Source organism: Oryx dammah, unplaced genomic scaffold (genome assembly GCF_014754425.2).
Source record: "Oryx dammah isolate SB20612 unplaced genomic scaffold, SCBI_Odam_1.1 HiC_scaffold_22, whole genome shotgun sequence".
Lineage (NCBI taxonomy): Eukaryota > Metazoa > Chordata > Mammalia > Artiodactyla > Bovidae > Oryx > Oryx dammah.
Window position 1 is genome coordinate 51,372,679 of NW_024070206.1, and position 144,179 is coordinate 51,516,857.

At 36.3% G+C, this 144,179-nt stretch overlaps 1 protein-coding gene across 1 annotated transcript; it reads right to left on the bottom strand.

The window, feature by feature from the left end:
* Window positions 1-12,189: 12,189 nt before the first annotated feature.
* On the bottom strand, window positions 12,190-90,278 carry CDH19 (cadherin 19). The gene is made up of 12 exons (XM_040264336.1): window positions 90,055-90,278; window positions 61,372-61,672; window positions 57,590-57,884; window positions 50,385-50,504; window positions 47,473-47,637; window positions 45,220-45,401; window positions 44,226-44,479; window positions 39,418-39,539; window positions 26,562-26,683; window positions 21,194-21,308; window positions 16,988-17,239; window positions 12,190-13,816 (listed from the first exon to the last, which is right to left on the bottom strand). Exons 2-12 carry the CDS (start codon window positions 61,564-61,566, stop codon window positions 13,323-13,325), a joined length of 2,316 nt encoding a protein of 771 aa, XP_040120270.1. The 5' UTR covers window positions 61,567-61,672; window positions 90,055-90,278; the 3' UTR covers window positions 12,190-13,322.
* Window positions 90,279-144,179: the final 53,901 nt, after the last annotated feature.

Here is a 144,179-nt window from a genome sequence, read left to right on the forward strand (position 1 = left end):
TAGCACATCCCATGGACAGAGGAGCCTGGTGGGCTACAGAAGAGTCGCAAAAGAGTTGGACCTGACTTAGTGACTAAAAACAACAACAATTTTTCACTGCATGACACCAAGTAAAATAGAACCAAATCATCCTAAAAAAAAGTAATAGGGATCGTGTAGCTATCACATTTAATAGTATTATTCAAATGGATCTTTTGAAGAAAATAACTACTAAGTAACAAAATCTTTTAACATATGCATTTTCACATTTTCCTCCTACGTTTAGTAGTGAATGACATTTTTGGGACTTAAGTGTCATTGTATCTTACAAGTAGTTTAATAGTGGTTTAACTGTATGAGATTTAACTTTCGAAAAGATTAACAATGTTAATGACATAGTACCTTTTCCCAAAGAATACCTACTAAATACCTGCTTATTCCAAACCAGTATCGCTTGACTCTTTTATTACTAATGCAAAGCAGTACAGGTATGTCATTTTAAAATTCATTGTCATACTGATCCTCTTTTACTTGTTCAGATCCTCTCTCACCTGGGGTAATGTCTTAAGTCAAAAGCTAATTGTAAAAGCCACAACTCAGATCAGTTTTGCTTGAATAAAAAGACAGTCTGGAAGAAGAGAGGCACCTTGGGTTGCTTTATAAAGGTTTGATGTTGCTGAGATTCCCAGTCTCTCAGTGGGACTGATGCCATGTTTAACATATTTGATACATTTAAGTATCCTACCTTTCAGAAATGCAATTAGAGGTCATGATGGAATACTCTGATTAACTTAACGTTGTAGACAGTATGAAAGTCAATGGAAGTGATTAGGGAAGGGAAACTATGAGCTGCAACCTGCCTCAGGGATTAGCATACATGCCACAAAACGTAACATTTGGCTTTTAGAAGTGCAAGGCATGTGGCAAAAGAAGACTCAGCATGGAAATGAATTGCTCTTCCCCTGCAAGGCTTTTTTGAGTTCAAATCCCAAGGTTCCACAAGCTTTGTGCAATCAATTTAATTAGGAAAAAAGAATACATTATAAGGCAGCAAATGATTTACAAGGGCAGAAACCCTTCTGCCACCCGAATGTTAAGTACACTAAGTTGGTTCACTCATAGAAACCTAAGAAATGACTTCTAGCTCTAGTTATCTATGCGTTTTAATAGCTCTGATAGTTTTTATTAATGTTGCAAACCAAACATTTTAAAGCTGAAAATCACAAGAAAAATTTAGGATTTTAACGTAATATAAAATTCCGTGTGGGTTGATGCTACTTCCTCATACATATTCAATTATATTCTTTTCCTCTGAGCCAATAATGATAATCTTTGCTTTGGCACAAAAATACAGAGGGGCCCACAGTCTTTATTGAATTCTACCCATCCAACCTAAAAAGTGGGTAGAATGCACCCCCTCCCGGGGCAGATTTTATGGATGTCATATCTACTTTGCCTTTGCCAGATCAGTCAAGCTTTATTTCATCAATAGAAACAGGCATTTTAACTGCTTGGCAACGATTCAGTAATGATTCAATGTTAATAACTGCCCACCACGCTTTAATATTTACTCTAAAAATGTTAAGAAGAAGGATTTTAGGTTACTTTCTTTCCATAAGGAGAGTAGAAAGAGAACACAGAAAATAGTCACTGTAGATAAAATGGAAACTTCTATTTTGTTTTTATCCTGAGTGAAGTGGGTGTGTGCTAGAGAAATCAGTAGATGACCTGGTGCTCAGTAGTGACGGTGGCTATTATCTCGGTATTTCAGGTCACCCTTTGGTCAGTTGCTGTCTCCTTTAATCAAGGAGAACTACATTCTTTGATATAATACAGACCATGAACTCTGATATCAGAAGAGGAGAATTAAAAGAACATGTCAGGCTTATTATCTTTCTTTTGTTCCTAGGGCAGAGATCATTTTGCTGAAAAATGCATCAGGGAACCATGTGTGTTTATGAAAGCTTTCTTTGTGCTACCCAAACACATCAGAATAATTCAACAATCCTGTGAGACTTGGGTTCAGTTCTCTGTCTCTGTGAATCTCAAAAGTCATTGCTTAAAAATAGCTAATCCCTCTCTCTGGCTGAGGATTAAATTATGAAAAAAATCAAACTCATTCTATTCTAAGTTTTAAAAGATACAGAAAATACTCACATAGGAAAACAAACAAACAAAGGAAAAAAACAGCCAAGAAAGGAGCAAGGGGATGTGACAACAAGCAATGCAGATGAAGAGTTGTTTCTCTGAATTCCCCAAAGTGAATTTAGTGCTTTTTCATATTCTTGCCTAATTTCTTTTCTTTCTTTTGCTCATTACATACTTGCTATTCATGACAACATATACACAATTATTTATTTGTATGCCCTTTGTGGATGATCATTAATATGCAGAGGGAAAATATGTCATATTAAGTAAATTAATATACTGCATTTTTATGCCAGTTTAATATAACAATAATTTAAGAATGCATATCCTTAAATAATCAAGGTTCTTTCTGTTCCCGCATATAGTTTGAATGTGTCATTTCTATGGTTGATTAGTAGCAATAAGGAATGATATGTAATAATAATAGGAAAAGAAGAGTGTTTGCCGTTTAATTTTGATAGAAACTCAGTTTCAGTAATAATAACATAAAAATGACTAAGGATGTTTTGAAAAAAGAATACTAATCAGCTCTTTATTCTATCCGTGTGTACTTATAAATATTACCATATCATCTAAAGTAACAAATCATCAGAAACCAAATGAAAAAGCCCCAGATTAATAACCTAAGGAAGTAACACAGATTTAGGAGCTAATATGGTATGATGGATTAAACCTTGGAATCTAGAACTAACTTGATCTTGTGTATGACTTTAGGCAAATCAGTTTTTATTTGTCCCAGTTTCCTTATTAGTATGCTAGGAATAATATCAGTACCTTACTTTGCTAATAGAGATTTAAAAGAGATAACACTTAAAGCAACACTTAGAATAACACCTGGAAATGCAACTGCAATTAAAAAACAAAAAAAAAAAGAGTGAGTGAGATTTAAAGGAACGGCTTTGTTCGTCATATCCGGAAACATTTGAAATACAAATCTCATCATGAATACTTTCTTGGTTTTGGGCAGAAGTGTAACTGAATGAAGATCGGTAAGAGGCAGTGGCTCCTTTTCGAAGCATCGAGGAAACTGACTCAGCACCTTGTCTCACCTGGGTGCCAGCCTGACACCCAGGTCACAGTCAACTCAACCTCGACTCAACCTCAACGTGTTGCTCATCATTATTTTTCAGGCGAGGACACACATATAGCATTTGTTAGGATTCCAATCAGGATTCATTGCTCAGCACTCAACGTGGTGGTGTTCAGTAGATGATACTAGTGGATAAAGTCTTTGATGTTTGCTATTTATTTACAGAAGGTGAGAGAACACAAGAGTGAGAAATACATAGGATTTGCACAGTTAACACATTTCCCCAGCATGTTCTTCAGTACCGATTTCAATTTCAAGTACTTACTTAAAAAGATAAAGTAACATGACTGTAGAATACTTTACAAAGGGGGAGAAATGTTTGTTCTTAAACACTGTGCTGTTTGGACAAATTATTTTAATGATATATGGTGATGGGTGAGTATGAATAAATATATTATAAGGTTTATAAACTTCTAATTTTATTTATAGAGTCCCTGAAACTTGACATTCTCAAGTGATCAGATGAAATTCTATGGAAATTGAATTTGTCAACTGCAGGTATGTGTTAAATTTTCAAGAGCGTTAAACTTAGATAATTAGCTCTGCAAAGGAAGCTTCCAGAATAATGCAGAGGTCTTCTGGGATGAGAAAGAAGTTTCTGAAAACTGAGGTGTCAGTATGAGCTGGATAATTGCCTAGAACTTGCCTGAGCCCTAAGAATAGATAGAAGAGAAAAAGATGACAAAAACGTTCTCATCAGAGAATATATGGCAACATGTCATTATTTTATTTTATTTTTTAATGAGAAAGGACAGTGGAATATAGAGAGAAGCCAAGGTGCAGCTTTTCATTTTGTATCTTCAGAGGTGATGAAAACAATCTGCTTTGTACTTTAAATTCTTAGGATAAAATTAGAACTCTGGGTGTCAGACTTTAGATATTACAAAAGGTATGAAAGCTTTTTCTTGGAGCCCTTAGCCCATTTACTTTGTTTTCCATGTATTTCCAATATTAACATAACATAGAAATAATTTCACTTTTCCATCAGTTACAAAAGTGAGCAAAATCAACCTTTTCTTTGTTCATAGTTTTTTTTTTTTTTTCCTTAAAACAAACCTAGAAAAAGTTGCCACCAAGTGCGGTTACTACTTAATTTAGCAGATCTTTTTCCAAGTAAATGTCACAGAGGAAGGATGTTCAATCAGAACACCTCATACATAATGTATAACTCAAGCAATTAATTTTTCCTTTGGTAGTAACAGCATATTACCATGGAAGGGTCAAAGTAGGCAGGCAGGAAGTAACAGCAAGCTAATTATTGTCCTAAATTAATTCATATTCTTCTCACCTTTTTTTGTATTATTAACTATAGTTAACATACTATGCATTTCATTCTCAGGACTTATTTTATAAATGGAAGTTTGTAGATAGCTTTCAGCCATCTTCACTCATTTGTGCTTCATTTTCTTTTGCCCATAATATTTCTAGAGTAAGATGAGTCTATGAGCATTCCAAAAGATTAACTTCATATAATTATAATAATTATTATTTTTAACAATCACAACAAGTTATAATGTTATGTTTCCTATACATTAAGCTCAGTTAATTCTTTACATGTATTATTTCAGTTACTTCTTCTAATAATATGATAGGGTATATATCCTTAATATTACCACTGTATAGATGGAGCTACCAAAAGACAATGTTTTAAGAAACATCCAAAGTTTACACAAGAAAGAAACATTAGTTCAGTTCAGTCGCTCAGTCGTGTCTGACTCTTTGCGACCCCATGAATAGCAGCACGCCAGGCCTCCCTGTCCATCACCATCTCCCGGAGTTCACTCAGACTCATGTCCATCGAGTCAGTGATGCCATCCAGCCATCTCATCCTCTGTCGTCCCCTTCTCCTCCTGCCCCCAATCTCTCCCAGCATTAGAGTCTTTTCCAGTGAGTCAACTCTTTGCATGAGGTGGCCAAAGTACTGGAGTTTCAGCTTTAGCATCATTCCTTCCAAAGAAATCCCAGGGTTGATCTTGAGAATGGACTTGTTGTATCTCCTTGCAGTCCAAGGGACTCTCAAGAGTCTTCTCCAACACCACAGTTCAAAAGCATCAATTCTTTGGCACTCAGCTTTTGTCACAGTCCAACTCTCACATCCAAACATGACCACAGGAAAAACCATAGCCTTGACTAGATGGACCTTAGTTGGCAAAGTAATGTCTCTGCTTTTGAATATGCTATCTAGGTTGGTCATAACTTTTTTCCCAAGGAGTAAGCGTCTTTTAATTTCATGGCTGCAGTCACCATCTGCAGTGATTTTGGAGCTCCCCAAAATAAAGTCTGACACTGTTTCCCTTGTTTCCCATATATTTCCCATGAAGTGATGGGACTGGATGCCATGATCTTCATTTTCTGAATGTTGAGCATTAAGCCAACTATTTCATTCTCCTCTTTCACTTTCATCAAGAGGCCTTTTAGTTCCTCTTCACTTTCTGCCATAAGGGTGGTGTCATCTGCATATCTGAGTTTATTGATATTTCGCCCGGCAATCTTGATTCCAGCTTGTGTTTCTTTCAATCCAGCGTTTCTCATGATGTACTCTGCATAGAAGTTCAATAAGCAGGGTGACAATATACAGCCTTGACATATTCCTTTTCCTATTTGGAACCAGTCTGTTGTTCCATGTCCAGTTCTAACTGTTGCTTCCTGACCTGCATACAGATTTCTCAAGAGGCAGGTCAGGTGGTCTGGTATTCCCATCTCTTTCAGAATTTTCCACAGTTTATTGTGATGCACACAGTCAAAGGCTTTGGCATAGTCAATAAAGCAGAAATAGATGTTTTTCTGGAACTCTCTTGCTTCTTCCATGATCCAGCAGATGTTGGCAATTTGATCTCTGGTTCCTCTGCCTTTTTGAAAACCAGCTTGTACATCAGGGAGTTCACAGTTCACATATTGCTGAAGCCTGGCTTGGAGAATTTTGAGAATTATTTTACTAGCAGGTGAGATGAGTGCAATTGTGTGGTAGTTTGAGCATTCTTTGGCATTGCCTTTCTTTGGGATTGGAATGAAAACTGACCTTTTCCAGTCCTGTAGCCGCTGCTGACTTTTCCAAACTTGCTGGCATACTGAGTGCAGCACCTTCACAGCATCATCTTTCAGGATTTGAAACAGCTCAACTGGAATTCCATCACCTCCACTAGCTTTGTTCGTAGTGATGCTTTCTAAGGCCCACTTGACTTCACATTCCAAGATGTCTGGCTCTAGATTAGTGATCACATCATCATGATTATCTGGGTCGTGAAGATCTTTTTTGTACAATTCTTCTGTGTATTCTTGCCACCTCTTCTTAATATCTTCTGCTTCTGTTAGGTCTAGACCATTTCTGTCCTTTATCGAGCCCATCTTTACATGAAATTTTCCGTTGGTATCTCTAATTTTCTTAAAGAGATCTTTAGTCTTTCCCATCTGTTGTTTTCCTCTATTTCTTTGCATTGATCACTGAAGAAGGCTTTCTTATCTCTTCTTGCTATTCTTTGGAACTCTGCATTGAGATGCTTATATCTTTCCTTTTCTCCTTTGCTTTTCACCTCTCTTCTTTTCACAGCTATTTGTAAGCCCTCCCCAGACAGCCATTTTGCTTTTTTGCATTTCTTTTCCATGAGGATGGTCTTGATCCCTGTCTCCTGTACAATGTCACGAACTTCATTCCATAGTTCATCAGGCACTCTATCTATCAGATCTAGGCCCTTAAATCTATTTTCTCACTTCCACTGTATAATCATAAGGGATTTGATTTAGGTCATACCTGAATGGTCTAGCGGTTTTCCCTACTTTCTTCAATTTAAGTCTGAATTTAGCAATAAGGAGTTCATGATCTGAGCCACAGTCAGCTCCTGGTCTTGTTTTTGTTGACTGTATAGAGCTTCTCCATCTTTGGCTGCAAAGAATATAATCAATCTGATTTCAGTGTTGACCATCTGGTGATGTCCATGTGTAGAGTCTTCTCTTGTGTTGTTGGAAGAGGGTGTTTGCTCTGATCAGTGCATTTTCTTGGCAAAACTCTATTAGTCTTTGCCCTGCTTCATTCTGCATTCCAAGACCAAATTTTCCTGTTACTCCAGGTGTTTCTTCACTTCCTACTTTTGCATTCCAGTCCCCTATAATGAAAAGGACATCTTTTTTGGGTGTTAGTTCTATAAGATCTTGTAGGTCTTCATAAAAACATTCACCTTCAGTTTCTTCAGCATTACTGGTTGGAGCATAGACTTGGATAACTGTAATATTGAATGGTTTGCCTTGGAAACGAACAGAGATCATTCTGTCATTTTTGAGATTGCATCCAAGTACTGCATTTCGGACTCTTTTGTTGACCATGATGGCTACTCCATTTCTTCTGAGGGATTCCTGCCTGCAGTAGTAGATATAATGGTCATCTGAGTTAAATTCACCCATTCCAGTCCATTTTAGTTTGCTGATACCTCGAATGTCGACGTTCACCCTTGCCATCTCTTGTTTGACCACTTCCAATTTGCCTTGATTCGTGGACCTGACATTCCAGGTTCCTATGCAATATTACTCTTTACAGCATCGGATCTTGCTTCTATCACCAGTCACATCCACAGCTGGGTATTGTTTTTGCTTTGGCTCCATCCCTTCTTTCTTTCTGGAATTATTTCTCCACTGATCTCCAGTAGCATATGGGGCACCTAATGACCTGGGGAGTTCCTCTTTTGGTATCCTATCATTTTGCCTTTTCCTACTGTTCATGGGGTTCTCAAGGCAAGAATACTGAAGTGGCTTGCCATTCCCTTCTCCAGTGGACCACATTCTGTCAGGCTCTCCACCATGACCCGTCCATCTTGGGTTGCCCCGCGGGCATGGCTTGGTTTCATTGAGTTAGACAAGGCTGTGGTCCTAGTGTGATTAGATTGACTAGTTTTCTGTGAGTATGGTTTCAGTGTATCTGCCCTCTGATGCCCTCTGGCAACACTTACTGGAAAACAATGTGAAATGTACTTCATACACCACTTACTCTCTTTACCATGTAAATGAAGCAATATTACAGAAACATGTGATTTCCATATATCATCTCTACCCCCTTTTTTAGTGCAAAACATTCTACAGAGTTGTACCTCTGTGTCATTGTGACTCTATGGTCATTTCCATGTCCAGCCTTATTTCTGGCTGAGATAAATGACTTAACACTGCAAAACCCAAAGAACAGATCAAAATTTAAATATTAAAATCAATAAGCACAAAAAATAGCATAAAATAAAGTTGTGCAAACTATTTTAATATGCTTTCAAGTGGCCTAAGAAAACTATCAATTATATTTACTTTTTTGTATTTTGCTAATGCTTCACTCTAGCAAGGTGAATTTCAAATTATTCAAACTACATGAAATGCCAAATGGATTTGATACTTTAATGTGTCCACTTTATTGATTAGTTTGCAACGTGAAAGAAACATCATGAACTTGCTTTATTTTATTCAGTTTTTAAGAGACATCTCCATTGATCTTTGTTATGCCCACCTTGGCCAAGATGGCTCTATATCTCCTCCTCTTCCGCTTACTCTGTGCGTCAGGACCTCTGGTTTCTGGGTGGGAATGGAAAGCTGAAAGACAAAGGACTGGCACTATCGTAATTTCACAGCCAGAGTCCTGAGTGATGACAGGCCTCTCATGGCTGCCCCTCTGTTCTGGATTTCATGCAGGGGGGATTCGGAGACGTTTTAAGGACCAGCGGTCTCTGTTTTTCCTTAGCTGTGTCACACAGTCTTTGAATGACTGATTTCAGCTCCCGAAGCTTCTCCCTTCTGTGCCAAATACCTACAGGTGCAATGACTTAATCTCAGGGAAATTACGCAGTTTTGTCTTGTCAAAGGGTAGGAACTGCATTTGGCCCAGTTCTTGCCCTCTCTCCCTGCCATTTCATACCAGGCAGCTTCCCATCCTCAGAGCTCTCTAGGAAAAGAAGACAACAACAAGTGCTAACAGGTCTGAAGGATCTAACCTGCGATTGAGATGCTAATCTCTAGTGTAATTGTGAAATTACAATTTCCTGGAGGAGGAGATAGATAATAGTCAGGTGATAGATGATAGATAGATATGTGGATGGAACGATGGTTGGATGGGTATGCAGATATAGAAGACAGACATAATTAGATATATAAAAAACCACATATGGGACTGGCCTGGCAGTACAGTGGTTAGGACTCTGGGCTTCCACTGCAAGGGGTGTGGGTTCAATCCTGGTCAGGTTGCTAAGATCCCACATGCTGCTCAGTGTGGCCAAAAAAAAAAAGAAAAAAGAACAAAAAGCTGCATAATCCTTTCCTACATTTCTCTCCCTAATGTGTCTCCCAACGTTTAGTGTCTTTGATACGTAATGCCTATTTATATCATAAAAAAGAACATGAAGCTACCTTGAAGGTTCTGTGTAGCCCTGAGAACTTAACAATACATTTGTTCCCAGATTGTTTTCTAACATGTGAAGCAGAATTGCCATGCATCACAAATGTTTTCCTGCACATCACACTTCATGGGAACTTATTCATATGATAATTTATACAGCAATCATCAAAGGATGTGTTTCGACCAAACAGGGTAACTGCCATTACCCCTCCCCACAACAGGAAGTGATATAATTAAGTACAAACAAGTTAAAATAACAAACTCATAATTTACAGAAAGATTTTGAAAATCTGGGATATTTTCAAAGTTCTGGGATATTATTTGTATCCCAGAACTACCCAGTGCCAATCTCATTTGACAAATACTTTAATTCCATATTAATATTCAACAAAATTAAGGCTGCTTCTATAATACATGACCAAGAAAAATAGATTGGAATTCATTACTGCGTTCATTCAAGAAATATTTATTGGTCACATACTGTGTTCCAGAAGCTATTTCAGACAAGAACAAGTGAAAAAGTCAGACAATTTTTTGCCCAATTAAGCTTTACATTGTAACAAAAGGATAAAGACAATAGCAAGTACCATATATACAATGAAATACCAAGTAACTGAGTGATCTGATGGAAAGAAAACAAAGCAAGGGACCCACATTTGGGGGAGAGTGGCCCAGTACGTCTTTCTGGGGACATCAGAATTGATCGTGGACTTGAATGAAGTGAGGGAATGAAAAATAGAAATGTTTGGAGAAAGGTTGCTTCAGGCCTTGAGTATGACATTGGTAGAGTGGAGAGCACACAGAAATAAGCAGAACACCAGATGATACACGACCTTGTATGTCAGGTCAGAAAGTTGACTTATATTTCAAATATGCTGTGAAGCCCTTGGGATTGTTCAGTGTTTGAAAAGAAAGGGATCTGTGCGTTCCAGCAGAGCCGTGTCAGCCTTGTGATGATGGGCTGTCATTTACTGAGCTCTTGCGTTTTGTCTGGTCCTGCACACTCTTCCTGTTTTGCTTATTCTTCATAACAATTGTGTGAAATAGGTAGATTGAACCTCACTTTAGCGATCACAACCTCAGACATGGAAAGATTATTCAGTTCGACAAAGTTCACACAGTTACCTAAATGAAAGTGAAATAATGCAAACTCAGATCTGACAGGCTCAAGCCATGGGCTTAGTGAACAAATATGCCTAATATTTTCTGATCCCTATAAAGGCTTTTAACATCTTCGTGTATCAACCACCAGTAGTTTAAGACTTAGGCATCAACCTCTAAGTTAATGAAGAGTGACATTTAAGTCTGTGTGTGTTAGTTGCTTAGTGGTGTCTAACTCTTTGCAACCCCATAGACTGTAGCCTATAAGGCCCTTCCATCCATGGGATTCTCCAGGCAAGAACACCGTAGTGCAGGTAATAATGTGAAGCTGTGCTATTTCATAAATAGCCACACTGATTTACCTTTATTAAAATTTACAAAAATGAGATCTTAATGTTATGTCTTTCGCTTGGGATACAGCTGTATTCTTGCAACACCTGTGTGACTAGAAAAAAAACTTAAATAGTTTTTGAAATATTACTGAGTATAATTTCTAGAAAATTGCAACTTATCTATTAAAATCTGATTGTATTTTTTATATATAATTTTAAAAGAACACTTTTTAGACTAACATATAGGTATCCATCCCTGAATCTCTTTTTCTATGTATGCTATGATTGACAATCTTATCATTAATTAAACCAGAATTTATGTTAACACATCTGCTTAATGCCACTGGACTCAAACATTAAACCTTATTGATGCAGATATTGCATCAATGTGCATTTTTCTAAGGTGTTCTTCCAAGTTGATAAGCTGTTTATAAGGCTTCCATCCATGACAGAACTAACTGTGAGCCCCAAAGAGTCTATTTTTTTTTCTAATCTATTTTCCATGGATTGCTTCACCTGCTATTTATCACACTTTCAATTTCTTTAACCAAGATTATATACACTATTTTCTAAATACAGGGAGCAGCCATTCATGGAATGATTCATGAAAATTTCCCTAACTATACTTTTTCAATTTTTATGTCAATATGATAGGAATGTAAATGTTCTCTCAACCCACACAGTTTCTTTTTTACTTGCAAGTTTTTGCTCTTCTGGAAGTTTCTTTTATTTACTGTTCTTACTTTTCCCTAGGTAAATAATGATATGCATGTACAAGGATTTACTACAGTTTATGTCCTCTCCAACTGCTTTTAATATCTTCCAAAATTGTTGTATTTCAAGTCTGATTTTCTCAGGCTTTTGTAAAATTATATGTGTTGCTGACACAAAATGATATGAATGATACCTGATTGATATTGATGAAAAAATTATCTTCTATTACATGGTTTGGATGTTTATATCTCAAAATACAGAGAGAGAGATTGTAGGTATTCAACTGTTCCAACTTCAGGTCAAAATTATTTGAAATATTTGATTTGAACATATATGATCAATTTGGTTCAGGTCAGTTTCAGGAACACATAGCAATTTTGAGCACACAGTATTCTCTACTTTCTGTTCAACCTGTGAATTTCTAATTTCACTTTGATTTGGATAGAACAAGAATCATTCTTACAAGGTTGATTAAAATCAGTGTTTTATTATCTTACTATCTAATGTTACCTTTAAGCTTTATGTCCAGCAGCTTAGCATATTTCCTCCATAATGTTACAATAAAAGTAACTATTGCACCTAATTTTATACTGAATAATAAAAAAATGACATAGAAGAATCAGTTACACTCTAAGCATCGATAAAAAAGGAAATGCTGAGAATTTTATCATTTTTATTTTATGCACAGTAAGAGCAGCACAGTTGATCATAATATTTAGGATAAATACTAATTCCAGTTTGAACCCAGTACTCCTTTCACTTACTTCTATCATTTTGGTAGCAATAAAATTAAAAATTAAAATGAAAAAATTTCACACAATTATTTTTAAAAAGTTTTAATTTAATCTTGAGGAAACATTGATATGTACTTTGTGATTGCATTGTGACATGATAAAGAAGTATTATGTATTTTGAATACATAAGAAAATAACTTATGAAAATCTCCTAAACATAGTCTATGCCTTTTTTCTATAAAGCTGTAATATCAAAAAGAATATAAATTTACACTATATCTTTGATTCATAAACAAATACCAAGCATCTGTCTAAATTTGAAAACAGTTTTAAAATGTGGTGTTGAAAACAATTTTAAAATATCAAACTGGAATGAATCATAGACTCAGTCATAAGCTTGCATATTCATAGAAAAGAGTTTTTCAAAGTTGTATATAACCACCCAGATTCTCCTATATGTTTTTCTCTGTAGAGTAGCAGGAAGTTAACACACAGAAACACTTTACTCTTACTTTGCAAGATTTACAATGTGAATAAATGAAATAAAATTAAGACGATTTAGTTCATTGCCCTTTTCACATTAAACAGTCAAAAATTTTTAGAATTTGTATTTGACATTAAAAAAAAAAAAAAGTCTGAAAGAGTATTTCAGGGGCCTGCTAGAGGGAGTCTGCAGTTAGCTTCACTTCCCTTATCTGCAGTCAGGGACGATATGGGATATTTACTCCAAGAAAATCAGAGAATAGTATAAGTTGCATCTCTTTCTTTTCCCAGGGATCTGAAGTAAACAACTTTTCACCAAGCGACTACCAGTTTGCCCAAACATACATTAGCATTTTTTAAAAAATATATTAATGAAAAAAGCCCTAATTCTTTGACTGCATAGAGGAACCAAACATGCACGCTAATCTTTTAAAGCGAGGTCCCAGTTCGGTAAGATAATCATAATTTTCATCGTGATCAGAGGCTGAGGAGTCTAAGGAGCTCAGAGATCCAGCTAAGGACCCTGTTCCCTCAAAAGCATAGGTCTGGAGGGAGTCGAAAGGTGGGGCACAGGGGTCAGTGTCAGCCTCTTCCAGCTTTTCTAGAATGAACTTCCTGAACACCGCACTGTCCGGGCCGACCTGCAGAGACTGCCTGTACAGGCTACGCATCTCCGCCCTGGCATGTCTGCGGGGGGGCTTGCGGCCCCGCATTACCGCGCTGCCTCGTAGCTGCGCAATGTCAAAGGCCTCCGTGTCCGCCTCTCCGCCACCTTCATCATCGTATCTGAATATATTCTCCCTGAATTCTTCACTTTTCTCAGGAAACAGCGTTTGTTTCCTCCGTTGTTTCAGACCGAGGTTCAGAAAAATAAACCCTATGAAACAAAGCGTATCAGAACATTAACGCAAATACAATATTATATATTATAAATATTAAGGCTTCATATTACGTCCATTATAAATATAATGCATGTTTATATTTGTATTACTATATTATAAATAAACAATAATGCCTAATAATATTATACTATATATTCATTCTATTTCTATTGAAACACATTATCAAATATTATTACATATATAATATTAATGCATACTATGATTATATATGTTATCTATTTACATTATAAAATATTGTTAAATATATGTTATTTATAATATTGCAAAGAGAGACATGACTTAGTGACTAAACAACAACAACAATTACTTATGTATTGTTAAACAATAAAAAAGCTTCCCCCCCAAAAAAAAAATAAGCTATAAATTCGTGCTTTTGTTACAAGCTCAAGACAAAAGCTTCAGTTTTCTGATTATAAAGCAAAGATATATTTGTCATTGAAAATTTACCAAAGGAACTTGCAGAAAGATAAGGCAGTATAGCAGTCTTAACTGGTTGATGATTTAGAGTGGAAAAACATCAGAGAAATATAGTGAACTTTATATGATGATCAATTTATGACAAAATTTTATTTTTTTTTCTTTATTGAAAATGGAACAAAGATGAGAAATAAGATTTTCCAATCTACGTGCCTCTGTCAATCTCAGGAGCCAGTGATCCGTGTTAGAGGAAGTTAAGCACACTGAGACAGTTTGATTTTTACCACTGAGACACATTCTGTGGCATAATTTCTTTCTAAGTTAGTATTTATTGACTACAAAGTCTGTACTAGTCATTTTTCTAAAAGTTCTACATATATTCATTGATTTGCTGTGATACCCATATTTTATTATAGTGCTCTAGTAAAGATGGTAAAAATGAAGTGCAGAGAGATTAAATCACATGCCTAGGGAAAAAAAAGCTGGCATTCAAAACCAGAAAGTTGGTTCACAATCTGTGCTTTGCTATACCATATTAATTTCAGAAATTCCAAACGTATCAGGCTTTTGAGTCATAACACTAGTATGTTCATATCAATCAATTGTATCAATATAAAATATTTTAAAAATTGTGTAGAAATAGAACAATTTCAGAATGCTTTTTAAAAAATTTTTGGAGAAAAGTGTGTGTGTGTTTCATGCATAATCAACCTTTACACAATTTCAGATCTTATGTATCTGTTCAGAATTTCATCTACAGGAACTGAAACAAACAGGAAGTAATGTTATTAATATTATCAAAAGAGAAATACATTAGGCAGTGTTTTAGGTAAATCTTACATTTAAATAAGTTGAAATAGTGTTCCTGAAATAAGCTCACTGTGCCTGAATCCAGGTACAGTAATTTAATAAAGCTGAGATATATGGTTGAAATAGAAAGGGAGCTAATAAATAATTTTTCAATCTATGAATTGAAGCACATATTCATGAAACTTTCACAGGAAACTTCTGACTATTGTTGAACCTGACATTCCACCTTTTCAATATGACTCATGCCCTTGACTGTGAGGTTGCCCTTGGTTTACTTGCAGGGTCTCGGGACTAGGTTTGGGTCTGTACCAGTGAGCAATTGTGTATTTGCAACCTGCAAACATCATACTGTTTCTACTGCTTCTTGCTTCTGATATCTAGTTATATAGCTCTAAATTCAGTTTTATGATAAAAGATCATCAAAAATAATCTGAAAAACTGAAGCTAGGTAGAAAAGAAGGGTAACTTTGGTAAAAGAGAAATGCATGGTTTTTAAAGCTTTGAGAAAGATGAGAAGAGTGAAAGCAAAGCAAATCCTGAAACATTTTGTATGTCAGTTTTAGTAGTGAGTTCGGGATTTCATAACCCATGGCTCATACAGTTGCTGTCAACATTCAATACAGTTGTGTTGGCTTTGATGTGAAGTTATGAGGGAAGCAACAGAAAGGTTTAGACTATATAGACTGGTATGTTAAGAAAAGGTAAAAGTTGTGCTTGATGCATAATGTGTAGTTTTGAAAGCCTAGCTAAAACATTTGGAGCCTCATTTGCCTCATCTATAAAATGACTATAACTTATTTCCTTGTAAAAACAACAGCAACCACAATAGCAAACAGACGAAAACAAGTGGAGCTATTTTACTGAGATTTCTTTCCTGTTTAACACTTTAAATAAGACTCTCTCTTTTACATGTTTAGAATGAAAACTATGTTTATTTTTAACTACAAAGCTAGCTTAAGCATAATTACCCATCACAAACAAGTGTTGTTGTTGTTGTTGTTGTTGTTGTTTTTAAAGCAGGAAACTTCCTGTTAGTTCCTCATGTTATATGCTGGAAAGTTGGAAACCCTGAGATATATGTGACCGACAGAACTATGTGTGTCCTGATCAGTTGGAATTTCCTTTTTTTTTTCTTTTTTGGAGTAGAGTTGATTTACAATATTGTGTTAGTTTTAAGAGTACAGCAATCAATTATGCATATGTACATATTTACTCTTTTTTAGACTTTTTCCCACATAGGCCAGTACAGAGTATTGACAAGTCCCCTGGACTCTACAGTAGATCCTTGTTACTTCTCGTTTACATTTTTTTTCATCCTAACATTTACTCCCCAATGCTCCTAGGCTTCAGTGTGCTGCAGTAAAGGGTTGGATGGAGGTGTGTTGTGGTTATGGAACCTCAGCACTTCATTTACTAGCTACATGACCCTTTGTAAATTAGGTAACTCTTTGACTTTCACTTTCTTCATCCGTACAATACAGGCGATAACAGTTGCTACTTCTTGAGGTTATCTTGAGGAGTAAACTGCAAAATTTCTGCAAATCACTTAAGACAGTCTCCTGGAATATAATAAGTGCATAACAGAAGTTGGCCATTATTATTACTAATTTTTATATTACTACATATGTTGCAGTGTGTGTGTCAAAACCACTCCTAAAAAGCCGTGCACATATGTACTCATATACTCATCAAATTCAAGAGTCATCGATTTTCAACTTGAAGTGCATATTCACTCTATTTTTCATTTACTCCACTTGACTTAAGAATTGTAACACATTCATAAGGGCAATTAAACACACACAAACAGGCACACACACATACACAAGTCCACATTATATCATTATAATGGGGTTAACTCTTTTTTATATGTATCATATTGTTGTCAATAAATGAATATAAGCTCAGTTCACATGACTTACCAAATATTATCATAATGCATATCAGCACAGCAGTTATGACTTCTGCCCTGAATCCCATGGAAAGCATAAAATCCTTATGACTGCAGGTCTGTGTGCTGTCAGCATCACCACAGTCACACACATGTATGGTAAGGGTGTTTGTACTTGTAAGCGATGGGATTCCATTGTCAGCAATTAGGATGAATATGTAGAAAACAGGCTCTTCTTGAAGGCTAAAACCAGTTCTATTGGTCACAACTACAGCTGTGTTATCTAAAACAAAAATCCACAGGCATAATTTTTTTTAATAATGCAAAAGAAATTCATAGCCACTAAGTGTAGAAGAGGCAGAAATGTAGAGACTAAATAATCTCAAATAAGAAAGAGTACATTTCTGATGAAAAAGAAAATTAAAAGATCAATTCAAAAAGTCATTACTGAGTTCGACTTTGCCTAAATCCCAATTACAAAATTAGATGAATTATATGAATCACTTCTATTTTTTTTTCTTTTGGTAAAGATAGGAAACATACATATGGAACACAGAAAAGAAATTGCTTTTTAATTAGCCATTGACAGTATATGGGGATACTAGCATTAAATGCATAAAGACACATCAGTTTCATTTGAATTAAATACTCATGACTCATTTTTCTAATAGAAACTCATTACTTTCACAAATAATATAAATACATGAGATTTTCAAAGTCACCTCTGTGTCACAGTAAGTAATCTCAAATAATGTATTTATTAATAAGGCAAAATAATTAATTTTACTTGGAGTTAAAATTTCTTTTAGAACATTTCATTTCACCTTGACATTATTAACCTATTTTCTACTTATATTTCAGAGAATCATTAAACCTTAATAATACTGATTAGTTCACTTAGCTAGAACGCTCAAATAGTTAACAAAAATAAATCATATGTACTTCAACATATTTAATTTTTTTTCTTGACTCCTCAAATATGCTAAATGGTCTTCTCCAGTGCAGTTTATTGTGTATCAGTCTATGATACACAATATGTTTCCCCCAGACACATTTTTTTCTTGTACTGGCATTCCTTGAAACATATTCTGTAGCAATCAAACAAATTTTAGAAGACACAAACAAATAAGAGGAGATAGATAAATGGAAGTCTTTGAAATAGATAAATGAAAATAAATAAAAGTCTTTTGAAATGTATGCCTACTTATCACTTTTCCCAAATCTCCTTTTAAAAACAAACTCTCCATCATGCTCTTGAAGTCTATAAACCTGTGATTTTATTCACTAGACAGATCAAACAGGTGAGAAAGTTTGTACTTTTTGGTATGTATTTTCTTAAATTACTTATAACCACAAATATTAAACCAATATTAAATTGTTCCCTTTATGTTTCAATATATTTATTTTGTCCCACTAATTTATTTTATATTAATATAAACAAATCTATATCTTATTTCTTATTTTGATGTGGCTTTTATTTTTTAATCTTAAATCTATTTGAGGGAATTTGACAAAGGCAAAGGGGAAAGAATGTGTCTGCATTTATCCTTCCATAAAAGATCTCCCCTTGACGGGAGCTTAAACTCAGGTGTAAGGAAGAACAGCTGCAGGTGTTTGATTATAGATGCCGAATAATGACTCCTACAGTGCTGCATATCTTTGTGACATGAAGCAAAATTAGAATAGAAACATATATGATGACAAAAAATATTTTACTGAAGGAAAAAAGAACACTGCAGCTTTGTACAAAGTTGATCTACTTCTGTATGGAAGGAAAAGGAACTCCGTCTCTCCATACGAAAACCTTTAGAAGATTTTGTTCTTAGGCGGATACAACCATTTTGTTTAGAAAGGAAAAGAACAGACTTTTCATATATTTATAGCTTCTAATTAATAATTCCAAATATCTTTCAATTAATCAAGTGACTATGAAAAGTGAAAGTTTAGTTGCTCAGTTCAGTTCAGTTCAGTCACTCAGTCGTGTCCGACTCTTGGCGACCCCATGAATCGCAGCACGCCAGGCCTCCCTGTCCATCACCAACTCCCAGAGTTCACTCAGATTCACGCCCATCAAGTCAGTGATGCCATCCAGCCATCTCATCCTCTGTCGTCCCCTTCTCCTCCTGCCCTCAATCCCTCCCAGCATCAGAGTCTTTTCCAATGAGTCAACTCTTCGCATGAGATGGCCAAAGTACTGGAGCTTCAGCTTTAGCATCATTCCTTCCAAAGAAATCCCAGGGCTGATCTCCTTCAGAATGGACTGGTTGGATCTCCTTGCAGTCCAAGGGACTGTCAAGAATCTTCTCCAACACCACAGTTCAAAAGCATCAATTCTTCAGCGCTCAGCCTTCTTCACAGTCCAACTCTCACATCCATACATGACGACAGGAAAAACCATAGCCTTGACTAGACGGACCTTAGTTGGCAAAGTAATGTCTCTGCTTTTGAATATGCTATCTAGGTTGGTCATAACTTTTCTTCCAAGGAGTAAGCATCTTTTAATTTCATGGCTGCAACCACCATCTGCAGTGATTTTGGAGCCCCCAAAAATAAAGCCTGACACTGTTTCCACTGTTTCCCCACTGATTTCCCATGAAGGGATGGGACTGGATGCCATGATCTTCATTTTCTGAATGTTGAGCTTTAAGCCAAGTTTTTCACTCTCCTCTTTCACTTTTATCAAGAGGCTTTTTAGCTCCTCTTCACTTTCTGCCATAAGGGTGGCGTCATCTGCATATCTGAGGTTATTGATATTTCTCCTGGCAATCTTGATTCCAGCTTGTGTTTCTTCCAGTCCAGAGTTTCTCATAATGTACTCTGCATAGCAGTTAAATAAGCAGGGTGACAATATACAGCCTTGACGTACTCCTTTTCCTATTTGGAACCAGTCTGTTGTTCCATGTCCAGTTCTAACTGTTGCTTCCTGACCTGCATACAGATTTCTCAAGAGACAGGTCAGGTGGTCTGGTATTCCCAACTCTCAGGATCTTCCACAGTTTATTGTGATGCACACAGTCAAAGGCTTTGGCATAGTCAATAAAGCAGAAATAGATGTTTTTCTGGAACTCTCTTGCTTTTTCCATGATCCAGCGGATGTTGGAAATTTGATCTCTGGTTCCTCTGCCTTTTCTAAATCCAGCTTGAACATCAGGAAATTCACGGTTCACGTGTTGCTTAAGCCTGGCTTGGAGAATTTTGAGCATTACTTTACTAGCATGTGAGATGAGTGCAATTGTGCAGTAGTTTCAGCATTTTTTGGCATTGCCTTTCTTGGAAATTGAATGAAAACTGACCTTTTCCAGTCCTGTGGCCACTGCTGACTTTTCCAAATTTGCTGGCATATTGAGTGTAGCACTTTCACAGATCATCTTGCAGGATTTGAAACAGCTCAACTGGAATTCCATCACCTCCACTAGCTTTGTTCGTAGTGATGCTTTCTAAGGCCCACTTGACTTCACATTGCAGGATGTCTGGCTCTAGATGAGTGATCACACCATTGTGATTATCTGGGTCATGAAGATCTTTTTTGTACAGTTCTTCTGTGTATTCTTGCCACCTCTTCTTAATATCTTCTGCTTCTGTTAGGTCCAGACCATTTCTGTCCTTTATTGAGCCCATCTTTGCATGAAATGTTCCCCTTGTATCTCTAATTTTCTTGACGATATCTCTAGTCTTTCCCATTCTGTTGTTTTCCTCTATTTCTTTGCATTGATCATTAGTTGCTCAGGTGTGTCCAGTTCTTTGGGACCCCAAGGACTATAGTCCTACAGGCTCCTCTGTCCATGAAATTCTCCAGACAAGAATACTGGAGTGAGTTGCCATTCACTTTTTCAGAGGATCTTCCCAACCCAGGACTGAACTCAAGTCACCCTCTTTGCAGGCAGATTCTTTACTGTCGGAGCTACCAGGGAAGTATATATAATTTTCTTTTCCAGATATGAAGACATGAGAGGAACTGCAATTATATTTTCAAGGTCATTCAGACTTTGCAAGGGCTTATAACCAATAATTACTTGAAGAAGTGCTTCCAATTTAAAGAAATCCAGTGGTAAATGAAGCTATTATTCCCAGAACGCTACTTTGGGTTTTGTTTCCCATTTCCATTGCCACTCCTTGAATAATTTCTCAACACTATCATATTGCAGGAACAGTATAAAAAGTAATGCTATGAATTTTCTTAAAATTAAACAAGATCTCAAAGAATGAACAGAAAGCTATTATAAATGAATGGCATTACCTTGATTATCTATGATTGCAAAACTCGAGTTATTTTCTTCCACAGATAGATTGAAATAAAAATGGTGATGTTCTATGGATTCATCTCTATCCACTGCACTGATGGTCTGAATCACCTAGGAAAAAAAATAGGGATAAGTTTTGATCATTCTCTTTATAATATTCTAATTATTATTTTAAATTATTATTAGCTTCTATTAAAATTGCTTTACCAAAATCATTATGGATATTCCAGAGGATATCTCAAAATTGGTGGAAAATATGAAAATATTTTCTGAGGTTAAAAACATGTTTACTTGCTCCTTTCAGAGGAAGTAAATGTTTTGATATTACATAGAAAGTAAATTCTTATTAATGGATGAGATGATTTCCATAAGCTAAGTTTGTCAGAAAACATCCTCCAATCCTTCCTGCCTGGATTTCTCCTTTCTGTCCTTTTCTCCTTCTCTCTCTTATCTGAATACTAACCATTACGATTTGCTGAAGTTAAATAGTTCCTGCACATATTGGAGACATAACTGTAATAAACATTATTGTCTTACTTGAGTATTTGTTAAACTAATGAGTTTATAAATTGATTTTAGGAATAGTGTATTTAAAGCTTAGGTGTGATGTACATGATTTCATTTCACCCAGAAGATTAGAGCAAAAGTATTCCATGTCAAGTAAATTCCTCTCTCTATCTCAGATTATAAAAAAGTGAAATAATGCAACTAGGAACAAATCAGTTCACAATTAGTCCTTTGCTTTCAATATGTGAAAGTGTCAGTCAAGTAGTTAATTATTGTCAAAAAAGAGATGTGCTGTCAAGATCAAATAGTGAGACTGTGATTAATTCTGGAAATTAAAGTAAATTGACTAGAGAAGTTATTGTTTTGAATTTTCTAGAATTAAATTGCTTTTAACAATGTGTCAAACAAAAATATCCTTAGTTGCAAGATGACAGATATGATTTAAATCTTATATTTCAAAGTATATCTCTACACATGCATGAAGAACCTTGTGAAACTAATGCAGTTTGTACATTATTTCTCTACATTGATTTATCTTTTGCCTTACAACACTTTCCTAATTAAATCACAATCATGGAGTGTTAATTAAATAATCTAGTAAAATAAAACATTTTTATTCAATCCATGCCTACATAATAAATGTGCATTGTATCAGGATAATGCTTTTGAGTTATTACAAGATTTTGTATAGCCAAGATGAAGGTTATGGGCTTGGAAGTCTAATATTCTGAATTCTGTCTTTCCCACTTAATGTTCTAAGTTTAAAATTTGGAGAAATATTTATTTATTTATTGGCCACACTGCACAGCAAGTGGGTCTTGGTTCCCGGGATGGTGGCACTAACAGTAAAGAATCCACCTGTCATTGCAGAAGATGTAAGAAACACGGGTTTGATCCCTGAGTTGGGATGATCCCCTGGAGGAGAGCGTGGCAACCCACTCCAGTATTCTTGCCTAGAGAATCCCATGGACAGAGGAGCCTGGTAGGCTATAGTCCATAGGATCAAAAAGAGTAGGACATGACTGAAGCGACTTAGCATGCATGCACGCCATGGATCAGATCTGTGCCCTCGGCAATGGAAGCCCAAATTCTTAACCACTGGAGCGCCAACTGGTTCACTTTGCTGTATATCTGAAACTAACACAACACTGTAAATCAACTATACTCAATATTTTTTTTAATATGGAGATATAAATTTTTAGGATTACTTTTATTTATTTTTAGGATACACATTTAGTATTCAAAAAGGTTGTGAACATCTGTTCTAAAGGTCAAAGTGCTAATCAAATAATAGAGCTACAAGAAAATTGAGTCTGCAGTCTGTTTTCTTTCTTTGTTTAGAATGTTTTTAAGGAAAAAATACTGAGAAGCTCATGATATCTTAACATTTTGATAGTAGACAAAGGCAGAACTACTGTTTCAAAAAAAAGTTTTCACAAAATTTATTAGATGTATTTAAATTACATTAAATGTTATGTTTTGCCATTAACTTGTATAGATGTACACTTATCCTGTTAAAAATGAAATAGTTTTGATTTTATCTCAATATATATTTTCTCATTTTCCTTTGATAAATTACTTTTGTAATTTTTAATAAAACTCTTTATAAAAGTTCACAGAAAATCATCACATGTAAATTTAAACTATGAATGTATATAATGAATATCCCAAAGGTATCCATTTAACAAATGTTTCATTGGCATTTGGAACATGCCAAGTCATCTCAGGTCTGGGTGTCCCATGGTGGCTGGGGCCAAGAGTGTCTCTATCACCACTGTTTACATTCCAGTAGAATAGATGTAGAAATTTTCTCTGATTATTTGGACTTACAGCCATTAACTATAAGAGAAAGAACTGGCATAAAGATCTAGAAGTCATTTGCATACGAACTGTAACTGAGACATTTTGTGGATTAACAGAAAGAGTGAGTCTGAAAAAAAATAAAAGGTAAGGCACAGGAGAAAGAAAGGAAGATGAAGAGAAAACCAGGGGTTACACTGTGGGGTCATAGAAATTTAGGCAAGAGAAAATTTTTACATGGAGACAATGTAACTGTCTTTACGTTAGACTGTGTATTGGTATGAAGGAATCTAAAAATTACTGCTATTCTACTTTACTTCTGGAAAAGGTATTTGGTATCAGTCAAGATAATCGGAATCGTTGTTTTGAAAAATGATAACTATTTACACCAAACAGAAAAGGCAAATTGCCCTAATGTCAGCTCATTTATTATATTCATATTTTGCAACCCCCTGAAAAGTTTTATTCTTCTTCTCCACCCCATCCTGGCCATTTGCACATAAGGAACAGAAATAAAACTTCTGCTTAGCCACATAGGTCATTAAGGGAGTGTCTGATTTCCTTTAGAAGAGAGTGCACTGTTCTGGCATTTTGGTTTCCTACAGTGATTGTATTATCTACCCAAAGCAGATAGATACAGGAGACCTTTTAACACAACATTTTGTCCAGCTGTCTGAGCCTGTGGGAAATGAAACAAGAGTGATTTTCATAGTATGAGAAAATACATAAAATATTTCCCTATATTTTTATTACATGCGAAAATCATCATATTCTGTCAAATAAACGTTAAAATTAATTTTACCTCTTTCTCTTCTACATTTTAAAAACTTTGTGGCGAAAGCACTTAAAATGAGATCCACCCTCTTAACACATTTTTAACCATAGTGACAATGTCACAGGCTTATTCACCCAGCTTAATGGAAATATTACACATGTTGAAGAGCACCCTCCTCTTCCTCTCTTTTTTTTAATGCTTTCAGAAAAATTAAACTTCTATCTTATTTGTCAGCACTTTACTCACTTTACTAGATAATCTTATGTTCTCAAATATATTTTCTTTGTTTTGGTAACTCTGTTTTGTATGAATTATATGTATTATTGTATGGACCTAAGCTTCAGAACACTATGAATTAATAGTATGGGAAGCAGAGATTTTATTCTCATTATTATTTTAAAAAATACTACCAAATGTATTTCAGTATTAAGGGAGATTTTGACTATTAGACTGAGTACCAGTTATATCATTTCATTCTTACTTTCAAATATTTTCTGCCACTCTGTAGGTTGTCTTTTTAATTCTTTTAACAGGGATTTTCACTGGCTTAATTTTGATTACATTAAATTAATACATGTTTTCTCTTATGGATTGGTATTTTGGTATTATATTTAAGAACACTTTGCCTAGCCATAACATAATGTTTTCTCCTCTGCTTGTCTCTAGTTCTAGGTTTATGTTTAAATCTATGACACATTATAAAATAATCTTTGTATAAAGTATGAGGTTTAGATGGAGTTTTCCATTTCCTCCCTGTTTTGTTCTTATCCATTTGTTACAGCAAAATTTGTTGAAAAGACTGGAGAATTTTAATATATTTATGTATCATCTTCCCAATACTGTTTATATCATTCAGATTTTCAAATTATTAGATCACACAAATATCATATTACAAAACAGAGATTTAATTTTTATAATTTACCCAATTTTTCTTTCTTTTTCTTGATATGCATACTGAAAGGTATCATTTCATTCTCTTTCAAACAATAATTTCAAAATAAAATAATCTGATAAATTAAAAAGTATTAACTTACTTTAAGAAAGGAAAATGAAATTTATTGAGTTATTGCTTCTGAGATATTTTATAAAAACAACATAATATATTTCAAACCAACCAGAATATATCAAGAATCTAAGTAAAAAAACCTCCAATAAAAACAAAACTAATACCAGTAATACATTTATATTGGTTTTTGTAACCTTCAATTTTTGTTTTATAGTTTTGTCAGTACTTGATTCTTTTTTTTTTTTTTTTGATGCTTTCGAATTGTGTTGTTAGAGAAGACTCTTGAGAGTTCTTTGAACAGTCAGGAGATCAGACTTGTCAATCCTAAAGGAAATCAACCCTGAATATTCATTGGAAGAACTGATGCTGAAACTGAAGCTCCAATATTTTGGCCACCTGATATGAAGAGCTGATTCATGAGAAAAGAACCGGATGCTAGGAAAGATTGAGGGCAAGAAGAGAAGGGGAAAGCAGGATGAAATGGTTGGATGGCATCACTGACATAGTGGACAGGAGTTGGAGCAAACTCAGGGAGACAGTGAAAGACAAGGAAGCCTGGCGTGCTGCAGTTCATGGAGTGGCAGAGAGGCTGACACGACTTAGAGACTAAACAACTGCAATACTTATTCAGTATTTTAAAAAGTAGGTTTTTCTTTTTTTAATGTTTTATGAGATTTAATAGGATAACTAAAAAATGTAAAGTTATTGTGTATTGGAACCGAGATACTCAAAGGAGAATCTAATTTAAACTCTACATTTTACAAATGTAAAAAGGTAAGCCCCATATAAGAAAATGTGTGAAAAAATTGTGAAGTAATGATAATGTATTTCAAAATGAGTATGCTTTCTTGTCTTTATATATTTAATAATTCATTTCAAATTGAATTTCATCTGTTGATGTCTGATGTATTTTATATATCATTTTATCTTTATTTGCATGATGGATGGAATAATAAAAATTAATTAAAATTATTTACAGAATCACAAAAAATAATTTCTTTATTGTCAAAGTACAAATGATTTGCTATTAAATTCTAAGGGTTAGGAGATCTTTCAAACGTGAAGAATTTGGAAATAGAAAATTTGAAGTTTACATATTTTTTGAAAGAAAGAAATTTAAATCATACATAACTTACATTAAAGCCTATAATTAATATAGCTAAATAAAGGTTATTTTTATTAATATCATTTCAAAGATGGAGGAATACATAGAAAATGCTATTCTGTATAATACAAAGTACTGTTTAGACATTGACGATTTATGATGGATTCTTACCTGACCAGCGACTGCATTTTCACAAACGTAAGTCTCATAGTATTCGGAAAACTCAGGAGCATGATCATTGATATTGAGAACTTGTACATAGACAGAGACTGAAGAAATCTGTGCTATATTGTCTGCAAATTGAGTAAACAGAATGAAAATAAAGAATAATGCAGTTGTTAGAGGTAACATGGTCATGAAAATTGCATTAGAGTCTATGTGGTATATTTTTATTTCACATGAATAAAAGCCAAAGACAGGATCATTATATATTTCCTATACAACAATATAGCTTACAAAAAATGTTCTCAGAACATTCAGCTCAATCAGTGTTTACCGGGTGCCTTGTACCTGCCGTGGACTGTAGGAAGCTGATGAGGAAAGGAAGTAAAAGTAAAGAAGATAGTCAGGTATATGAACATTTTTTTTTTAATCCAGGAACTGTCAAACATATTTGTATTATCCCTGGCCTCTGCTAACTAAATGCCAGTAGCATTGTCCACTCTAGTTGTGAATATCTAAATTGTCTTCAGAGGTGGTCTGAAAGAAAGTGCTAGTCACACAGTCGTGTCTGACTTTTTGTGACCCCATGGACTGTAGCCTGCCAGGGTCCTCTGTCCATGGGATTCTCCAGGCAAGAATACTGAAGTGGGTTGCCATTCCTTTCTCCAGGGGATCTTCCTGACCTATGGATGGAACCCGGGTCTCCTGCATTACAGGCAGATTTTTTACCAACTGAGCCATCAGGCAATGGTATTGCATATTTGTATATCATTATCTTAAATCTTTCTTTGTTCATTTAAAAAGCCACTGGAAGGTACATACATTGAAGAGTGGGGAGGAGTTTCTTTTGTCTCAGTGTCTTTATATTTGAAGTTGTAACATGTAAAGGCAAAGAACAATTTAAAAAAAGAGAGAGAATTAGTTCTGTTGAAAATTAAGGGAAAAGTCTTTCCTTCCTTCCCCTTCATAGAGTATTTACTTTAGAAAAGCTTATAAATTATTTTTCTATCTATCTCTTTGAAATGTATGTTAACCTTTTAAAACTGAGACAAATCTCTTGCCAACTTTACAACCCAAGCTTGTCTTTTTTCGGTGGTGGGAGCCAATTCTTTGGAATGTAATTTATCATCAAGGAAGATATTAATAGCATATTTTCTCCCATTTTCTATGGGAGGGTAGGCACCTAACTTCAGCAAAAACCTTGACCAAGATACAAAAGTATTTCTTGTCATAAACGTATAAAAAGTTTAGTTTTCATATGAATAAAGCAAACAGAAATGGTCACTCCAACTACTTAGTGGACTTAGGATAAACTGTGTGACACGTGTGGTGCTAAGTGCTCCTACTTTAATACCAGTAATTGTTCATCTGGGCTTCCTGGTGGCTCAGTGGTAAAGAATCTGCCTGCAAGGCAGGACACCCAAGCTCGATCCCTGGGTCTGAAGGTCACCTCGAGAAGGGAATGGCTACCCACTCCATTATCTTGAGATGTGCCTGCAGCAGATCCTGTTTGGTTGACTATGTTAAAGGCCTGAGGTTTCTTTCTGACTTGGCAGTTTCTTTCCAACTATGATGCACATCAAATTCTGGTTTAATGCTTTTTAATTATAAAACTGTTCATATCTGTTTCACCTTGGGAAGAGATTTTCCAGGTTGGGATGAGACTTTTAATTATTTTAACCAATACATAATCAATTAGTTAAAATTAAAACTTGTGGAGTGTTTATTGCATATAAAAGAAACCCATGACCTTTAGGAAATACATAAACCACTAAGAATTACTATTTGGTGACTCTATTGTACTATTTTCAGGATCAAATAGATTAAAAACATTAAAATATGAAAAGATATTTCTGGAAATTTCAAGATGAAATTATTCAAAACTTAAAATTCATATTTTACGGTTTAACTATACATCGCTGTAGAACAACTTCCTGCCTAAGTAAAATGAAAAAAGTATATGTTACAAAAAAATTTAAGAAAATTAGTTTAAAAAATCATTTAAAATCTTTATCATTTTTTTTTCCTGAAAAAGCTATTTAAAATTAAGTTCAGGAATCAGAGAGGATGGAGGAAGAGTAAGATGGGGAGATCACCAGCCTCCCCCCAAATACATCAAAAACTCATCAAGATATGGAACAACTCCTACAAAGCAACCTCTAGGTGACAGTAGAAGACCCCAGGCCTCCCGGAGACAGGCTAAGCTCTCTGAAATGAGGTCGGAGAAAAGAGGGAGACTTAAAAAGGGGAATTTCTGGGCAGGAACTTGTGCCCCAGGGGAAGGAGGGAGACCTGAAACAGGAGTTCCCATGCACTGGGAATCTCCCTCCTGGGCGGGCCCAAGGGGGAGCTGCGGAGTCTTGGAAAGTCAGGCAAAGCAGGGACTTGGAGGGCAGTAGACATAGTAAGCTGTACTTCTCAGCCCATTAACAGGTCATGGGCTGTGACCCCAAACAGACGGGTGGGCTCAGGGGAACCGAGAGTGGTGCAGCAGACAAACCCAGCCAGCGCACACAACCCTTGCAGTACAGAGGGCGGGCCAGGTAGCAGGTGCACAAACACGAGGTGCCGACAGAGGGGAGGCAGGGCACACAACCTCCCAGCACAGCCTTAAGAAGAACAAATAACCCCCCGCGACAAAAAGTGCAGGCAGTGAGAGGAAACAAGTGCACATAAACCCCGCGTCGTAGAGGGTGGGCGCAGGGAGCCGAAACAAGTCCACACTAACCCAGTGACGCAGAGTGGACGCCCAGGGATCTGAGGCAAGTCTACACAAGCCCCGTGACGCAGAGTGCAAGCCCAGGGAGCTGAGACAAGGGCACACAATGCCCGCGATGCAGAAGGTGGACCTCGGAAACTGAGAGTCAAGTGCACACAGCCCTGCGACACAGCGGGGTGAGGTCAGGAAGGTGAGGGAAGCCCACACAAATCGCCAGGACGCAGAAGGACCCACACAAACACCTACCTAGCAAGCTTCGGCCAAAAGCGCAGGGAGGTACAGGGGAACAGAAGCACCGGCAATGATCCCAGGTATAAGTAGGGGACTGGTGGCTCTGCAGTTATGCTGAGGGCCACTTTCAAGCAGCTACGGAAATAGACGCGCCTAACCTAGATAGCATATTGAAGAGCAGAGACATTACTTTGCCAACAGAGGTCCGTCTAGTCAAGGCTATGGTTTTTCCTGTCGTCATGTATGGATGTGAGAGCTGGCCTGTGAAGAAGGCTGAGTGCCGAAGAACTGATGCATTTGAAGTGTGGTGTTGGAGAAGACACTTGAGAGTCCCTTGGACTGCAAGGAGATCCAACCAGTCCATTCTGAAGGAGATCAGCCCTGGGATTTCTTTGGAAGGAATGATGCTAAAGCTGAAGCTCCAATACCTTGGCCACCTCATGCTAAGAGTTGACTCATTGGAAAAGCCTCTGATGCTGGGAGGGATTGGGGGCAGGAGGAAAAGGGGACAACCGAGGATGAGATGGCTGGATGGCATCACTGACTCGATGGACATGAGTCTGAGTGAACTCCAGGAGTTGGTGATGGACAGGGAGGCCTGGCGTGCTGCGATTCATGGGGTCACAAAGAGTAGGACACGACTGAGCGACTGAACTGAACTGAACACCTTGAAAGGTACAACTGCCCAAAGGCATACTGAACCCACAGACACTCGGAAACCTACTCCTGGACACTGCACTGCCCTTTAGAGAGGTGAGATCCAGTTCCGTCCACCAGAACACAGACACAAGCTCCGCCCACCAGGAAAAGATGACAGAACACTATCCCAGCCCCATCCACAGGGGCAGACTCCACAGCCAAGAGCTACGATCCTGAAAATCCTTTATTTATTTTTTCCTGTTTCATGTTTTTTCTTTCTTTTTCTTTCTTTCTCTTATAAATCACAGTTTATTCCACCAACATAGCTCCATCTTCACACTAGCATTTAGTGATGCTGTGGAGTTTTCCTCTTTGTTTTTCTTGTTATATAAAAAAATAATCATTATAAGTTTCTTTCTTCTTATAAATCACACTACTTATTGCCCAACATATTTCCACCATAACATTAGCTTTCTGTGGTGCTACGGAGTTTTCTTCTTTCTCTTGTTAAAAAAAATCATTTTAAGTTTTTTTTCTCTTTTTTTCTTATAAATCACACGGTTTATTCCCCCTACATAGTTCCACCTCAATATTAGCCTTTTGCAGTGCTGTGGAGTTTTCTTCTTTGTGTTTCTTGTCAAAAAAAATGCAAGGAAAGCATTCATTTTAGGTTGTTTCTTTTTTCTCCTTCTCACTTTTTTTTCCCCTTGATGAATATTTTTGGATTTTGTTTTGGATATATTCAACTGCTTTTCCTACTGTGCTTTACCAGCTGTAGCTATTTGTAAATATATATAAATCTTTTCCACACACATCTATTAATTTTTGTTTTTCTATTTTTTCTCCCTCTTTTAAAAAAAATTTTTAATCCTCTTCTCCACCCCTTTCTTTTCTTTTTTCCCTCCCTTCTCCTCTTTCTTTTCTCTCTTTTTATTCTCCCTTTTTTCCATCACTCTTTCTTTGACCACATAAGTTAAACTGTTGAGTTCTCTATGCTATATTCCCCAGTTGGCCTTCTGCTCATACTCAGATTTCCAGATTGAGCATTAGCTAACTCTTCTTTCAATTGGTTGATATCACCACTGGTTTCCCTTGCTCACCAAGTCAATCTCCCTCTTTTCTTTAGAATGCTTTGATTATAACTGTATGTGTGGAAGTGTGTGTGTATATGTCCCAATGTTTCTGTAATTACTTACTTGACCTTCTCCCACTAGAACACAGCCACAAGTCACCCCCAACAAGAAATCAACACAAACCATGCAGCCAACATTTCCTTCCAAGGGCAAAAATCAAAAGGAAGAAGTAATATAATCCTCTAAAGGCTGGGAAAAGGAGACCTCAAGTGGAGCAATTAAAAAAAGAAAAAGAAGATAAAGAGGCAGAGAAATACAACACAAAGGAAAGAGTAAGGTTGAAACTCACAAGACCAAATAAACAAAGAGGAAACAAATCTCCCTGAAAGAGAATTCATAATAATGATAGTAAAGATGCTCTTAAGACTTGAAAATAGAATGGAGAAAATGCAAGAAGCATTTAACACAGTTAACACAATCACCAAGGACACAGAAGAAATAAAGAATAAGAAAACAGAGATAAATAACACAGTTATTGAAATTAAAAATATTCTAGTAGTTAGTAGTTTGTCACTCAGTCGTGGACTGTAGCCTACCAGGCTCTCTGTGACCCCATGGACTGCAACCTACCAGGCTCCTCCCTCCATGGGATTCTCCAGGCAAGAGTACTGGAGTGGGTTGCCATTTCCAGAATAACTGAGGAAGAGGAATGGATAAGCGCACTGGAGAATAGAATGGCAGAAATAATTGCTGAAGAGCAGAATAAAGGGAAAGGAATGAAAAGAATTGAGAAAAGCCTCAGAGACCTTTGGGACAATATTAAATGTGCCAATATTTGAATTATAGGTGTCCTAGAGGAAGAAGAAAAAAAGAAAGGCATTGAGAAAAGTTTTGAAGAAATTATAGTTGAAAACTTCCCCAACACAGGAAAGGAAATAGTCAATCAAATCCAAAAAGCACAGAGAGTCTCCTACAGGTTAAACCCAAGGAGAAACTCATCAAGACACATATTCATCAAGCTAACAGAGATTAAGCAGACTGAATATTAAAAGCAGCAAGGGAAAACCCATATGATTAACAGAAGATCTTTCAGCAGAAACTCAACAGGCCAGATGGGATTTGCAGGATATATTTAAAGTACTTAAAGAGAAAAACCTACAACCATAATTACTATACCCAGCAAAGGTCTCATTCAAAATTTATGGAGAAATCAAAAGCTTTATGGACAAGCAGAAATTAAGAGAATTCAGCACCACCAAATCAGCCTTACAACAAATACTAAAGGGATTTACATAGCCAGTAAACAAAAGAGAAAGGAAAAACCTACAAAAACAAACCCAAAACAATCAAAAAATACCAATAGGCACATATGTATCAATAATTACATTAAATGTAAATGGATCAAATGCACCAAAGAAAAGATACAGACTAACTGAATGGATACAAAAACAAGACCCATACATATGCTGCCTACAGGAGACCCACTTCAGACCTAGAGACACATACAGATTGAAAGTCAAAGAATGAGAAAAGATATTCCATGAGAATGGAAACCAAAAGAAAGCTGGAGTGACAATCCATATTTCAGACAAAACAGACTTTATAGCATAAGAGACAAAGAAGGACACTACATAATGATCAAGGGATTACTCCAAGAAGAAGACATAACAATTGTAAATGTCTTTGCAACCAACTTAGGAGCACCTCAATACATAAAGTAAACAGTAACAGGCATAAGAGAAACTGACAGCAACACAATAATAGTGAGGGAACTTAAACACTCCACTGTCGTCAATGGACAGATCATCAAAACGTAGAATCAATGACGAAACACAAGCCTTAAATGAAACATTAGACCAAATGGACCTAATTGATAGCTTCAAGACTTTCCATCTAAATGCAGAATAATACACTTTCTTCTCAAGTGCACATGGAACATTCTCCAGGATAGGCCACATCTTGGGCCACAAATCAAGCCTTGGTAAATTTAAGAAAATTGAAATTGTGTCAAGTATCTTTTCAGACTACAACACTATGAGACTAGATATCAACTACAGGAATGAAACAGCAAAAAATACAAACTCATGGAGATTAAATAATACATTACTAAATAACAAAGAAGTTACTGAAGAAATAAAAAAAAGTAATCAAAAGATTCCTAGAAACAAATGACAAAGAAAATACGATGACCCAAAACCTAAGGGACTCACCAAAGCAGTTCTAAGAGCAAGGTTTATAGCGATACAATCATATCTCAAGAATCAGGAAAAGCATTGAATAGACAGCATACTCTACATCTAAACCAGCTGGAAAACGAAGAACACAAAACCCCCCAAGTCAGCAGAATGAAGGAGATCATAAAAATCAGAGCATAAATAAATGAAAGAGAAATGAAGGAAACAATGGAAAAGATTAATAAAACTAAAAGCTGGTTCTTTGAGAAGATTAATAAAATTGACAAAGCACTAGCCAGATTCATCAAGAAAAAAAGGGAGAAAAATTAAATCAATAAAATGAAAAAGGAGAGGTTACAACAGACAACACAGAAATATAAAGTATCAGAAGAGAATATTATGAATAACTATATGCTAACAAAATGGACAACCTAGAGGAAATCTACAGATACTTAGAAAAAAATCAGCCTCCCAAGACTGAGCCAGGAAGAAATAGAAATTTTGAACAGCCTAATTACAAACATTGAACTTGAAACAGTGATAAAAAATCTCCCCTAAAACAAAAGCGCAGAGCCAGTTTGCTTCACAGGGGAATTCTATCAAACATTCAGAGAAGAGCTAGTGCCTATTTTTCTGAAACTCTTCCAAAAAATTGCAGAGGAAGGAACACTTCCAAACTCATTCTACGAGGCCATAATCCCTGATACCAAAACCAGGAAAAGACAACAATGAAAAAGAAAATTACAGACCACTATCTCTCATGAACATAGATGCAAAAATCCTTAGCAAAATTCTAGCAAACAGAATCCAACAACACATCAAAAAGTTCATGTGCTGTTTTCAAGTTGGGTTTATTCCAGGGAGGCAGGGATTCTTCAGTATACACAAATCAATCAACGTGATACAACATAACATGAAGTTGAAAGATTAAAAACCATATGATCATCTCGATAGCTGAAGAAAGGCCTTCAACAAAATCCAGCATCGATTTATAATAAAAACACTTCAAAAATGGGCACAGAAGGAACGTACTTCAACATAGTAAATGCCATAAATGCAAAGCCCACAGCAAACATTCTCAACGGTGAAAACTAAGAGCTTTCCCTCTAAGATCAGGAACAAGACACTGTCACCACCATCATTCAACATAGTTTTGGAAGTCCTAGCTACAGCAATTAGGGAAGAAAAAGAAATGAAAGGAATCCAGATCAGAAAAGAAGTAAAACTCTATTTGCAGATGACAAGATACTAAACATAGAAAACCCAAAAGAAAGTATCAGAAAATTAATAGAGCTAATCAGTGAATTCAGTAAAGTTGTGGATTACAAGGTCAATACACATAAATCACTTACACTCCTATATACTAACAGTGAAAATTTATAAAGAGAAATTAAGTAATCAATACTATTCACCATTGCAACAAAAAGAATAAAATATCTAGGAATAAACCTATCTAAGGAAACAAAAGACCTGTATACGGAAAACTGCAAGAGACTGATGAAAGAAATAAAAGACAACATAAACAGATGAAAAGATATTCCATGTTTCTAGGTGGGAAGAATCAATATTGTGAAAATGACTATACTACCAAATGCAATCTACAGGTTCAATGCAATGCCTATCAAATTACCAAAGGCTTTTTTCACAGAACTAGAACAAAAAATTTCACAATTCATATGGAAACAAAAAAGACCCCAGATAACCAAAGCAGTCTTGAGAAAGAAGAATGGAGCTGGAGGAATCAAACTTCCTGACTTCAGACTACTACAAAGCTGCAGTCATCAAGACAATATGGTACTGGCACAAAAGCAGAAATATAGACCAATGGAACAAGATAGAGAACCCAGAGATAAACCCACTCATCTATGGGTACATTATTTTTGACAAGGAGGAAAGACAATGGGGCAAAGACAGCCTCTCCAATAAGTGGTGCTGGGAAAACTGGACAACTACATGCAAAAGAATGAAATTAGTTCACTACCTAAGGCCATGCACAAAGATAAACTCAAAATGAATTAAAGACCTAAATGTAAGACCAGAAACTATGAAACCCTTAAAGAAGAACAGAGAACTCTTAGAGCAGAACAGTGACATAAATCAAAGCAAGATCTTCTATGATCTACCTCTTAGAGTAATGTAAACAAAAACAAAAATAAACAAGTGGGACCTAATTAAATTTAAAAGCTTTTGCACAACAAAGGACACTACAAAGAAAGTGAAAGACAACCCTCAGAATGGGAGATAATAATACCAAAAGAAACAACCAATAAAGAGTTAATTTCCAAATTATACAAGCAACTTATACAATCAGTCCCAGAAAAAATAAACAACCCAATCAAAAAGTGGGAAAAAGACCTAAAGAGACATTTCTGCAAAGAGGACATACAGATGGCTAACAAACTCATGAAAAGATGATTGATATCACTCATTATCAGAGAAACGCAAATCAAAACTACAATGAAATACCCCCTCACACCAGTCAGAATGGCCATCATCAAAAAGTCTACATGCAATAAATGCTGGAGAGGGTGTGGAGAAAAGGGAACATTCTTGCATTGCTGGTGGGAATGTAAACTGATAAAGTCACTATGGAAGACTTTATGGAGACTCCTTAAAAAGCTAGAAATAAAACCACCATATGACCCAGCAATCCCACTCCTAGGCACATACCCGGAGGAAATCAAAACTGAAAAAAAACACGTGTACCCCAATGTTTACTGCAGCTCTATTTACAATAGGTAGAACATGGAAGCAACCTAGATGTCCATCGACAGATGAATGGATAAAGAAGCTGTGGTACATATATATACATATATATATATATATATATATATATAATTGAATACTACTCATCCATAAAAAGATCACATTTGAATCTATTTTAATGAGGTGGATAAAACTATAATCCATTATATAGAGTGATATAAGTCAGAAAGAGAAATATAAATATCATATACCAACACATATATATGGAATCTGAAGAGGTGGAACTGATTAATTTATTTTCAAGGCGGCAATGGAGAAGCAGACATAGAGAACAGACCTATTGTTAAGGTGGGAGGAGAGGAGGGAGAAAGGGAGATGTATGGAGAGAGTAACATAGAAATTTACAATACCATGTGTAAAACAGATAGCCAATGGGAATTTGCTGTAAGACTCAGGGAACTCAAACAGGAGCTCTGCAACAGGCTGAAGGGTGGGGTGGAAAGGGAGGTGGGAAGGAGGTCTTGGAGGGAGGGGACATGGGTATACCCATGGCTGATTCTTGTTGATGTATGACAGAAAACCACATTTTTCTGTAAAGCAATTATTCAACAATTAGAAAATTAAAAATAAATTAAAATTTTTTTTTAATTAAGTTCAAATTAAACCTTTGACATGGCTATACAAAGCATACCCATATCTTTGCAGCTTCAATTTAAAGTAGTTAGTTGTTTTATTCTGTTATGTAGTTAGATTAGGAAAAAGAAGTCCAGAATGGTGGTGGCTAAAAAACAAAGAAAGGAAAAAACCCATGAAAATAGAACAAAAGGAGGTCCAAAGTCCAAAGTGAGAACCTCAGGTAAAACAAACAGCCCTCTTGCCTAGCCCAATTTACATAGGACAGGTTCATTGGGAGGAGAAAAACATACAAAAAGAGGAGCCAAAATTGAGGTGGGGGGGGGGCCTCTTTTCTCTTCATGAATTTTAGGTGGCCCACTCTTACTCCTGTAGGATGTGTTTTCCTTTGCTTGCCAAAATATACTGAGCTATAACAATAGTCTGTTCACTGCTTCAAATTTCTGCTGCAGCGAGACAGAACTGAGGAAATTACAAACTCCCCTGACAATTCACTTAGCTGTCATGTTGATAAATAGCTTGATGCTTAATTTGGGAAACTTTCCATGAAAAAGACTAAGCACACAGTGAACTCCATTCGCTGGGAAAACACATGTTAATTTGGAGCATGTCTTTCCTATAATCAACATAACTGATATGTCACAACCTTCCAGATAGTTAACACATGCAGCAAGTGCTTTATGTAACAATTTTATATGAAGCCCTGTTTTCCACCATCTGGGTGTTTTTGTTTATATTAATATGTCTTAAGTGACTGAAATGGGTCAAAAATTATTTTTGATATCAATATTACCATAATAAAAAAATTGGCACTTGCAATTATTTTTTTCCAAAATTGTTCTAAAGTGAGCTTAATAATGTGGATTAAAAATGAATCAAGAGATAGAGGGAAAATGCATGAAAATTGGATGCTTGGTGTAATATAAGTTCTTTCTAAGCAATTTCCCTTAAAATGAAACAGATATTTTACAAAATATATCTTCAAAGATGAGTTTAAATGAGTTTTTTTTTTTTTTTACTCTCAGAAATGAATTTTATAGCACAAGAAGCAGATCAGCAAGAAATGTATAATTTCTAAACTTTATAACATTTCTAATCACTTATTTCTGGAACAATGATTAACTTCTCAGTAATAAATTTCATGTAATATAAATATATTGTTTATTTTCAATTTGCCTTTCACAGGCATTTTTTCATTAACCATATTTTTAATCTTCTTTTATTTATAAAGTGTTTTATAATTTTTACAATATTTGTGTCTTAGAATATACATAATCCATTTTAAAGACACTGCTTTATAATAACTTAAATTATAATTTAAGAATGCTTCTAACTTAACAGAAGTTAATGAAATATTCTTAGTTAAGTTCTCCTTATATATAAAATAAAATTACAATGGATAATTACTTACATAAATTTCATTAAAACATGCTCTTTTAACGGTTGAAAACTACTTCTTGGAGAAACACATTTTTCAAAGATGTTCACTCATCCTTTGAACTGATTTGAATTCTTTCTTCAATAGCCTTGTAGATAGCAATAAATTTTTTTCTCACAAATATCCAGTGAATAAAATCTTGCTTTTAGGCTAAATATCCTTGTGTTTTCTGACACCAAAAGCTTTGGCATTTCTTCTGTGCAGCAGACATTTATTCCCTTGAAACATTTGCACCCCATCCATTTAGTGTTTAAATAGAAAATTCAAGACTCAGCCCCAATCTTCCTGGGTGCCAAAGAGCCACTCAGTGTATAACAAAAAATATGTAAGTGATGCTTTCTACTCCAGCATCTCATCAGCAAACTGCTCAATAAGGTGAGGAGTAAGATGTGTGTTTAAAGACTTTTAAAGAACAAGCCAAGTAGGTAAACATGATTATTAAAATTTTATGCAAAATCAGTTTGGAAAGGATGCATTCTGATACATTTGAAATTCACAAACTGAATCCTTTACTGTATTATATGAAATCCATTGACTATAATAGTGATAATTTTGATAGTTTTTTCCATTCTGTTCTCTCTATTATTTTGAGCTTGATTGATTTAATAACTGATTAACTGAAATTTTAAAGACACAAACTAACTGGTAAACTGGATAATTTTATCTGTTTTGAAACCTGAAAATGGAAAAATACCTGGTTACTATTAATTATTGAAGATGTGACCATTCGCACAGCTGACATGAGTTTTATTTGAGCAGATTTCACTGGGCAATATTTACATGTCCAATTTGAAAAAGAAACTTGCAAAATTTATTTTCATTGTTTAAAAATTGATTTAAAATGTATTCATGAACAATATTGTAAGAGCATATAATAAATAAAGTTTTCAAATTTCAAGTAATGTGGGTTTATTTCTTATGTTTTTCTGAATTTTCCATGATTCATTTCTTATATTAAACATTATATATTGCCATAATAAAATAGAGATATTTTGTGGTAAGTATATAAATAAACTGTAGTAAGAATGAACAGACTAACTTTTAAATAATAAATGATATACACTGTATATATAAACACCTGATATATAAATGATATACATGATAAATGAATGATACATACTTGATATATAAAATATTATTTAATTCTAATTTCAGCAACACTTTAAGCTACCCATTGTCCCTATGTTTAGAGATTGTTGAGTGGGTTAAAAAACATGGTGAACCAATATATGGTTCTCAAATGAATACTTACATTTTTCCATGGCTGTAACACTTAGGTTGTACCAAGCACTAGTCTCTCGATCAAGTGGGTTAGTTGTGAAGATTGTGCCGTTGTCATCAACACTGAACACTTCACTTCTGGTGATAGAATATCTGCACACACAGACACAAATAATTTCTTTAAAGTATTATTTTCTCTGTACAACGTTAAAGTGTATACATTGTTCTTTTTAAGCAAAAAGATATCAAATCCACATTCTACAGAGCTAGTATGATGCTGAAAAATTTCAGAAAGATAATTTCTACATTTACGATTCAACTTGATGGAAACAGAGGAGTAAAACCTGAAACAAACTCTAGTTTTCAAATAATGTGTGCTAAATCTGGCCATGCCACTCATTCTCACTTGCAAGAGAGAATTTTAACAGTCTCTAAAAAATATCACACTAATTTGTTGGTTGGTGTTGGGGAAAATGAAAATAGAAACTACAGAGAACTAAGCTTTAAGGAAATTCCGTTTTAGCTCTGCTGCTCCTGCTAAGTCGCTTCAGTCGTGTCTGACTCTGTGCGACCCCATAGACCGCAGCCCACCAGGCTCCCTGGTCCCTGGGATTCTCCAGGGAAGAACAATGGAGTGGGTTGCCATTTCCTTCTCCAATGCATGAAAGTGAAAAGTGAAAGTGAAGTCACTCAGTCGTGTCCAACTCTGAGTGACCCCACGGACCACAGCCTACCAGGCACCTCCATCCATGGGATTTTCCCGGCAAGAGTAGTGGAGTGGGGTGCCATTGCCTTCTCCAAGTTTTAGCTCTGCTCATTGTTAAATCTTTATAAGCAATTTGCTTACAGATCAACAAGTGGTCACATTTCCTAGTTAGATATTTTTGACAAAATGGAACAGTTGTTGTTAAGTTGCTTAGTTGTGTTTGACTCTTTGTAACCCCATGGACTGCAGCATGCCAGGCTTCCCTGTCCTTCACCACTTCCCAGAGCTTGCTCAAACTCATGTTCACTAAACTGGTGATGCCATCCAACCATCTTATCCTCTGTCATCCCCTTTTCCTCCTGCCTTCAATCTTTCCCAGCATCAGGATCTTTTCTAATGAGTCAGCTCTTTGCATCAGGTAGCCAAAGTACTGGAGCCTCAGTTTCAGCATCAGTCCTTCCAATGAATATTCAGGGTTGATTTCCTTTAGGATTAACTGGTTGGATTTCCTTGCAGTCCAAGGGACTCTCAACAGTCTTCTCCAACACCACAAAGAGTTGGACACAACTGAGCGACTTTCACTTAACTTCACCATTTAAGACATAAGTGTGTAATATATATTAGAAAGAGTATGGACTAAAAAGCCTAAAACGGAAAGTTTAGATGTTCAGATTAATCTTTCATTTGCTTTGCAATTCCTTTTTAAAGAGTCTTCATTCTGCTAAAAGTGCTGAGGGAATAGAATGTGGTTGTGTGGTGTTTTCTCACTGCAAAGGGTTCCTGACAGAATGATATAAACAAATGATTTCTCCATGCATATAAGGATGCCTTTATAGTCTGTTCTTAATCTTCATACACCTCTACAAAAGTACTATTCCCGTCTCCCAGAAGAAGAACTGAGACACGTAAAAGCCAAGCCCGTAACAAAGGCTAAATCTTCCCAAGGAGGTGCAACTCCACCAGATCTTTCAGGGATGCTTTTATGCACAAGTAATAGAGGATTTGTGTTTTTTTTTTTTTAACTTTTAAGTTTGTATTGGGGTATAGCCAATTAACAAAGAATGCTGTGATCATTTCAGGTGAAGAGGGAAATGACTCAGCCATATATATACATGTACCTTTGTTCCCCCAAACTCCCCTCCCATACAGGCTGTAACATAAATTTGAGCAGTGTTCCCTCTGCTATGGGGCTTTCTTGGTGGCTCTGTCAGTAAAGAGTCTGCCTCCAATGCAGGAGACCTGGGTTCAGTCCCTGGGTTGGGAAGATTCCCTGGGGAAGGAAATGGCAACCCAGTATTCTTGCCTGGAGAATCCCATGGACAGCAGTGCTATACAGTAGCTCCTTGTTGGTTATCCACTTTAAATATAGCAGTGTGTACATGGCCATCTCAAACTCCCTAACTGTCCCTTTCCTCCAGCTTTCCCCCTGGGAACTACAAGTCTGTTCTCTAAGTCTGTGATTTGGTGAAAGGTGTTTAAAGACAGCTTCTTCCACTGGTGAAAGAAATCCTTGTCATTCTTGAAAGAAACACAAACCTGCTTCCAGCTAGTGAGCTAGATTCTTTCCCACAAGCCTGATTACTCAGATTATTTATCTTTTGCTGTGAATGCAGGCAGTTTTTCTCTTTCAAGGAATTGGTCTGAATTCATAGACATAGATAGAGTTGTTCTTAGTATCTCCTTATAATACTGTTTAATGTCTACAGGTTCAATAATTGCATTCCCTCCTTCATTTCTGATAATGGTAATTTTTGCCTCTTCTTTTTTCCCCTTGGTAGTCTGATTAGATGGATAACTTCTACCGGTGTTTTGGAAGAACCAGCTATCATTCCATTGTATATCTCTATTTTCAATTTCACTGCTTCTAAAGTTTTTAATTTTCTTTCTTTTTTTTAATAACAGAAAAGATTTTAGTGCCATTCCCATATTTATAAAAATTATAAAATTTGACTCTAGGTTTAGTTAGAAAGGAAATTATATCAATGCCCAAGGAATAAATCATCCACAGCAGTGGCAAAAGAATTTATTCCCTCTATCTGTCATCTAAACAATGAAGTAATATAGAGAATAGGGATAAGATGAAAAACTTTGGGAAGATTTCTTGTGCAGTTTCTTATAACTTTGTGATGAAGTTTTTATTACAGATAATTTTGAGGTTCTAATTCCTAGCACACTAGACTCCTAAAAACAACTGTTAATACATGTTTTCCTCCACCACCTTCCCTTATTCATCTATTTTCCATATTTATAGTCCAGAGAATTACACAGGCTTCCAAGATGCTGGGTATTGCTTTGCTCTTTGGAAGGGCTACTGATACAAAGAAGAAGCTTCTTTAAATTTTTAAGACAAATGATGCTCCAGTTTCCCACTGTAATTCCTAATCACAAAATGCTGCCTTCTAACATGAAGATACAGTTCCTATTTATTAGCAGTAAGCTTAGTAATGAATATAAGTATATGTGTAGTATACGTGTAGTATATGTGTGTGTGTGTGTGAGTTGCTCAGTCGTGTCGGACTCTTTGTGACTCCATGGACTGTAGCCTGCCAGACTCCTCTGTCCATGGATTTCTCCAGGCAAGAATACTGGAGTGGGTTGCCATTCCCTTCACCAGGGGATCTTCCCAACCCAGGGATCCAACCTGGGTCTCCTGCATCGCAGGCAGATTCTTTACTGTCTGAGCCACCAGGGAGGACTTCCAATATATGTGTGTGTGTATAATCAAAGCACAGTACATTGTTTAAATTTTAAATAGCATGTCTATTAACCTACTTGTTTTTCTGACAATAGCAAAGAATACATAACAATAAATACTTTCATGGTTAAAGTTTTCATTATGCTATCATTTATAATGACAAATTGTAGGAACAATTTAAATATCTAATGTCAGTTGTGTAAATAAGTCAATGAATGATGAATGCTTTATGAAAGTCACTCAGTCCATGTCAAACTCTTTGCGACTCCATGGACTGTAGCCTGCCAGGCTCTTCTGTCCATGGAATTCTCCAGGCAAGAATACTGGAGTGGGTAGCTGTTCCCTTCTCCAGGGGATCTTCCTAACCCAGGGATCGAACCCAGGTATCCCACATTGAGGGAGGATTCTTTACTGTCTGAAACACCAGGAAAGCTCAAGAATACTAGCGTGGGTAGCCTATTCCTTCTCCAGCAGATCTTCCTGACTTAGGAATTGAACCAGGGTCTCCTGCATTGCAGACAGATTCTTTACCAACTGAGCTACCAGAAATAATGATGAGTAAAAACATAGCTGAAAATATGACATTTAAAAAAAAATACAAAAGCATTAAAATTGATGATTATATGCAAAATATTATGTAACATATATGAGAAAAATGTGACCACAGCCAAACATAATAACAGCTTTTGCTTTTATCTTTAATAAGAACTACAAGGACAACAAATTTTTTTTTTAAGGCAGAAAGTATATTACCTGAATGTAACAGACTAATTTAATGGATGGTAAATATAGTTTAATTGCAACAAAAAAACTTATTTCTAACTGATTGGACTCATTTTTATGCCTTTAATGGTACCTTGTAAAAGCTTGGTTAACTTTTGAATATCATCCCCTGGTGGCTCAACTGGTAAAGAACAGCTCACAATGTGGAAGACCTGGGTTCAATCCCTGGGCTGGGAAGATCCCTTGGAGAAGGGAACAGCTACCCACTCCAGTATTCTGGCCTGGAGAATTCCATGGACTGTATATAAGTCCATGGGTTCACAAAGTGTCAGACATGACTGAGCAACTTTTACTTTAACTTAATCAAGCAGTATTTGTATGAACCATATTGTTATAAACTTTGTTTCTCCTCTGACTTGGCATAATCAAGGATTTCTTTTCCCTAACATCCCTATCCCAATTAATAGAGTTGATTGCATCGAATTTCGGTGCACAGCCTCTCTCTTGCCCATGTTTGCAAGTGCTTATTTCTTTGCATCTTAACCAACAGTGAGGTTTCCTGTTTTGATTTGTTTAAACTTTTGCAAATTTCATAAGTGACCATAGAGAGAAATATAGGTCTGGATATATTCCTATTCTACTTAAAAATAAATTTATTTTCAAGCTAATCTGTGTTTCCTCATTTATCAATGCAAAGCTGGGTTTCCAGACATACCCAATAGGAGATTTCCTCTGATCAGGATCAGTGGCAGAGACCGTGCCTACAGAGGATCCATGAGGGCATTCTTCAAAGATTTCAAAGATGTAATATGGGAGGAGGAAAACAGGAGGCTCATCAACATCTTCCACCTGGATCTTGATGACAGTGGTGGAAGCTTCAGTGTGGTATTCCCTGAGTTGCTCATCAACTTGGGGATTTTTAACTTTTGCTCTAATACGATAGTGGTTCTGGTCCTCAAAGTTCACTTTCTGCAAAGTAATACATTGTACACAGAAAACCCAAGGAATTACTTAGGGGGAAAGAAAAGGTTTTGTTGATAAATTAAGTCTCAGGTGCTTTCCAGTTAGGTTTTTACTATTTATTTTCTTGGATCCCAATGAGATTGTCATTAAATATTTAGTAGTTGTGGAGAAAATCCCTATGTTGTGTGTAGTTTGTTATTTACAACTATTACAAAATGTTTTTGGTTAATAACTAGTTTTGTTAGGATTAAAACTATACTTTTCTGAGTATAAATATCTTAGCGAGTTAAGAATTAATTTCCTGTCATTTAAGATATTTTGAAAGTTTGTCCTCTGTTTTAAAATCTTTTTCAAAAACTCTCCTACAGTGTAATTCAAGGAGCTCTGTAATAAATCTCTCATCAGTTATATCTGAGATATATAGATAAAAATATAAAAAACTGAACTTTTTTCTTAATTTTTTCAGAAGTATCTTGCACAAAACTGATAATTAGCTATTGTTAAATTATGCTTTGTAATTTATGCTAAAATGTAGGCAATGTATGTTAATATTCTAAAAAATGAAACATCTTAGAATTTTTTTAAAAGCACACATATCTTTCCTTTTTTCTGTAAACTATAAATCACAAGATCTTAATTTAATTACTTAATTGAAACAAACACTAACTGGTTACACAAAATAATTATATGTATTTCTGATTTGATTTTGCATTATTATTCAAAGGAAAAAAATTTAATGCATCTACCTTTTTTAGTATAATTATTCCTTCTTGGGTCTCATTATTGGTAATGACGTCAAATGTTCTTGAATCGTCTTCAATGCTGTAGTCCATTTCTGCATTCTCTCCTATGTCCCTATCATATGCCATGATTTTTCCTATAGATGTCCCAACAGGAGCAGATTCAGAGACGGTCAAGCGGTATAAACCTTCAAAAACAAAATTCAGGATATTTTGCACAGATGATCAACATAAAGAACTTCCAAATATAGCGCCCTCTCTTTATTTAATGTGCTGTCAGAAAAAAACATACCCACTCTCACTAATTGCTTATTCTGAATATACCTCTCTCTCTCTCTCTCCCTTTATATTTTTGCAGTCTAAACATTTCCCTCATATTTTTGAATATCTATTATTTTCTTGTTAAATATATCTTAGAAAGTTCTTTCACCACTACATAGAATTCCCAAATTTCTATACATATTTGTGTGTGTGCACGCTTGTGTGTGTGTTAGCTACTCAATCATGTCCAACTCTTTGTGACCCCATGGACTATAGCCTGCCAGGCTCCGCAGTCTATGGGATTCTCCAGGGAAATTGATAGACATTTCCTTCTCCAGGGGATCTTTCCGACCCAAGGACGAAATCCTGGTTTCTTGCATTGTAGGCAGCTTCTTTATTGTCTGAGCTACCAGGAAGCCCATTCAAACTCATACCTTCTCACTATTCATAGATTTATTTTCTGTTGTATCCTTCAACAATGCCATATTATATTTGATACAAATTTTTCAATATTGCTCAGGCATTCTCTGATACCTAAAATTACCAATAAATATAAGTAAGAATTAAAGAAGGTAGCATCTAAAAGCAAATATTTGAGTTCTAAGTGTAGTAGTTTGATTTAAGATAATATGAACTTGGATTGCATTAACCACAGTTGAAAAGAAATAGAAAGATGTGGAAGTATGCATCCATAAAAAAGAATGAAATAAGAACATTTGCAGCAACATGGATATACATCATTATACTAAGTTAACAATGTTGGAAAGAGAAAGACAGATACCATGTGATATATGTGGAATCTAAAATATGACACAAATGAACTTATCTACAAAACAAAAACAGACTTACTGATATGGAGAACAGACTTGTGGTTGCCAAGTGGGATGGGGAGTGGGGGAAAGGATGGATTAGAAGTTCAGAACTAACAGGTGAAAACTATTATACAGAGAATGGATAAATGAGTCCTACTGTAGAGCACAGGGAACTATATCCAATACCCTGTGATAAATAATAAAAGAAAAGAATATGAAAAAGAATATATATATATGTGCATAACTGAATCACTTCGCTGTATAGTAGATATTAACAACATTGTAAATCAGTTATGAAAGTGAAAGTCACTAAGTCGTGTCCAACTCTTTGCAACTCCATGGACTGTAACCCACCAGGCTCCTCCATCCATGTAATTCTCCAGGCCAGAATACTAGAGTGGGTAGCCATTCCCTTCTCCAGGGGATTTTCCTAACTCAGGCATTGAATTCAGCTCTCCTGCATTGCAAGCGGATTCTCTACTATCTGAGCCACCAGGGAAGCCCAAAATATACATCAATAAAATAATTTTCAAAAGAAACAAATGATGGAGCCGCAATAGTTGGCTGGTTGTGAAAAACCATGTTGGCATCAGATGACTCTATTCTTTTTATATAATGGCAGTTATATTTGAAATACATTGACACAAATAAAAATAAATAAGCTTCCTTTCTTTACTTTTCAGAAGTAACTTGCATAAAACTTATTAAAATTAGTTACTCATATATCATTTGTAATTTATGCTAAAATGTAAAAAATCACCAGGAATGATAACATCCTAAAGAGTAAATCTTAGAATTAAAAAAAAAGGAGCACATTCAGTATAATTTTTCTTTAAAGGGATTCATGATTTCCTTAGAAGCACAGAGCAAGTCACTACACAGACTGCCTTGTGAGATCTTTCTCTTTTTTTAAGCGGGAGAAATGTCACTTTAAAATTGGTAATATTTTGCTGTTTTCAGGAAGTAAGAGTTTAAGTGTGCTACCATGTATCTGTCATTGTGGCAAAGTTAAAAGAATCATTTATTCAATTGCACAAATTAAAAATTGCCAACAAATTACTCTTGAGGAGAGAGTGACACTATCCTAAATCTGAAAGCAGATGCTTTATACATTGCCAAATCAAGGCTTAGTCTATGCTGTTTCCCATACTTTCAAAAATCATTTGTTAGGGTACTTCTTACTTACTGTCTTTAAATATGGGTTTATTGTCATTGACATCAGAAAGTTTGATTAATACACTTGTTGTTCCAGACAATGCTCCAGGCAGACCAATCATGTCTTTGGCTTGAATAATCACCCAGTACTCATCTTGCAGTTCTCTATCCATTTTAGAAGATATCCTTATTTTTCCTTTAAAAATGTAACAAACTACAATTACTATTTCATGATTAACCATGGCTTCTCCCTAGTTAATTTCTTAAGAATTAGAACATAAGATCATTGGTTTGACACATTTTGAATCACTACAATGTGCCAGATGCTGCCCTGGAGATAAAAAGGTGACAATTACTAATCACCAACTCTGCCTAGAGTTTAGTCATCACAATACTAATAGTAGTAGATCCTTAATAAAATACTATGCTAAGATAAACCACAGGGAGAGAGGAAGAAAGTCTTATTTTTCTGCTTTCTTTTCTGACCTAATACTAGGGTGCTACAATTAACTGTTCCCCTAAACTTGGAAGAAGTTGATTTACTATAGATACGTGTGTAAATAAAAATGCTAAATTTATGCAAAAAATACTGTACACTTGTGATGTTAAAATCTATTTTGAGTCATAACATGTGAAGAAGGGCTGATTTTTGATTCACAGTTACTCAACAGAGATATTCAAACCCACACTGGACCATGAAATTGTTGTATTAAGTGTCCGCTTTCTATAAAATTATTCAATAAAAAGTTATTCATCATTGAAGAAACCTAGGAGAAACTTAAGATGGTGAATAGGAAGGCGAAATGCAGTCCTAAAGATTGGGGAACACATAATACAAATATAAGAAAGAGAATGGCTAATCTTCAACAACGTCTGGGCAAAGTATTTAGTAAAAACTGTGATACCTGAACACAAATAAAAGAAAGATAAATTGGACCATACCCTGATGATATTTTAACTGTGGACTGGTGTTTCACAATTATATTCTAGTATATGTAATCAATATGGAAACCATAGAATATATGAAACAGATGCTGCTACTGTCTTCTGTAGATGTGACTCAACAGAGAATCATGTTTGCTATTAGCAAAGGTGAATAGTACTAGACCTTCTGATTTATATATCCAAAGGTGTAGAGACTGAAAGGGACACAAAGACCTTCACTTCTCATGTGTGGAGGCTTCAGCTAACTTTGCCTACTTCCTTTACTTTTCTTCTCACCTTCAGAATAAACAAATTTAAATATATTCCTAGATCATTTTACACACTCCAAAACTTACCTCTTCTGTGTTTTGGCTTTCAGTTGCCTTGTTGCTCACTCTACTGCTCCTCCACTAATGAAATTAATTGCTCTAGCAGATTTGTTCAATATATAATACTTAAGAAGCCAGCGAGGAATAAGAGGGAAAGACAAGGCTCAAAATGGCCAAGAAGATCGAGTGCCACCTGGCACACGTCTCCTTCACAGATAACTCACTTTCTGCTTTCCTCCTGTTTTGTTTTCTCACCCTGGTGCCTGGATAGTCTAAGAGCTTCAACAGTTCCCCTTCTCAGGGATTTCCTGTACATTCTTCCTATAACCTGGAATGCCTTCCTCTCCTCACTTTGGCTGCAGGCTCAGCTCAGCATCCTGTTTTCAGTGCATTCTGCCTTGCCAGACAATATGAAATAGTGTTACTTTCTTCTATTGAACCTTGTTTATTTTACTTTATGATATACACAAACTAAATGCATGTTTTTATCAATATGCAAATGTTTAATATTTATATTTAAATTACAAGAGGAAAGAATTCCAGTTGCTTCCTTTTTATTATTTTTTTTATATTGCAATGTTGTACTACTGTAAACATAATATGTTGTAAACACAACTCCTGTTACATATTTGACCCTTCTCAACCAAGATCATGTAAAAGAATGAAAACCAAATGTCTTAAGGCATCCATTCATTGCATGTATTAAAATAACTTTAACTTGTACATTCAGGATAATAGAAACTAGGTATTATTCTGGGAAAATTAAGAATATAGTCACTCAAATCATACTTTTCAAAATCTGATTCTCACAAGAGACCTGATTGATAAAAGGTGAGACATTTAGTATTTGCTAAATGAATGAATCAATAAGCAATGCTTAAAGACCCAACACATGCTTTAATTGCTTAAAGCTTTTTGTGTCATCGAGATGGATATAACACTTGTCTCATTAACAACCATAGAATTTTACTCCTTTTGGCACTTGCCACATTTTTGGGTGGTTAGTTAGGTACTTCTTTTTTTCATCTTTAAAGACTATAAACTTCTTTATGTTTATTTAATCTTTGCAGTGACCAAAGAAATCATACTTGTTAAATGACCAATGTCATATAAATCTTATATGTTCAACAGATATAGAAAATTTTTTTGTTTTATTTATTTTATAAAGTATTCAACTGATTAACAGAAATTGAAGAAGGATAGAAAAATCAAATGCTATATTCATGTAAATCAAATATAATTTTTAAGTTCCCACACCCAGCCATAAAGTCAGGATTAACCTCACTCTGGCTGAGTGTACAGGTGGAACTCTGTGATTTTAATTTGCATTTCCATGATGACTAGTAAAGTTGCACAATTTTAATATGCTTGCAGGCTTTCTTTGTATCAACTTTTTGTCAATTGTTTGTAAATGTCTCTTTCCCATATTTTTATAATGTAATAATCCTTAGATATGCTTTATAACCCATACACAAATCATTTGTGGTATGGATGTGAAAAATCTAATCTCCCAACCTTAGAAAAATCAGCTAAAAAATAGAAACAATTAAATGCTTAAGATTACATTACAATCTCTTTGTTTATGGAAACGTGTTCCATTTTACAACACATTTGTAGGCAGGGAATTTTTGCTCTGATGTTTGCTAACTTAGAATCATGTTGAATTGCATGTTATTTCATCCAGGAATACCTGTTGTTGGTTCAATGGAGAAATATGGTTGGCCTTGTAGTAAGCTGTACACAAGACGAGCGTTATTGCCACTTGAGGGATCATCAGCATCACTTGCTGTCACCTGGGTTACTAATGTTCCTGAAGAGAACATAAATAGTTACAAGAAATTAAGACTCTGGTCTTTTTGAAAAATGGATCCTAGTTCTCTAAGATTCTTTCTTTAGCAAGAAAGATGATGATATGCAATGAAAGACCTGCCCTCCTTTTTCTAAATTATGAAACAAATATACTTTTGTTTAGACAAGAAAATATAACTTTATAAATAAACAGCCCTTATTCACAAATACAATATAAAATTTTAAATGTGTAAATCTAGTGCAACCTAAATATAAATAACCCATGAAAATATATAATTAAGGATTATTCAAAGATGTTTTATTAGTGGAGTAATCGAAGGAAGATTTAAAAGCATTTTTCTTCAAAAACCATATTGTAACCAGTTCTTCAAAAAATTATAGAATTTAAAAATATTAATAAATGTTATTAAAATGATCTTGACATAGTGTCAAGCTGAAAATAAGCAGAATTATTTGGCTAATATCAGTCCCTTCAACAAAATGCCTACTTTAATGAATTTTCTTTTAAAGTGCAATGTAAAAATCTACCAGCTTGATAAGGTAAGCATTCTTAATCTAATTTAGTAATAATCAATAAAATTCATGGGAAATAAATACTTGTATGTTTAAAATCAATGGTTAAATTAAATATCTTTATTTAATTGTGCTTTCTAATGATTTTCATGTAAATATGGAATCTAACATTATGAGTCTTGTTGGAAACACAGATTTTTGAAGCTCTGTGTTCTGTGTTTTTATCATGAAAAGAATAAATGTAAAATAAATTAAGATGATACAAATTTGAGGCAGAACTTCTAAAATAAATTTCATAAAGTCTTGCTTTATTCTCACTTATAATTTGTAAATATCAGCTAGAAAACTTAGAAGGACTTTAGGAACGGTCATTTCTAACATCACTCTAATTATCTGATCATATTTTCTTCAGTTTCTGTCTTTCTTTCCTTCTGTTTCAGTTTTATAGACATAACATTTCATTAAATACAGATTAATTAACTTTAAAACCTTTAAATATTTTATAAATGTTTTTTCTAAAAAAGTCAGTAGAGAGAAGTAAGCCTGTATACATTCTTAATCAGTAATTTGAAAACTGTAGAAATCTTCAAAAATAGTAAAGTAACATAAACATTAATAATAAATAAGCATCAAAGCAATTAAGAAATACACATCATTTGATAATATTTTGTATATTTATATTTTCTGTGAGAAATTGTCATGTATAAGAGAAATTGTACATTGACTTGCAGTGCAGTTCAGTCGCTCAGTCGTGTCCAACTCTTTGAGACCCCATGGATTGCACCTCGCAGGCTTTCCTGTCCATCACCAACTCCCGGAGCCTACTCAAACTTATGTCCATCTCATCAATGATGTCATCCAACCGTCTCATCCTCTGTCGACCCCTTCTCCTCCTGCCATCAGTCTTCCCCAGCATCAGGGTCTTTTCCAATGAGTTCATTCTTCATGTCAGGTGCCCAAAGTACTGGAGCTTTAGCTTCAGCATCAGTCCTTACAATGAATATTCAAGACTGATTTCCTTTAGAATTGGCTGGTTGGATCTCCTTGCTGTCCAAGGGACTCTCAAGAGTCTTCTCCAACATCACAGTTCAAAAGCATCAATTCTTTGGCACTCAACTTTCTTCACAGTCCAACTTTCACATCCTTACATGACCCCTGGACAAACCATAGCTTTGATTAGATGGACCTTTGTTGGCAAAGTGATGTCTCTGCTTTTTAATATGCTGTCTAGGTTGGTCATAACTTTTCTTCTAAGGAACAAGTGTCTTTTAATTTTACAGCTGCAATCACCAGCTGCAGTGATTTTAGAGCCCTCCCAAAATACGGTTTGTTACTGTTTCCATTGTTTCGCCATCTATTTGTCATGAAGTGATGAGACAGCATGCCATGATCTAAGTTTTCTGAATGTTAAATTTTAAGCCTACTTTTTCACCCTCCCCTTTCACTTTCATCAAGAAGCTCTTTAGTTCTTCTTCACTTTCTGCCATAAGGGTGGTGTCATCTGCGTGTATTGAGATTATTGGCATTTCTCCTGGCAATCTTGATTCCAGCTTGTGCTTCATCCAGCCCAGCATTTTGCATGATGTTATTTGCATATAAGTTAAATAAGCAGGGGATATATATATACAGCCTTGACGTAGTCCTTTCCCTGTTTGGAACCAGTCTGTTGTTCTATGTCCAGTTTAAACTGTTGCTCTTGACCTACATACAGATTTCTCAGGAGGCAGGTCAGGTGGTCTGGCATTCCCATCTCTTGAAGAATTTTCCACAGTTTGTTGTGACCCACACAGTCAAACTTTTTGCTGTAGTCAATAAAGAAAAAGTAGATGTTTTTCTGGAACTCTCTTGCTTTTTTGATGATCCAATGGATGTTGACAATTTGATCTCTGGTTCCACTGCCTTTTCTAAATCCAGCTTGAACATCTGGAAGCTCATGGCTCACATTCTGTTGTATCCTGGCTTGGAGAATTTTGAGCATTACTTTTCTAGCAAGTGAGATGAGTGCAATTGTGTAGTGGTTTGAAAATTCTTTGGCATTGCCTTTCTTTGGGATTGGAGTTAAAATTGACTTTTTCCATCCTGTGGCCACTGGTACATTTTCCAGATTTGCTGGCCTATCAAGTGCAGCACTTTCACAGCATCATCTTTTAGGATTTGAAATAGCTCAATCGGAATTCCATCACCTCCATTAGCTTTGTTCCTAGTGATGCTTCCTAAGGCCCACTTGGCTTTTCATTCCAGGATGTGTGGCTCTAGTTGAGTAATCACACCATCATGGTTATCTGGGTCATGAAGAGCTCTCAGTTAGGAATATTATACAGTACAGAGAATGTTAACAAAATCACCACAAGGCCAATGATGTGTCTTTCATGGAAACAATCAATGATTGTTTAAAGTGTCCTTTTCTTTATAATACCAGTAAAGATAGATAACAGACACTTGGTGGTTGAGTATCATATTTAATGTGTATTACTCAGTCAGTGTATGAAGCATGGTATATGTCATATATTTAATTTAAACTGTTCAGCCTCTATTTATTCATTTGATCAATTTTTAATGTACTCTCACTAAAACTGATAAGGTTGACTCTACAACATTAATAGGTCAAAAATTAAATTCTCTCTAAATTATATTAGAAATAAATATATTTCTAAAGGATAAATGACCTCAGTTCAGTTCAGTTCAATTGCTCAGTTGTGTCTGTCTCTTTGCGACCCCATGAATTGCAGCACTCCAGGCCTCCCTGTCCATCACCAACTCCTGGAGTTCACTCAGACTCACGTCCATCGAGTCATTGATGCCATCCAGCCATCTTGGGGTTCCTCTGGAGTCTCCACAGGGGAGTCATCCTCTGTTGTCCCTTTCTCCTGCTGCCCCCAATCCCTCCCAGCATCAAAGTCTTTTCCAGTGAGTCAACTCTTCGCATGAAGTGGCCAAAGTACTGGTTTCAGCTTTAGCATCATTCCTTCCAAAGAAATCCCAGGGCTGATCTCCTTCAGAATGGACTGGTTGGATCTCCTTGCAGTCCAAGGGACTCTCAAGACTATTTTAACCTTAAGTATATCATCAGGATATCCTTCATCCCCATTTGGATCATTAGATCAGTTTCTCAGATTAACTATGTTTTATCATATAGCTCCCATTCAGATTTAATCATGTCTTAAAAAGAACTGCATTCATTGCCCCTATGTCTCACACATTATGAAAGAAACTGGAAGTAAAACAATAGATGTCTACAAAATTCACTCTGGCTTATTGTAATGCAAGAATTAATTTAAAAAATTAAAAATCAGCGACAAATGCTTCTAGTACAAGTTGCAAATATATATATAGGTAAAGCTCAACATTCAGAAAACGAAGATCATGGCATCTGGTCCCATCACTTCATGGGAAATAGATGGGGAAACAGTGGAAATAGTGTCAGACTTTATTTTTTGGGCTCCAGAATCACTGCAGATGGTGATTGCAGCCATGAAATTAAAAGATGCTTGCTCCTTGGAAGAAAAGTTATGACCAACCTAGATAGTATATTCAAAAGCAGAGACATTACTTTGCCGACTAAGGTCCGTCTAGTCAAGGCTATGGTTTTTCTTGTGGTCATGTATGGATGTGAGAGTTGGACTGTGAAGAAGGCTGAGTGCCGAAGAATTGATGCTTTTGAACTGTGGTGTTGGAGAAGACTCTTGAGAGTCCCTTGGACTGCAAGGAGATACAACCAGTCCATTCTGAAGGAGATCAGCCCTGGGATTTCTTTGGAAGGAATGATGCTAAAGCTGAAGCTCCAGTACTTTATCCACCTCATGCGAAGAGTTGACTCATTGGAAAAGACTCTTATGCTGGGGATTGGGGGCAGGAGGAAAAGGGGACGACCGAGGATGAGATGGCTGGACGGCATCACTGACTCGATGGACGTGAGTCTGAGTGAACTTCGGGAGTTGGTGATGGACAGGGAGGCCTGGCGTGCTGCGATTCATGGGTTCGCAAAGAGTCGGACACGACTGAGCGACTGAACTGAGTAGGTTGGTCCTTGGTAGAACTGGAGAGCTGATCACCCTGCCTAGAACCACTGTGACAATGCAGAGTGATCATGAAAATTTTGTGCTCAGGGAAGGAGCAATAACCCAAAACCTGTATATGTGTACACTGAATTCTCTCACCCTTAATTCCTATTATTCTATCTTATGACACCATTCTGTAATTAGAATTGGGTAATATATGGAAACTTAAAAAAATTAAATTGAATAACTTCTTGAAGTTCAATTAGCCATGAATGTATACCAGAGAGAGGAAAAGCCTTCGCTTGGTGACTGAAAGAGCTAAAGGTCACTGAATTTCTGAGTTGTCACCACAGCTTGGTGGTTTAGATGACTAAACTATTTGTAAATGCAAAGAGACAATGATTGGACTCTTGTAGTCTAAAGATCTCTTAAATCAATTTTTATCTATGTTGTTATGTGAAGAAAGTATAATTACAAAAAATCACTTTCTCAGATTTTAATAAGAGCAATTTCTCAGTTTACTTCTTCCTTTAATAAACTTACAACATAGCGTGTAATATAAAAACCTGTGTCCTTATGTCTCCAGCATTGGCAGTAAGGTTCTTTACCACTAGTGCCACCTGGGAAGCAGTTTATAACAACAAAGTATGTAATATAGTAAGTCTGCGTTCTATCCATTACATTGATAGTTGATATTGTTTTCCTATATTATCCTTTAGAGATTTTCTCAAAAATCAACTTAGTTGTTCTGAATAGCCTCTTAATCTTCAAGGTAGTTTTTGCAAAGGAATTTATGAAAATAAAATTTAAATGATATTTGATTTTGACCACTTTATCAGATATATTGTCCTGCAAAAACTTATTTTGTGTATGTAAACTTACATGTAAACTTGTACAAATGCTTGAAAAAAAATCAGTCTTCTCTGTTGATTTTATTCAACCTTACAGCAGCTTCCATGCAGTTGGAGGATCTCTTCTTTTGCAACATCACTTCTCATGTCTTTCTTTTCTTACATGACTGTCTAATTCCACTGATTCTCCTTCACCAGTCAACTTCTTTATATCTAGCAGTTCTGTCACCCTGTATCTTTTCCTTTTCCCTACCTACATTCTTCACCAAGGAGATCTCATCCATTGCCATACACTCTGCAGCTCTCCTCACTGTGCCATGGGAATTTTTATCCCAGAACATGGCATGGCTGGCCTCTTTGGATCATTTTCTTTAAATAGTACTTCCTAAATGACCCCACTTTGTCCAGTCAATTAGCCATCATCATATTTTGCTCAGACTTAACAGTTTAATAACATATAAGGTCAAATATTACCTGGCTTCTTTAAAATAGTTGCTTACAGTTTGTACACTATAATTAAAATATAACATCTGTTAACTAGCAATTACTTCATATGTTTTCTTTACAACCAAATCCTCAGTCTCACAAAAAATTCCTAAGATCTATAACATATATTTGTTGAAGAAGAAAAAGAAAAGAGCTAGGAGGAAAAGGAGGAGGAAGATGAGAAGGATGGAAGGAGAAAAAGAAATATATATCTGCCTAGTGATCAGACAGGACAATATTAATTCATCATTTGTATCTAAGGATAATTGGCCTTGATAACACAGCTAAATTTGTTTATGCTGGTGTTAAAATTCTATGTTCTGAATACATGTAGAAATGGGTCTTTAAATTGCTAGTTATTAAAGGGTGAAGAATCAGGAAAGTATATTATGGAATCTACATTTTTAGACATGCTGGATAATGGATCAAATGTTCAGATAAGGCAGTTTTAAAGCACCTTAGCATAATTTAAAAATAATCATTATTGAATCACACTTAAATAAATTCATTTATCACAATTAAATACATTTTATGAATTAAAAATTATATACTATTTGTTGTTTTGTTACAATTTTCTGACAAAAAAGAGAGGACAAATTTTGTATGATTGTATGATAATTTTCCCCCTATTGGAAACAAGTCTGATTTCCAAGGCAGTCAATTATTAATCTCATGGAAAGCATTTTCCTTTACAAGTATTTATAGTTAAAGTATTTATTAAAATGATACTGGGTTTGAAAAAGAAATTAAAAATGGATGTGGCTACACAGAGATCTTCAACTGTTTTGTTTTTAGTTTTCATGATCCCTTGTTTGGATGATTATAGATTTTTTGTCTTATAAAATGGTTTCTCTTATTTTTAAATGGAGACGATCTTATATGTTTTCTTTTTGAGATTCAAAAGTATAGTTTATTTTGGAAAGTAAATTCTTATATTGAAGAAATTGATAAGTGAACAAGTTAAATAATTTCATGTATCACTCAAACATGTTTAACCATTTTTTATTGAAGACTGACATTATATTTTAACAAGACAAATTACCTATTAATAAATAGTATCATTGCTTATAAAATTTTAGTGTATAGTCAAATTTTTCAAATATTTTACTTAACAGATTTGCAGAAGGAAGTACCCAGGTAGAACTTTAAATAATTCATGTTCAAAACATATGCTTGAAATTTTAAATCTCTTTTCATTGTTAACAGGTACATCTTTGATGTAAATTAATATGCAATACCTTCTGGAGACATCTCTGGTACAATGGCCTCATAAGGTTCATCTAGGAATTTTGGTTCATTGTCATTGATATCCGACACTCTGATGACAAATTCAGACTCAGGTTCCACAGCCCTTCCAGTAGTGGTGTCGATTACCTGGGCTCTGAGAGTGTAGAGGGACCGTTCCTCTCTATCAAGCTTCTCTACAGCATATATGTCACCTGTTCTTTCATCAATGGCAAAAATATTTCCAGCTCCAACTCCCAAAAGCTTGTACTGGAAAGAGTTGTTTCCATTGTCTAAATCAGATCTTAGCTGCAAGTGCAAAGAGAGATAATTTACTATCTAGATATGTTAAAATAGATATATGTTAACTGTTTCATTATCATGTTTGTTAATTATTCTCCAAACTAATAATTTCATATAATTCCCATATTGTATTCAGTTCAGTTCAGTCGTTCAGTCATGTCCAACTCTTTGCGACCCCATGAATCACAGCACGCCAAGCCTCCCTGTCCATCACCAACTCCCAGAGTTCACTCAGACTCACCTCCATCGAGTCGGTGATGCCATCCAGCCATCTCATCCTCTGTCATCCCCTTCTCCTCCTGCCCCCAATCCCTCCCAGCCTCAGAGTCTTTTCCAATGAGTCAACTCTTCCCATATTAGATGAGGTGAAATGTTAAATTTAAGATTAAAATCTATCACCAGGAAGATGACTCTGAAATTTCACTGTAAAGCAGTATACAAATTTTATTACTCTAAATAGATGATTCCAATTAGAAACTATAATGATTGAAAAACAAAGTCTCTTTTATACATTATGCACAACACAGTCAGTTCATGTTTACTCAGATGATTACATTTTTAGTCATTAAAACCATACTCTCAAATATTTATATTAGATTGGGATCTAGAGACAGTTAAAGAGATAATGACTTACATAAATTAAATAGTGATGTTCTATCTCTAGGCTAAAAACACATAGAAGACATGGAAATATTAGTAAGAAAATTAGGGAGCATGTTGAGACTATGATAATAATCTCAATCATCCATAAAATCTGAAAATTGCTTTATATTAGTTTTTTCAATTAATTCTCATACTAATATTGTGAAATACATATTGTTGATTTAATAAATTATTTGAATAGAGAAGAGAAGTGAGATTTAAAAATATAAAAACTTTCACAGAATTGTATGGTTTGGGGGTTGAATTATGATTTGGACCAAAACCCTGTTTGACCCCAGACCCTCGCCTACACAGCCCCTCCCCTCTTGCAAACATGGTCTTTTAGTTCTCAAATTTAAGCCAAATTATATCTAATTCTTTCTTTCCAATATAGTCCACTTAATTCTCAAATGTACCTATTCTTTGGCTCTCACTAAATAGCTTATTCATCATGGTGTTAATGGAATTTTGAATTTTATACATTAAAAAGGTTTATGATATAGATAATACTACATGACTTTTCATATCTAACTTATTTTACTTAAAGAAAAGAATCATTACAGAGTAACCTCCTAATTATTCTGAATCCATGGTTTTCTTGATTCCTTATTCATATTCCAATTTATGAATGTGTGTATGTGCTCATTCATGTATGACTGCTTGTGACCTCATGGAATATAGCCCACCAGGTTCCTCTGTCCATCTTATTCCAGGCAAGAATACTGGTGTGTGCATGTTCTCCTCTGTACATGAAATTTTCCAGGCAAGAATACTGGTGTGGTTTGCTATTTCCTCCTCCAGGGGATCTTCCTGACCCAGGGATCGAACTCACATCTACTGCATTGGCAGGTGGATTCTTTACCACTGTGCCAGCTGGGGAGCACTATTTATGAATATGCCCTTCTTCAAAGTAAGAGCTTCTCTGAAAATTTATACAGTAAACCAATAAACACAAGCTGAATTTCATAATTTTTCTGACACCTCAAGGTACAATGTATCATTTTTCTGGACTAATTAATACATTTTTCTATGTGGGGAGAATAGCTCAAGATATCAAAATGAACAATTTAATAATATAATGCTGTCTTGAATCATTGTTTTACAATAAAATAAACAAATTGGAAATAATGAAAAAAGAATTACAGCTTTTAAATTTTGAAAGTCCTTAATTATTCATAAAAGTGAAGTCCACATGCCCTAATGATAAGAAATTAAGGAAAACAAATGTGTTTTCTAAAATAAGTGTTACAAATGAGAAGAATCAAGGCCCCTGGTTTCCAATATCATCTCAATATAGTTTGAATATCAGGATGAAGGAAAGTCAGATTTAGTCATGAATAAATGCATTTCTAGTATATTCAGTTTAATTGTCATAGATCAGTGAGCTTGATCTTTTTAGGATTCAGATTTAATTTAAAAAAACCATAATTCGACATCTTCTTATTTATGTCACAAAATGCATAAGTTAAGCACATTTCAGTTTCATGATTATACATTTTCTATATTTCCATTCAAAACCATTTTTTCAATTATGTATTTACTATCAATTTGGCAAACTTATATGACTAAATCTTTACTTAATTGTGCTTCCAAATTTTAACCCCTTTTAACAAATTGATCAAAAAGAAAGTGATTTCTGGACATATCAGCTACATTGTCTTTTTACCAGCTCTGTCACTACAAACATGTAAATATTCACTATTACTCTCTTTTAAACAGTTACCTGTATCCTGTTTAAGCCTAATGAGGTTGTTTAGAGGAAGATATCTATAGAATATTTTCATAAATATTTTTATAGAATGAAAGGAGGAAATAAAAGTTATATGTAGTGAGCAAAAGCAAAAAAATGAAAGGAGAAAATGTGAATTAACCACATCACTAGTCCTCATTTTGATTGCACTGATGCACTTCCCTTAGAGCCTTACCACTAAAAGTCAAAAAAGGCGTGAGAAATATTACTTATACCAGACACACACACACACACACACACACACCAATGACTGAAATTGGCCTAAAATCCTAACCGAGGTCATTGGTTGAATGTACTCATGTATTTGGCTGATGGGCTAGATGAACTCGTGTGGAATCCAGACAACACACTAACACAGAACTTCTCTTGAAAGGGCTAGAAGGAGGGAGTTAATGAATTTTGAGTGCTTCACCCTTTGGGCCCAATTAAATTTTAGTGCTAGTTAATTAGCGGTTAAACTTATTTGAGTTCATTCATCCAGAGAAAGAGCCTTACAGAGAAGAAGGACATGATATTATAATTACCTCTGTTTAAAGAAAATCAACTAAGAATAAAAACTGAAAACATGAATAGGAAATGTTTTGTGTCATTAAGGACATTTTCTTAAAATGTTTTTATAGAGAGAAGTGAAATAATTATTCACTTTACTTCAACTTCACTAATCAAATGAAGTGTGTAGGTTCTTGAAGCTACATGACTGTAAAAATATTTGGTATTAATCTATTTCATTAAAAATTAATGAGGGGTAAATCAACAGCCACTTAGCATAATGGAAAATTCAGCTAAATGCTGTTGGTAAACATTACTGTTGCTTTGATCTATTACCAAAAATAACACCATCAGATTTCCAGATGTTGATAAATGCCGCATTTTCACATGAGAGGCTAAAGTGAAATTTGAAATGCGGAGCTTTCCCTCTTCTTCAAATTTTGTGAATATTTCAGGTGTTTGCAAATATGAAACAATCAGTTATGCTGTTGTTTGAGCCTTTCTAATAGTTCTACTGAGAAAATGAAAAATTCATCAAATACTGAAGCCTCCGCAACTCATTTGATTAGATTTACAAGGTTATTTCCAGTAGCACTTTCAGAAAATCAGTACCTGGCCAATGTGATGTCTGGTCTTATTCATTTCCTCTGGTACAAAAAACTGGTTCCACATCCAGCCACGCCTGACTCTCAAGTGAGATCCCGCTGGGTGCCTCACCTCCTCTGTTTTAAAGTTTTCTGCTGTTATAATGCAAGGCCATAGGAGAGGAATTCCCAACATAAAAGGCAGCAATAACCAACAATTCATTTTGCTCTGGATTCCAACTGGTACTCTTCAGGGGAAATAGTGTGCTGCAAACAAAACTCTTAAGCTCTCTTGTAATATTTTCAACTCTTACATATCTTCCATATTCCTAGAGAACAGAATAAAACAATATTTTGATAGTTAAAAAATAACACTTTGACTCTGTGGGAGAAAGTGAGGGTGGGATGATGTGAGAGAATACTGAAACATGTATATTATCATATGTGAAACAGATCACCAGTCCAGGTTTGATGCATGAGGCAGCATGCTCAGGGCTGGTGCTCTGGGACAACCCTGAGGGTTGGGATGGGGAGGGAGGTGGGGGAGGTTCAGGATGGGGAACACATGTACACCCATGGTGGATTCATGTCAACGTATGGCAAAAACCACTACAATATTGCAAAGTAATTAGCCTCCAATTAGAATAAATAAATAAATAAATTCTCCTAAATCACCTAAAAACAAAACAAACACTTTCTCACAGAATTATTGAAGGCAGGATAAAACTTATGCATCTGTAAAAATGGGACAAAATATGCATTTATTTTCCAGGTAAGCTAGTTAATCATATTTTGTAGCAATAATTTTAATGAAACAATTACAAATTTCTGCCTAGTTATTGTCATAAATCTGCCTGAGGTGGAAAAGTTGCCCTACCAATCTCCTTGACTGATAACTGGCACTGATAAATTTTTAAAAGTTTAACTTGCTTACTTCTTTCTATTTCAGTAAAACTCAAACTCCGTTAAATCAACTACCAAACCAGGTGAAAATGTGACATTTCTCTTTTTCAATAGAAATGTTTTCTCATTCAGTTTCTTAAATTATGATACTTAACATAGCTAATAAAAAAAAAGAAAATTCAGCTTAAGATCTGGGGGACTTAAAATTTTATACTGATTCATAATATTGATGTTATGAAATACTTTGTGAATAGAAACTCTACGATAATTTTATATTGCAAATATATACCAAAGAAATGTTTTTCATCTTAACAAAGAAACAAAACCATTTATAGAAAATAAAATAAAAATTACACTGCTTGGGTAACATGGCTAAATGTTTATAATAAGTAAAATGGAGATGAAAGGTATCTTTCAGTATTTGAATAGAAGGTGAGGGTGGGATGATTTGAGAGAAAACATTGAAACATATTTATTATCATATGTGAAACAGATCGCCAGTCCAGGTTCGATGCATGAGACAGGGTGCTCAGGGCTGGTTCATTGGGATGACCCAGAGGGATGGGATGGGGAGGGAGAGAGGAGGGGGTTCAGGATCGGGAACACGTGTACACTTAGGGCTGATTCATGTCACTATATGGCAAAAACCAATACAATATTGTAAAGTAATTAGCCTCCAACTAAAATAAATAAATAAAAATGAATTTAAAAAATTAAGACAAGAAAGAAAGAAAAAAAACAAGCTAGGGACTTTTCCATTTAGAACTTTCCATTTACCTGATACTGATCATAACAACTCTCCATGACATGATTGGTAATTCTCACCTTTAAATGAAACAGAATAACTTTGTATTTCCCATATTTACATAGTCTCCATATAACCAAATTGGATTTATTTGGGATTAAGGAAGAAAAATCCCTGGAGAAGGAAATGGCAACCCACTCCAGTATTCTTGCCTGGAGAATCCCATGGACAAAGGAGCCTGGTAGGCTACCCACAGGGTCACAAAGAGTCGGACACGACTGAGGGACTTCACTTTCACTTTCACAGAAGAAAAATAATTTTGTCAGATCTAACAATGCCTTAATCAACAGAAAAGTCATAAAATCTTTTTCAGTTAGGAGTTTTTCATATGACCTTGTTTGAATTTTCTCCACGTATCTTTGATTGTCCCTGATAGATTTCTTAGGTCTTTGGCTCCTGTTAGCAAGAGCTGTTAAAAAAGGCTAATTAACAAAAAACATACTGTTGTTAATGGGAATTCCATGGTCCCTCTCTAATTCCTTCAAGCAGATATATTCTTTGTTATAAGTTTACTTAATGAAAATAAAGAAAAAATTCACCTGAGGTAAAAATTAAATATTAATTTTACCTTATGTTCAATATTTGAAATTTTAATTATGTCTGTTGCTTAGAAATTGATAAAACACATATTTCTGATAGCAATGAACAATGAAAACATTTGGAACAAGTACAGTTTTCTTTATGAAAAGATAATGTGTATAAATTTGGAAAACTATCACTAGCAGTGATATGTATTACACTTAAAATGTCAGGTAAATACCATCAAAGTTAACTTTATATTATGGTATCTTCATACATTTAAGCATAGAATAGTATAATGAACAGCTTATACGCCATCATTGAGGTTCAAAATTATCAAGACATGATCAGTCTTGCTCAATCTGTATAATGCCTATTTCCTCATATTAAAAACAATTTGAAATGTCCTATCATTTTAATGATTCATTACACACACAAGCAAACTTGGGCACACATGGCATGTATATATATGTGTGTATGTGTGTACCTTTTTTAAAAATCAAAATTAACTACTAAAAATTAAGAATGTCTTTAATACAATCAAATATTCAAACAAAACTCAAATTAAAATTATTTAAACATCTTTGAGTCAAGATTCAGCTATTTCCACACCATGTAGTTTGTTGAGACATTTGTTAAATCTCAGTTAACCCACAAGTCTCATCACACTAAATTTAACTTTTGTTTCCATTTATGTGTTGAGAAAAGTAATTGATCCTATGGATTTCCCACATTATGGATTTTTCTGACTGCATCCCCACAGTATGGCTTAATATATTTCTTTATTCACTTTAAATTAGTAGAATCTTGATTAGATGCAATTTTACATATTCGTCAACAATACTCATAACTGATACTCTACATTTAATATTGCTTCATATCTGAAGGCCAAAATTTTTTCCTTTTGTCACATTTTATTTCTAGTCTTGATGTGTTCTTGTTCCTAAGTTTCATTATTAGCTTCATGTACTGGCACTTGAACCATTTATTATGAATTTCCTCATCACTCTTTCTTTTAAAGTTTTGCCGGTTATTGATGATAACTGTCTAAATCAAATATTTTGGTGACCATATAATGAAACACAACAAAGAAAGAAAAAAAAATGAAACTCCTAGAACTGAATAATATAATATCTAAGATCAAAATGGTTATATCAAAAGATCGAATATTATAGAATAAAATACCATTGATTTTAAAGATTATTTTTTAAATTATTCAAATTAAAGTAGAGAGATAATAGCAGCAGCAGAAAAAATGGTTTTTAACAATAAAGATAATTTCAATAACTATGGAAAAATTTCAAATAGTATAACATTTATATAACTGGAGTCCAAAAGAGAAAGGAGAGAAAATAATAATAACCATTGGTTTTTCAAATGTGCAGAACAATACCACACTTAAAAAGACACTCAACAAACAAGTAAGAGAAAAATCAAAGAAAATCATGTTATTGTAAAATTACTAAAAATAAAATGTAAAGATAAAAAGGGAAACAATGAGAATGTCCATTAAATGCTCATCAGAAATAACCGATAAAAAGAGAGTGACATCCATAAAGTTCTGAGAGAAAACCTTTCAACCTATAATTATATATCCTTCAAAATCAAGGTAATATAAAGCACATTAGAATTAATCAACAGCACAACTGCACTGTAAGACTATTAACTGGAAACTCTTCAGAATGAAGGACATGTGGACCAACATAAAATAATGAATTAGAAGGAAATATTAAATATGTATAGATAAATATAAAAGGCTATTTTGTATTTTTGTTAATACTTTTAAAATATCTATTATTTATAAATTAATAACAATATTATGGGGTATATAACATGTAGAATAAAATCAATGCTGATAATGGTGAAAATAAAGGGATGTGGGAAATTACACTATCTATTATTCAACTTATTACATTATAGATAAAGTGATGTAGCAATTGCTCAAGTAGGCTGCTGTGAGAAATGATGGATGCACACCAAATTCACCAGAGCAATCACTAAAAATAAACAAAATGCAATATAATGTGACCAAGAAAGGGAAAGTAAGCCACTATGGAGAACAGTGTGGAGATTCCTTAAAAAATTGCAAATAGAACTGCCTTATGACCCAGCAATCCCACTGCTGGGCATACACACTGAGGAAACCAGAATTGAAAGAGACACATGTGCCCCAGTGTTTATCGCAGCACTGTTTATAATAGCCAGGACATGGAAACAACCTAGATGTCCATCAGCAGATGAATGGATAAGAAAGCTGTGGTACATATACACAATGGAGTATTACTCAGCCGTTAAAAAGAATACATTTGAATCAGTTCTGATGAGATGGATGAAACTGGAGCCTATTATACAGAGTGAAGTAAACCAGAAAGAAAAACACCAATACAGTATACTAACACATATATATGGAATTTAGAAAGATGGCAATGATGACCCTGTATACAGGACAGCAAAAAAGACACAGATGTGTATAGCGGACTTTTGGACTCAGAGGGAGAGGGAGAGGGTGTGATGATTTGGGAGAATGGCATTGAAACATGTATAATATCATGTAAGAATCAAATCGCCAGTCTATGTCCGATGCAGGATACGGCACGCTTGGGGCTGGTACACGGGGATGACCCAGAGAGATGTTGTGGGGAGGGGGGTGTGAGGGGGGTTCATGTTTGGGAACGCATGTACACCCATGGTGGATTCATGTCAATGTATGGCAAAACTAATACAGAATTGTAAAGTAGAATAAAAAATTAATTAATTAATTAATTAAAAAAAAAAACAAAAAAAAAGAAAGGGAAAGTAAGATTTTAGAAATTTTTTGTTAGTGCAATAATAAACAGGAGAATGCAGGAGAAGAAGTAAACTCAATATTGTATAGCAAATTCAACCAAATAAGTCACTGCAGTAAAACGAGAAAATAAAACACTACAAATAACATGTGGTGTTTGTCAGTTTGGAATTTAAAAACTTAACCCAACAATGTACTGAACAAACCATGTAATTATAAATACACAGATAGGCTATAAGGACAAGGAGGAGAAAAATGAACCATAAAATAATAATCATAAGTTAGCTGAAATGATGCATCAGTATCTCAGAAACAAGACCTCAAGATAAGAGGTATATTATCTGACATAACAAGGGCATTTATAAAGATTATAAAAGGAAATTTATCAAATAGGCCAAACATTCCCAAACATAAGTGTATTTAATATCAGAGCTTTGGAATACATGAAGAAAATATCAATAGAACAAAGAGAAGTAAATAGTTATAATTGTGAGGTAGTTAACACTGGCCTCCTCTATTGAAATGTGAATTAAACAATAAAAATCCCTGAGAATAAAAAAAATTAAAAGCACAATCAATCAACATAAAATAATTAAGACTATAGATTGCAGTACCAAATGAGATATAGTTCTCATGCACAGCTGTTGAGAATGGAAGCTGGCACAACCGGTGTAGAAAACAGGTTTTTAAGTTAAAAATTTGAATATACACCAGCCATATGACCCAGCCATTCTATTCTCAGATATTTGATTCAGATGAATAAAATTACACATCCATGCAAAGATATTTACCAGAATGTTTCAGTTCAGTTCAGTCACTCAGTCGTGTCTGACTCTTTGCGACCCCATGAATCACAGCACACCAGGCCTCCCTGTCCATCACCATCTCCCGGAGTTCACTCAGACTCACGTCCATCGAGTCCGTGATACCATCCAGCCATCTCATCCTCTGTTGTCCCCTTCTCCTCCTGCCCCCAATCCCTCCCAGCATCAGAGTCTTTTCCAATGAGTCAACTCTTCCTATGAGGTGGCCAAAGTACTGGAGTTTCAGCTTCAGAATCATTCCCTCCAAAGAAATCCCAGGGCTGATCTTCAGAATGTTTAAAGCAGCTTTTTTAAAAATAGCCCAACTGACTACAAATCAAATGCCTAGCAACAATTCACTGTATTAAGTGTGGTACATCCATGGGGTGTAATTGTGCTCAGTAGTAAAAATAAATGAGCTATTGATGCCCAAAGTAACATCCCCAATAGTTATGCTGAATGAAAGAAGCTTGACAAAAGATAATTCAGATTGCATGTTTCCATCTGTATATAATTCTAGAAAATTCAAACCTATTACAATGACAGAAAACAGGTAAGTTCTTGAGAGAGCATGGAGCTGGAGAAGAAGAAGGAGGGAATACTAAGGGTCTTGAGAGAAATCGAGAGGTGATGGCTTTGTTCATTATCTTGACTGTGATTATGGTCTCACAGAAGTATAAATATGCCAAAGAAACCCAAATCAATTTGAATATGTGTGGTTTGTTCTGTCAGTTATCCCTCATTACTGCTGCTAAAAAAATCTGATTTATTTCAATGCTACTCTCTTAAATCTTCCTACCTTTTCCTCCCCACCATTGCATGCAAAAGTCTGTTCTTTTGTATTCAAACATATGCATTAGGGCTTCCCTGCTGGCTCAGACAGTAAAGAATAAACGAGCAATGCAGAAGACCCAAGTTCGATCTCTGGATGGGGAAGAGCCCCATTCTTCCCTTCCCCCACTGTGTCCAAAAGTCTGTCTTTTTGCATTGAAAGTTCCAGTGGGAATTTGTTATATGAGGCAGGGAACCCAAAGCCTGTGTGCTCTGTGACAACATAGAAGGACAGGATTGGGGAGGCTTCAACATGTTAGCAGTTTGACCAAAAAAGTGTAGGGTTTTAAAGAAGATATTGTGCTAGATTAAAAGACGTTTAAGATAAAAGAGCAAGTGTAAAGTGAGGACATTGTCTAGATCTTGATTTGTATAAACACATTCTTATCCTTACATTTTTATAAATCTCTAATATTTAATATGAATTGGTTATTAGATGATAAATAAAAATATTGCTAATTTTGCTAGTCATTGTTTTCTGGTCAACAACTGATAATCTTTGGTCCTCCTGATAATTAATATTCTTGAAATTGGTTAATGAGTATTTGCACTGCATTTTAACGGTATTTAAAACATATTTTCAACAATAAAAATAACAATAATTTATTTTATATTTGTAAAATCAATATGATGCACAGCAAGTATTAAATATTTTAGTACCAGCAGTTGATGAAATATACAAAAAACAGAACTCCATAATAAGTTAATAAAATTAAAAATTTGGGCAACCACTGAATTGGCATACCAGATGGCTCAAAGGTGAAGATTTCACCTACAGTGCCGGAGACACAAAAGACTCGTTTGATCTCTTCATCGGGAAGATTTCCTGGAGAAAGAAATGGCAACCTTCTCCAATATTCTTGCCTGGAAAATTCCATGGACAGAGGACCCTGGCAGACTACACTCCACAGGGTCATGAAGAATTGGACACAACTGAGCACATACATAGACACGGTTTGGAGATAATTCATCCAAATTTAGTATATATTTAAAAGCTAGTTTAGTCTATAAACTAACAGCTATTTTCTTTACCACTTTATACCTCAAAAAAATTTTTTAATTTGTCCACTTAGAGGCAAATATAAATTGAAATATGTAGGAAAAAATGTATAAAAAATTGAAGTTCAAATTAAGGCACCATGGAATACCAGACCAGCTAACCTGCCTCTTGAGAAATCTGTATGCAGGTCAGGAAGCAACAGTTAGAACTGGACATGGAAAAACAGACTGGTTCCAAATAGGAAAAGGAGTACGTCAAGGCTGTATATTGTCATCCTGCTTATTTAACTTATATGCAGAGTACATCATGAGAAACGCTAGATTGGAAGAAACACAAGCAGGAATCAAGATTGTCGGGAGAAATATCAATAACCTTAGATATGCAGATGACACCACCCTTATGGCAGAAAGTGAAGAGGAGCTAAAAAGCCTCTTGATGAAAGTGAAAGAGGAGAGCAAAAAAGTTGGTTTAAAGCTCAACATTCAGAAAACGAAGATTATGGCATCCGGTCCCATCTCTTCGTGGGAAATAGATGGGGAAACAGTGGAAACAGTGTCAGTTGGGCTCCAAAATCACTGCAGATGGTGACTGCAGCCATGAAATTAAAAGATGCTTACTCCTTGGAAGAAAAGTTATGACCAAACTAGATAGTATATTCAAAAGCAGAGACATTACTTTGCCGACTAAGATCCGCCTAGTCAAGGATATGGTTTTTCCAGTAGTCATGTATGGATGTGAGAGTTGGACTGTGAAGAAGGCAGAGCGTTGAAGAATTGATGCTTTTGAACTGTGGTGTTGGAGAAGACTCTTGAGAGTCCCTTGGACTGCAAGGAGATCCAAACAGGCCATTCTGAAGGAGATCAACCCTGGGATTTCTTTGGAAGGAATGATGCTGAAGCTGAAACTCCAGTACTTTGGCCACCTCATGCGAAGAGTTGACTCATTGGAAAAGACTCTGATGCTGGGAGGGATTGGGGGCAGGAGGAAAAGGGGACGACCGAGGATGAGATGGCTGGATGGCATCACTGACTCGATGGACGTGAGTCTGAGTGAACTCCGGGAGTTGGTGATGGACAGGGTGGCCTGGAGTGCTGCAATTCATGGGGTCGCAAAGAGTTGGACATGACTGAGTGACTGAACTGAATGCTACCAAATGTTTCAAAATTATAAGGTGATACATTATAAATCATTCTCATAAATTGGCTTCCTAAACTAAGTCTAAGAAAAGAAAAATAATACACAGATTTTATGATGATAGTTAAGATGATAGGAGAAAGAGAAACCGGTTTAACATTTGAAGTTTAGAAATATCTGTGGCATTTTTTTCCTCTGATACAACCTAGAGCTATCAAAACATAATATCCATTAAACTTGAATGATTGTTCTACCTTATGTTATTTTTTTCAGCTTAAGTGTATGATGGAAATATTTAAAAGTTAATTTATCACTATTTCATTCATCTGTATCATAACAAAACAGATAGGAATACAATACCCTGTCGTTTGAAACTCAGTATAAAAATAGAACGAAATGGTGGCAGTAAGCATATTTGAATGAGGAACTATTATGGCTTTGTTTGCAATCTTCCATGTTCCAAATTTTCTATAGTGATCATACATTTTAGGGGAAGGGAAAAATTGTTGCAAATAATGGTCCATTTTTGAATGAACAGTGTTGGCAGCTGTCAACGGTGTCAGACTGAGAGACACCCAGAGCTGAGTTCAGGCTAATAAGGAAAACTGTTATCAATTAATATGTCTGAAATGGGCCCTAGAGAAATAGCCAGTGACATTTCTGACCTACGTCGGCAATCCTGGTTTTATTTTCCAATCAGGTGAATACAGGAATATGAATCTGTATAATATTTCTTTCTTTGTTAAATTTCTATTTTTGATTGGAGGAGAACTGCTTTACAGTGTTGTGTTGGTTTCTGCTGTACAACAAAATGTATCAGCTATAAGTATACATATATTTACATGTATCCCCCCTTATATACAGTATATACATAACTGTATATTATATGTATAGGATTATTATTAATTTATATAATAATTATGTGTTATCATAACTATACTATATATAGTATAAAATACTGTATATATTATACAGTATATACATATATTATCCCCCCATGCATAATATGCCAATATAGAGAAAACCATACCATTACTCTGAATCATGTTAGCTTGTTTGGATTTAATATCAGTGCCAGTATCTAGACATATGTGTAAATATTAAATAAAATGTATAGTATAGTATTTTTCAAAATATATAATATATTAAAATAAGGTGGCATTGATATTAACACAATATTATCTAATAAAGTTATTAATATTTGAATAACATTATTATTATAAGCATCAATATAATATATCCAAGTAGAATCACATGATTTTAATATAGAAAAGTATATTTCATATAATATATTATACTCACATATGAAGGGATGTCTACTGAGAAATTTTAAGTGATCTACATAATACTAAATAGAGGTAGGATTGTATACCTAATTTTAAGGTCATAGAGTCTACAATATACTTTGCGTTTTCCTGAATAGAAGAAAGGAAATGCATAGATTTCTAACATTGTGTATGACATGTGTCTTGGGTAGTTCATGTTACTAAAGCTGAATAAAGTTCTTTAAATTGCATTTTAACTTTTGGACCATTCTTGAAACTAGACATAATAAAATGTTTTCTATTATATCCTTTTACACCATCATTTTCCCTCTTACTCTAAAGATTCTTGAGGTCACAAAGCAAAGGAAAGAATAAGTCAGAATGATGGATTTGGTGTCTGTGTGGGGGAAGATAAAAGTTCGAGCTGGGGAAGTGTGGATCAGATAAATATAGAAACTTAATCCTATTTGTGATCTCTTAAAAATCAAGGGAAACTTGGCAGTCTCTTAGAGTGACATTATAAATAAAGGCTTTTAAATGGCTTTCTCAAAACTGCTAATAGGAATATAATAAGAAATGAGTGGATATAGCTTGCAGACATAAGTGAGAAGGAAGACAATTTTTGAACCAAAAATTATAATTAACCATGTATTAACTCTTTCTTAAGAGATTTAGAATGTAAAAGACCTTTTTCTTTGTTCTGTTTATGAATTCTCATTAGACTTATATTTTACTTATTTACTGCAGAATTGACAGTGTATGCCACAGATGAAGCAATGTAATGGCTGAAATCACCTAAGCCCCCTTTGACATTATAGCCTCCTGCAATACTACTTGTGTGGTGTCCTAAAATGTAGAGTCGGTCCATTCCTGGGCTGGCTGTTATGAACTATGTTTTGGAGCAGCAGGGAGGGGAGTCCATGGGGTCACAAAGAGTCAGACACAGCTGAGCGCCTTTCCCTCAATTTCAGGGAGGGCTGCGGGTTAATGAGCCCCATGTGAAGGCTGTGCGCTGATAAGACTGAAAATGCCCATGCAAAATATTCCACAATGGGAAGATACAGATTTCAGTTGATGAAATACACATTGGCAAAATCTCATTTTAAAAAATCTGGTATCCCACTTTTTATTTCCCTTCCGCAAGCTACCAAAATGGGGTTCATTCTTATAACTTCAAGGCTAAATCTTTGTATAATTCTCTACTGAAGGTTCACCTGAACTCCTTTTGGACTATATTCCTCACTACATGTTGCCAATGCAATTAATATGTACAAAGCTTAACTATGTCTTTACCAGTTTTTTAATTTTAATTTAGCCATTGCAGGTCCACTGGCTATTTCTGAAAGTCAAAAAAACTTTATTTTCTGAAATTTTTTTCATATAACATTCTCATGAAAACATGTAATATAGATGAATAAAACAGTGCTCTATTTCTAATACCTAAAAAGATATTCTAATACAGTATTTCAGGAGATAAACTCATATATATTTCTCTATATTTTTCTATCATTGTGAAATTTCAAAACACTGGAAAAATGCCTGAATACCTTGTATCTAATTATTTGGAGAAGATAAAAAAATTGCTCTCATAGATGACAAAGAAAAAGTGAATAAAAAAATAAGTTTCAAAATTCATATTGGTGGTTGTTTAGTCGCTAAGTTGTGTCCAACTTTTATGAAGCCATGGACGGTAGCCTGCCAGGCTCCTCTGTCCATGGGATTCTCCAGGCAAGAACACTGGAGTGGCTTTCCATTCCCTTCTCCAGGGGATCTTCCCAATCCAGGAATCGAACCCGGGTCTCCTGCATTTCAGGCAGATTCTTTACCAACTGAGCTACCGGGTAAGCCTGAAATTCATGTTAACATAATGCTATTCAGCTACTAAATGTTATGCTGTAAAGGCACTTAATGAAATGGAAATATGGTGCAACACTTTGCTAGGTGAAAAAAAGAAATTACGTAGAAAATGATTCCATTAATTTGACCATAAATATAGACAAATTCAGAGAAGAAAGCCTGGAAGACTATGCCCTCAAATGCAAATAGAAATTATCTCTGAATTGAATAATTATAAATGGAGTAAAAGAATATGCATTTCTATTTTTCAGTATTAATATTTAGTTTATACAGATATAAACATAGTTTTATAATGAATTATGAAGCTATTTTACATAAAGTAAGGTTATGTAGCACCATAATGAAGATCAAGATTTTACTATTTCCTGAGTGAGCTGATTCTCCCAAATATGTTGAAATGCAATGTTCCAAGTCTGCTCAATGGGGTTAAGGGCGCCACCTGTGGAGCAAAGATGTCTATGACAAGATCAGCCCCACCATCCACTACTGTGTGACTGGGCAATACCTGCTCTGCGATTCTTGCCTGGCAAATCCCATGGGCAGAGGAACCTGGGGACCTTCAGTCCATGGGATCTCAAAGAGTCGCACACAACTGAGCAACTAACACTAAATACATACCTCAGTTTTGCCATATGAAAAATGACAATGAAAATAAGGCATATCACTTGAGGTTATCTTGATTAAATGAGTCAATGTACACAGAATACTGTCTGATGCACAATATATGTTATGTAAGTATTTTAAAGTAATTCTATAAAAATAGCAACCTATACCTGGGTAGTAAATGCCTAGTGATTTCTTTATTTCTAAACTTTGAAGTGGTCAACTACTATTATTTCTGCAAAATTCATGCACATATAAAAATTTTATAAAAGACTATTGCAAACATAGGGTAGGATACATTGTTCCTAATGTATGTGTTCTACAAGTATTTTCAAAGGATGTGAATATCATTATTTTTTTCCAAGAATGCTAAGTGACTATGACAGATAAACATTGTCATGCTTGAAGCAATGTGTGATATTGGATGGGCATATATGGGCTGAAAATGATCCCACTGTGACTCAGAACAATTACGTTTTCAAAGAAGACTAATTATGACTTAAGGGATGAAAAATATGATAATCTATGCACTTATACAGTTTGTTACTGAATCTAATTACAAATTGTCTTTTCTATGACCTCTTCCTGGTTATATAAAGATAATTATTCCATCTGTGAAAACTTATAAAATATAATGTATTCTGAAAGGCTTGTGTAAAGCTGAAACTAAGCTCAACTTAGCCAGCTCTTCAAAGAGACAAGCAGATGGCAATTAATACAATGTCTCTGTCTTCTGAAAATCACTGAGTAGGCTTGGCCAAAATAGTATATCAAAAGACACACTTTGCAATGGTCAGGAAGTTCCAAAGCTTAAAAAAATAAACTCTTAAAGTCCTAGTTTCTAAAATGCTACTTAAAAATAAGATAACATATTTCTCTTTATTAATTTAAAGAAGCACGTCTAATGTTTCATATTAGGATCTAAAGGTGTGAAACAAGCAAATTCTATAAAACCTTAGGGCTGGACAGGCTGTTAAGTGAGGCTCTGGAGGCTGTGAGTGGTAATATTATCACAGAGGAAGTAGTTTGAAATCCTTTTCCTTTTTCTCTTTTAATTTGACAGATCTTTTTACAAAAGAAAAACAAGGAATGTCTCTTAACAACCCCCTTATTCCATAAGCAACTTTATCATTCCTTATAGGATGGTTGGAGGAAGGTTACAGACTGCACCTTGAAGTTCATTTTTTCCAAGGTTGTGGAACTGCCTCAATACACAGTCCAGAAGATACTCTGCATTTGTGTGAATCTATTTAAAAGCTTCTCTACTTCCTTAAATGGGCTTCCCTGGTGGCTCAGTCAATAAAGAATCTGCCTGCAATGCAGGAGACGGGGGTTCGATCTCTGGGTTGGAAGGTCCCCTGGAGAAGGAAATGACAACCCACACCAGTATTCTTGCCAGGGAAATCCCATGGACAGAGGACTCTGGAGGGTTTCAGTCCATGGGGTCACAAGAGAAACTAAACCACAACCACTACTCACTTACATGCAGAAGCAAGGATATTAATAATGTAAAAGTGTAAGGTTCTTGAACTATTTCAGTGGAAGTATCTTGGGGACTCTATTATTACCTACTGTATTGTTTCCCAGCTCAATGTCTTCATTCATATTTATATTTATTTATGTTAACCATTAGTTAATATGAGGTCAGTTTTCAAGAAATAATTTTAATTTTCTAAGAGTGCTGAAAGGCATCTACAATTCCAGGACTTTGAAATGGTTGTTCTGTTTCTCCCACCCACCACGACAGTTTGTTGCCCAATTGAAGGCTCCAGTGCATTCCAACAGTCAGGTCAATCACAGTTCCCAGAAACAGATAATATAGATGAGGACCACAATGAATAATATGGAAACAGGATTAACAAAACTTGATGGCTAACTGGAATTCAAAAGAGATTAGGTAGGTTTGGAAATACTGAGGTTGAGATTTCTGCAAAAATTATAGGAAAAGGTTGTGAGTAGCACGAGGAGATTCCAGTCTCAGATACCATTCTAATTGTTCACAAGGTATCTTCCCTTTCACCCTGTTTCTAAGAAAAGCCTACCTTTAGTTCTGTAGGATTTCCTTAACCATTTCTAACATCTAAATAATTAGTAAGGAGAAATGGCTGTGACTAGCATGTGAAATAAAAGAGTAAAAAAAGAACTAAAATCTTTTGATTGCTATAGTAGACATTATCATAGCTTACCAATATGCCTACCGCAATTGGAGAAGCTCTATACAGCCAGCAAAAACAAGACCGGGAGCTGACTGTGGCTCAGATCATGAACTCCTTATTACCAAATTCAGACTTAAATTGAAGAAAGTAGGGAAAACCACTAAACCATTTAGGTATGACCTAAATCAAATCCTTTATGATTATACAGGGGAAGTGAGAAATAGATTTAAGGGACTAGATCTGATAGACAGAGCACCTGATGAACTATGGACAGAGGTTCCTGACATTTTACAGAAGACAGGGATCAAGACCATCCCCATGGAAAAGAAATGCAAGAAAGCAAAATGACTGTCTGAGGAGGGCTTACAAATAGCTGTGAAAAGAAGAGAAGTGAAAAGCAAAGGAGAAAAGGAAAGATATAAGCATGTGAATGCAGATATAACTCTGAATACAAGATAAAACGCTGAATGCAGAGTTCCAAAGAATAGCAAGAAGAGATAAGAAAGCCTTCCTCACTGATCAATGCAAACAAATAGAGGAAAACAACAAAATGGGAAAGACTAGAGATCTCTTCAAGAAAATTAGGGCTACAAAGGGAACATTTCATGCAAAGATGGGCTCGATCAAGGACAGAAATGGTCTGGACCTAACAGAAGCAGAAGATATTAAGAGGAGGTAGCAAGAACACACAGAAAAGCTGTACAAAAAGATCTTCATGACCAAGATAATCACGATGGTGTGATCACTCACCTAGAGCCAGACATCCTGGAATGTGAAGTCAAGTGGGCCTTAGAAAGCATCACTATGAACAAAACTAGTGGAGATGATGTTATTCCAGTTGAGCTATTTCAAATCCTGAAAGATGATGCTGTGAAAGTGCTGCACTCAATATGCCAGCAAATTTGGAAAACTCAGCAGTGGCCACAGGACCGGAAGAGGTCAGTTTTCATTCCAATCCCAAAGAAAGGCAATGCCAAAGAATGCTCAAACTACCGCACAACTGCACTCATCTAACACGCCAGTAAGTAATGCTCAAAATTCTGCAAGCCAGGCTTCAGCAATACATGAATCATGAACTTCCAGATGTTCAAGGTGGTTTTAGAAAAGGCAGAGGAACCAGAGATTAAATTGCCAACATCCGCTGGATCATCAAAAGAGCAAGAGAGTTCCAGAAAAACATCCATTTCTGCTTTATTGACTATGCCAAAGCCTTTGACTGTGTGCATCACAATCAACTGTGGAAAATTCTGAAAGAGATGGGAATACCAGACCACCTGACCTGCCTCTTGAGAAACCTATATGCAGGTCAGGAAGCAAGAGTTAGAACTGGACATGGAACAACAGACTAATTCCCAATACGAAAAGGAGTATGTCGAGGCTGTATATTGTCACCCTGCTTATTTAACTTCTATGCAGAGTACATCATGAGAAACCCTGGACTGGAAGAAGCACAAGCTGGAATCAAGATTGCTGGGAGAAATCTCAATAACCTCAGATATGCAGATGACACTGCCCTTATGGCAGAAAGCGAAGAGGAACTAAAAAGCCTCTCGATGAAAGTGAAAGAGGAGAGCGAAAAAGTTGGCTTAAAGCTCAACATTCAGAAAACGAAGATCATGGCATCTGGTCCCATCACTTCATGGGAAATAGATGGGGAAACAGTGGAAACAGTTTCAGACTTTATTTTTTGGGGCTCCAAAATCACTGCAGATGGTGATTGCAGCCATGAAATTAAAAGACACTTACTCCTTGGAAGGAAAGTTACGACCAAACTAGATAGCATATTAAAAAGCAGAGACATTACTTTGCCGAAGTAAGGTCCATCTAGTCAAGGGTATTGTTTTTCCAGTGGCCATGTATGGATGTGAGAGTCAGATCGTGAAGAAAGCTGAGTGCTGAATTCATGCATTTGAATTGTGGTGTTGAGAGTCCCTTGGACTACAAGGAGATCCAACGAGTCCATCCTAAAGGAGACCAGTCCTGGGTGTTCTTTGGAAGGGCTGATGCTGAGGCTGAACCGCCAATACTTTGGCCACCTCATGCGAACAGTTGACTCATTGGAAAAGACCCTGATGCTGGGAGGGATTGGGGTCAGGAGGAGAAGGGGACGACAGAGGATGAGATGGCTGGATGGCATCACTGACTCAATGGCCATGAGTTTGGATGAACTCTGGGAGTTGGTGATGGACAGGGAGGCATTTTATTGATGCACTTTATTTTGTTAATGAAATATAAGTGAAGACCATACATTTATGTTTCAGAACGGAAGCAGTAAAAGACATTTGAATAGTTCTGTCTTTATCTTTCCTATTTTAGGCAACCAGATGCTGTAGTTATGCGAGGATGGAGTTTCAATCAAGCTTGAGACAATGAGTGACTGCACCCCCCACTGACTCAATCATTTTTGGTATGAGATTTTTGAGGACTTGGTTACCTAGCTTAGCACCCCCATAAAATCACCAACTAGATTCTTAACACCATAGGAGGTACTCCCTGTATTTTTCAGTTAATATTCCTTTAATTCAATGAGATGCTAATTATTAACTCCCATTTAAAAAGAGAAGAAAGATGAAAGTGAGCTTATAGAAACTAATGAGAGAAAGGAGGTCACAGAGGCCAGCTATAGATAATAGCTGGAATAAAGACTTGTCAGAGTAACAGAAGAGATAAAAATGCCTAACCTAAAAGGATACAAGAAATTGAATAAGGTCAGAGATGGAGAGAAATATGATGTGCCCAGGGACAAGTGTATTTGCATATTAATTTCAAAAACATTATTTCAAATAGCTGCCCAAGTTAAGTAATTTTCAAGTTAAGATATTAAGCGTAGTCAGATGGGCCACAAATCTCCATAGCCTGTATAATTCAGTTAACTTCTTGTGCATTATATCAAATCTTGGTTTCTCTAGTTCAGTTCAGTCCTCATTTTTCTGGGATATTTTCTCCACAATATTAGGTGCTGAATTAATTCCTCTGCCATTTCTTCAGTATTTTTAAAGCATATGCTTAAAATATTTTATAGTGAGTATATTTTTCTTTGGGATTCCCTCATCTATCTGGTGCATTCTGACTTTGGTACATTTCTCAAGCATTTAATACCAGGATATTTTACATGCATGGCTGAATTCTATGAAATACTAAAATCGGCTTGGGGCGTTCCATTAAAAACAAAAACTTGAAAGGAAACTTCATTTCACCAAAGTTTTAAACTTAAGGTTAGCTAGGATAATGAATTTCCTGGAAAATAACAGATTTTAATTTTCCCCCCACCCTCTCCTCCCAACCTGGGGAGTGTATAATATATATCTTTACTTTCTGAGATAATTTAATTAAGGCATTGATTTTTTTGTTTGGAGCTATATTTGAACACAGATAGATAGACTGATGTTCCCTCTGGTACCATTCCTATGATTTGAGGTAGCAAGTAGAAAATATTTCTTTGTTGGCTGTTTATATTCTATGATATTAATTCACATTTAAAACAGGAAAAGTAGACATAAAAATGTTACTGCAAATAATTAAATATTTTACTATTGATTTTACTTTATGTGTGATTACAAAGATGAAAGGTAGTTGAGAGCAGCATATACAAAAAGAAATATATAAAAGGATAAATCTACATTCATACACTCATAAAACAGTGGTGGGTCTAAAATTTTCAAAAAGAAAGTGCACCTATGCATGAACTATTCTCAATTATGCATTGTATATCAAATCCCAAGACTCAAACACACAGAAAAGCTTGTTACAGACACAAAAATTTGTTACACACACAGAAATCACACACAAACACTCACACACATTAAAGCAACATGTGTATAATATATTATTTATAATACATATTATATTCTCATGTAATTAAAATGTGTATACATAATTATACTACATATCTATACATACGCACATGTAAACATATTAAAAACAATTGGAATTCCATCCAAAATTCAGCAATTACTTATTAGTTTACTTTGATAAGTATTTTTTTCTTTGAGCAAAAAGTGTTATAAAACTTTTGAAGTACTAACTTTTTGTATTTTAATGTTAATATTTACATAATGAAATATTATGAATCTTCCTCCTTTTCCACCAAAAAATAACTATTATCTTGAATATAAAGAGATTTTTCCTATAGATAAAAAATCTACTCTATGGATGTTTATAAATAACATATATTCAGCATTTAAAAATCTGCATGAATGAGATATCATGTAAAGCCTTTCTCAAATTGAATATTTAATTTATGAGTTAGACTCATCAGTACTGATATGTATAGACCCAGTCCATTCATTGCCACTGATTAGGATTATACTGACATATGAAGCAATCTCAATTATACACTCATTGCCTATTTAGGGAGCTTTGAGTTGTTTTCTTTTTATTTATTTACCATCAACGTTTAATGAAAAGCTTTGTACCCATAAATTAAAGAGTTGGGAATTCCACAATCATAGAATCATGCAAATGAGGCATTTTTCACCTAAAACTTTGTTTTGTGTGATTATACGACATTATTGGTTACTTATTTTCATTACATAAATACCACCTGTCGATCTGCACTTATATATCTCTACAAAGACAAGATAAAGTAAAAAATATTTTTCTTCTTATCAAAAATGTATTCTAGTTTCACAAGAATTTATTGCAACATTTATTATTTAGTCCTCAATTTCCATTGTAAATATATTATTTTGTCTTTTACATATTGGAAATCTTTTTAGCCACTTCTTACTATAGTAAATAAAGACATACTTGTACTCTGACAATTTTTGCTGATGTTGTATTAGTAGCTACATAAAGCCTAGTCAAATATATCAACCCAATGTTCCTTTCTTCAATTATAAATTTTTTCAGTACATCTTCTTTATAACTATAATATCTATAAATTTATTCTACCATCAAAAGCAATACTTAGTAAGCACCACTGCCAAATGGTGTGGAAAATATGATTTTGTTATTGAAAAAGGCATAATATAAACATGGATTTTTTAAAGGCCCAAATCTCAGTGAATGAAAAGAAAGTTTGAAGTCATACACTCTGCTATTTTGCTTGTGTGTGTGTGTGTCTGTGTGGATGTGTATCTGTGTGTGCAGGGTCAAAGCAAAATTATAAAATTCATAAAATACTGTCATAGAATCATATAGTACTAGACTCAGATGAACCGGGTGAAATAATAAAAGCATTTAAGCAAAAATACTTTTTTGAAAATGGTAGTAATGGTTTTTATAGTAAACTGTGAACATATGTGACAATTCTATTATTATTTTATGTTGGATCTGATTACATGTTCTCTAGTTGAAAATTTTTTACTATGCATGAAGAGAATGCCTTAATCTTTTTGTGTGTAAAGTAAATAGTAACTTGCTTGGTTCATTCCCTCTAGCTGAGGGAAATGATTTACACACTTACCCTACATTAGTTTGAAAAGAAAACTGGGATAAAATGTGGATTTTCCACTCCACAGTTTCTGATTCAGTGAGGTATTTTTAACAGTCTCTAAAGTGGTCATGTATGGATGTGAGAGTTGGACTGTGAAGAAAGCTGAGCACTGAAGAATTGATGCTTTTGAACTGTGGTGTTGGAGAAGACACTTGAGAGTCCCTTGAACTGCAAGGAGATCCAACCAGTCCATTCTGAAGGAGATCAGCCCTGGGATTTCTTTGGAAGGAATGATGCTAAAGCTGAAACTCCAGTACTTTGGCCACCTCATGCGAAGAGTTGACTCATTGGAAAAGACTCTGATGCTGGGAGGGATTGGGGGCAGGAGCAGAAGGGGATGACCGAGGATGAGATGGCTGGATGGCATCACTGACTCAATGGACGTAAGTCTGGGTGAACTCCGGGAGATGGTGATGGACAGGGAGGCCTGGTGTGCTGCAATTCATGGGGTCGCAAAGAATCAGACACGAATGAGCGACTGAACTGAACTGAACTAAAAGGTGATTCTAAGGCAAAGAGACTGAGGACACTACCTCCACCATCATCACCTTCATCATTATTATCATCATCTTATCTAACTAATATTGAATGCTTAATCCATGCTTATAATTGTACAAATACTATGCCATTTTTAAGTGACTCGTCTTACAACATTTCTATGGTATGCATTCTATGTATGCTGCTATTTTATGAATGCAGAAAACGTGCACATGTAGGTTAACAACTTTGCTTAACCATGTGATACTCGGTGGGGTTGGAGTTAAACTCAGGGCACTTGCTTCCTTCTGAGTGGGTACCTTTAACCAATGTGCTTGAAGGATTTTGGAATATGGATAATATTTTGGAAAAGAAATATGTGTGTAGATATGGGCCGGGGTTTATTTTTAGAGCAGTGGTTTCCCAACTTTCATGTTTTACACTCTTATCAGGAAAAGAAAAATGCTTCAGGTGGACTCCAACGTCTGCTGTGGATGTGTATACTAATCATTTACTTCTGCAACTTCTATGACTATACAGATATTTCTCAAGACACACGGAAAAATGAAATGCAAAAGAAGAAGATAAAGCATCAACAAAAACAAAAATTCTTATATTTTCCCACAGCTCGGTTGATGGTCTTGTGTATGCCCTGTGTTATCTAAGCACCTGTCTGGAGACCGTTCTTAGGATAGAGGTTCACTACGTGGCCGGGTGGATGTTCCAAGCAGACATTTCCCACCGTATCCTGCTTCCTCTCTCTTCAAGAGAACCATTTGCTCTAGTTCTCAGCTTGACTGTTAGTGTATGGCTCTGATCATGTAGCAGTAACCTTCTGGTTGCCAAATTATATCTAGAATGGATGGTTATTATGAATAATAATGACTGAGAATGTGTAATAGTAGACAAAGGTATGACATGAAGTAAAGAATTAAATCAACTGTGTAATTTTCAACTGGTTCTTTTTCCTAATTATATTACTTATTTAAATTCTCATTTAGTAACATTAAATTAATGCTATTAAGAAGAATTTGAATAAAATGTAAAGACTTGTACATCTATAGTTAATAGTTGCATGGTACTAACTGAGGTATGGCTTCCCCACTGGCTCTAGTGGTAAAGAACCTGCCTGACAATGAAGGTGATGTAAGAGACACTGGTTGGATCCCTGAGTAGGGAAGATTCCCTGGAGAAGGGAATGGCAACCCACTCCAGTATTCTAACCTAGAGAATCCCACGGACGGAGGATCCTGGCGGGCTACAGTCCCTGGGGTGGCAAAGCGTCGGCCACGACTGAAGCAACTCAGCATGCATGCACTAAGGTACTTAAACACTCTCAAATTTAGTTTCTCCAACTGCAAAATGAGATAACATACCTGACTTCTGTATATGTTGTGATAAGTCAGGTAAAAAGAATTGGGACTGCACCTAGAACATGCCAAATGCAAAACAAAGGTAGTTAGTATTAGGCTATAAAACAACCCATTAAATGTTTATAATCCCAGATTTCTTCAGAACCCTCTAATTAATCCATCCTTAGAGTGTATAAGAGAATCACTAGTAAATCCCCATTACCACAGGAACAAAAACTCAAAGGAGTTAACTGTCAACATGAATGCTGCTTAAATCGTAGAGAAAATAACTCCTTCCGAGACAGGGCAAGAATCATAGGAAATATTTGCTGCAGACTGCATACAAGAGACAGAGGAGTTTGGAAGGCTACAGTCCAAATGGTCACAAAGAGTCAGACACACAGAGTGACTAAGCACCCTAGCAGGTTTATACACTCAAGGCTAATGTATACAGTTCCTATTATGTAAAAAATCAGTTTTGGAGTAGAAACTTACTGTCCATAGCATTTGCCAGGCAAAAATACTGGAGTGAGTTGTCATGTCTTTCTCTAGGGGATTTTTCCGAGCCAGGGATCGAACTGCATTTCTTACATTGGCAGGAGGATTTTTACCACGGAGCCACCGAGGAAGCCCGTAATGATGTTTGGGGGGTCTAACTCAATCACCTTAGTCGTTGCCAGAAAAAAATACATCTAATGAAGTCCAATCTAATGACTAGTTTTTAAAAGGTGGGGGGAGGGAATGGTTAAACGATAAATATGAGACAATCTCTTAGGTACTAGAATAACGAGACATAGATATAGAAAACTGGATACAAAAGATCAGGAAATTAGAACACTAATTCAAAAGGCACAACATCCAAAAGTAAATATTAAAGCAAATCGAGGGGAAATATTACAGAATAAATGCCCATTCACTATCTTCACGTTCTCTCATTCAGTCTACAGAAAAATGCAATTTAGGTTTCCCCCACCCTAATACTGCAATGCAACCAATCTATCAAGATCAAAAGGGATTTTCCATTATATTTTAACAAAATCTAAAAAACACTTATTTATTACTGTAAAATTAGCTTCACAGTGGTATAACATGTTTTTGCCTTCACAATAACCACATTCCTTTTAAAAATGCTCCCTTTTTTTGGTTTGCAAATCTCCATACACATTTGTGTTTCTCTTTTGCCCGTAGAATCTCCATTTCAATTTCCTTGCCCTAAATTCTGAAGGTCCATTCTTAAAAAAAATTTTTGCTCATTTGGTACATGTTTATCTCTTGGTTTTCCAGCTTCAATTTAATATTTATATACTGAAACATCACAAAGCAATCTCGTGAAGAGTCTATACACACCTATTTCCTGATCTACAAACCTATTTTCCAAGAGGCACCTCAATAATCCTCTTTTATTCTTCATTCTATATCATTGCATGCCTGTGTACTCAGTCACTTCAGTTGTATCTGACTCTTTTGGCCTGTGGACAGTAGCCCACCAGCCTCCTCCATCCATGAGATTTTTTTGGTAAGAATACTGGAGTGGGTCTTCCACATCATGATTATGTTGTTTCTTTCACCAAATAAAACCAGCCTCTACTCAGAAACTCTTCAGTTGAATAAAATTTCCCTGTTTCATGTTTTCTTCCTTTACCTCTCATGCATATTCAAGCTTCATCTATGGTCAATTCCACCTCGTAAATCTTTCAAAGATATGCACTTATCTCCCATGACCTCTAAATTCCTAATCCATAGCTTCTTGTTATTAGTTGTTTTTCATACCAGCAAAATAACTTGGAATGATATTTTGAAATTAGAAAATATCTTTCAGGAATGTTAAGAATTTCAGACTGTTAAAAGAAGAGACATTACTTTGCCAACAAAGGTCCGTCTAGTCAAAGCTATGTTTTTTTCCGTGGTCATGTATGATGTGAGAGTTGGACTATAAAGAAAGCTGAGCGTCGAAGAATTGATGCTTTTGAAGTGTGGTGTTGGAGAAGACTCTTGAGAGTCCCTTGGACTGCAAGGAGATCCAACCAGTCCATAATAAAGGAGATCAGTCCTGAGTGTTCTTTGGAAGGAATGATGCTAAAGCTGAAACTCCAGTACTTTAGCCACCTCATATGAAGAGTTGACTCATTGGAAAAGACTCTGATGCTGGGAGGGATTGGGGGCAGGAGGAGAAGGGGACGACGGAGGATGAGATGGCTGGATGGCATCACCAATTCGATGGACATGAGTTTGAGTGAACTCTGTGAGTTGGTGATGGACAGGGAAGCCTGGTGTGCTGCAATTCATGGGGTCGCAGAGAGTCGGACATGACTGGCAACTGAACTGAACTGAACTGAACTGAATCTACTAAACTCAGGTCCAAAACTCTGTCCTACAGAAATAAACTGACATTTAGAAATGCAGTGCATTATTGCAATACATTGTTTACTGTGTAAAAAATTTGGAAATCTAATTGTTGAAGCTAGTTGAGCAATTTTTGATGTATACAACCAGTCAATGTTTAAAGAGGTTTTGGACAGAATTATAACAGTAATAGTTACATAGTTTCTTGGTAGAGAAACTATATGCTATCCAGAAAGTAGAGTTTGATAGTAAGTTATATTTAATAGGAAAAATAGTATTACAAATGAACATGAAAAATAGATATCTTCTTTAACTTATCACCAGAAGAGTCCATAACAAGTGCTAATGTGTACCTGAAGGGTCCAAATTTGGCTACTTTTCATTAATTAAAAGCAAACACCAAAGGCTGGTGCCTCGTGATGAATAGCTCAAGAATTTTATAAGTGTTTCTCAAGAATTAGAAAAGACTGATTTGAAGACTGACTAAAGGTCGAGATGAGTTCCAATGGTAGATGTGTCTCTTGAAGTAGTTGCAAATGACAGGAAAGCAGATACATGTTATTGCCCATTTGGAATTAATGAACAATTTTTACCATAGAAATTACAGTGTTTGAGAGCCCATTTGTAGGGCAATTAAATGAGTGATACATAAAGATGCTGCAAAGAAAAAAAATAAACAATATAAAAAATAAAATATAACACAAATGAACTTATCTATGAAAGAAACAGACTCAGAGATATGAGAGAGGAAACTTGTTACTCACAGGAGAGGATGGTGAGGGAAGGATGGATTGGGAGTTTGGGATTAGCAGATGCAAACTGTCATGTAGAGAACAGGTAAACGACAAAGTCCTGTATAGCATGGGAATCTGTATTCAATATCCTGTGATAAACCATAAAGGGAAATAACGTGAAAAAGAGGGCTTCCCTGGTGGCTCAGACAATAAAGAATTCACGTGCAGAATGGGTCAGGAAGATCTTCTGGAGAAGGGAATGTGTGTGAATCACTTTTTGTACATTATAAATTCACACTGCATTGTAAATCAACTAACTTCAAAACAAACAAAATAGAAGTAATGAGAATTCTCTAGGGGTCCAGTGGTTAGAACTCTGTGCTTTCACTGCTCAGAGCCTGGGTTCAGCAAACTTAACATTCCACGAGCCTCGTGGCCAAAACCAAAACCAAACCAAACAAAAAAAAAAACAAATCTCTTTAAAAAGGAGGTCACTGATGCTCCAGTAGAGATTTTTAAGAATAAAACAGATAGCAAACTCTTGAAAACAATTCAGCTCTAATTCAACTTAAAGGCAGAAAAACGGTGGCATTTTCCTTTCCCATGATTTATGTACAATTTCCTCATTTCCACAGGAATGACATTTCTAAATTTTGCACTTACAGAAAATTACCTAGGTTATTTTTAGCCATAACTGATGTGCCAAAAGTACTCCCACTTTAATATACTATCCTGCTAATTTACAAAATTCATTTATCATGTAAGTTCTTAGAAGGAAGGAGCAGATAAAATGTAAATGTGCTGATCTCGTATAAGTCACTGTTCTATGATAACATTTCAAACTTGATTTCAGATGCCAAAGCAGAGTCTTTGAAAAATTATATGTTTTCCTTTAAATTTAAGACATTTTTTAATGGTCTTGAATGTCTTTTACTAAGTGCTAATTAATGAGACAAACTTCTGACAAAAATATTTCTACTTTACTAATTCTAGAGCCATTTTTAAAAAAAATCTGAAACAAGAATCGTCTGACTGGATCACTTCTGAATATGCATGCATTATTTCAAAAGGGGATGCATTGTCTCAAAAAGAAACTGATTTTCTAGAAGTTGTGAAAAGGTAGATTTTTAGAGCATTTAAGCTGAATTCTCTCAACTGAGTGGTGGCAACAAAACTCTAACACTGTGAGTCTTTAAAAGAAAGATCAAACATCTTTTTGGTCACTATGGCAAAAGTAACTCATTCATTTCTCAAATTATGAGTTGTTACCTGCACTGGCAGAATAAAAGGATTCATATGGGTTATGAAGTTCTGTATTTGTGTTTTATCCTTAATCTGTTACACCAAAGCAAAGATACAGGTATTAGATGATCATAGTTATTAGGGAAAGTCATCATGACAACAAAAGACAAAAGTTCCAGTTTCTCATGTTCATCAGCATAGTCCTCAAACATTATGGTCAGTATCAATAAATCCTAATCTAAAGAAACAGATATGAAAAATCAATATGTTCTTTCAAACTGTGTCATGCATTTATTCTTATTGCATTACTACTCAATAACTTATTAGATACTATACTATAACACTTTGCCTATAAAATAATTTTAAGAGCATGATTGGCAAAAAGTTCACTATCAATTCATAATTAGTTATTGATTATTATTTACCAAATTATATGTCATATATTATGATAAATTTCTGAACAATAGGTTTCTTATGAATGCATGGGGGAAATTTGTGCACATCAGTTTAAAGCATCTTCAATTTATGATAATTTAATTGAATAATTTTAAAAAATTTTCTGGAGATAAGTACCTTAGAAATATTTCAAAGGAGAAAACAAAATAAAACAAAATGCGTAAGTAGATAATCTATGCTTTAAGATTTCTACAAATTGTGTGAAAGTGTGTGTGTTTTTAACCATAAAAGGAAACAAAAAACATGCTAAAATTGAAACTGTAAAAATTTTATATAACTTACCTAATGATCTGATTCATTTCAGTCATTGGTAAAAAGTGTTTGTAAAGAAAACACATATAAAGTAAAATAAAAAATAAATTAAAAAAAAAATAAAAGAAACAGAGGATCTCTGAGAAAAGAAAAAAAAGAAAAAGAGAGCAAATGATTTCTGCTTCTGCTGCTGCTGCTGCTAAGTCACTTCAGTCATGTCTGACTCTGTGCGATCCCATAGACGGCAGCCCACCAGGCTCCCCTCTCCCTGGGATTCTCCAGGCAAGAACACTGGAGTGGGTTGCCATTTCCTTCTCTAATGCATGAAAGTGAAAGGTGAAAGTGAAGTCATTCAGTCATGTCCGACTCAGCAACCCCGTGGACTGCAGCCTACCAGGCTCCTCCGTCCATGGGATTTTCCAGGCTAGATTTCATAAACTCTTTATTTAAAATTTTAAGCAATTCTAGACCTATAAATTTGTATCTTTGTTTTTACTGGAAACATTTTTAAATATTTTGTTAAAAATATTTGGTAAACATATTCAGATTGAAATAAAAATATTTTCAAATTTAAAATTCTAAATATATGTGCATGTTAGTTATATTTAGACTTTAAAAATACTTAGAATTTGAAATAATAATATAATATTAAAGTATACAATTTTATTACATTATTTGCAAATACATCTAAAATATAAATGTCTCAATTATAAATTAGCAAATATTTTATACAAATACAAAGTCTTCTCTCCAGATATATTAATTAAAAAATAAAGTGATAGAACTGAACTATAAATTTACATAATCTGAGAAAACATTTGATATTCTACCTATACATTTTGTTAACTTCTTCAGCAGTTATTTCATATGCTAGTTATGGATTTACTAAATGCTTGACAAATTTACATTGAAATATTTTATTAAAATTAGTAACCCAATTAAAATTACTTGCAACAAATCAGAATTGAGACAGTAATAATTCCCTGTCACATTTTGCATTTTCTTAGTTTATAGTTTTGTGTATTTCATATTTGATGAATTAACCTTCATGTAATGGTTATAATAGACTGACATCTGATATGTGTATATGTTTGTATATGTACGTATTTGTATTCTTAATGTGCTCAATAGTTTGCTATTATTATTATTATTCTTTTTGTAACATTCTTAATTACTTTAGCATTTCACTTTAAGAATTTTTGAAAGTCAATGAAAAATTTGATAACCAAAAACACCTGACAAAAAGAAAGAAAATAAAATAAGTATATATCAACTTTAATAAGAGATTTTCAAAAAAGGATATAGTTTTATTCAGATATGTGGAAATCTCCATACTGAATATAATTTACTAATAAATAATTTATTATTTTAAAAATATTTACTCTGTAATAAATATTTCCACATATCTTTAAAATTTATAACTTTATTGCTCATGGCATCTGATAGTAGAGTGGTAAATATTTTTAAAAATTAAGAAACAAAATCCTGGAGAAAGATGCAGTAATGCTACATTCCTCCCGAGAAACTTGTTTTAAATTTTCTAGATATAAAGAACTTTTATTTTCCTGAATCTGAATTGCAGGGGTGCTAAATTGATCTTTGTTTTAGAGAATGTTCAATGTACATGTCAAGTTTAGAGATTTTTAGAAATTTTTGCTTATGAAGTGAAAATTAGAGAGTTTTTCAAGTAGTTTTTGGCTCTATTTTCATTGAGTTAGCGTATATAATCAATACTTGCCTGTTTATCACATTCTTACCTGTGTATCTTCAAGTTCAATGAGGTCTGAAAAGACTGAAATCCAAAGTTCACGTGAAACGCGGGAAGAATAGTAGGAGAGTTTGCCCCGATCTTGCTTCACAGGCTTCTCATCGAACCTTACATGTGGCACATTGCTGTGAGTTACAGACACTTGTGCTTGTAGTACCAAGACCCTCAGTATGTCACTGCTTACTGAATGCTATTTTGGGTTCTCTGAGTAGAGCCATGAACACTGAGCCTTTGTGCAAAATATCATAAGGGCACTCTGATGTCCGTTCATAGTCTGGGATTAAAATGCAGACAGCTCCAGCAAATAGTTATGAGCTGATTTTTCCCCCCTTTTTCCTAATAACAAACAAAAAAGAAAATAAAGTGCTTATTGGCTTGAGATGATAAGGAGGGAATTCAACTTATGTAAGAGAATTCTGCAAGTGGAAAGGACATGCCCTCTACTTGAGGATTAGCTGATGAAACAAATGATCAATTTAAAGCAGGCACAAAAGTTGCTAAAAAGAGAAAAGCTTTTAAACTCTGTCTCTATGACTTCTGGCTGTTCCTAAATTCAATCTTTCTACTCAGGAATGAAGTAAAATACAGAGAGGGCAATGTCTAAATTATAATCCTCTTTTTTCCCTTGGTTTATGAACTACCTAAATTTATTTATTTTATCAAATTTATAGTTAGGTTTTGTTATAAATAGTTACTGTTGTTTATAGTGAACTACATAATATTACACTCTATACTGTTTACACTCTATATTGTTACTCAAGCTATTTTTAATTAAAAATCATTTTTGAACCAAATCAGAGAAAGGTTAAAGAATATGTACAGTGTTTAACACCATGATCGATGTCTATACATTTTAATACTTTTATGGTTTACATATGCAAGCATTGCAGGAAACAGCCTCAAATTCAGAAATAGACTTAAATCCTGCCCTATCTGGAGGATATGCATGTTCATTCTTTTTACCATAACAATGGAAGGAGAAGGGGAAAGAGGTTACCAACAATGCTAATGAGAACAGTATAGATTATGTAAAGTAGGTTATCTGATTCATGCTTAATTCACTTCTGAGTTAATATAAAGCAATTCTTTTGGTTACCATTTGCTAAATAAATGTTAAAGGCCTGTGTAACATGCAGCAAAACCAAACAAAAATTTCCTTTTTTTTTTCCCCATTAGCTTTTTTTTTTAAATTGTGGTAAGAACACTTAACATGGGAGCTACCCTCTTGACGACTTCTTTAAAGTGCATGGTACAGGACTGTAAACTAGTGGCATGATGTTGTACAGCAGATCTCTAAAACTCACTCCTCTGTGTAACTGAAGTGTTACACCCATTGAACAATAGCTCCCCATTTCCCCTTGTCCCCTGGCCCTGTCCACTGACATTCTACTCCCTGCTTCTGAGTTTGAGGACTTTAGAGACCTCATGTGTGTGGACTCAGGCAGCACATCCTTCTGTGAATGCCTTATTTCACTTGCATAATGAACTCCCAGTTCATCTATATTCCAGTTTTGGATTACGAATCTAATATTTTATGGGGTATAGTTTCCTGCATTGATACAGTTTTCAGCTCCACTCTGAACTACAATTACACTTTTCCAACCAATAGCCCTATTCAACAAGATGTCCCGAGGGCTTATCTTCAGGCAAAAGAGAGCAAGTGTGGGTCAGCGTTTTATACACTGATTGTTATAAAACCACTAAAGGGGCAATCAGCACTGTAGCAAATCTACTGAGACAGGAACAAACTTTTTAAATAGTGTACAGTTTGAAACTATGTGTTTTATGTAGAATACCATTAATGGCAATTTTTTATTTCGTTAACTAAAGATCTGTTATAAACCACCTATGTAAAGTGACCAACTAGATTTGTTTTTAATCTAGGCAAAAGTGCTCTAAATGTCTAAGAGTTTATAGTCCCTGGAAGAAGAACATTTCTTAATACCACATTGCGGAATCCAGCAAGTCTGTGTATCACAACCAAGAACGTAGATTTGACTGGACTGATAGGACTAGGCATCAAAAAAGCTTACGGATTACTTCTACCACATTTTCCTCACATCAGGAGAAAAGTTGTTTCTAGGTGCGGGAGGGTAAAGAAATAGGGAGTAGAACATGACTTTTATACAGAAGGAAGAGCTCAGAATTAAGTACAGCACTATCCATAGGAGAGACAGAGCCCCTGGTACACTATGGGTTACTGGAGGTCTCCACATCATAGAACAAATGTAGGGAGGGTGGACCATTCCTGAGACACAGATACTGTTTCATAACTACACAGAGACATTCTAGCAAACAATCATCAGCTTTCACATGCAGTCTGGGAGAATTCTACAAATGTCATCTGACAGCAGGCTGTTGAAAAGAGCGTGTAGTTTCAGAAGAATTCAAACTAGGATTGAACTGAGTTAATCTAAGATTTAAATGAACATATTGCAATTCATTAATGCTCTGAAGAGCCACCAATTTGTTTTTTAAAAAAATATAATTAAGAAATGTTAATCTAATGACTAGCTGCAGAATGGAGCAGCTAATGAAGTTCAGACATAACAGCAGGCAGAGGACAAATTCAGATGTTATTCAGGCTCAATCCCTGGAGATAAAACTTCAATCAGAAAGTTTAGCTGTAGATATATCTCAGCATAGATGACCCAGATGACTTTAATAAGATATTAAGGCTCCGATCAGCTGTGGTCTGGTTGACAGAATTAAAGGTCTACCTCCTGATCACCACAGTCTTGGAGAACACTATTATGTATTATATATTATAATAACATATTTTATTATAATATAATAAAATAATATTCATGAATGGTTTTAGAAAAACTCATATATATTGATAGAAATAATTTAAAATATATTAACTGTAAATCATTGTGTCAATTAGGATTCTTTTTGGCTGCCATAGAGACAAAAATACAAAATAAAGTTAAGAGAGTGGAATAAAACTTGGAGAAATGTTGAACATACATAAAAAGATGAAGTTGGCTTAGGGTTAGTTGGAGCCAGTGGTTTCACCCTGCAATTATTTATTCAAGTTCATTTGCTCTCATCTTGTGTTTAAGAGTAATTTATCACTCCAAGAGTGTCCCAAAAACTTCATTTTTGTCTTATTGAGTAATATAATCTTTTGTCCATATCTGAAAAAGTTACACCAAAGAGAAAAGATTAGAACCATTAAGCCATTCCTGCACCTGGGAGGCAGAACTACTTGGTAGAGAAATGGATTAATGTGAACAAATAAAATTTGGATTATTGAATCTGGTTTGACAATCAACAGTGTATACTATAGACAAACATGTAAAATAGCTTTTCAAAAAGCTGAAAATAAAAGTAATTTCTTTCCTAGAGTGACCTTTAGATGTTATTCTTTCCTAATAGTCCAGTTTGATGTAGTTTATCTTTTTTTAAAAAAACCATGATCATATATCACAATGATAAATAAGAGAAGATAAACATTAAAACACTAGCTAATCCATATATTTCAAATAACATCAATCCTTTTGTGTTAAACTCAGAAAACTTGGCTGCTTATAAAGAAACATTCTATTGAATATGGCAACATTTTGCATAGTCTTAGAAAATTTATCTTTTAAATTCTAGTTGCAATAGCCATAGGTTTGGTACAATTGCAATCTGTTCATTGTAAAGCAACTATACTCCAATAAAAATCAATTAAGTAAAAAAGCAAACCAACAAATAAATAAAATGTATCTGTTCATATATACCCACATTTTATTATTTTATTTTCTGTTTTGTTACTTTTTTCTTTTTTTTGTGGGAAGACCTTGCTTTGGAGCTTTGTATCTAAGGAATAATTCTCTCTGGTTAAACTGCAACATAAACTACAAGACAGAGAAAAATTATTGAATAATGCATAAATAAAAAAGTTCTATTCCATAAAAAGTATATATTTTAGTAATTGGTAATACATTAACAATTTAAAATAATATAATTCAGAAGTACAACCCCCAAATATAGCATTAGCACACTTGAACCCTGGCTCTTGAACTATCTGTCTATTTATCTATCTATCTACTTATCAGTCATCCATATCTTTCCTTTTGCAAGATATCTTGTTAGAGGTTACAGTTATACAAAGACAAATAAAACTCTGACCAACCATCTCTTGAAAATAAAAAGCACACATCATTTTTAAGCATCAAACAAGATGCTTAACCAAATGAAATGTAACAAAATGAAAGTCCAATAAAATCACGTTGTAAAAGAAGAATGATAACCTCCAGACTATGTGATGATATGTGAGATATATGTATTTAATCAAGAGCTGATTAGGAGAGAATTTTAGAATAAAACAGCTTCTTTGCAGACTGATCCATACTGTAGGAGATGGCCTGTTGTTTGTGCTCAGTTGCTCAGTCCTGGCTGACTCTTTGCGACTCCATAGACTGTAGCCCACCAGGCTCCTCTGTCTATAGGATTTTCCAGGCAAGAATACTGGAGTGAGTTGCCATTTTCTTTAAGTTCCCTCATGTATAATTTGAAGGGCATTTTATGAAAGATTTTTCATATACTTTTATAAGGAAAGGGGCTTCCCAGGTAGATCAGTGGGAAAAAATCTGCCTACCAATGCAGAGGACGTGGGTTCAATCCCTTGGTCAGAGATCCCCTGGAGGAGGAAATGGCAACACTCCAGTATTCTTGCCTGGAAAAACTCATGACCAGAAGAGCCTGGTGGGCTACAGTCCACGGGGTTGCAAAGAGTTGGACAAAAGTGAATCACTGAGTGACTGAGCACAGAGCATATAAAGAAAAACTCTGCTTAAATGGCATGCATTTAAATTAATAGAAACTAGTCATTGAAACTTAGTAGTGCTTACATATTAATTCAATGATATTTTATCCACATATGCAAAATAAGACCCTTAACATGTCAAATAATCCAGCTTTCCATTAAAAAAAAAAGTTTCATTGGAATACAACCATACTAACTTGTTTACATATTGTCCAAATTGCGGATGTTTTCAAGTTCTTAAGGAAGACTGAGTAATTGCAAGAGACTCGACCAGCAAAATAGAAACTATTTCCTACCTAGTTATTTACAGGAAAAGTTTACCATTATCTAATTTATATTCATGTGGTGTAGTGTTTTTAATTAATATGTATAGGACATTTTACTTAAAAAGTAAATTACATGTATTTGATCAATAGATGAATAAACACACACACAAATATACAAAAGTCTACACAGCAGCAGTCATCTTACACTACATCATCTTGCTTATCTGTGGGTCAATAAATTGCTATGGCTGACTAAAATGTTAGGTTTTTTTTTTATTAAAAGACAGCTTAAATTTTTTAAAATTACTTATTTATTTGGCTACACCAGTTCTTTGTTGCAGTGTGTGAATTCTTGGTTGCGGTATGTAGGATATAGTTTCCTGACCCGCTGCATTGGGAGCACAGAGTCTTAACCACTGGACAACAAGGAAGTCCCAAGACAATTTAAATATTTTATATTTACTTAAAATATATGCTGCTGCTGCTGCTGCTAAGTCGCTCAGTCATGTCCGACTCTGTGTAACCCCACAGACAGCAGCCCACCAGGCTCCCCCATCCCTGGGAGTCTCCAGGCAAGAACACTGGAGTGGGTTGCCATTGCCTTCTCCAAAAATATATGTTAGGTTGGCCTAAAAAGTTCATTTGGATTTTCTCCTAATATCTTATGAAAACATCTGAATGAACTTTTAGCTAACTCTAATGTCTTACGGAAAATCTGAAGGAACGTTTTGACCAATACATTCTTGTTAATTTTATACATATATACATATATTTTCCCCTAGCGTATTAAGGATTTTCTTTGTGATATTATCCTCAGAATGGGTCTCTGCATCTCTTTTAATAAAACATGCTTATCATGTAGCTATGTTTCCTGGTTTGCTTCTGAAGAATAAAGAAGGAATTTAAACAAACTTGTGAAGACATATAGTGTCTGGTATATAGTGTATTGTGTAATAAACATATAGTGTAATTCTGTGAGAAATGCTGGACTGGAAGAAACACAAGCTGGATTCAAGATTGCCAGGAGAAATATCAATAACCTCAGATATGCAGATGACACCACCCTTATGGCAGAAAGTGAAGAGGAATTAAAAAGCCTCTTGATGAAAGTGAAAGAGGAGAGTGAAAAAGTTGGCCTAAAGCTCAACATTCAGAAAACGAAGATCATGGCATCTGGTCCCATCACTTCATGGGAAATAGATGGGGAAACAGTGGAAACAGTGTCAGTTGGGCTCCAAAATCACTGCAGATGGTGACTGCAGCCATGAAATTAAAAGATGCTTACTCCTTGGAAGAAAAGTTATGACCAACCTAGATAGTATATTCAAAAGCAGAGACATTACTTTGCCTACTAAGATCCGTCTAGTCAAGGCTACGGTTTTTCCTGTGGTCATGTATGGATGTGAGAGTTAGACTGTGAAGAAGGCTGAGCACCGAAGAATTGAAGCTTTTGAACTGTGGTGTTGGAGAAGACTCTTGAGAGTCCCTTGGACTGCAAGGAGATCCAGCCAGTCCATTCTGAAGATCAACTCTGGGATTTCCTTGGAGGGAATGATGCTAAAGCTGAAAATTCAGTACTTGGCCACCTCATGCGAAAAGTTGACTCATTGGAAAAGACTCTGATGCTGGGAGTGATTGGGGGCAGGAGGAGAAGGGGACGACCGAGGATGAGATGGCTGGATGGCATCACGGACTCGATGGACGTGAGTCTGAGTGAACTCCAGGAGTTGGTGATGGACAGGGAGGCCTGGCGTGCTGCCATTCATGGGGTCGCAGAGAGTCGGACACGACTGAGCGACTGGACTGACCTGAACTGCAGTGAAATTGAATAGAAAATGCACATAGTTCCCGTCTTCTCCTCACCCCCCTCCCCCACACAGAGCCTCTTCTGCTGTAAACGTCCCCCATCAGAGTAGAACATTTGTTATAATTGATGAACCTACAGGGATATGTAATTATCACCCAAAGTTCATAGTTTACATTAGGATTTACCCTTGGGTGCTTTACATGCTGTTGACTTGGACAAATGTTTGGACGTGTATCCATCCTTAGAGTATCATGTAGAGTAGTTTCATGCCCTAAAAATCCTCTGCGCTCTGCCTATTCATCTCACCTATTCCCCTTAATTCCTGGCAACTACTGATCTTTTTATTCTCTCTCTAGACTTACCTACAGATCTAGAAAATGGCATATAGTTTTGGTAGCCTTTTCACATTGGCTTCTTTTCCTTACACTATGGATTTATGATTCCTTTTTTTATATGACTTGATAGCTTATTTGTTTAATTCATGAATAATATTCCACACTTTATCTTTTCACCTACTGAAGGACATCTTGGTTGATTTCAAGTTTTAGCAACCATGAATAAAGTGCCATACACATCTATGTACATGTTTTCATGTGGACAGAAATGTTGCCTATTTGCTTTCAATAATATTTTCATATATATATTTAAAAAATGCTTTTATTCATACCCATCATCAGCTTTTTTAACACCTGATCTTATTTAACAGATTACCGTTTCTGGAATATGTATCTTAGATTTAATAGAAAAATCATGGCTTCTATTTTTTAGACATATTTCATTTGTTATAGTCTGTAAATCCATGTTTTCAATAATTAAGAAACAGCATAAATAGTTTTGCAAGCAAACAAAGCTGGCTTTTTGTAATAATATATTTGCATGGTTGAGAGGAACATGTGCTCATATATTAGAGAGTATTATGGCAGGTTCAGAGTATTCTGTTTTGCAGAAGAAATGGAAAGCTGTAGTTATTTCATTTCACAGCACACACAGCATGGTTGTGCTATGATAGAAACTGTTTAATACCTACCACACTTCTGCCAGGTAGTCATCAGCTCCCTTTGAGTAAACATGGGACAAATAGCAAAACAAGGTCTTGAATAGTCAGAGGATTTTTTATTCCAGAGTCTATATTGTACTCATTGCAACACACTCCCTCTTTACTGAAGAAAACTTACAATTTTTAAAAGAAACATTTAAAAAGTATGATCAGCAATTTTAGTAGTGTTATAGTAAGCATCACTTGTAAAGCAATCAAACTAACCATATAAGGACTTAAACTAAGGTCCTTTTTTCCCTTTATTGATTCCTCTTTTTGTCTTTGAAACATTTGAGTATATACTATTTCTTAGGCTCCTGTCTTACTGTGGGAGGTACAGTTAGGAAAGATCCAGGAAAAGAAGCTTCTATCTGGATGAAGTTCATGTTCTAGTGATGGGTCATAGTGAATAGTCAAGGTAAATTAGTAGAATATAGAGTATACTAGATAAACAAAAGGGCTAAGTAGAAATAAAAGCAGGTATGAGGGGTAGTTTCGCATTAAGTGAACCATGAACTTCCAGATGTTCAAGCTGGTTTTAAAAAAAGCAGAGGAACCAGAGATCAAATTGTCAACATCTGCTGGATCATCAAAAAAGCAAGAGAGTTCCAGAAAAACATCTATTTCTGCTTTATTGACTATGCCAAAGCCTTTGACTGTGTGGATCACAATAAACTGTGGGAAATTCTGAGAGAGATGGGAATACCAGACCACCTGACTGGCCTCTTGAGAAACCTCTATGCAGGTCAGGAAGCAACAGTTAGAACTGGACATGGAACAGACTGGTTCCAAATAGGAAAAGGAGTACGTCAAGGCTGTATATTGTCACCCTGCTTATTTAACTTATTTGCAGAGTACATCATGAGAAACACTGGACTGGAAGAAGCACAAGTTGGAATCAAGATTGCCGGGAGAAATATCAATAACCTCAGATATGCAGATGACACCACCCTTATGGCAGAAAGTGAAGAGGAACTTAAAAGCCTCTTGATGAAAGTGAAAGAGGAGAGTGAAAAGGTTGGCCTAAAGCCCAACATTCAGAAAACAAAGATCATGGCATCTGGCCCCATCACTTCATGGGAAATAGATGGGAAAACAGTGGAAACAGCATCAGACTTTATTTTTTTGGACTCCAAAATCACTGCAGATGGTGACTGCAGCCATGAAATTAAAAGACACTTACTCCTTGGAAGGAAAGTTATGACCAACCTAGATAGCATATTCAAAAGCAGAGACATTACTTTGCCAACAAAGCTCTGTCTAGTGAAGGCTATGGCTTTTCCAGTGGTCATGTATGGATGTGAGAGTTGGACTGTGAAGAAAGCTGAGCACCGAAGAATTGATGCTTTTGAAATGTGGTGTTGGAGAAGACTCTTGAGAGTCCCTTGGACTGCAAGGAGATCCAATCCATTCTGAAGGAGATCAGCCCTGGGATTTCTTTGGAAGGAATGATGCTAAAGCTGAAACTCCAGTACTTTGGCCACCTCATGTGAAGAGTTGACTCATTGGAAAAGACTCTGATGCCTGGAGGGATTGGGGGCAGGAGGAGAAGGGGACGACAGAGGATGAAATGGCTGGATGACATCACTGCCTCAATGGACATGAGTTTGGGTGAACTCTGGGAGTTGGTGATGAACAGGGAGGCCTGGCGTGCTGCAATTCATGGGTTCGCAAAGAGTTGGACATGACTGAGCGACTGAACTGGACTGAAATGAACTGAATGGGGGGTAGTTAGTATTCTCACGGGGCAGGAAGCACAAAATTTTATACAGAATGTTCAGAAAAAGTCCAACTGAGGAGATAATGTTGAAATATATCACTAAGATGAGGGAGTGAGCCCTGAAGTTATCAAACCAAAGAAAAGCTTAGGTCAAACAAAACTGTTAGCCAGAAATGCTCAAGGGACAACAAGGCATCCTTTGTGGCTGCAGTGCAGAGAGGTGGAAAGCAGGAGAAGGAGGGGGAGAGGGAGGTGGGAAGGCAGAGGAGGGCAAGGAGAGAAGGAGAAGGAAGAGAAGCATATGGTGATTATGATGACAAAAATCGCGAGTGGGCCTGTGTGTTTACTTGTACACGCGGCAGCAGAGTATAAAAGATCTTGCTGGCAATTTCAGGTTATTTGTCTTTTACAGGGATGAAATGGGAAGTATTGGACAGTTTTAATGAGAAACAATGTGACTTCACTTACATTTTACAGACTTGATCTAGTTTGTGTGTTGAGTTAGAATGCCAGGGGTGATGACTGGAAAAAGGGAGACATATTAAGAACTATTGTAAAACTCAGTGTCCTCTGGATTATAGCAAATTTACGAAGCAGGTAGTGATTGGTCAGGCAATTTGGGTTGTAAGGAAAAGAAATTCATTGTAGTTATGTTAAATGGACTTTCATGGAAATAAGGGAAGAGGAGTCGTGGCAGGGTTATAATAGATCCAGCAATGGCAGTGATGGGAGTCCATAGGTCTCCAGGAATGACCTGGCTACTTTCTCTTTCTTTGTGCCTTTTCCAATTAATTTTAGATTGTGTCGTTAACCTCCTCTCTCTGTGTATTGGTTTCTTTCACTCAGAATTTCTGCTTATTTATAATTTATCTTGTTTATGGCTGATTTTTAACACCTATAAACTCTTAGTGACAGATTTTCAACTTCCACTGAGTAAAGGCCTATTCTTATTTTCCTGTTGAAACTTCTAAGGGGGTCAAAGTATTCTATGTACATCAGCAATGATCCCATAGTCTCTTATTGTTTGGATTCACATCTCTTGCCTAATTTCTCTGGCAAAGGGATTAGATGGTGTTGTGTGTGACAAATGGTAATATCCCAGGGCAGGCCTTCCAGTAGCAGTAAGGCAAGGAGGGATGCTGTGACTCTTAGGTGATACACAATTGTCAGGCATCCTAATATATGCTGGTTGGTATTATCTTCATCCTCATATAAGGCTTGAGGAAACTAAAGCTCTGAAAATGTCATGCAACTAGAACATTTTGCAGCCAAATCTCAAGTTTCTATCTGATTCCAAAAATGACTCAGATTCTTCCACTCAGTCACATTGCCTTATATTTAGGAATGCAAGTGGATACACAGCTTTCATTCATTCAAATAATTTATTGAATACTACTGTGTGTGATGTACTAGGCTAGAAATAGATGAAAATGACAACAACAACAAAACCAAAAAAAAAAAAAAAAACCCTACTGCCTTTCCCTGTAAGAATCATGGCATCTGTTAAAGAACCTTGCACTTCTTATACTTTAATAAATGCTGTGATATTTTTATAACAGGGTACTACAAGACCCCAGGAGGATGTGGCTTACTCTGCTGACATTTTATAGATGAAAGAGTGGAGGCAATTGGGAAAACTTTTCCAAAAGGCATGGTGCTCATGTTGAGCTCAATGAGAAATTAGGTCTACTTACATCAAGGACAGTATCCGTATGTGCAAGAGGAGGAGAAAGAATGTCATCTTAGTGGAATGCATAAAAAATTGGCATACTTGGATCTTAAGGTGAATGTTGAGAAATGTTAAGAGTTAGGCATAAAAATACAGGCAGAACAAGAATGTGGAGGTGTTTGACTTAGTTCTGAATACATGAAAGTCATTGAGGAAAGGATAATTTGACTAGATCCCTCTCTCTCATCATAAATAGAGGTTTATCAATTTTACTACTTAAAAGTAGCTTTATTTCTATTGATTTACTTATTGCTTCTATTTTATTGGTTTTTCATCTTTCTTATTTACTATTCTTTGCTTACATTTATTTGGTTTGCCATTTTTTGGAGGGGGCCTTCTAAAGTAAGACACATTATTAATTTTAGACCAACCTTTTTTCAGTGTAAACATTTAAACCATATACACACACATACACATTTGCATGCTTTAAATATGTTATGTGCAAGCAATAAAGCATTGGAAACATACTTATAGTTTTATATTCTAATTTTAGAATTTATAATTGCTATTTGCAAGAGATTTTACCCAACCATATTACTTTGCCAACAAAGGTCCATCTAGTCAAAGCTATAGCTTTTCCAGCAGTCATGTATGGATGTGAGAGTTGGACTATAAAGAAAGCTGAGTGCCAAAGAATTGATGCTTTTGAACTGCAGTGCTGGAGAAGACTCTTGAGAGTTCCTTGGACTGCAAGGAGATCCAACCAGTCAATCCTAAAGGAAATCAGTCCTGAATATTCATTGGAAGGGCTGATGCTGAAGCTAAAGCTCCAATACTTTGGCCACCTGTGGCAAAGAACTGACTCACTGGAAAAGACCCTGATGCTGGGAAAGATTGAAGGCAAGAGAAGAGGACAAAGGATGAGATGGTTGGATGGCATCACTGACTCGATGGACATGAGTTTGAGCAGGCTCCAGAAGTTGGTGATGGATGGGGAAGCCTGGCATGCTGGAGTCCATGGGATTTCAAAAAGTTGAACACGACTGAGCAGCTGAACTGACTGAATTTTTGGATTAAATTACTGGAAGCCTAGCACTTTAAATTTCCCTATATTTATGTACTACATGATATAAGCATACAGATAAGGAAGATACATTTATTCATTAATACCTCAACTACTCTTATATATTCCTCCCATAATTATTTTAATTAATCCTCATAACAACCCCAGTAGGTAGACAGTTTTCCCATGTGAGGAAGAGTAGACTATAGGTTAGAGAGCTCAAGTAACTTCCTGAAAATTATACACAGACTAAATGATAGAATTATAATTCAAGCTTATGAAGTACAATGCCAGTCCCTGTCATCTTCACTATTACCTTTGGGGACTGTTAAGAGGGTGATTAAAGAGTGTGAAATGAGCTTGAGTTGGCAACAGTGAGTGGCAGACACAAGTGATTTGTTTTCGAAATTTTTCTCTTTACTAAATTATCAGATAGACAATAAATCTGTATACAGATGTTAATAATATATGTGAATAATATATTGTGCAATAACCACAGAAGGATAATAAATAATAATTAACAGGATGATGAGAAATAACATACTAATGATAATAAATAGGCATACTTGTGTACTTAGATCTGAAACCAGTCGTATTGCTTTACACACAGTTTCCCTCTATCATGTGTACGGTTAATGCTAAGCTACCACAGATAGCTTCTAGGATTGTGTAATAAATACTTTGGGGGCACTTTTACATTAATTTCTGTGAATAAATCCCAACAGCTTTGTATGGAACTTTGTCATCAAATTCCAGTGCTAGCCCTTATCATGGAGAAGGCGATGGCAAACCACTCCAGTACTCTTGCCTGGAAAATCCCATGGACGGAGGAGCCCGGTGGGCTGCAGTCCATGGGGTCGCTAGGAGTCGGACATGACTGAGCGACTTCACTTTCACTTTAGTGTTCTTGCCTGGAGAATCCCAGGGACAGGGAAGCCTGGTGGGCTGCCGTCTATGGGGTCACACAGAGTCGGACACGACTGAAGCAACTTAGCAGCAGCAGCAGCAGCAGCCCTTATCATAAATATCAAAGCATGGAATTATTTTTTAAACACTTTCCTCTAAAAAACACATCATTCATGATTATTTTGAAAGATTATATTATGTGCCAAATCAATATCATAAAAAAATAAAAGTAATTGAAGACAGTACAATTTTAGCAGGTAAAATAGTTTGAAAGACACTCAAAACGACAATCCTCTTTTTTAGGCCTAGAGATTAAAAGATCTGGACAGGTGGCTGAGGGGGGGACTATGAGAGAGGGTCACAGCAGTGATAGCTCTTCAACTCCAAGAATTCTCATTTTCTTTCTTAAAAAAGATGATTTTGTTAAAATGATGAAATAGCGGTGGTCAGTGTTTGCAACTATCCATTTATTGCCCTCTACTCTGTCTCAACCAAACTTCAGTCAGACTTCTCTGCTACCTACAGGTTGCTGACTCTGGAGCACACCCCCTTTCCAGCTTTTTCTAAAGATCCACTGACCACAGTAAGATGTGTTTCCCGTCGGACTCCACAGGACATTACCATGTGGCTGTCCAAATTTTTCTGAAAAATATCTGTCAATTTTTGCGTATCCCTTCTTGTTCGACTTTGTCTTTTAAAAGCCTTTATCCATTTGGGGACATATTTCTGAAGTTGGAGCATGCTTCCTATGATAGACCACCTGCACTGCAGGAAATCACTGGAAGAGGAAGATCCCCTGGAGAAGGAAATGGCAACCTACTCCAGTGTTCTTGCCTGGGGAATCCCATGGACAGCGGAGCCTGGTGGGCTACAGTTCATGGGGTCTCGAGTCAGACCTGACTGAGTGACTAACCAACCAACCAACCTTAGGACAAAAGTCGTACTTCTGGATGCAGTCTCCTCTAATCTAAGTCTGGATTTGTTTTTAACTGGACAGTCTAAATCCAAGTTCTACCCTATCTGGCGTAAGAATACAAGCTTTGTGTCTACTCCAAGCCTTCACTTATTAGCAGATGCCGTTGCTTTGCTTTCTAACTTCCTTTCTGAGCATTTCTTGGATTTTAATATATCTCTCTCAGCCAGCTCATCAGTGTTTTGTATAGTATATTTTTCCTCAAAGAGAACAAAATACTCTTTTTCCTTAAAGGAGAAACTCATTCACTTTTTAAAAAAATTAATCCTCTCTGGAAGATTTATATTCTTACAGTAGACTATAATAAGACACTAGAAATGGAAAGGAAACATTGAGTTAAGAATGTGTCCTCACTTCTTCCAAACATGGCAAAAGATAACATACTGCCATAATTAATTGCAAATATTGGTAAAAACAGTGAGCAAACAGTGTCCTAAAAGTTTAAAACATAAAATAGTGGAGGAGGAACAAAAAGCAATGTGTTTTGTTTCCTTAATTAACTTTCACAGTAAAATAATTTATACCCCATAAATACAAAAGGACTAAAAACTTTAAGTAAGGAAGAAACAGTCTTGTGTTTCATAATTTTTTCTAATTCACCCTAAGAAGGCAAACAAAATTTTCTCAAATAGTCCCTATGATACTATTGCATAATGAGAGGCATATATCATTCATTATACATTTGTCCAGTCTCAGAATGTACAACACTGAAAGTGAGTGCTACTGTATGCCATGGACTTTGGGTGAAAAGGATGTGTCAGTGTTGGTTCATTGATTGGGATGCGTGTGCCCCTCTCAGGATGCTGATAATGGAGGAGGCTGCATATCTGGGGGAGTACCTAAAATTGCTTAAAAAGAGTCTGAAAGAATAAAACAAAGTAACAAAAGACTCAAAATCAGTGACAGAAGCAAAATACTACGCTACCCACTTGGTGAAATAAAGGTGTTCCCTCAGAGGCTGCTGGAGAATACACCCACCTGCATGAGTAGAATCTCTTCTGTATGTAAGCTTGTCACACTTGAAACTAAAGCACTAAAATGACTACTGTATTATCTATTATGGCAAATTTATCAAGTTGTTTCTAGAAATCTTGCAAGATGTGGGAAATCATGTCAGTTATTGTTCCTTGGATCCAATTCTAATAGAATGCAAAGCTTACTTTTACATTTTATTAGATGTTTATTTTTACATGTCATAACTTTTGTGTTGGGAAAAGAAACAGGAAAATTATTCTGTCCTTCCCTTTCTATATTTTTTCCCTATGAATTCTCCCGTGATACTATCAAAGAATGAGAGTATACTAGTGATTGAGACAGAATGAAAGATGTCATGATGAGCAAACAAAAAGTATTGTAAGTATATTTTGAATTAAAATATAAAAAGAAGGGAGCATATGCTAATGTAAGACTTTTCAATATGGCTATAGCAAATATTAATATTTATAATGTTTTTGTCTGCCCAAAGCATGCTTCCTCTAAACTGATTTTGTTCATTTAAAAATTTATATGATCAATCAGATATTTGTTTTTATGATTGAATGAAGACATATGGAGGAGCTATATGTTTATTTTACCTCAAGCTATATTTGTAAAGTTATTGCATTATTAATACTTACTACAATTTGGCAAGACTAATACAGAAAATAATGAATTAAATGTTTTCTTGTAAAGCCCAAAAGAAACTCTTAAAGATATGTGTGTTAACGTCTCAATCCTTTGTTTTCTTAGTGATGGTGGATTTTGTCTGTTAGGATGACTAGCCACACAGATTCATTCTTATTGGGATAATAATGGAAGCTTTTATCCAAAATACAAGAGGGTTATATTTAGGACCTTGTAGTGTTGTAGAATGCTTGTAAATGTTATAGAATTTCCATTTACTAGAACACAGTTGAGACACTCATGGGAAAACAGTAGTGAAATGGATTTCAGTAATCAATCAACTAAGTAATTCAATGTGAAACCCAAATACATTGAAGCTGCAGGTTCTATTTTATACCTGCAGAATATTTTTTTCTTCTTTTTTTCCTTCATACTAAAGCCATGGTTTTTATTCCCACTGTACAGATATTATATATACAGGGATCAGAAATTTTTATTTTGCACCAGCAGTTTTCATGTTTAGACATTGCCCTTTACACTGATGGTCGTATCTTCCATTCTCAGTGACTATAAAAACTTCTTACTGAAAACACTGTCCTCTCTCTGAGGACTGTGGGTAGTGTCTATCTAACATATTATCCCTAGTTGCAACTCCACCCAAACATATCACATTCTTTTTCCCATCCACTACAGACAGGGCTTCATGAGCAATGGCCCTTTCTTAGAAGGACCCTGCACTCGATGCAAGGGGTTTCCCTGGTGGTTCAGTCATAAAGAATCAACCTGCAATGCAAGAGACACAGGTCTGACGCCTGGGTCAGGAGGGTCCCCTGGAGGAGAAAATGGCAACACACTCCAGTATTCTTGCCTGGAAATCCCATGAACAGAGGAGCCTGGGGAGCTACAGTCCATGGGGTAACAATGAACACAGCTGAGTGATTAAGCATACACATTTTGATGCAATACTCTGCTCTAGCCATCTTTAAATTGTTAACAATGTTTGAACAGAAGGCCCAAAAGTTTCATTTTTACTGGGTCTCACAAAATTTAAAAAAAAATCATTCTGAGGGTATTAGACTATTTTGACTAATGAAAATTCTATCCTCACTATTTTTCTCAAAAATTTTCCATGCAAAAATTCATGTTTAGAAAATGTTAAACAAAAATACTCTCCAGAACTCTATACTACATTTTCAACTTCTATGTGTATATCCTTGCACTTGCCTAATTGAGCTCCTAGAAACTTCAATACAAGGCCTCATATATTTCAACATAATGTTTTAATTCATAATGTTATCAGTTTGCAATGCTTCTTAACCTATTTCTGTGTCCAAGTCTGTCAAATACAATCCTAAATGACACCTTCTTAATGTATCTATATCTGATTCCCATGCTGAAGGTCCATCTCCTTGATCCCAATTTTCCAGCAACAGGAATCATCGTATATCAATTTTATCATTGCATTAGAATATCTATTAGTGATTGCATTTTACACTAGGTTTTTCTAAATATGGGAGGCCTTATTTCTTGCTTTTACACAGCTTAGCTCACCTCCAAGCATAGATGAAGAATCCAGGTTGCTTCTGTCTTGCATCTCTGCTTTCTGGAAAACTTCAGTGACTTAATTTGTGCCAGAAGAGAGAGAAAATGAATAGCTGCAAAATATTTTTTTAAGTCAAGACTTGGAAGTAGCTTATATCACTTTCACTCAAAACTTACTGGTCAGTGTTAGGTCATTTGGTTCTCAATATGATTGAAGAAGAAGACTTCATATTCCTAGGAAGAGGAAATGATGTGGTTAATTCATGCCACACTCACCTCTCCCAAACTTGAACTGGGAGAATATATATAATTCACTGTTCGTTCTTCTGCAGTACCTAGGCCAAATCTTAGGACTGGAGGACTTGCTATTTGTTGACTGGATGATTCAGTGTATCTACAATGCTCAGTTCAGTTCAGTTCAGTAGATCCAGTCATAACAGACTCTTTGTGACCCCATGGACTGCAGCATGCCAGGCTTCCCTGTCCATCACCAACTCCCAGAGCGAATCAAACTCATGTCCTTTGAGTTAATGATGTAATACAAGCATTCCATCTCTGCCATCCCCTTCTCCTACCACTTCAATCATTCCCAGCATCAGAGCCTTTTCAAATGAGTCAGCTCTTTGCATCAGGTGGCCAAAGTACTGAAGTTTCAGCTTCAGCATGAGTCCTTCCAATGAATATTTAGGACTGATTTCTTTTAGGATGGACTGGTTGGATACCCTTGCTATGCAAGGGACTCTCAAGAGTCTTCTCCAATACCACAATTCAAAAGCATCAATTCTTTGGCACTCAGCTGTCTTTATAATCCAACCCTCAGATCTATACATGACTGCTGGAAAAGACTATGCTTTGACTAGGTGGACATTTGTTGAAAAGTAATGTTTCTGCTTTTTAATATGCTGTCTAGGTTGGCCATAGCTTTTCTTAGAAGGAACAAGCATCTTTTAATTTCATGTGGATGTTGACCATCTACAGTGATTTTGGAGCCATAAATAAATACATAAATAAAGTCTGTCACTGTTCCCATTGTTTCCCAATCTATTTGCTATGAAGTTATGGGACTGGATGCCATGATCTTAGTTTTCTGAAGGTTAAGTTTTAAGACAACTACTTCACTCTCCTCTTTCACTTTCATCAAGATACTCTTTAGTTCTTCTTTACTTTCTGCCATAAGGGTGGTGTCAACTCCATAGCTGAGGTTATTGATATTTCTCCTGCAGTCTTGATTCCAGCTTGTTCTTCATCCAGCCCAGCATTTTTCATGACGTACTCTTCATATAAGTTAAATAAGCAGGGTGACAATGTGCAGCCTTGATGTACTCCTTTCCTAATCTGGAACCAGTCTGTTATTCCATGTCCAGTTCTAACTGTTGCTTCTTGACCTGCATACAGATTTCTCAGGAGGCAGGTAAGGCAATCAGTTATTCCCATCTCTTGAAGAATTTTCTGCAGTTTGCTGTGATCCACACAGTCAGAGGCTTTGGTATAGTCAGTAAAACAGAAGTAATATTTTTCTGGAATTCTTTTGCTTTTTCTATGATCCAATGGATGTTGGCAATTTGATCTCTGGTTCCTCTGACTTTCTAAATATCTAGCTTGAAGATCTGGAATTTCACAGTTCATGTACTGTTGAATTCTGGCTTGGAGAATTTTGACCATTAATTTGCTAGTGTGTGAGATGAGTGTAATTGTGTGGTAGTTTGAGCATTCTTTGGAATTGCCTTTCTTTGGGATTGGAATGAAAACTGACCTTTTCTAGTCCTGTGGCCACTGCTGAGTTTTCCAAATTTTCTGGCATATTGAGTGCGGCACTTTCACAGCATCATCTTTTAGGATTTGAAATAGCTCAACTGGAATTATATCATCTCCACTAGCTTTATTTGTAGTGATGCTTTCTAAGGCTCACTTTACTCTGCTTTCTAGGATGTCTGGCTCTAGGTGAGTAATCACACCATCATGGTTATCTGGGTCATGAAGATCTTTTTTGTGTAGTTCCTCTGTGTATTCTTTCCATTTCTTTTTTCATTTCTGCTTCTGTTAAGTCCATACCATTTCTGTCTTTTATAGAGCCCATCTTTGCATGAAATGTTACCTTGGGTATCTCTAATTTGCTTAAAGAGATTTCTAGTTTTTCCCATTCTATTGTTTTCCTCTATTTCTTTACATTGATCACTGAGGAAGGCTTTCTTATCTCTCCCTGCTGTTCTTTGGAACTCTGCATTCAGATGCTTATATCTTTCCTTTTCCCCTTGGCTTTTTGCTTCTCTTCTTTTCACAGCTATTTGTAAGGTCTCCTTGAACAATCATTTTGCCTTTTGCATTTCTTTTTCTTGGGGAGGGTCTTGATCCCTGTCTCCTGTACAATGTCAGGAATCTCTGTTCATAATTCTTCAGGCACTCTGTCTATCAGACCTAATCCCTTGAATCTATTTCTCACTTCCACTGTATAATCATAAGGGATTTGATTTAGGTCATATCTGAATGGTCTAGTGGCTTTCCCCACTTTCTTCAATTTAAGTCTGTATTTGGCAATATGGAATTCATGTTCTGAGCCATAGTACCTCCCGGTCTTATTTTTGCTGACTGTATAGAGCTTCTCCATCTTCGGGCACAAAGAATATAATCAAGACATGGCCCACTGTCAAGAGAATGGCAAACCACTTCAGTTTCTTGCCTTGAGAACTTCATGAAGAATATGAAAAGGCAAAAGGTAGGACACTGCAAGATGAATTCCCCACATTGGTAGGTGCCCAATATTGCTACTGAAGATCAGTGGAGAAATAACTCCAGAAAGAATAAAGAGAAGGAGCCAAAGCAAAAACAGTGCTAAGGGTCCTGAAATGTTCATCATTTATGTTTACTTTGCCAAACTCACTGCCTGAAATATATTAACAGCACTTCAAATATATTAACAGCACTTCAATCATTCCTAAATTTTAAAAAAAGTTTAATAAAAGAAATAGAAAAAGAGTTGAAAGATAAAAGGAAGCATCATCCTTGGAATTATATTTAGTGTGTATCTGAGAAATTATGCAATTTGGATTTAAAATGCACTTACTGTTTTCTGTAGCAATATTAATTTCTTTAGAAGAGAAGAAAATTAGTAAAAAGGGTTCAGTTCAGTGAAAAAGTTGGCTTAAAGCTCAATATTCAGAAAACGAAGATCATGGCATCCAGTCCCATCACTTCATGGGAGATAGATGGGGAAACAGTGGAAACAGTGTCAGACTTTATTTTTCTGGGCTCCAAAATCACTGCAGATGGTGACTGCAGCCATGAAATTAAAAGACGCTTACTCCTTGGAAGGAAAGCTATGACCAACCTAGATAGTATATTCAAAAGTGGAGACATTACTTTGCCGGCTAAGGTCCGTCTAGTCAAGGCTATGGTTTTTCCAGTAGTCATGTATGGATGTGAGAGTTGGACCGTGAAGAAGGCTGAGCGCCGAAGAATTGATGCTTTTGAAGTGTGGTGTTGGAGAAGACTCTTGAGAGTCCCTTGGACTGCAAGGAGATCCAACCAGGCCATTCTGAAGGAGATCAACCCTAGGATTTCTTTGGAAGGAATGATGCTAAAGCTGAAACTCCAGTACTTTGGCCACCTCATGTGAAGAGTTGACTCATTGGAAAAGACTCTGATGCTTGGAGGGATTGGGGGCAGGAGGAAAAGGGGACGACCGAGGATGAGATGGCTGGATGGCATCACTGACTCGATGGACATGAATCTGAGCAAACTCTTGGAGTTGGTGATGGACAGGGAGGCCTGGTGTGCTGTGATTCATGGGGTCACAAAGAGTCAGACACTGACTCTCACATCCATACATGACTACTGGAAAAACCATAGCCTTGACTAGACGGACCTTAGCCGGCAAAGTAATGTCTCCACTTTTGAATATACTATCTAGGTTGGTCATAGCTTTCCTTCCAAGGAGTAAGCGTCTTTTAATTTCATGGCTGCAGTCACCATCTGCAGTGATTTTGGAGCCCAGAAAAATAAAGTCTGACACTGTTTCCACTGTTTCCCCATCTATCTCCCATGAAGTGATGGGACTGGATGCCATGATCTTCGTTTTCTGAATATTGAGCTTTAAGCCAACTTTTTCACTCTCCTCTTTCACTTTCATCAAGAGGCTTTTTAGTTCCTCTTCGCTTTCTGCCATAAGGGTGGTGTCATCTGCATATCTGAGATTATTGATATTTCTCCCGGCAATCTTGATTCCAGCTTGTGTTTCTTCCAGTCCAGCGTTTCTCATGATGTACTCTGCATGGGTAGATGGACCTAACTAAAGCAAGCAAGTATCTTATGAGTTACTGGAATAATTTATACAGGATGTAAGATAAGATGAAGTAGTAAATATTGAGACCTCGTCCACTAGATAAAGTAAGTAAAATATGAATTTGTGCTGAGAATAGTTATAGTGAAAAGAAAAGACTAATAAAGTATATTGTATTGATTATACACTAAGTATACCCGAAACAACACAGCGTCAGTATTCATCATGTACTCACTACGTATGAGGAACATGAGATATTCCTAATACTTGATGTTTAAAATCATCCCCCTGGTGGCATCTATTTTTTTCCTGAAGTGTCTTTTATTCAAGATACACAAACAACATACATGCTAAATGGCCCATTACATTAAATGCAGGTGTGTGTGTGTCCCTGCCTGTCTCTGATAAATACAGTATATATGTTAGTCCCAGGTACCTTCCATCATTTGAGCCTCCTTACTCGGTGCTCAAATTCAACCCTTATCACCACATTGCCAGGAGGAAAGCTGGCATATGAAACAGAAGGAGAGAAAAAGTAGATGACCTATAGATATTGTGCAAAGCATGATTTATCTAGAGTGGTCCTTCACTCTATTTTCAATCTATGATGACCTTACCCATTTCTTTAGTTTTAGATGTATTTTCTTATATTAAGGAAGAAAAGAGACCCTGGGAATTTGGGGCTCTACAATAATGCCATTTAGAAATATTGGGAGAACTAGCAAAATATTGAGAAAAAGTGTCCAGTGAGTTTTAAGAAGTTAATAAAAAGTGGGGTCTTGAGTGTCAAATGAAAAACAGAACAATATATCAAATGCTGTTGATAGACTGCATAGGTCAAAAGCATTTCTGAGGAGGTCAACAGATATTTCCATGGCATGGTGATGCTAACAAACTGTTTGAAGCGAAAAGAATGAGAGTAAATATAAATGTGTCTTTTGAGGAATTTTGCATATAGAGTGGAGGAATTGGGTGGTGCCTGAAGGGAACAGGAAGCAAAAGGAAGGTGGTCATCAACTGATATTAGTAAAATAATAGAATAGCCTGGGCTAAGGATGAGAGCTCCTCATAATTTTTACATCAGTAAAATACTTAAAATGGAAATGTTTGAGATCAACTGCTATATGTAAATTACTGCCTGCCACTTACTGAGAGATTAAGAAGGACATATTGAGGGCCTTCTTTTAAAAAGCTACTCTGTATATTTGATTATGGCTTCTGAGCTGAAGAGAAACATCCACTGAGGCTCATTTTTTTTTCCCCCATAACTCACTTAATGTAGTCCTGACTTAGCAGGTTTGAGTTTTATCAGCTACAGAATAGGCAGATTCAAGATCCTTAGAACTTTAAGTCTCTTTTCTAACAAGATCGCAGCTTCAATCATGAACTTCCCTTGCAGCGCCATCACATGGAAGTTGCTTAATGATACATGATGCATTAGAGGCTGAGATCTCTCCCCACTAGACGAATGGTCATGGAGGATGCAGTCAAGCTGTGTCTAGCATAAGCCAACTCTCTGGTCTTCTTTTCTTATAATTTCAAAACGTCATTATGTGTGAGAAACCATATTAAAAAAAAACTCCAATACTTTGGCCATCTGATGCGAAGAGCTGACTCATTTGAAAAGACCCTGATGCTGGGAAAGATTGAGGGCAGGAGGAGAAGGGGATGACAGAGGATGAGCTGGTTGGATGGCATCACCGACTCGATGGACATGGGTTTGGGTGAACTCTGGGAATTGGTGATGGACAGTGAGGCCTGGCATACTGTGGTTCATGGGGTCGCAAAGAGTTAGATATGACTGAGTGACTGAACTGAACTGTCAGAGGTTCAGGTGTTACACACCTTCAATGCTCTCAAGACTCTGAGAGATAATATGTTGTTCTTGAGCAAAAATTGCTCTTCCTTGTGGTTGTCTTTGATATCTGACAGACCAGTTTGAGTGCTGGGACCCACATTTCAAACTTTACATGAAATCAGTCAAGACATGTGTTCTGATATCTCATTGTGTTTGGTGCCTTGTCACTCAATCAGTTCAGTTCAGTTCAGTTGTTCAGTCGTGTCCGACTCTTTGCAATCCCATGGACGGAAGCACGCCAGTCTTCCCTGTCCATCATCAACTCCAGGAGTTTACTCAATCTTAACGTCCATCCAGTCAGTAACGTCATCCAACCATCTCATCTTCTGTTGTCCCCTTATCCTCCTGCCTTCAGTCTTTCCCAGAATCACGGTCTTTTCCAATGAGTCAGTTCTTCATATCAGGTGGAAAAAGTACGGGAGTTTTAGTTTCAGCATCAGTTCTTCCAATGAATATTCAGGACTGATTTCCTTTAGGATGACTGATTTGATCTCTTTGCTGTCCATGGGATTCTCAAGAGTCTTCTCCAACATGAGAGTTCAGAAGCATCAGTTCTTTGGTGCTCAGCTGTCTTTATGATCCAACTCTCACAGTGCACATGACTACTGGAAAAACCACAGCTTTGACTAGGTAGACCTTTTTTTGGCAAAGTAACATCTCTGCTTTTTAACATATAGTCTAGGTTGATCGTAGCTTGTCTTTCAAGGAGCAAGTGTCTTAATTTAATAGCTGCAGTCACCATTTACAGTGATTTTGGAGCCCCCCAAAATAAAGTCTGGAACTGTTTCCATTGTTTCCTCATCTATTTGCCATGAAGTGATGAGACAAGATGCCATAATCTTAGCTTTTTGAAAGTTTAGTTTTAAGCCAGCTTTTTCACTCTCTTCTTTCACTTTCATCAAGAGACTCTTCAGTTTCTCTTCGCTTTCTGCCATAAGGGTGGTATCATCTGCATATCTGAGGTTATTGATATTTCTCTCTGCAGTCTTGATTCCACTCTGTGTTTCATCCAGTCTGGCATTTTTCATGATGTAATCTGCATATAAGTTAAATAAGCATGGTGACAATATACATCCTTGACATACTCCTTTCCCAATCTGGAACCAGTCAATTGATCTATGTCTGGTTTTAACACTTGCATCTTGACCTGCATACAGATTTCTCAGGAGACAGGTAAGGTGGTCTGGTATTCCCATCTCTTTAAGAATTTTCCAGTTTGTTGTGATCCACACAGTCAAAGGCTCTGGCAGAGTCAATAAAGTAGAAGTAGATGTTTTTGGGGGAATTCTCTTGCTTTCTCTATGATCCAACGGATGTTGGCAATCTGATCTCTCATTCCTCTGCCTTTTCTAAATCCAGCTTGAACATCTGGAAGTTCATGGTTCATGTACTGTTGAAACCTGGCTTGGAGAATTTTGAGCATTATCTTGATAGTGTGTGAGATGAGGGCAAATCTTTGGCATTGCTTCTCTGTGGGATTGGAATGAAAACTGACCTTTTCTAGTCCTGTGACCACTGCTGAGTTTTGCAAATTTGCTGGCATATTGACTCCAGCACTTTAACAGCATCAGCTTTTAGAATTTGAAATAGCTCAACTGGAATTATATCATCTCCACTAGCTATGTTCGTAGTGATGCTTCTGGACCCACTTGACTTGGCTGGCTCTAGGTGAGCCAAGATGTCTGGCTCTAGGTGAGTGATCACACTATCACGGTGATTTGGGTCATGAAGAACTTTTCTGTATAGTTCTTCTGTGTATTCTTGCCACCTCTTCTGAATATCTTCTGCTTCTATTAGGTTCATACCATTTCTGTCCTTGATCGAGCCCATCTTTGCATGAAATGTTCCCTTAGTGTCCCTAATTTTCTTGAAGAGATCTCTAGTCTTTCTCATTCTGTTGTTTTCCTCTTAGGAAGGCTTTCTTATCTCTTATTCATATTCTTTGGAACTTTGCATTCGGATGGACATATCTTTCCTTTTCTCCTTTGCCTTTCACTTCTTCTTTTTTTTTTTTTTCTCAGCTATTTGTAAGGCCTCCTCTGACTCAGTACCCAATATAATGCTAAAATGAAATAAGTAATAGAGAAAAACACGCATTCACCAGAGTGAGAACCACCCTTGTGTCACCCAAGTAAAATCATTCAAAACATTAAGCTTAGTGCATGGCATCAGCTGCATTTATGCCACTTATAGACATATTATGGCTGTACGGCTACTATATCATATAAGATAGACCTGTGAAAAAATACATTTCCTAGTTCACTTTAAATGTACTCAAATTCCAGTGTTATTCAAACCTAGTGTTCACCTAATAAATGCTGTTGATCCTATATATTAATTTTATTCTAAATATTTATGATTATATTTTTAGTGTAAATTATTTCCCATCCAGAAGGCAATTTGTCTTCTGGGTCTTCCTTTATGGCCATGGTTAGTGGAGGTGGTGAGAAGCCAGCCAGTAGCAAAGTGGGCTTTTGAGGCAAGATTATGCTTTAAAAGTAGTTCTTAATTTGAAAATCTCCCTGTGCTTCTAAAACAATGTTAAGGGAAAAAAATTATTTGACGTGAAATAGGCTATAGTTTCAAGAGAAAAATGTTGTTGAGGGCAACAAAGGTAACTTTAATTTAGATATTTAAGTTTAGTTTTAAAAGTTAAAATTCAGAACTTTCACACGATAATGTGTAATAATGTGTAAACCTTCAAAGGGATCCACTCAAGGTAACTTAATGAAGAATATTTTTGTCGTCTGGACACTGATTAGTAGATGACAGAGCAGTGGCTCCTGCAACAAATATTTCATGGAAATCATTTTTGGCAGTTCTGTGAAACTTGGTAACACATTAAAATATTACAAGGAATCTCATTATGACCTCATAATTTTCTCCTTTTAATAGTTCTCTCTAGGATTATCTTCTTTAAAAAAATGACTTTATATTCTTAATTAAAGGGACCATAGATATTAAGAAATGCATTAAGAAGTAAAATCAGTATGCCAAATTGAAAAAAGGAAGGATTTATCACTGCATATTTGTGAAGAAAGAGGGTCAGTAATAGTTTTCACATATAGCTTATCAAGTAGTTAAAAGACCTCCAGCATATTTTCAATTTTCATGCATTTTTTTGATGACTGATATCATGAAACCAACTTTCTGTCTATTTAAAGACTAAGACAACATGTAGAACCACAGCTGAAGAATTGACTGCTTGCTCCTTGGAAGAAAAGCTATGACAAACCTAGCCAATGTGTTAAAAAGCAAAGACATTACTTTGCCAACAAAGGTTTGTATAGTTAAAGCTATGGTTTTCCCAGGAGTTATGTATGGATGTGAGAGTTTGAGAGTTAGACCGCAAAGAAGGATGAGCACTAAAGAACTGATGTTTTTGAACTGTGATTTTGGGGAAGACTCTTGAGAGTTCCTTGGACTGCAAGGAGATACAACAAGTCCATCCTAAAGGAAATCAGTCCTGAATATTCATTGGAAGGATTGACACTGAAGCTGAAATTTCAATACTTTGGCCACCTGATGGGAAGAACTGACTCATTGGAAAAGACCCTGATGCTGGGAAAGATTGAAGGTGGGAGGAGAAGGGGACGACAGAGGATGAGATGGTTGGATGGCATCACCGACTCAATGGAAATGAGTTTGAGCAAGCTCTGGGAGATGATGAAGGGTCGGACGTGACTGAGCAACTCAACAACAAGAATAATCAGTCTCTGAAATGCAGTATGAGAGAGAGGAAAAGCTCTGAAGTAAGGTACGACTAGATTTCAACTGTGTCTCCTCCACACTCAGTTCTGTTCAGTTCAGTTCCGTTGCTCAGTCATGTCCGACTCTTTGAGACTCCATGAATCGCAGCACGCCAGGCCTCCCTGTTCATCACCAACTCCCAGAGTTCACTCAAACTCATGTCCATCGAGTCAGTGATGCCATCCAGCCATCTCATCCCCTGGCGTCCCCTTCTTCTCCTGTCCCCAATCCCTCCCAGCATCAGAGTCTTTTCCAATGAGTCAACTCTTCGCATGAGGTGGCCAAAGTACTGGAGTTTCAGCTTTAGCATCATTCCTTCCAAAGAAATCCTAGGGTTGATCTCCTTCAGAATGGACTGGTTGGATCTCCTTGCAGTCCAAGGGACTCTCAAGAGTCTTCTCTAACACCACAGTTCAAAAGCATCAATTCTTCGGCGCTCAGCCTTCTTCACGGTCCAACTCTCACATCCATACATGACTACTGGAAAAACCATAGCCTTGACTAGATGGACCTTAGTCAGCAAAGTAATGTCTCTGCTTTTGAATATGCTAGCTAGATTGGTCATAGCTTTCCTTCCAAGGAGTAAGCGTCTTTTAATTTCACTGAAGAAGTGTAATTAAGAACTACTCATTGCTTTTGTTATCTACAAAACAGACATGGTTGCCACAAATATTCAACTATGTAATATAAATAAAATTTTTATAGGCACATTGTTCATGTTGGCAAACTGTCACTTTTTCCTTTACTAAAAGCAAATACTTTGCCTGCCGATACTATGAAAACTGGATATGCTGCAAATTGATTCAAACCAATTTGCTTTAAAACCCTAAGAGGTTATTTCTAAATATCCATCACTGAGGGGAAAAATGGTGAGGCGGGTTCTGTGGCTAAAACCACGCCCACCTTCTACTCTGTGCCTCCAATCATAGGACTGAAGAGAAGCCCATCATGCTCTGCGTGAAGGCCCCTCCCTTCATCCTCCATCACAGCGCTGCAGGGGAGAAGAGGGTAGCCCACATTTGTGTGGCCTGGAAGGACCTCTACTTCTCAGTTTCCCTCGCATCTCGCTGACAGCCTCAGCACCACTATCTGTCTGGGGGCATCAGGTCTAATCCTGATTGCTAAACAATCTGTTTATGACCACTTGACACCAGCATGGTCGTGGATCCGGAGGTCAGTGGGATATTAGTGGGGGCTGTCATTCAACAATGTTCCCCATAGCAGAGCACATGTGCGATACCCATGGCTATTGCAATTGCTATACTAAAATGGTTTGCAAAGAGACATTTTTATCCCTATTCAAAATGTACAAAGAATACATTTTAAATATCAAATATTATTTTTGGTAGATATTTATAAAATCAAATCATTCACTTCATCACCACTTGGCTAATGGCAGCATGGACTAAACTAGGGTAATCAGAATGTATTCTCAGCATTGTCTATTTTATATATATCTTAATCTGAAAGATTCTCCAGGAGAGTGAACTCCCCACCATTCTTATCTTAACTCTGCTGCTACTGATCATCACTTTCCATCCAAAACTCTACTGTGTCAACTGAATTGACACTCTTTTTCTGCTGAAATATGAGCGAAACAGACAGGAAAAGCCATTTCCTCATAAGCCTGCTTTAGCACTAAGATAAAAGATACATAAGCTACTGCTGCTGCTGCTGCTGCTAAGTCGCTTCAGTCATGTCTGACTCTGTGCGACCCCATAGATGGCAGCCCACCAGGCTCTGCCATCCCTGGGATTCTCCAGGCAAGAACACTGGAGTGGGTTGCCATTTCCTTTTCCAGTGTATGAAAGTGAAAAGGGAAAGTGAAGACACTCAGTCGTGTCTGACTCTTTGCGACCCCATGGACTGCAGCCTACCAGGCTCTTCCGCCTTTGGGATTTTCCAGGCAAGAGTACTGCTACAAGCATATCTTAAAGGAAAATTTTACTAAAGAATTAAAATTTTGAATGATAGAGAATCTAAAAATCTTGGAATTTTCCTTGAAAGATGAATAATTAGTCCTCCCCAAGCAAGCTATCTTATGTTTTTTTATGTCTGATCCAGCTCCAATCTTTTCAAGGTTTTGCCTGTGCTGTGATTCATTTATTGTTATTTTGTTTGGAGAATTGTCAAAAGCATCTCTCTACTGTCAATGGTACTTTTATCAACCTAACTTGCACTTCATATTAAAATCATTACAGTGCATTTCAGAAACATGTACACACCAAAGTTTCCACCTATAAGAATAAGTGTTGTAAATCATTAGTTTAGATATTTGTACCTGAACTATACAAGTAAATAAGAAGCACTTGACTTAGTTGAAATGAAATTGCTGTCCTGGCATTTAGGATATTCGATAGCAAATAAAAAGTATGAAAGCCGATGAGACATGATAAAGGCAGCTCTGTGTAACAAGTTATGATGCTGCTCTTTATAAGGCTGGCATAGGACATTGTGCACATTTTCACAGGGAAATATTACAGGGTAATCCAGCATAATGTACTCTCAAGCTCTCTAAAATTTGGGGTTGATGTTCTTGTATTTCCATATTAACAAGAAAGGGAATGTGAATATTCAAAAATCAAATATAAAATTACTCTCTAAAAATTTATGGGCTACCCTAGTGGCTCAGACAGTAAAGAAACTGCCTGCAATGCAAGAGACCTGGGTTTGATCCCTGGATCTGGAAGATCCTCTGGAGAAGGGAGTGGCAACCCACTCTGGTATTCTTAAGCTTCCCAGGTGGCTCAGTGGTAAAGAATCCACCTGCCAAGCAGAAGACACAAGAGACATGGGTTTGATCCCTGGAGAAAGAAATGGCAACCCACTTCAGTATTTTTGCTTGAGAAATCCATGGGCAGAAGGAGCCTGGAGGGCTACAGTCCATTGAGTCACAAAGATTTGAACACAACTTTGTGACTACACAGCAACAATAACACAAAAAAATTAATTCAAGGGTATGGAGAAGGAAATAAATACTGTGGCACATTTTTCATTCATGTTTGAATAAAACCCATAGTTAATTTATATAAACATTGAAATTTGACATATAATTACATATATATGATGAATTTATGCAATGTTACTGGATCTCAACCTCATTCACACGGAACTGTTTTTCAAATACACTAAATCAAAGGGCATCTGAAGAGCTTTTAATGTTAACTATTTGGTCAGTTCAAACATCCTTTGGCATATGATCTTATTGGAGAAACATATAAAATCATTTTAATTAAAAAAACTGGCAGTCTCTTGATAAACTAAGCTTCACTGCTCAAAACAATTTTAATCTGTCTTAGTAAATTTTTACTTTCACTATACATCATAAATAATAAATTCAGTTCCTAAGAAACAACTTACTTTTAGGGATTGATTTATGTCCAAACACTGACTTTTTTCCATTTCAACACATTTTTTTTTTCTAGAAAAATCCCAAGGAGAGCATTTTCATGTTAAGGAAATCTGTAACAAAAGTATTTCTAACCTAAGCCAATGAAAAGCGGTTGTTTTCTTCACCAACAAAATTGATGACTACCGTGCAAGCTATGTTTTCTCTTCTGTACTCTCTTGGTAGGTATTTTTGCAACATGATAGCAATTGCTTCACTGATTGCTTCTCACTGGGAAGCACACTTAAATGGGAAATGCATGATGTAGGTAGTTTCTGTGAGTAAAAGCAACATTGTCACTGGAGGAAAGAAGTGTGCAAGATGGATTGCTTTAACATGTTTTTTGAAGTACTGGCACACAGGATCAGGGATGCGTGCTTGTTCTCAGGTCCACAGTGTACTACACTTTATCTCTTTACATAACAAAAATTTTCCCTCACTATGACTATGTGATGAGATGGTTAGCCAGCATCACGGACTCAATGGACATGAATCTGAGCAAACTCCAGGAGATAATGAAGGACAGGGAAGCCTGGCATGTTCCATTCGTGGGGTTGCAAAGAGTTAGACACGACTTAGCAACTAAATGATAATAAGAACAACGACTATATTTTCCTTAACACAAACTACAAAACATATGGGTCCTATGTTAACAGTTACAAGTAATGATAATTCAAGAAGTATATTCTGGATTAAAAAAAAATCATTATTAGACTATGACTAAAGCCTATATCCCAGGTGGATCAGTGGTAAAGAATCAGCCTGCCAAGGCAGGTGATTTAAGAGATGCAGGTTCAATCTGTGGGTCAGGTTCCCCTGGAGAGGAAAACGGCAACCCACTGCAGTATTCTTGCCTGGAGAATTCCATGGACAGAGCAGCCTGGTGGAAAACAGTCTGTGGGTTGCAAAAGAGTAGGACATGACTAAGCAGCTACACAAGAATAAGGCCTAAATTAATTAACATGGAAATCATGTTGGATAAAAATATGCACTCTTTTCCTATGTTGAGTGAATACTTTCTTGCAAATGGTTATATCTATCAGGATAGGCTAACTCAAGCTGTTTTAAAACAATCATAAAATCTTAGCGGTTTAAAATTAAATGATTCTTTCTCTGAAGCCTACATTTTATAGGAGATAGTGGGGATGCTGCTTTGTGTATGTTTGCTCCAGAACTCGTTAGTGGGGCAGACACCGCATTGAATTGATGCCTGCTGTCAGGATCTGGTAACAGAAGACTGATGGGTTGTCCATTGGTTCTTTCAATTTCCACCTGGACCTGACAAATGTCACTTCTGCTCGTGTTCTATGGGCCTTCAGTGGAGCAGAGCAGTGAAATCATAGTAGAAGGAGAGACAGCAATATTAGACTGACAACACTAATGACCCCTGCAGGGCAAATACCTTTCCAAATATTGGGTTCATCTCCTTGCCTCGTGCAGACACACTCACTCGGTCCTCTAGGGAACCATGCAGAAATTCCACCCAGTTATTTATGTCCCAACCCAACTTCCAAAAATTCTGAGTGGTATTTGAATTTTTATCATGTTCAAATGTGATTCTTCTTGGTCTAGAGATGTACGTGTTTCCTCAAAACTCAAATAATGTGCAATTGATAGCATAGGTGTCAACTACAAATTGGCACCTGCCATGGGCATTTTCCATCTGCCTCTACAAGGATTAAATCGTGTACTGCTGCAGCTGCTGACCTTCAACTACCCTTGAAAACAGTAGAGGGTGGAGAGCAGAAATGAGGCACTCTGTGCTCTGAAAAAAAATCTGACAGGACAGATCTTCAGATAGTTAGATATTTTCAGGAGCTGATTTTATGAGCCCAGTTCTTATAACTCCTCGTATGTGGCAAAGCACTAAAATCCTTCATGGTGATGGCTATTCCTCATGATTAGCAAAAGCTTCACAAGACTAGGAGACACCTTTTGGAAAAATATGTGCTTGATTGCACATATTGCCCCTTCACCAAAATCACATATGTGTTGAACTTTCCTCCCTGCCTCTTTGAAGAAGTTTCTCAGAGCTATCTGAGGTGCAGTCTCCCAGGCTTCAGTCTTCATTTTTCCTCAAATAAAACTTAACTTACAACTCTCACATTGTGCTTTTTTTTAAGCTGACATTTTTGGAGTTGGAAGAAGACCAGGCGCACAGAGCAGTGACTCATGAGTGGCAGTTCTGAACTCTCCCGCGAAGGCAGAGCAGGGGCCCTCACCCAGCATGGGAAATGCTCCAGGCTGAGGTCTTCATTCTGCACCCTAGGAAGCAATAGCCAATTTTTCTCTGTGAATGTTGACATCACATTCTGGCAGTTTCTTTTTCAAAAATCTTTCCTGATTAAGAGCCACTGCTCCAGGCTGAAGGATGAGATGTAATAGCTCCCACATGACATAGTCTATGCATTATTTCTTAATTAGAAAAGAAATTGTATCATTATTCCATTGAATTCAACTTTAAGTAAACAAAAAGGTTCAATATAAAGGCTAATTTATCTTTCAAGTACTCTGTTTATGAAGTGATTTATATTGTAAATTTAAGTGGCTTTGAATTTACAAATTTTACAAAAGGAATTACATTCATGTATCATTCTTTCTGGTGGCTCAGATGGTAAAGAAGCTGCCTGCAATGTGGGAGACCCAGGTTCAATCCCTGGGTTAGGAAGATTCCCTTCTCCTAGGAAAACAGAATAGCAACCCACTCCAATCCTCTTGCTTGGGAAATCCCATGGACAGGGGAGCGTAGAGGGTTACAGTCCATGGGGTCACAAAGAGTCAGACACAACTGGGCAACCAACACTTTCACTTTCATCATGCTAGGGATAAAATGGGAGGGATAAAATTCTAGGGATAAAATTAGGAGTTAAATATGGAACAATTAGCACTATTCTCTTTGTCCTTGCTTAGGTTGAACTTTAAACACATATGCCTGTACAATATTTTAGTAGACTATCTTCAAGTATAAGATGGACTGTTTATTGGAAGATAAATAATTGCAGAGTATAATTAAGAAACAAAATACAAGATACTAAGAATAATATAGGAAAGTTAACTCTAATTTTATGCAACTAAAACAAAGACGTGAATTTCCCAAATGGATTCATTCATATGCAAATTGATACAGACATACAACTGTGAATATGGAATTAAAGATTCATATAAACAGCATATAATATAAAATAGTGGACACTGTTTATTGATACTTCATGTTATAAAGAGTTAAAAGGTTTATAAATGTGTAGTTCTGGACTATCTCTTGTTGTTTTATTTACCAGTTTAATTTACATGCATGAATCATTTATATTTAAATTTTAAATGTATATGTTGTGTGCAATACAAATAAAATACCATTATTTTTATCTTCTTAAAATAATATTGTTTAAAAATTAAAGTTATTAGACATATAGTTCAGAAAGAAAATAACAAATTAATCTAAAATAAACATGAAAGAATGAGAAAAATAAATATAGAATGAAAGGGGGCTTCCCTGATGGCTCAGTGGGTAAAGAATGTGCCTGCAATGCAAGAGACACAGGAGACTAGGATCTGATCCCTGTGTTGGGTAGATCCCCTGCAGAAGGAGATGGCAACCCAGTCTAGTATTCTTGCCTGAAAAATCCCATGGACAGAGGAGACTGGTAGGCCACAGTCCAATGGATCACAAAGAGCTGAACACAACTGAGTGACTAAGCACACACATACTTTGAAAGGCAAGTTTCAAGGATAAATTACTTTCTGAATAATGCTTTCTGTTTCTTATCAAAAGGAATGATGTGTCTGGCTCTTGGATAGATTTGCTGCGGTTTTGTGACCAGAGGGTCTCATATATCTTTAGTTAAGGACCAAGGAGAGAATATGTGAGTGGAAACTACCTGATGCCGCAGAAATAGCCAACCACAGGGGTCACAGCTCTCATATGGGCCAGGAATGTATTGTGTTCCCAGCAGTTATAGTGGAAAACTTGTAATTCGTGGGACATGAGTTTAGTACCCAGAATGGTATTATCTCACTATAACTATCTAGCCCTTAGTTAAATCTTCTTTGGTCTCATCTAAAAAATGTAAACATCAATCATGTCCGACTCTTTGCAGCCCCATGGACTGTAAACAGCCAGGTTCCTCTGTCTGCAGAATTCTCCAGGCAAGAATACTGGAGTGGGCTGCCACTCCTTTCTCCAGATGATGTTTCCAACCCAGGGATCAAACCCAGATCTCCTGCATTACAGGCAGATTATTTACTTTCTGAGCCACCAGGGAGGCCCTAAAAAACATAAAGCCAGCACCAATTCGCTTTAACCATGAGCTCCAGAGCTTGATCCTCCATCCTGACCAACAACTCAAAACTAGGACCCAGGCTCTAACCCCTAGGACCTTCTGAGATATGTTGTATTTCTTACCTGTGTCACTCTATTTTCTGCTAACAGCCAGCATCATTCAGTCATTTCTTTTTCTCTGCCCAGTCCTTATTGGCTTATGTGGTTCAGCTGACACTTTCCTTCACTCATGCATCATCATGGAGTTCTCCTTGGTGCTCAAAGAGGCATCAGCACAAAAGTCTCTCTCTGTAAACAGGGGTGAGTGCCAAAAGAAATGCTGAAGCTGAAATAGCTCAACCTGAGCAAAAAATTAAAACTGGACCGTCACAAGATAGGAGCCCAAAGATGGTGAATGTCCACGGCACCCATAATCCAGCAGAAACCTTAGCTTCTTCAAAAACAGTTATCCATATAAACTATATGGGCTAATGGCAGAGAAGTGCTACATTGATTTAACTATCTGCTTTCTCTTATTACAGAACACATAAGAATAATAATAACAAGGGAAAACCTACACTATCAAAAGGAACATCAGGCACCACTATCAACACAATGACACTGACTGTATCACAGCAGAGTCACCGAGAGGTAAATCTACAAGCAATGTCATTCATACCTGAAATGGATCTCCTGTTGCCATTCATTCATTGCCATTTTGGGGAAGTCCTTGAAGTCTGAACTTGAGTTAGGAAGGATTACCCTTCAGGGCCAAGACTGGAATTTCTGATGGAGAAATAGTGTAATCTCAAGGTCACACATTTCAATCTTGACTGGGAAATCTAAGCAAGGATTTTGCTACTTAATAGCTAGGGGAACCAGGGGCACACTAATGACCGCTAGTGAGAACTACATTGACCCATGCAGTGGGGACATCTGAATGTAAACATCCCATTACAAACTGTCTTTATTGGGCTTAGAGGAGACCCATGTTTAAGCTAACAAAGACCTCCTAAATTTCTGAGTTGCAATATAGTAGGGATTCCTAATGCATATGCTATTTAAAAGCTGACCAGCAGAGAAACTTAGCAGTCCTACAGAAACAGCAAGGAAACCTGCTATTGTCAGGACTGAAAGTTGATGAGACAAATGGTCACTTTATCTTTTTCTTACCAAAATATAGAGATAGTCTCACATAGAAAACTTTATTAGCCAATGTTCCTTGTCCCCTGTTCTTTCTCCTACTTTTTTTAATTTTGAAAATTTAATAAAACTTCATTTTATGAAGTTCTCATGTAAGTGCAAATAAATTGTGATGAGTTACAGAAGACATAAATATTCTCATAATGACAGTACACTTGCAGTTTTGCTCTATATCCTTCTCTATTAGAGTAGCTTAGTGGTGATGGCTTATTTTCAATAGTGTAAAATGGATGAATTCAATGTGACCTTGCCTACACCATGTGTTCAGAAAATATGATACGCTCTGGGGAATTAATGACATATCATCACCATTACCCTAGCAAACACATCACTGATGTAATTTGTACAAACCATAAACTGGTGTGGGAAGGAAACTGAAATTAAATTGACATTGGATGGAAGTTAAAATTGCAGCCCCCCTCACATACGCATTATCTGCCTTCCTTCATTTTAATAAGGCATTACAAAGAAGTTTTCTGATTTATAGGTGTTTTGTATTTATGATCATCTAAGATGGACAAAAGGTGCAGAAACTTAATGAAAATGGTCTTACAAACTTTTCATAATTTATATGTATGCACATGTAGAAATTTTTGTGTTGGTGAACACAACTGACAGTAGGTCAACTCACTGCATGCCATTTCATTATAAACTTTGTTGGGGATGATATAAACAAGGCTTCATATATGTTCTTTGTTTTATTCAAAACTGATTGTGTGTTTCCATGCAAATGTTATGTCTACAGATTATATTTAGTTACTATTATTGATTTTTTAATTTCCACTTAATTATGATTCAAAATGCAATTAAAGGATAGGAATTTTACTAATACCTCTCATTTAAAAGGGATTCCCTGATGGCTCAGAAGTTAAAGCGTCTGCCTCCAGGTTTGATCCCTGGGTCGGGAAGATCCCCTGGAGAAGGAAATGGTAAACCACTCCCATATTCTTGCCTGGAGAATCCCATGGACAGAGAAGCCTAGTAGGCTACAGTCCTCGGGGTCACAGAGAGTCGGACATGACTGAGCGACTTCACCTTCACCTTCATCTCATTAAAAACACACACTGAGGAAACCAGAATTGAAAGAGACACATGTACCCCAATGTTCATCACAGCTCTGTTTATAATAGCCAGGACATGGAAACAACCTAGATGTCCATCAGCAGATGAATGGATAAGAAAGCTGTGGTACATATACACAATGGAGTATTACTCAGCCATTAAAAAGAATACATTTGAATCAGTTCTGATGAGATGGATGAAACTGGAGCCAATTATACAGAGTGAAGTAAGCCAGAAAGAAAAACACCAATACAGTATACTAACACATATATATGGAATTTAGAAAGATGGCAATGATGACCCTGTATGCAGGACAGCAAAAAAGACACAGATGTGTATAACGGACTTTTGGACTCAGAGGGAGAGGGAGAGGGTGAGATGACTTGAGAGAATGGTATTGAAACATGTATAATATCATGTAAGAATCGAATTGCCAGTCTATGTCCGATGCAGAATATGGCACGCTTGGGGCTGGTACGCGGGGATGACAGAGAGATGTTGTGGGGAGAGGGGATGGAAGGGGGGTTCAGGTTTGGGAATACATGTACACCCGTGGTGGATTCATGTCAATGTATGGCAAAACCAATACAGAATTGTAAAGTAAAATAAAAAATAAATAAATTAAAAACAAAACAAAACAAAACAAAAACAAAAAAAAAACAAACAAACCAAAAAAAACACAGGCAATGATTACTTTTCTAATGTAGCATGGATTGTGATGGGAGTAGCTCTTCTGATAGTCTCTGTAGAACTTTGATAAAAACATTATGGGAACTCATGTACACCAGTGGCAGATTCATGTCAATGTATGGCAAAACCAATACAGTATTGTAAAGTAAAATAAAGTAAAAAAAAAAAATTAAATAAAAACAAACATGATGGAAGCCATCTAGGACTTAGGGATCAAGCTTCTGGAGAAAAGGCAAGCTGACTGAAGTGAGCCCACAGTATTTTTTATACCTCTTCCACCCAGGGCATTTCTTACTTCTTGGCATAAATGGAAAGAATCCAAAAAGCCAGCCAGGTGGTGATTTCCAGGGGAAGAGAAACTAGCAGAGCTTTCAGCAATCCCACAATCTGTAGTGACTAACACTAGAGTTGATGGACTCTGAGACAGTAGGGCTTGAAAGGGCAAGAACATGGAGAGGAGAGAGATATCATTGACATCTTTGAGGCATTTGAGATGCTTAATTTGTATAAGGAGGGAAGATAAGAAGTCAAGCAGAAAAGTTGCTGAAAATCATCAGGGCGTGGTTAACTTGGTTAGGGTTGAAAAAAAGAAACTTTGAATTCATAACCTTATATGGAAGGTAGACACTGATAATTATCCCATATTCTTACTTGATACTCTGTAAATGTCCTCACTTGAGAGTGATATGACTCCTAAGTATGGTTATAAATACAAAGACTGCATAGAAAGTTGGAATAAATTAAATCCTTGAGTAAATTGACAACATTTGTTCCCTATTAGGTTTCTGGAGCCAATTTCAATGTTTTGGGGGGTTCTCCTCACTCCAACAAGTAATTCTTTGGACTCCAGCTGGGTATTCTACAATTCAACTCAATACTGACACTTTCTATGTGGAAATAGCATCTGAATCCACAGGTTAAAGGTTCAGTCCCCGAACTAAAGTCCAAAGGCCTGAGAACCAAGGGAGTCATTGGTACAGTTTATAGTCCAAAAGCAAGAGAGCACCGATGTCCTAGCTCTAAAGGCAGAGAAAAAGAAAAAGAGGTGAATTATTCCTTTCTCTTTCTTTCATTTCGTTTTGGCCTTCAGTGAGTTGAATGATATCCACCATCATTAAGGAAGAACTCTTACTGAGTCCACAGATTCAAATATTAATCTCATTCAGAAACACCCTGCTAAATACACCTAGAAATAATATTTAAATATTTAATAATAATTAAATAATTATTTAATTTAAATATTTGGGTATTCTATGGCACAGTCAATTGGACACACACAATTAACCTATCAATAGTGTTTTGCTTTTTTGTAAGACGTTAAAACAACTTTTTAAACAACAAGTCCTACTATATAGCACAGAGAACAATATTCAATATCTTATGATAAACCATAATAGAAAATAATATTAAAAATGAATCTATTTGTATGTATAAATGTATCACCTTTCTGTACAGTAGGAATTAACATTGCAAATCAACTATATGTCAGTAAAAAAATAAAACAATTTCTTAATAGTGAGGTTACTAAACTTCCTATATATACTCAACTCAAATATTTTCAAGTCATTGTTTCCTTTTTAGTATGCTATACAATTATTTATGACATTAATAATTATATATGATAGCAAATGATACATTTACATGCTCAGGGTACAAGAAAAAAAATTCCCTTGAAGGGGTTCAGAAAAAGCCTCCCCAAAATGTGCCACTTAGGCATGTGGGTTATTTTAAGCTGAAGAAAACCAAGGCTCAAAGAATCAGAAAAAAAAATTCTTACTTCCCTTAACTATCTGAAATAATTTAGAAAGGGGCTTGGCTCAGAGGGAGACTATTACTAAGGATAACTTTTTATCTGAATGACCTGTCTGTATGACCCAGCAAAGGTCTGCTGCTGCTGCTGCTAAGTCGCTTCAGTCATGTCCGACTCTGTGTGACCCCATAGATGGCAGCCACCAGGCTCCCCCATCCCTGAGATTCTCCAGGCAAGAACACTGGAGTGGGTTGCCATTTCCTTCTCCAATGCATGAAAGTGAAAAGTGAAAGTGAAGTTGCTCAGTCGTGTCCGATTCTTAGCGACCCCATGGACTGCAGTCTACCAGGCTCCTCCATTCATGGGATTTTCCAGGCAAGAGTACTGGAGTGGGGTGCCATTGCCTTCTACCAGCAAAGGTCTAACTATGAAACATTTGCTCTTCCACTGTCTTGTAAACTCTCCTCCTCCCAACTGAAGCACCAGGCCCCTATCTCAATCCTTATCTCAGAATACAAAATTCACCTGCAAAACTTGAATTTTGGATATCAAATCTTTGGGACTCCTGTGCATTCATAATTATATTTATTTTTTTCCTATTGGTGTCATATCAATTTAATTATTGAATCAGTCAAAGAAATGGGAAGTGTGGAGAGGAAATTTTTCTTCCTCTGCACCCTCTATTCGTCTAGCTTCTGAACTGAGACAACACCCCTGTAATAAGAAGACTGATTAACAGGAGAAAAACAAAAGTATTATAACATATATACATTCTATAGTGCTACACTCAATATGCCAGCAAATTTGGAAAACTCAGCAGTGACCACAGGGCTGGAAAAGGTCAGTTTTCATTCTAATCCCAAAGAAAGGCAATGCCAAAGAATGCTCAAACTACCACACAATTGCACTCATCTCACTTGCTAGTAAAGTAATGCTCAAAATTCTCCAAGCCAGGCTTCAGCAGTACGTGAACTGTGAATTTCCAGATGTTCAAGCTGGTTTTAGCAAAGGCAGAGGAACCAGAAATCAAATTGCCAACATCCGCTGGATCATCAAAAAAGCAAGAGTGTTCCAGAAAAACATCTATTTCTGCTTTATTGACTATGCCAAAGCCTTTGACTGTGTGGATCACAATAAACTGTGGAAAATTCTGGAAGAGATGGGAATACCAGACCACCTGACCTGCCTCTTGAGAAATCTGTATGCAGGTCAGGAAGCAACAGTTAGAACTGGACATGGAACACTAGACTGATTCCAAATAGGAAAAGGAGTACGTCAAGGCTGTATATTGTCACCCTGCTTATTTAACTTCTATGCAGAGTACATCATGAGAAACACTGGGCTAGAGGAAGGACAGGCTGGAATCAAGATTGCCGGGAGAAATATCAATAACCTCAGATTGCAGATGACACCACCCTTATGGCAGAAAGTGAAGAGGAACTCACAAGGCTGTTGATAAAAGTGAAAGAGGAGAGTGAAAAAGTTGGCTTAAAGCTCAATATTCAGAAAACAAAGATCATGGCATCTGGTCCCATCACTTCATGGGAAATAGATGGGGAAACAGTGTCAGACTTTATTCTGGGGGGCTTCAAAATCACTGCAGATGGTGATTGCAGCCGTGAAATTAAAAGACGCTTACTCTTTGCGAGAAAAGTTATGACCAACCTAGATAGTATATTCAAAAGCAGAGACATTACTTTGCCAACAAAGGTCATCTAGTCAAGGCTATGGTTATTCCAGTGGTCATGTATGGATGTGAGAGTTGGACTGTGAAGAAAGATAAGCACTGAAGAATTGATGCTTTTGAACTGTGGTGTTGGAGAAGACTCTTGAGATTCCCTTGGACTGCAAGGAGATCCAACCAGTCCATTCTAAAGGAGATCAGTCCTGGGTGTTCTTTCGAAAAACTGATGTTAAAGCTGAAACTCCAGTACTTTGGCTACTTCATGTGAAGAGTTGACTCATTGGAAAAGGCTCTGATCCTTGGAGGGATTGGGGGCAGGAGGAGAAGGGGACGACAGAGGATGAGATGGCTAGATGGCATCACTGACTTGATGGACATGAGTTTGAGTGGACTCTGGTAGTTGGTGATGGACAGGGAAGCCTGGCGTGCTGTGATTCATGGGGTCACAAAGAGTCTGACACGACTGAGTGACTGAACTGATCTGAACTGAACTAAGTATACATGAAAGATAGAGAGGGAAACTGAGTAACTCTCTGAGATGACCCAGGTTGAGACAAGAAGGAGGCAAGAAACAACTATTAAAAGAATGACACAGTCTAAGGATATGACATAAGCTGATTAGAACCAAACAGATCTAAGACTGGGGACAAGCCAACTTCTACTAAACTTTGAACCTCAGTATTACACATCAACAAGCTAAATGACCCACCCACAGGCACCAAAACACAATTCGAAGGCCAACCATAATGGTCAAAAAGTGGACAATGACCCAATCCTGGAAATCCCCACCTTCCCCCAAATAGTTGGAATAGTCCGTCCACTTACTAGCCTGTGAAATTACCCACCCCTATAAAACCCTACACCCTGGTGCCTCAAGATGGCCCTCACTTGCTCTTTGGAATATGTCTTCCTGAATAAACCTTCTTTAATTTTATTACGTATTGTTCTTGAATTCTTTCCCGCCAAGAACCTACACTCAGTAGCCATCCCAGGGACTCTCCTGAGAACTGGGATGTGACTATCCTCTTGCACCCCACTTTCATGCAACTAGGCTACCACCTTAAATATCATCATCCTCTGAAGACAAAAGAAAGGGGTTCAGGTCAGGGAGCCACTTATGGGAGGTTAACAGGAAAGCACAGTAAACAGGATATGGTTGTTACAAAGATTTAAATCATTATCATCTCCATTGATGACTTTCTAGAAATTTTGTCATCCCTCTCTGGTATGGTTAAGGGAGATACCTGTACAAAAGGAGATTCCCCTTGTCTGGGTAACTATCTCTTACAAAAGGGTAACTTCTACTTAGTGTTCAGAGCTTCTCCTATGTCTGCTGCTTTTATTTTTTAAATAATTGACTCAAAATAATCATTATGACAAGGAGGCATATTATGGAGTGACACTTTCTACTCCTCTTCATCTTCCATTTGTATCAGAAATTCATTATAAGATGATATTTAGCAAAATACTTATGCATGAAAGTGAAAGCCACCCAGTCATGTCTGACTCTGCAACCCCATGGACTATACAGTCCATGGAATTCTCCAGGCCAGAATACTGGAGAGGGTAGCCTTTCCCTTCTTCAAGGGATCTTCCCAACCCAGGGATTGAACCCAGATCTCTCGCATTGCAGGCAGATTCCTCACCAGCTGAGCCACCAGGGAAGCCCAAGAATACTGGAGTGGGTAGCCTACTCCTTCTCCAGTGGAGCTTCCTGACCCAGGAATCAAACCAGGGTCTCCTGCATTACAGGTGGACTCTTTACCAAGCATATATGGAAAATATTTGTTAGGTTTCAGTAACCATGACAACAGTGTATATACATTTGCTAAAAAGGAAGAGAGTTGTTTTCTGTTTCCAATTGTGTTTTCTTTCTTCAATAATGCTTTCCTGATATCTAAATTTAGCAAGAAACATTTACCTTGATATAATTGCATTTCCAATATTGTATAAATTAAAAAAATATACCCAAACTTAAGCCTATTTAAAGAAATGAAATTAAAAATCTTATACTGGAGATTTATGTTCGAACTAATTTAGTAAAAAAAAAAATGCATGATAAAATTTGTAGAAACATAAAACTTTAAAATAAGACTAGACAGGTATAGGGGAGCAAAATGTGTCACCACAAAATATGTCTCTTTGGCATGGATTATTGTGGATTATAATACACATTATTAAAAATATGTGGATGATTTTTAAGAAGGAGAAGACACAGGGAGTCTTTCTTTTTGCCTTCCCTTTTGTTTACATAAAACAATTTAGATAAAGGGCCAGTTCAGGAAGGGCATTATTATTAGAGATATCTGCAAAGAACATGGGCTGGTGTTTTTGGTGGGAAGCTCAGCAGGGCCTGGAGACCAGAGTCGACAGTGCTTCCCATTGCCTCAGCATGGCACAGCAAACATTTGTGCACCCATTTCTTTCCCAGCCTCATGTGATTGCCTCCTTTCCCTTTGAATTCCCAAACCCGTATGCTTTCTAACTTTACCAGATTTAATATATTTTTGTTTCACTTCGAACTAAAACAAAGCTAGCATCTCCTCCTCATCCCTAACCTTTCTGACCATACCCACTTCATTAGAGGTTAGTCTCCAACACGTCCATCAGGTTTCCATAAGTTTACTTAGTAAGAATTAAGAATTCCTTAATTCTTTTCATTTCTTTTTTTATTTTTTATTTTTTAATTTATTTATTTATTTTTAATTTTTACTTTACAATTCTGTATTGGTTTTGGCATAGATTGACATGAATCCACCACAGGTGTACATGCGTTCCCAAACATGAACCCCCCTCCCCCCCCTCCCCACAACATCTCTCTGGGTCATCCCCGCGCGTCAGCCCCAAGCGTGTCATATCCTGCATCAGACATAGACCGGCATTTCGATTCTTACATGTTATTATACATGTTTCAATGCCATTCTCTCAAATCATCACACCCTCTCCCTCTCCCTCTGAGTCCAAAAGTCCGCTATACACATCTGTGTCTTTTTTGCTGTCCTGCATACAGGGTCATCATTGCCATCTTCCTAAATTCCATATATATGTGTTAGTATACTGTATTGGTGTTTTTCTTTCTGGCTTACTTCACTCTGTATAATAGGCTCCAGTTTCATCCATCTCATCAGAACTGATTCAAATGTATTCTTTTTAACGGCTGAGTAATACTCCATTGTGTATATGTACCACAGCTTTCTTATCCATTCATCTGCTGATGGACATCTAGGTTGTTTCCATGTCCTGGCTATTATAAACAGTGCTGCGATGAACATTGGGGTACATGTGTTTCTTTCAATTCTGGTTTCCTCTGTGTGTATGCCCAACAGTGGGATTGCTGGGTCATAAGGCATTTCTATATGCAATTTTTTAAGGAATCTCCACACTGTTCTCCATAGTGGCTGTACTAGTTTGCATTCCCACCAACAGTGTAGGAGGGTTCCCTTCTCTCCACACCCTCTCCAGCATTTATTGCTTGCAGATTTTTGGATCGCAGACATTCTGACTGGTGTGATTCAACATAGTTCTGGAAGTTTTAGCCACAGCAATCAGAGCAGAAAAAGAAATAAAAGGAATCCAAATTGGAAAAGAAGAAGTAAAACTCTCACTGTTTGCAGATGACATGATCCTCTACATAGAAAACCCTAAAGACTCTACCAGAAAATTACTAGAGCTAATTAATGAATATAGTAAAGTTGCAGGATATAAAATCAACACACAGAAATCCCTTGCATTCGTATACACTAATAATGAGAAAGTAGAAGAAGAAATTAAGGAAACAATTCCATTCACCATTGCAACAAAAAGAATAAAATACTTAGGAATATACCTACCTAAAGAAACTAAAGACCTATATACAGAAAACTTTAAAACACTGATGAAAGAAATCAAAGAGGACACTAATAGATGGAGAAATATACCATGCTCATGGATCGGAAGAATCAATATAGTGAAAATGAGTATATTACCCAAAGCAATTTACAAATTCAATGCAATCCCTATCAAGATACCGGCGATATTTTTCACAGAACTAGAACAAATAATTTCAAGATTTGTATGGAAATACAAAAAACCACGAATAGCCAAAGCAATCTTGAGAAAGAAGGATGGAACTGGAGGAATCAATTTGCCTGACTTCAGGCTCTACTACAAAGCCACAGTCATCAAGACAGTATGGTATTGGCACAAAGACAGACATATAGATCAATGGAACAAAATAGAAAGCCCAGAGATAAATCCACATACATATGGACACCTTATCTTTGACAAAGGAGGCAAGAATATACAATGGAGTAAAGACAATCTCTTTAACAAGTGGTGCTGGGAAAACTGGTCAACCACTTGTAAAAGAATGAAGCTAGATCACTTTCTAACACCGCACACAAAGATAAACTCAAAATGGATTAAAGATCTAAATGTAAGACCAGAAACTGTAAAACTGTTAGAGGAGAACATAGGCAAAACACTCTCTGACATAAACCACAGCAGGATCTTCTATGATCCACCTCCCAGAATTCTGGAAATAAAAGCAAAAATAAACAAATGGGATCTAATTAAAATTAAAAGCTTCTGCACAACAAAGGAAAACATAAGCAAACTGAAAAGACAGCCTTCCGAATGGGAGAAAATAATAGCAAATGAAGCAACTGACAAACAACTAATCTCAAAAATATACAAGCAACTCCTGCAGCTCAATTCCAGAAAAATAAACGACCCAATCAAAAAATGGGCCAAAGAACTAAATAGACATTTCTCCAAAGAAGACATACGGATGGCTAACAAACACATGAAAAGATGCTCAACATCACTCATTATTAGAGAAATGCAATTCTTTTCATTTCACAGTAATATTATGTTTACCTTAACCTAGAATGTTTGTTTCTTATATCTGCATCTTTCTCACCTTTTATTGTTGCTGTTTAGTTGCCAAATTTGTCTGACTTACAGATCTGAGAGTATCTGGAATGTTGAATATACTTTCTTAATTTGTGTGGTAAACTAATTAATTTTGATTTTATTATTGTTCTCAGACATTATTTTTTAAAATGGTATGAGTTCTGTCAAGTGGGTCAAATATTCTCTTTCAAACATTAAAGAAAAGTATCTGTAATAGTTTGCATCACTTTATGTTACCTCCATACAAATTAAACCAAGTGCATTATTACAAACATGCTTAAAAAAGAAAAAAAAATCTGAAAATATATAACTAATTTATCAAGAGTCCACATTTTCTGGGTGAATGGTAGGTTACCTGGAGTTGACAAAAGTTTTTTTTCCTGTTTTTTTTTTATCAAGTTGTACTCGTTTTTAATAATAAATAAAGAAATCTTTCGATGCTCTAGGTGATGCTAGCGGTAAAGAACTCGCCTGCCAATGCAGGAGACATAAGAGATGAGGGTTTGATCCCTGGGTCCGGGAGATCCCCTGGAGGAGAAACAGCAACTTACTCCAGTCAGTATTCTTGCCTGGAGAATCCCATGGACAGAGAAGCCTGGTGGATTACAGTTTTTAGGGTCACAGAGAGTCAGACATGACTGAAGCGACTTAGCATGCATGCATGCAAAGAAATCTTTGAAACATGAAGAAATAATATGAACTTAAAAAGAAAGATATGTAGCTTCATATTTGGAAGCAAAATTCTGAAAAGACTCTTGATAACCTCAGGAAAAAAAATACCGCGTGATGCTAGACCCTTAGATCCATGATGAGAATTCAAAGTCGACCCTCAGGTCTCCACAGGGCTCCTACTACATGCAGGGTAAACTCCAAAGTCCTTTTCAAGCCCTGCCAAGACCTTAGAGATCTGGTGCTTGCCTCTTTTACAACCTTTGCTCCCACCAAGCTCCCTCCCAACTCACCAGTCAGTCTAGTCCCACTCTTTGCCCCCTTGCTGTTAGCCTCAGAGCAGGTAGTCTCAGAGTACACCAGGCATGTTAACCTCAGAGTCTTTGCCTTGGCACTTTAACCTGTTGGAATGTTCCTTCTCTCCAGAATCATGTGGCTCAGTCTCTCTACTGTCCCAAGTCTTTTCTCCGAGTCAACTTCCATGATTGTCATTGTTGCTACAGAAACAGGAAACATTAAAAATAAAAGGCACTATAAAAGCTGTCCTCTAAATATAAATTGTTTGTTTAATACTGAAGGTATAAATTGGTACCATTTTGTGGGAATGGTTTGACAATATTTGTCACATTCACAGAGCAGTTCTTGCTACAAGTAAATATGCGCTCACAATGTTCCTTGCAGCATTGTTTTGTGTTAGCAAAATTTCCTGGAAACAAATAATGCTATAGATGGAATATGGAGTAACAGAATACATGGCTAGGCCTGTGGATATTCCATGTCTGCAGTACACAAAATGAAGAATTTTTGCTGCCCTGCACAAAATGTATATGTCCTCTAGGACATATATGATGACAATTTTTAAAATTCTGAAGCTTACTCCCTTTTGCAAATAAATAGAGATTTCACATGATTTTAACCACACTATATATATATATATATATATAGGAGAAGGAAATGGCAACCCACTCCAGTGTTCTTGCCTGGAGAATCCCAGGGATGGGGGAGCCTGGTGAGCTGCCGTCTATGGGGTTGCACAGAGTCGGACATGACTGAAGCGACTTAGCAGCAGCATATATATATATATATACATATATACATATATATATATTCAGAAGTATAAATCCTATGTAAACTGAAAGAATATGATACTTTATTCTATTTAGAATATTTTCAAAAAAATTTAAACATTTAGTAGAGATGTGTCGCAATGGCAACACGGCAGGTTTTATTATTGCAAATACAGCATTTTTATTTTTGTCTGTATTTGTACTGATATTCACTGAGTTTAAGGACTGGTGCAAAATGATTATATGTCTTCTAGTTTGGTTATGTTTGAATATTTTCATATTGAAATCCATATTCATTTATTATAATTGCTTTTCAGTTTATTTCTCCCTTTTGTAATTATTCTTAGGGCGTATTATCGAGCCCTTTAAATTTATGTGCATATTTTGATAGATTATTTTATCAATGAATTTTGTTTCAGGATACAAAATAGTGTTGCAAAATTTTGTTTAAACAGTTGAGCATCACAGAGAGGAGAAATATGTCTCTTATCCTTTGCACTTCGAACATCAACTTTTGTTTGTTGGACCAATAGCATTGAGTCACTTGGAATTTGTTAGAAATGTGTAGTCCCAGGACCCTCCCCCCAGGCCCGTCCAATCAGAATCTGTATTTTAACATCTGTAGGGCATTCATATTCGCCTTGGTATTTGAGAAGCACAGTTTAAACCCAACTATTCCTTCCCCCATCCTTTACCTCTGCTAATAGTTTAGTCCTTTATATTTTACTAAGGGTTCTGCAAGAGTTTTAAGTGCTTTCTACTTATGTTTCCCTTTACCCCTCTTCAAAAAGCAGAAATTATTCTTTTGTTAAAAGAAAAGCTCTAGTTTGTCTAATTCTTTCAATGGCATCCAGGTATTCTTAAGAAAACAATCACAATCTGACCATACATGACCCTTCCTCTTACCAAGAGGCCAAGTGGGACCTAGTCTCAGCACACCTCAGCCAATTCATTGTGGGCAAATTTAGATTGCTGTGAATACAACTCCGAGATTTCTGTTTATCCACGTACTGTACTATTTCTTATTTCACAGTCTTTGCCAGAACTGTTCACTTCATTTCAAAAACCCTTTTGGGGGCTCCTCTGGTGGCTCATCGGTAAAGAATCTGCCTGCCAGTGCAGGAGACACGGGTTTGATCCCTGTTCTGGGAAGATTCCACATGCCATGGAGCAACTAAGCCCGTGGACCACAACTATTGAGCCTGTGCTCTAGAGAGCTGAAACTCCTGAAGCTTGTGTGCCCTAGAGACTGTCCTCAGATACGAGAGAAGCCACCTCAGTGAGAAGCCTGCACATTCTAGCGAGGAGCCCCTGCTTGCAGCAACTAAAGCAAAGCCTGTACAGCATGAACACTCAGCACAGCCAAAAATAAATAGATCAATGAAATTATACAAAGCTCTTTTCCATCCCCTGACCCAGTCCCCTTAATTTTGCTACTTCTTATTTTTTCTTCAAATATGAACTCAAATACATTTTCCTTAAGAAGTTTTCTTTAAATATGAGTATTTAATGTTTCATATTTTATTTTAAAAGTTGATATGTTCTAAATTATTTCTTTTATTTTTTTTAACTGAGAGATTGAATATACTTATGGACATTGGCCAGACCATACATATGATAAAACTTCAACCCACAATCTGCAGAAATCACTCAGGAAGCCAAACATCCTTGTCACTGATATACACCCACGATTAGGACTTGGTCAGTGACAGGGAGCTTGCCTAATGTTTATCCCTGCTTCCAACTTAAGATAAATGAATGAGTGTATGAATGAAAGTCACTCAGTTGTGTCGGACTCTTTGAGATCCCACGGACTGTGTGGTCCAGGTCAGAATACTGAATTGTGTGCCTACTTCAGCGGATCTTCCCAACTGAGGGATCGAACCCAAGTCTCCTGCATTGCAGGCAGATTCTTTACCAGCTGAGCCACAAAGAAAGTCCAAGAGCAAAGAGAGAAAGCCAAATATGCTCACTCAGCCAATGGCAGAGTATGCTCTACATAGCCTGCTCACAGTTCCCTGCATCTTCCAATCAGAGTATACCTGGAGCCTTCCTTTGATTTTACCGCAAACTTTATTCAATTCCCTGCCTGCCTTTGAGTCTCTGCTAAAGGCAAGTGATGTTGGCTGACCTTGCTATAGCAAGCTCACAATGAATAGCTTTTGTGCTTTTTTGTTTGTTTGTTCTCATTTGGATCAGTTCTGTTCACTTCCACATTACTAACTTAATGATCTGAATTTTTTTTTTTTTTCTTTATCCTGGGTGAAATTCCTTTAGTGTGGTAGAAACAACAACAGAAGGAGTACACGAAGATTCTATTATTCTCAGTGTTTTTCTCTCAAAACTGACAACTCTCAATCCAGAATTCGATTATCTCTCTTTAAGTGCCAAATAAATCTTTGGGTTATGTAGCCAGAGCATAGCTAAATTAACATACTACTTTAAGAGCATTTAAGAGTTAACAAAATTACCTTTTGTTCCTACCCTTCCAGTATTTTTTAAAAATCGGTTTAAACAAATATTTAAACAAATTTTTTGCTTGGCTGTATATAGCTGGTTTGCTGAATACCAGCAAATGAGAGACTATTTCTAACCTGGGGGGCAATCATTTCTAGGAAATTAACTTCAAAATAGTGTGCTACTGCACTGTATTTGTGTGTGAGCTCTTTTCATAGAAAACTGTTCCCATACGTTTGACAGAGTTAAATAATGCAATTATGGAATGCAATAACAGAGGTAGAAAGAAAAAAATATGGTTTTCAATGGGATTTGAAATGGCAGCCCTGATCATGCAGAAAGATAGAGAAAGCCTGTTCCAGATGTTAGCTGCTGCTGCAGAGGGCACTGGGAGGGATAACGCATGAAGTGACACAGGAGAGGTAAATGGGTTCCATGTATTTGGACAGATCAATTTTGATTATCTGTTTGATTATGCAGTTTCAAGCTATGAATCTAAAATGAGGGGGGGAGAAATCAACTTGGTTTATCTGAAAATATAGCTTGATTTGAAATTAGATTCAATAGATATTTATTGAGAATCTGTTAAGTGCTAGATGAACATTCTGGCGTTTTAGATATATTGTTATTGTGAGATATTGGGACATTCTTACTCAAAAGTTCATGGAAAAAGTAGTTATGGATAAACATAAACTCAAGATGTCCAAGAGCACAGCATTAATTCTAGTTGTATTTATCAAAAATAATTTTATTTCTCGATATGAGAAAAGAATATATATTTGATTATAAGCATATATTTCAAAAATAAAAAAATTGAAATGGTGACAGATTTTATTTTCTTGGGCTTCAAAATCACTGCAGAAAGTGGCTATAGCCCTGAACTTTTTTTAAAAAAAAGACTTTCTCCTTGGAAGAAAAGCTATGACAAACCTAGACAGCATCTTAAAAAGCAGAGACATCACTTTGCTGACATAGATCCGTATTAGTCAAAGCTATGGCTTTTCCAGTAGTGATGTAGCATTGTGAGTTGGACCATAAAGAAGGTTAAGTGCTGAAGAATTGATGCTTTTGAATTGTGGTGCTAGAGAAGGCTCTTGAGAGTTCCTTGGACAGCAAGGAGAACAAACCAGTCAATTCCAAAGGAAATAAACCCTGAATATTCACTGGAGGGACTGATGCTAAAGAGGAAGCTCCAGTACTTTGGTCACCTGATGCAGAGAGCCAACTGACTGGAAAAGACCCTGATGCTGGGAAACATTGAGGGCAGAAAGAGAAGGGGTTGAGAGTGAATGAGATGGTTGGATGGCATCACCGACTCAATGGACATGAGTTTGGCTATAGTCTGGGAGACAGTGAAGGACAGGGAAGTTTGGTGTGTTTCAGTCAATGGTTTGCAAAGAACCAGACACATATTAGTGACTGAACAACAACAATACAATATATTTACTGTAAATATTTACCTTATACAGGAAAGTATGAAAAATGCAGTACCAATAATCCCCAAACCCAGCACTCATAAATGACCACTATTAATATTTTTATAAGGACTTTGGGATTCTTTCTACACTTTTACACACCCACTACATGTGTATATATCATGTGGATAAGTACATATGTGCATATTCCCAAATGAGAAGTTAATATGATAAATTTTCATATTTTCAAATATCTCAAGTACACCTCTTTGAGATAAGACAAAATTCAGAATCTTCCATAGAAATGAGGGATATGAGTTGAAATGATTTGTTGGCACTCAACAATTCAGTGGAGTGACCAGGAGTAACCAGAAGAGTCAGTCTCACTCCAGAGTCCCAGGCACACAGCTGGAGCCCCCGCAAGCCCGGCTCCTCCTCTGTCCCTCTGTCCTGATTAGCCTACTCCAGTCAGTGCGTATTATCTTCTGCCTGCTCTCTGGTTGGCACCATGGTGTTCCCACACGCCCTACATTAGAGCAAGGTCCAGGGGCAGCCAACATAGTCCAAGAGCCTTGACGGTCAGTACCCTTCCAGTAGATAATCCTCTTTTCCCTTTCTCTCAGGATTAAATTGAATACCCACAACTTCATGGCTGTGCTGAGAGCCTCAGGACTCCAAAGAGGTTAATGTTTCCTAAGGAGCTGTCCTGAGACCTCACAGTTATATGAGATTATTTGTTTTCTTCTTCCATCAGGCTTCTCTTACAATAGATGCTAGGATTGCCATGGCTTCCCTGTACCGGATCCTTCTTTACTGTTATTAGAATATATTCCTTAGTGCCATGACTTCAATAATAAGATAACTATCTCCTTTTAACCCAATCTTAATATTGCTATCATGTCAGCTTAAATCAAATTCCATGTCTTTCATGGAGGCTCCTGACTGCCTCGGGATTTTCTCCATGAAATACTTTACCACTGCAAAAACATTCCCCTTTACCTCCTACACCAGCACAGGTACAGAAATATCTTTGTAAAACATTGCTCTAATTAGCACATAACACGTAGAAGTGAGGCTTTATATTTTATATTTGTCTAGGTATCCAGCATTATGCTTAGGGTTTCCCTGGTGGCTCAGAGGGCAAAGCGTCTGCCTGCAATGCAGGAGATCTGGGTTTGATCCCTGGGTCAGGAAGATCCCCTGGAGAAGAAAATGGCAACCCATTCCAGTACTCTTGCCTAGAAAATCCCATGGACAGAGAATAGAATTGTACCACCCAGGATTTCCTTTGCTAATGACTGAAAGCCAACTAGAAAAAGATTAAGCAATTTCATTTTTCATAAGGGGAAGAAAGAAGTGAAGTTAGTCTTATTTTGGGAATCAAATTCAGAATTCTCATTTTTTATCTGTTTCCATGGACACTGGCCCATTTGCTTTTGTGCAGGTAGCTTTATTCGTGCAAGCTTAGTTGCTCAGTCGAGTCCGACTCTTTGTGATCCCATGGACTGTAATCTGCCAGGCTCTTCTCTCCATGGGATTTTCCAGGAAAGCATACTGGAGTGGGTTGCCATTTCCTTCTCCAAGAGATCTTCTTGATCCAGGGATCAAACCCAAGTCTCTCACACTCTAGGCAGAGTCTTGACCACTGGGCCATCTGGGAAGTTCCAGGTTTATGTGTATTCATGTGTAAATGGATATATGAGAGGGTTATCGAACACAGCCACAAACAATTGTTAACCTTACAAGGTAACTGCAAGAAGGTTAAATGAGTTTATTTTTACAGGAAAGTCAAACTAGAAAATTCTAGAAAAGGAATGCAACTCTTTCACCCTCATTCTTGGATTGATTTCAATGGTGATGTTGATGGGAGAGGTCTATTATTAGCCTGTCCAGTGTCCTGTACCTACCAATAATCATAAAGACAGGCCTACGAGTCACATCTTCCACAGATTTGTTTAGAGTAAAAATTGTTGCCAACATGTAGTACTGAAGTATGTTCTGATTGAATTTTAATGCCCTATTCATGTTGAATTTTAATACCTTATTCATGTGGATAATAAAACTATCATCAGTAAATGCTAATAGATGATTCTAACTTTTCAAAACAATAAAAGTATATTTCAACAACGCCTTCTTAGATGGGAAGAAAGCCTTTACTCATTGGTGGTAACTTACTCCATCATTGTTGTGCAGTGGGAAAGATGTCCCTGTGTGTTTGTTTAGAGAAAATCCTCAAGTTCTAAGAATACTTCTGCCTTCAGAGAGGAAAGTAAAAGATAGCAGTAAAATATGCAAGGGCAATGAGAAACAAGGGCTTCTTTTTTTTTTTTTTGATTGTGTAAAATAAAACATGGCAA

Bases quoted from the DNA above. Each gene is read 5' to 3' on its own strand.
- CDH19 (XM_040264336.1), bottom strand. From the start codon at position 61,566: ATGAATTGTTGGTTATTGCTGCCTTTTATGTTGGGAATTCCTCTCCTA. The intron at 47,638-50,384 runs GTATTCCTGGAT...ACATTTTTAAAG, and splicing joins CTCCATTGAACCAACAACAG to GAAAAATAAGGATATCTTCT. The intron at 13,817-16,987 runs GTAAGTCATGTG...TTTGTTTCATAG, and splicing joins ATGCATTATGATAATATTTG to GGTTTATTTTTCTGAACCTC.